Below are 136,826 nucleotides of genomic sequence, written 5' to 3' on the forward strand. Positions count from 1 at the left end.
ACGTATAAAAAAAGAAAAAAATATGTGTGCAATTAATGTACGAATAAATATTAGAATTAAAGAAAAAGGACCCACAGTAACAGCAGTGGAAGATGGAAAAGACCTAAAGACAAAAGATGCAAGGTAAACCGAAGTTTCTCATAAATACGATGAATTAGTAAAATATATCTTAAAAGGGAGAAAAAGGAATGGATCTCCTATAGCTACAAAATACAATATAGCTAAAAATATACAAAGCAGCAAAAATGATCGAGAAAAACAAAGAAAATAAAGAATTAATAGAGAAAAGAGATAGAGAAGGAACAAAAAGTACGAATAAAAGACGCGAGAAGGCTGACGAGAACTCTTAAAATGATGACGGAAAATCATAAGGATAGAAAGGCGAAATCAAGCGATTAATTCATAACCAAGGCGGGAAAAAGAACAAAAGAAACAAACATGGCAGATTAGGAAGCTAATAAAAATGCGGGCAGCTGACGCGAAAGTGACGCCATAAACGTTAAAGTAGCTTCATTGGTCAAGCAACAGGAGACACGAAGCAACAAAAAGAAAATTGAAAAAAAAATTACACTCAGTCGAAAGAAGATAGCCACGTGCAGAATTCTAAAGAAGGAAAGTTCAAAGAAAGTAACCAAACAGAGGAATTGGAATGAAAAGTTCCAGCAAAAACAGATCCCAAATGCTAAAAATATTCAAGACGAACAGGAGCAATCCTTAAAAAGTGGATATAAAATCACTGAACGACGAAATTGGAAACATTAGACAAACAGGAAATCATGAGCACAAAAATAACTATAAACAAGACGAAGATAATGGAAGCAAAGCTACGCCAACGACATTTAGTTCAAGGACGAACAAATAACAGTCGACGCAGAACCAAATTCGAAGAAATATTGTAAGAATAAGAGAAACGGAACTTAGAGAGAAGTAAGTCAGAGAAGAACAAGTAAAAGAGACTTCCAGAGGCAAGATAGACGAGGAGATGTTACAAAAATTGATAGAACTCATAATGGAAAAAAAATAGAAAACAGAATAAAGGAGGATATTAAGAAAAGAAAGGAACAGGGAAAAAATATCTCCTACCAAGCCTGGATGAGGACTGAAATGTCGTACACAACAACGAATTTGAAATATTCATTACGGACAAAGTTAAATCAAAAGTGGCGAGGGAAAGAAAAGAAGAAATAAAAGGAATAAAAGAAAAACATAAAGTCAGACAGTTGAAAGAGCGTTCAAAAACCCTGGTATTCGAATCAGAACTTAAGGACTTCGAGAACAAATAGGAGGAAACAAAGAACCAGGCGAAAGATTTGGATAATATATCAACATCTAAAAATAAGAATGTCGAAGAAGTTGTAGAACTTATCGAAGAAGAATTATAAATTAACGAAGACAGAAAATGCAGAAACAGACCAGACATCCTAAGGTACAAAGACGACTAATTTAACTTAACTAATAAAAAGCAACAATTCAAACTGTTTCTTCGACCATTCGCGGAGAGACGCAATCGCGAGAAAGCACGTCAACGGGAGTCGTAAATTTCCGTCACGATTAGATAATCGACGCCACGAACTGATCGATCCCCTGATTTCTGTTACCATAATAGGGGTGGTTCAATTGAGGTTACACTGAATTAACAGGTATAAATTAATGTTTATTCCAACAACTTTGTAAAGAAGATACTTACACTGATGCGTATGTATAAGTTAAATAAGTGATTGATTTAAGGATAGAAACCCGATAATGACATGTTGACTATTCTAACGATGAAGAATAAGTAAGGTCAAGTGACGATGCTGTGTCGGAGGAAAGCTAGTGATGGGTGTGTCTAACGCAAGGGGCCATCGGATTTGTTGATGAGAATTTTGGTTAGGAAAGTGAGGGCAGTAGACATTGCTCCTGATTGAATAAACGAAGGTTGGTGGACTAGGAAGGGTCTTAGCCGCCCTCGATGGAAAGTTGCTAGTGTGAAGTATCATACGTGAGAAAAACTAACTTTCCCGCGTCTTGCCGTAGTAAACAATAAGCTTTAAAAACGATTCAATAAAGAGATATTTGTTCGGTCTGAAGGGCCTTAGCTAGCAAATTCCTGAGATTTATGATGGTTGACTATTGAGGGTACGCAGTAAGGATGAGTGGACATCTGGTTCCGCGGTATGTGGCCTGGTCTAGGTAGAGTGTCGCCCGGTCCATGTAGAGTGTCGCCCGACGTAACACAAACAATATGGTATGTCACTAACCTACCATAACGGAACAAAACATAACCTCAAGTTACAAACATAACCAATGAACTCATTCGATAAAACGACGGAATTTAATTTAATTTAATTTACTAAGGTAAAATAACGGAATTTAAGAACTACAAAAATAATATTGATATATTGCGAGTTACTGAAACTTGACTCAAGGAAACGGATAGAATAAACTTTAACAATCACATAAAAGTAAGGAAAGATAAGTCTACCTCTGAGATCCGCAGAGGAAGAGACCTATAATTTATAAGGAAAGGTATAGTGTTTAGAGAAAGAGATAGATAAGGAAGCTTACGACAATATCAATCACAACAATGATTCAGACCCTTGAAAGAAAAGAGTGCCTAATTAGAGTAAAAAAATGCATCAGTAATTAACTGAGAGGCAAGGATATCACAATAGTGAGAAATTATGGCGAATGCCAGGTGGGAAAACTGGTAAAGGGTCTCCTATAAGGAATAATTTTCAATCCAAATATTCTATAATATTTACACAACAAGAATAATAGATAATTTGGAGTTAAGCGAAACAAAGGTAAAAACGCTACAGTGTGCAGACGACATTGTACTATATGTGAAAGGACTATCACTATAGAAGGAAGCAATACACCGATGGGGCAATAGAAATAACAATAAACAAATTAATGGAAAACTTAAACAACATTAAACTATAAATAGCTGCAGAAAATATGATGATAGGTCTGAAACTATCACTGAAAACATATAAGGGAAACATATAATCGGAAAGAAAATAGTAACTAAGAATAGCAAATCAAGGTACAAAACACGACAATGAGATACCTGAAAAAATGCAACAGGTACATAAGACAAAAAAATATGCAAATTAATATCAAAAAGATGTACACACACTCATGTAGAAACGTACGTAAATTAGGATAAGGGAATGAGTGAAAATGAATAAACCAAATAAATAATAGCATACAAAAAATAATACGAATACAATCAACATAAGACATGATATAGGACCAATCATAATAGATATATATGATTAAGCAATTTGATAAGAGTGAGTGCTCTAACATAGAGAGTAAGAAATGTGAATAGGAAAGAAGATTATTAGTAATGGTATAAGTACCCAATGTGATAAATGTTATCTGTAGAAATAAAAGTTCATAGCTTTTGTATTTTATATATAAGTTAAGGAAAATCTATATATATATGTTCTACATACATTTTTATATTTCGGTACATTTATGATTATATATTCTTAAAAAGCTATTTAATAAGAGAAAAGCTGGACATGAAAAGTATGAAATTATAGGATTAGTTATTTCTATAACTGTTATTGGCAATTGATAGTTTATGATAATGTAAATAGCTAAAATAGATATAACAATAGGAATAGCAAGCATGAGAAGGAAATGTGATACAATTTGCACTTAAATAAAATGTAGAATAAGAGACAGAGGTATTTCATAAAAGCAACAATAATACTATAAATTTGAACCGAAAAACAAAATAATGAAAATGAATACCAAAATAGAGAAAAGAAAGAATGAAACTGCTGAAAGGTCAAATACTCCGACTTCGATGACTTTTGGATATATTGTAAAATTCAACATTCTGAATACCTTTTTCTATAACACTTTCTTTTTTTCTATACAAATAAGGACTAGTCTCGCTTAGTTTACAAGTTCGCGAAAAGCTGCTGGTACCATTACAGTGAATTCTGTCTCTAGATGGCGTTTGTGGCGACGTACGTATGCATTATTAGTGGTAGCGAGCTGTCGACCGCTTATCTTCTGTTTATAAATGCGATTGTGCGAGTTTAGAGCCCTCGTAGACGATGTGTATATGCGAAGGTGCAAGAGATATCTTATAACTCACCTAAAAATGACTATTATCAATATATTAGGTTTGCGTTTTAGTTAGTTTTTTCAATCCGACCGCCGCGAGGTGACCGGAAACATTTGCTTAAAATAATATTATCCTTTTCATAAAATATTATCAATTATTTATTCTCTTACTATTTTTATGATTAATTTTTTACTGTCTCAGGCAAACGTTGCTAGCTGCCATGCGACAGCCGAATTGAGATATCTAACCAATACATTGTATTGTATCAATACATTGATGATATTCACTCTTAATTGAATTATAAGTTATAATAGATATTTCTTGCAACTTCGCATGTGCACATTGCGCACGAGGTCCTTAAGTTCGCTCGATCTCGTTTATAAACAGAAGATAAGCGGCCGGCAATCAATACTGACGCATATGTTACTACAGTCATGCAACTACAAGCAGAATTTGCTGCAATGGTAATGATAGTTCTTCGCAAATATCTTGAAAAGTAAGCGAGCTCACCTTCGTGTATAGGAAGAAGTTATCCAAAATATCGATTTCTATAATATATCTAAAAATCATCGAAGTTGCAAAATAGTCGGCCTTTCTACAGTTTCATCAAAGAAAGTTCGTGAACAGGAAATGGCTAATGCAACGAATGTGTTACATTGGACAAAATAGAAATAGATAATCTCTGAAAACACCACTTTCTGAAAATAAGTTCGTAATCTAAGAGAAAAAGTAAACTCGAACTCGAACTATCAAATAAATTCTGTCTGCAAAACACCCGTTAAACGCGATGGCAGATGACTATGATTTTATTGTCAAATTCTCCCAACTCTGTTACCAATCTGCAGACATGTGATTTTGCAAAATATACTTTCTTGTATGATGTAAAAGTAAATTTTAATAGAAATATTGTACTAGTACAGCTTCTCAAAAATTATAAGTTAGTTAATAGTTAAAAGTAAGTTATAATAAATATAGTTATAATAATAACAACTAAGCAGTACCTGTAAATCTATTGAAAACATTTTAGATATCTTATTCATTCATAACATTGGAAAATTTATGACTTGTAACATACATATTATAATATTGGATGTTATTCACATACATTTTTGATACATTTATAATTTTGTTGCATGTTTTTAAAACATCCTTAATTTAATGTTTTACAATTAGACAAGTAATCTACATAATATAGAATTTAATATTTGATTAAATACTTATCTTGTTTCATTTATTGCATTGTTCTTATAAGAAAATATTTATAAACAAATACCAACCAACTTTTGGTATATAAATAATTTATTTTATTTGATTTTATTAACATTTTTATATAATTAACTTATTTTAACTTATTTTGAAATTAAACAAAATAAATAATTTTGAAAAATTCATATATCTAGTTACAGAGATTTGTCAAAATAATAATTACATTAATTTAATTTAATTCGAGGAATATAAAGTAACTTTCTGCGATCAACAATGTCATCCAAAGAATTTAAGTCTGGCAAAACTGCTGGAAGTTCAAGGTGAGTAGTTGACCGCACTGTTTGAGTAGACCATTCTTTTAGATTCTGCGTAGAAGTATAATAAGGTTGTGTTGTTGTCGAGAATTTTGGATAATATGGATCATATTCTAGTTCGCTTGGTATTAAAGGTTTTAAAGACAATGTTAAAGCATATACAGGTATTTCTGTAGTAGATAGTGTCATACTTGCTGTTGTACTATGAACTGTAGTAGAAATCATTTTTGTATTCTTTTGTATAGATTTCAAGGTTTCTAAATATGGGTAATTCCTATAATTTATAGATGATAATTTTAAAAAGTCAATAGGATTCTTTGTCGATTGATAGTTTTTTACATTATTCTCCTGAGTTTGATTACTTTCAGAAAATGTATTTGAAGGTAATTTTATAAAATTGTATAAAGCATCATTTACTTTTTGATATAAATAACCTTTTTGATTCATTCTTATTAGTTTTTCATTAAGTTTATCCTTCTCATGGAAGCTTTGACTTGGAGTAGAAAAATTTTCATTTTGTCTTAATCCATTTTCATTATATTGACTAATTATATGCATAGATTGTGTATTTATAGAATGATCCATAGGAATATTTGTAGTATAATTAATATAACTTAATGGATAAAATGAGCTTATTATATCCCTTCCAGTTGTTTCTGCCTCATTAAGATTCTTAAAAATTTGTCTTGAATTAAAAACAAATCCATGTCTTTCTTTATTACTTGTGTTTGTTGGTTGTGTTGTGTAAAAAGAATGAAAAAGGGATTGATCGTTATCTATTGAGTGTTTTGTATCAGAACTATTGTCCTTTTCTTCTTTAATATATTCTTTTGTACTAGAAATAATACTTCCTTGGCATTGCACAAGATGAGCATGATCACATATCAGAGCATCTTGTCGAAAGGCAGTTTCCTCAGGACAATGATAAGTGAATTTATTTCCATATTCATCACAAGTGTGATATATCTTACAACCAGCATTAATATCTGCGTAAAAGCCAGCAGTTCGGTTTAAACATGAAAATATTGTTTTCATAGACCTCTCCGCATTCTGAAAAACACAAAAATCAGATTTTTCATCAAATTTTAATTAATATCTGTTACTGAAATACTTAACAAATATTACTATAATACTTAAAACAACTATTCTTTTTCATCATATGTTTTATTTTTTTATAAAATTTATTTATTTCTTAATAATGAATCAAACTTTGCAAATAAATTAGGTATATATAAACAATCCTATTAAAAATCTTAATATTTTATTTTTTACGATTTTATATGTACCTATATTGAATTACAATAGATTCTTATTTTAAAGATAATGAAAATTGTTTTGTATCCATTTACTATAATTGATATTTTTATTTCAAATTAATGTTATAAATATAATTCATCTCCTTAGTATAGTGATTAACAATAAGCATAGCACATACATATATGTATGTATATGAAAACTTAATAACCTATTTTATTTTTAAAGGCAACGTATAACATGTACAAATAATAGACCAGGTGTGTGTGTGTATGTGCGCGCACGGGCATACATGTAGATACATATATATACATATACATATTTACGTATGTATAAAATCAAGTGATAATTCTTATAATCACTTAATCTTTATTTATCTTATTTCAAATATCGAGTTATATTGATTTACCTACATATGTTTAAAATAAGATTCAATTTTTCAATGACTTAATATTAATGCTTGTTAATATCTTTATCTTTAATGCGTCATAATACCACGAATCTTAAGAAAAAATTATCATTATATCTATCCTTTTACCTATCCTTTTATTTATGAAGAGGTTTATCTTATTTTATTATTGTTATATTTCCTTATTGTCTTTCTATTGTACACTTACTTACTTATTATTATTAGATTATATTAGATTACTAATTAATCTATTTATACCAATTATTTTGAATCAACATTGTGGTTTAAATATTTGGTTTAAATATTGTATCAAATATTTAAATACTGTAAAATATTGTTCATAATCAATTCAACTATGTCAGACTAAAATAATTTTCATTAATGCATTTGAAACATATTAATTAGTGTATGTATTTCAACAATTTCATTCATCGAAATATTTGTCGTTTTTTTACGAATCTCAAAAAATCTTTTTTGAATACACAAGCTTAGTTTAATTTCATTTAATTTCAATAATTTAAATACATATCTTTATTTGAATACAAAAAGTTACAGTTTCATTAACATTTTTTAAACAACACTAAATAAAGTATTTACGTATGTAAAAAAGAATAACTTCATCTTTTATAGATTTAACAAAACTTATGTTACACAACCTAACATTTAATTACTTACAATTATCTCAGGCTGAGTGTGTAGAATAAGCATCATATACTGGATAATAATTTTCCAAATCCAGTTGAACTGGATCATTGTCATAATTTCAAAATGAAATTAAAAATACTTTTTTACAAAAATTATAAACTCACTGATATAATACTACTATTGCTGGTACCTCTCGTTCACAACAATACTGGTAATGTGAAAGTGAAAACGTCACGTTTAGAATGTAGGATTGACCTATGGTATTCTTCTTACAATCTCTCCTTCGTGTGTATCCCTAACAGGACCTCTTTTCCTTTACGAAATATACACAGTGTAACTATAAAATTCAAGAATTGATTAAATTAAAATCACATAATAAACATTACAAAGTTTATTATATATTTTCATTAAAAATAGTGTCTTTTCGAATTGCATTAATTGCAAATTTTGTTTGAAACTAATAACAGAAGTTATACATATTGCTTCATTTCACCTGTGAAAATCTAAAATCAAAAGAGTACAATTATTATTGTTTATTAAAATTACAATCTAAATATTCTTTTCAAAAACTGTATATTCATCCTTACAATTAATGAAGTTTATGAAACATACAAATTTATATGGTAAACTTATAGAAATGTTACGTTCTTTCCGATTTCGATGATTTTAAAATATGTTATAAAAAGCAACATTTTGAATAATTTTTTCATATAACCGATAGTAAACCTTAGTTTCCGAGATATTTGCAAAGAACTATCAGTACAAAGGATTCTATGTAGAATCGAGTGACCACATAAAATCGCTTGATCGAAATTATTCGTTTATATATACAAACGAAGATGGGACGAGCTTGGATATCCGAAATGAAGGTTCGTACACAACGTGCATATGCGCGGCTGTAAGAAATGTCTGTTATAACTCAATAAAAAATGAATATCATCAATGTATTGAGTTTGTATTGTTCAGGTTAATATTTGCAATCCTGCCACCGCCAGGCGGTCGGCAACGCTTACATAAACTGATAAGAATTATTATTCTTTTGGTAAAATAATGTCAATTATTTACTCGCCTCCTATTGTTATAATTATTTTCTATTATTTTATGCAAGTGTAACCAGCCGCCTTGCGGCAACCGGATTGAAAAATCTAACCCAATGCATTGGATTACATCCTCTTCTAATCTTCTACATCTCGTTATATATTATAACAGATATTTCTTACAGCCTCGCATATGCACTTGCGCACGCAGCCTTCAGTTCGCACAACCCTCGTCTATAAACGGAAGATAAGCGGCCGGGAGCCGGCAGCCAATATTGACGCATACGTTGCCACAGACGCATAACTATAGGCAGAAGTACACTGTAGTGGCATTGGTAGTCTTTTGTGAATATCTCAAAGCTAAGCCCAACCGCCGATTATATACAAGGTGTTCGGCTACAGGTATACACAAACTTAAGGGGTTATTCTTGAAGCCGAAATGAAGTAACAATAAGGAATACAAAATTTGCGTTTTCGGCTTTGTTTTTTAGTAGTTATTGACAATTAAAAATTGACCAAAATATTCTTGCACGCCTTACACGAGCGAAAGTAGATCAGCCTAAGCTGCGGGGTGCACAGGGATCATCGAATCGAACGATACATGGCAGAAGCTTGCCTTGGATATCTAGAGAAGAAGATTATGACATTTAAAGACGTAAACCATTCCGCACAACGTTTTATAAGAAAAATCATAGATTTAAACATTATAGCTGCCTACTCATTAAAATCCATAACAGCATATCGACAATCGCGACATGGAATATTTGAGTAGAGGGAATTACTGTTTATATAGCAAATTCAGATATAAACTTGCAAAAATAGCTTGCAAAGCCCATGAATTGTCGTATCTGTTTCACGTTGCAGAGGACGGCGCCTTCCCTGTTCTAGGTCTAATACTCTCAGTCGATATCTCCCTCCCCAAATATTCGATGTAGTTTTTAAAAAAACATATTTTTTCAAATTTGGTAAGAACCCTACTATATCGAGTGCATGCAAAACCTGCTTTAAATACTCGAATTTTTTCTCTATTGTTTCTGGCGGGATTAGTATATCGTCTAAATATACTAAAGCTATCTTACTTTATAGATTTCCTAAGGCGGTGTTGATCGCTCGTTGAAATACAGCCAGTATGTTAGCGAGACCGTAGGTCATGCACAAGAATTCATAGATGTTACAAATACGATCTCTGTTCGGAGAATCTAACTAGTATCGGGGAAGAATCGACATAAATTCCTTTTATGTCATCGACTTATTTGTTTATTCTATTTTCAGCGGGCTCACGCGTTTTTGTTACTTACTGTCGGTCGGCGAACTCGTGCTTAAGCAGTTTTTGCACTACCTCGGTTTTGCACAGTTTAGGCTTGAACACACAAACGCACTCATACAGATGTATATGATAACATCTGTTTTCGCCAATCGGCCAAATATCGTCAAGCAGTTTTAGAGCAATAAGTGCAAGTAGGAACACCTTTCGTTGCTGGCGCCGAATGTTACCTTTGAGGGCTAGGTTTCTGTGGATTGCGACCTCAATCATCGCGTCGCCTTTTCGAGCATGGCTCATTGTATGCGCCGTCATCGCATATGTAACATTGCTTCCATTCTTGTTGCGGTCGTGCCTTTTCCGTCTGGCGATTGTCTTCGTTCTGCATACTAACTTTTTTCAATTCGACGGTATTGTTCTGAGTCGAAAATGTTTGTGAGATGTCAACAAAGACTTTTGGCATCAATGACGCAGTTTAGTGATAATTACATTATCAGCTAGGGCCATCTATAGGCAAATTCCGGTTTCATACTTACAGACCTGATATAATAGCTGAATCTGGGAGGCGGTGTAGCGGTAAAATGATTATAATTAGCGAGGGGCAAAGACGATAAGCGCGTGTTGCTTGCTCGACGACTCGAAAGAGAAGAAGGAAAAGGAAGAGAAAAAACAAAAGAAGATCGAAGGAAGGATCGTCTAACAATCGCAATGATCAACAGCGGCTACGTTGTTACGCACTCGAGACCATCCGTGCGATTCGAACACAAGTCGGATTTTGTTTCAATTCCTTAACGCTTATGAACCTTAATAAATATATTAGCTAACAAAAGACATCAATGAAAAGGCAATCAATATTATCCCCATCTAGAAAAAATAATACTTGTTTTTAAATAGCACAAGTAAAATAGAGATATAGTAAAAAAATGTCTTACTTGACATTTATAAAACGCATGAGAAACATGACTCAATGCGAACAAGGAAGTAGAAAATATCCGATGACTGAACAAAAATTTCATTTGAATATATCTTTGCGAAAATACAATAAGTAATCTTAAATAATAATTACTGTAATCTTACTTTATTTATATAACTCATCAAGCTGTGAAATATGATGTGCTGTGACTATCGAGACGAATAACTGAAGTATTATATATATCACTTAGTAACAAATAATAGTAACAATATCGGAAATATTTCTGCAATTTTGTTTAAAAGTTATGATCTCGTAATAGAAAAGAAATTAAAAATATACTAACTTTCAATTGAAAAACAGTTACATAAAATACAAAAAATACTACTATTAACATCTTTTTCCAAACATTTATAAGTTTTTAATAACTTGTAATTTTTTATTTTTTGTAGCAATTGCGAACTTGTTTTCGATTATTATGTTACGGCAAGTTCGTAGCATGGATTTTCGTTATTAAACCAGTCAGGATACTTTTTCACAACTGTACGCTTCTACAATTTCACCTAAATACATGGGATGGAACTTCCCTCGCCCTCCCTCCCACGAACTTTGAAATGATTATGTTCCACAGAATGCTGATTGCAAAGACCTGTTATTAATTCAAAATGAGAGAATTTATCATATAATTGAACTAAACTTTTTGCAGTTAAATAAATTCCGAGAAAACAAGGGAGCTGTTTGCTATGACCTCTTATATGCAGAACCCACTTACAGGTCTCACAAATACGTAAGTAAAAATATAATTTTAAAAAGTCAAAAATAAAAAGTTTCACTTTTAAATTAGTACCTAGATACATTGTCTCAACGATATCTGACACTGGATCATGTTACAGCACTCGATCGCGGCGGTCCGTTGAGCTTCTCAGTGCGTCAGGGGAACCTAATCCCTTCGTAATAGTGACGACTGCACGAGTGTGCAATTATGCAAAGAATCTTTTCAAACAATTATATAATGTTTCCTGAATTTGATAAATGGAAGCAAGATGTAACGATTTTGCGTCTGAGAATTACGGTTTAAAATCCATTGCATTGATTTAAAAATTGTGCATTGTTAAAGTTTGGTATTTTTTATTAAATCAGTCGACTTATTCCGCATTATTCTTTTTGTTTTATACGTTATTCGTCTTTGTTAATACTAGGAGAGTAACTGGATATCGTCTTATAAAGATAGAAAAGCATAACTAATATTGGTTGAGCAACGTATATAATCTTTATTCAAAATGTTATTTGACAAATCCAATCATATATCGATAACAAAGCGAGATTCCGTTATTCTCAGTACAGTATGTGTTTACACAAATAATAAAATTTACCGTTTAAATGGCTATCACGTTAAAGCTATGCAGTAGGCCAAAAGTACCAAGCTTTAAAAACTAATGGATTTCTTGATTAAAAATTTCTATATGTCGTTTTTATTCTTCTCTGTTCATATGAGTACTATCAGGAAATATCACAAAAGTATTTATAATATTTTACAACAATAAATGACCTCATAAACCAGCGTACTGAGGAAAAACAATATGAATTCCATGCGACGGTGAGAAAATATTCATGTCATTACAATTGACATACCAATTACCAAGAATTAGTTTTAGATCTAAATGAAAAAATATTTAAATTATTGCATCATTCCACTAATCCATAATCGTTTGAAAGGGAATCTTCCCTTTTTCTCTCTAAAAAGATATATTAAATAATTAATTTCTCTATCTTAGGTAACTTATAATTAGTTTCATTATTGTGCGATTTTGTCATTCTCACACTTATCTATGTCGAATAGAAAAGTAGATATGAACTTTTCCGCAGAACCGTACAATTAAATAGATTCTTGTAGCGTAGAACTCAATACGTTCTTATCTATGTGCAACCAAATAGGGCAGACCCTAACTTTAAGCTTAAATACGTAGGCTCTCGTATATGCTAAACTCCGACCAAACAGGGCAGATCCTTAATTTTATAAGTTCTTATATATGCCAATGTTAGTTAAACTCAGCATTTTGTTAGTTAAACTGAAAACTATGGGCGTGAACACTCTCATTTCTTCTCCGGTAATATGAAGTCACCTAGCCCCTGCAAACGCCATCTCTTGACAACAAGAGAGAACATAAACATAAACAGAACATAAATCACTACGTACGCATAAGATTTAAACTGCTGCATTCCTAAAACCAAAACTTGCATTTTTAGATCTTACGCATTGAAAATCATTAAATTCCAATAGAGAACGGCAATAATTTTATGTCCACTAAACCGAAGTTCTGCCAAAAATTCGGTTACTTATTTAACTGTTTAGGTTCTGAATACTTCTATTGGACACAATTTATTTAAAAATTTTAAATATCACGTATTGTAACAAAATCCTCTCGATAATAATTTCTATCAATATCATAGATATATTAAAATAAGATTGTCATATTGCCAAAGGAAGTATCGATAATTCAGCAAGTATGTTGACTATATTCAATAAACTAGTTTTATTTAAGGTTTGAAGAAATTTTGTTATGAAAATTATTGATAATGCATTCTACTCTTACTATGCAGAAGATATTATCAATTGCACAATTTACTAAAAAATGAATTATCAATATTTATTTAATTAAATTAACATTTTACGATAAAATTTTTCATACCCATAGATTTTAACTTTTAACCATTTATAATTGCGAACAAATTAAAGTGAGATATGAATTTTGAATTTCTCAAAATTTTACGCATTTATGTTCGAACCAATAACTAATACGACCCCAAATTACCACATGACCATCTTCCCCGCTTCCTGGAGGTGATCCCCCCCTTCCCTCGCCAAAAGTAAAGTCTTATGCTCGGCTTTATCACGGTTGCATACATCGTGATCGTGGGTTAGGCTGTGCAAAATTGTATATCATAGATTTTTAAAAGAGAAATAAATAACTAAGATGTTATATAATTTATGCAAGTTTCTATAAAAAATATTTTTACTTAGCAAAATATTCGATGCTTGGCCTTTTTTATAAAAAGATATGCAAGTGTATTGTTACACCATTTAACTTGCCATTTTTAGTATTTAAATATAAAACGTTAAGGAACATCTATAGCATTCAACATTCTTTTTGACATTAAATATTTAGGTATAGACATAAAGAGTATTTGAATTCTTCTGTCTTATTCTGTTGTTAGTTACATGTAATGTGATCTGCTTTGATGCCTTATGTTGTATTTTAAATTTTTATTCTAAATGTATGATTAAAGCGGTTAACACAAACAATTAACAATTATGGCTACAAATAAAAACGTCATAGTACTTGTGCCAAACGGTCGTCGACAAAATGTTGGAGTAACTCCAAATACAACAATACTACAAGTAAGCAGTAAAAATATTAAGAAATTATTTTGATAAATATTTCGTTATGTTAATGTTAAGTAAAATATTTTTCTCATAGATACTGGAAGAGGTGTGTCAAAAGCATGGATACAATGTAGATTCTTATGACCTTAAGTAGGTATTATCATAAAAAGAAGTCATTGTATGTTATAAAAATATATACTTTAATTGAATATATTTCATTTTTACAGACATTTTAATCATGTATTGGACCCTAATGCTATATTACGATTTGCCGGATTAGCAAATAATGCACAATTAGAAATGGTACCTTGTACAAAAATACGTTCCATTTCCAATGTCACAATAGGTATACAGTTAGAAAATGGGGAAAGATTAATGAGTGAATTTACACCTAATGTAACATTAGCTGAAGTTTTAAAACATGTAAATTTTAATGAAGATTTGGAAAAAATTATTTTAATTTACATGCATCGTGAGGTATGAGTATATTATTTTATTGTTAATATAATTAATTTAATAATAAACTTTATGTTAAACAGTAATTAGAAATGTTTCTACATATATATAAATATATTGTTTATTTAAATTTATTACAATGATGATTAATTTATGTTACAATGATCTTTACATATTAAGAAGCACATTGATTTTAATGTTAGTGAACTTTGTTATTGTACTTACAATTATTTAAATAAGCAATTCATGTACATATATCAACTTTTCTGAAATAGTTTGTTGTTCTGTAAGGACTCAGATTTAGATTTAGAATTTATTGAATTCGTTGCTTAAAATGGGAGTTCTACATAAAATTAGCATTTTTTCTATTACTTAATAAAAAATCTAATCTACTACTAAATATATATTTTATTAAAACCTGTGTGGATTTATTCATTACTTGTATACATCATGAAAAACAAAATTAAATAAATTGTACATTTATACAAATTTTTTAATATGTAATCCATAGTATTTTACTTTGTTGTTTATAATATTAAATGTGTAATAATATTACAGAAAATATTGTAGAATATCAGAGTCTATTAAGAAGTTTTATGCAATTATGAAATTGAGATAAAATTTAAGATGTATAAAATCCGTTTTATATTATGCTATGATTTTTACAGATTTCTGGATTAGAAGCTTTAAAAAATACTACTCTGAAATCATTAGGACTCGTCAATGGTAAAGCTGTATTACGATTAATACAAAAACGACCTCAAAGCATAGGTAATATTGCTTTGACAACATCGAAAACAGTTAAGATTGCTGAAAACTTCAATATACATAAAAGAGATTCTGAAAATGAATATTCATTAATTGCAGATACTAATGAAACATCAGAATGTATGACTTCTACAGGAAAGCAAACACAGAAACTAGGAGAATTAAAAACATGTTCTCAGAACGAAGAGAGAAAAATAATGAAAAGAGAATATGAAAATAATATAATACCATCCACTAGTACAGATAACTATACTGGAAACCAAATTTTATTGCAGCCATGCAACAAACATGAAACAGATGATTTAAATAATATAGAATTCGTAAGATTTATGTATACTAAAATTTAAGTACTTGTTGTGTAAAACATACAACCTCTCTCTCTCTCTTTTCTTATTGCAGTTAGGTGAAAGAAATGCTTTGGTATTCGATCAAACTACAATTCAACGAAAATTTAGAGATGAATTACCAGATGATTTTTATGATCTAACAGTTGATGATGCAAAAATATTATTAAGAGATGCTAAACGTTATAGAAAAGAATTAGAAGAAGCACCTCTCCTAACAAATATTCAACGACAATCCAATCAAGAAAAGCGAATATTAAATCAATTAAATAAATATCATTATACAATTATCCGTATACAATTTCCAGATCAATTTGTTCTGCAGGGTTTATTTCAACCAATGGAAACTGTTCAAGCAATCAAAGATTTTATAAAATGCTATTTAATTGATGCAAATAGTGACTTCATAATTTGTAAGTAAAAGCAATATTTCAAAAGCATATAAATATATCTTTTTATTATATATTTTTATATATCTTTTGTTTTATAAAAATTAAAAAAGAAAACATTTTTAGAAAAGCCCTAGACTTAATGTAATATTTTACAAAAAAATTTTGTTTATGAATTCAGAAGAACTTAGTTCACAGTAATTTTTAAATTCATCTTATTATAAGTACAATAATCTTATTATAGATTTATATTATGTAACATATTATACATCCCGAAAGTATATGTTTATTATAGTTAATAATACATAAATATGTATTTTTCTTATTGAATAGTTACTACGCCACCGAAACGTAGTTTGAACCCTAATTCTCGCTTAGTTAATGAGAATTTAGTTCCTTGTGCTATCGTTTATTATTCTGGGTCATCAGCTCTTAAATTGGATGTAAAAGAAAAGTTTACAGATCCTAAGAAAGTTGAACTGCAAGTAGCTAATGTTAGGTAAGTGACGTTTATAAGTACTGACTCCTTGTCATAATTCTACATGTATAAATACTGTTTAATGTACTATATTATTGTTTTAGGAAATCAATGCTAAATAAAAATGAGAATATAAATAATGATACAAATAGTAGATCGACATTTAATACACCAACAAATAATGAATCCTTAATTGAAAAAGGAAGTAAAATTCCAAAGTGGTTAAATCCATCATTTAAATAATTAATGACCTTTGTTATAGTCTGGCAGACTGGAATATTTTAAAGTATAATGATATTTTAATATGTACATACATGACACACATAGATATATACATTCATGTATTTCATTTAATATTGTAATTAAACATACTTTTGTATAATAAAGACTAAAAAAAAACGAAAAGTCAAGTATAAAATATAAATATTTTATAACAGTTAAAAAAATATTTAAAAAATTGTGAGTTTGTAATACTACATCTATGTATAAAGTTACTTTCTTGTTGTTAACGATAAACGTGCTATTGATCTTAAATTTCATCTGCTTTCAAAATAATAAATACATATTTTGCATAAAATGGCTAGCAGGAATTTCATTCTATTAACAATCATTAACATGTTTAAGTAAATATTAATATTTAGATAAAATTATTAACTTTGTAAATCAGGAGGTACTGTAGTGGGTGATTGTAATTGTAAGTGCAGAAGTTGTCGAGCAGGTCTACCTATTATATTTCCAGTTGGACCTGAACCACCTGCTTCTTCTGTAATACTTTTTAACAAATTATCTTCTATAACATCAGAGCTTTTATTTGTCTCAGAGTCTTCATCTTTTTCTATTTGAGACTGTATTTCTGAATTTAACAATCGCATATATTTGTCCATTTCATTTCTTTTATCTTCATCATCTTCACCCAAGGATCCCTCTGAACTTCCTTCAAATTCTCCTTCATTTCCTGGAACAGCTAAATCTAATATTCCTCGTAATGTACTATCAAATATGTCTGCATCGAATTCAACTTTTCCATTGTCCTCTGGATCATACATTCCATCAACTTCTGTTGAAAGATCTCTGAAAACAAAGAAATATATAGATTACACATACACACTTGTAATATTATTAAAATTTTAACAAGTGTAACATACTCTAAAAATTGTACACCATCAATATCACTATTTTGATTTAAGAACATCTGTACTTTTTCTTTAAGACTTAATGATTCTTGTTTATGTTTCTTGCTTTTAGTATTTCCCCACTTTTCGTTCAAAAATGTTTCTAACTGTATTGGATCTACATTTAACCAACTATCACTATCTGCAGGACTTAATGCAGCTTCATCTTGTGCTATGTATTAAGTATAATATGAAGTAATAATTAAATACTGAGTAATAAATGAAATATTAATTTCAAAAAATTACCATGTAATTCAACATCATTGGACTGTATGTTTTCCCATGCTTCTAAAACCTTTTCAGCATCACTTTTATTAATGTCGGTAATAGAATTATATAGATTAAAGTATTTAAAGTAATAATCTTTTGCTGCATTCAAGAGTTTTTCATATTCTTCGCTACCTTTTAAAAGATTTTTAAAATAGCCATTAACTTCTAAACGGCTTAAATATGTATTTAAAACATCTTCATTTGCTTTTAATTTCTCAGAATTATTAACTGATCTTTTTTCTCTTCTTCTAAGTTCTTCATTTGCACGAGCAATTAACATTTCTAAACCACATGCTATTTTAATTCCAAGTATGTGAGCATTATACTTTGAATAAGTTATTGGGGGTATATTCCAGCCTGTCCTTGGGTCTCCAGTATATCTACAATGATTTGCCATTGCATACAAACATTTAGTCATTTTTACATTAACCATAATACGTTGTTCAGGAGGAAAATATTTCATAGCACGACAAACCTACAATACATAAAAATTTATGAAATAAGCCAAATTATAGTTGTATACAAGTTTATATAATATTAAACTTTTACTTTTCTTTCAAGTGGATCAGAGTGGCAAATTGTTCGAATAATTAATGCAATCAGTCTTGGTTCTTGTCGAAGTATTGAAACTGCTTTCTCAGGTAAGAAGACTCGAGCCTTGTGATGTCTTTTTTCAATCTCACTAGGATAAATATTAATTCGTCTTTTTAAGACATCTTGTACTTTCTCCGAAGCTCTGTAAAAATATGGTTTCTCCCAAAGATTATTTAACAAATCCAACCATGTTTTATGTTTTTCGCGAATAATGTGCAATTCACCATTATATACAAATACATGGTTTTCACATGTTTCAGGATTAGCCCATGGGGGCAAAACATTTGCAGCTTCAATTAAAAGAAATTCACCGTCAGAATCTATAACTTTAGCAATTAATCCATTAAAAGCCTGGGTAAGTTTAAATATCAGAAAGACCACAAACCATTCATCACTTATATCTTCATCAAAACGTAAGCGTATATAAATGTGAGGCAATATATTACATTCTGCAAGAATGAAAAATGAACATTTATTATAATTATGTACATTTGTTATAATAATCGTATATTTTAAATAAGTTATTAAAACGTTTTACCTCCTACAGTTGTAGAATTTTCAATAAGCTTTTCCAATAATAATGCTTCTTTTGTTCTAGGATGAAAAATTAAATTATCATTATGCCAAATATAACCTTCAATATACGGTGCAATTACTTCATTGAATTTTGTAATTTCTTGTAAGAGAATTTCCTCTGTTATAGTTATTGAAGGTTTTGTATAACAAATTTTTGGATAAAGGAAACATTCAAGCACATCATCTTCTTTAACTTTAGATATTTTTGTATAAGCCATGGTTATGGTTTCATCTGTTACGTTACCGCGTGAACTCGCTGTTAGTATAATTGTGTAAAGTTGGTTTCAACGATTTTATTCATAAAGATATATATAAAGATAAAGTACACGAGTCATATGTTATGAAGTAAGTAAATGCGATATAAGAATAGAAACAGTACGCTGCATAGAAGCTCCTTCAGTTCTTGTCTAATCAAGCATGCACACTGTCGCCATTCATTGATCGGTGTTTCATTTTGTACTTTACTTCCTACTCGTCCACCAGAGGACCATCGGTATGACTTCATGCAAGAGCTTCTCGCAAGTGCCCCGTCTTGGAACACTTCTTATAAACACATATATACGTATATATACATATATATATATGTATGTATGTAAGCTTAAACGTTCTATTTTACCCTAACGTCTAAGGCGGGTCTGCTGTGTGTTAGGTTAATTGTTAAATCTTATTTCAAGGAAATATTCGAAAATGATTCGTCTCAGGTTCTTTACTCCGAGAAATTGTCAAAAAATGTATTTTCAGATTTATAAGTTCATAAGAGAGTATAGGTCTGGCACAAAGCTCAGTGGTGAAACGGGTATACTGATCCATAAATTCTTCAACTTCCAATATACATATTGTACCAGTAATCCCATATAACAGTCGTATCAAATTTATAATAATTAAAATTAAAGCACAGAAAGATAATAATTTCTTTATTATATCTATATATGCATCTTTAAAGTAGAATTTAATGAACAGCTGGATATTTTATTTTCAAAATTAAACTTATCAGATTTTAACACTTTGACAGCTGCTATCGCGTAAATATGATTTCGCAAATATAATCTGAACATGGTAGCGTTAATATTTTCTATTTATTTGCGGGAAACCATAATGCTAAAAGTACACCCGGGGAAACAATATTAATAACAACCGTGGAAAAGACCCTATATAGATGGATTTTAGATAGATAAATTCAATATAGAATGCAACTGTACAATTGATCTCAACCTTCTTACCAAAAATCTAACTCCGTTATAGATTTAGTGATAGTTGATATGACAGTAAAATATTGTTATTTTTCATTTCAATCAAAGATACTAGCCAAGTTCTTATAGAATTTATTCTTCCTAATAAATCAGTTCACTATAATTTTAGTAAATGTGGCTTGTAACTATATCGAGAACATCTTTTATGAAATTTCCCCTATTTAATACTAAACAACCATAAATTGTCGGTTCCCGAAATTGACTCATACCTAGGAGAATCAATAAACACATCTGTGTTGTTATTGAAATTTCTACCCCAAAGATTATTAATGAAACATATAATTCTATAGATAAATATGTAATTTCTAAAATAAAAACATATTCGTAAGGATCATATATCAGAGGATCAGAATCATTCTAGTCACCTTTTACAGATCTGTAATCATTGCCTACATATCCTCCCAAAAATAGTCAAAAAATTTAACAAATCAATCAACTCCTACTGGTACAACAGAATAATAGATATAAGTACTAGTAAACCCGAGAAGATATTCCCAGAGATACACTCGTCACCTTTGGCAAAGGAACATAATCTTCTTATTAAGTGCAGCAACCGTGATTTACAAATTAGTTCAGACCACATGATTCTAAATTCAGTTGCAAGATTCCCATATTCATGACTGGCATAGTAAATGCCCCACTCTAATCAATTAATTCCCAGGCATACCAGTTGCCTGATAAACCATATGTATAAAAGCACCATGGAAATCAATAAAGAGTTTTAATTGTCATTCAACATTCGATCAAGTGTGTAATTATTACCTCCTTGCTCCTTGCTATCCTGTAAATAAACTTATTACAAAGTTATAAATTTTAATGTTTTCGTTTGCTGTTTTAAACACTTCGTGACATACTTTAATCCTGGCTATTTATATACATAACAGAATTGTAGTGGAAGAAAATTTAAGAGAAACCAAAGATTATGGAAAAAATTGACTCATGAGTTTGATATGAATATTGAAAAACCAACCAGCTTTCTGAGGATGGAGATCCAGAAAACAGGGAAAAGAAATAAGGCTTACAAAAGAACTACGCGAAGAAGGTATTGAATCTTACGGAATGTAAAATGCAAAACTAACGACTACGCCGATGCAGGTGAATGAATCATTATATCTGACAATAAAATAGGACTTTTCAATTTTCTGGAAGCAGTAGAGAGTCTTCTATGTTTGGCCAACAAAATACGATACGATATGAATTATGCCATAGATTTAATAGTAGATGTACGGAGAAATCACTGAATGGAGACAACGAATGCTAAAAAAACGTTTAGGTGTTCGCAGAGTACAAAGAAAAAATATATATTACTTATATATATTTATGGCTTCCTGTGCTGCAAATTATACAGGGGATCCGGAGACGAGGAGAGGTACGTCCGAATATGTAATAAAATTCTGTGAGGGCACCATAAGTCGATACTTGAGGAAGCAGTCGGTAGTAGCGTTGTCTAGTACGGAAGCCAAGTTACTAGCTTGTCTAGTAACTAGTAAGTACTAGTAGTTGTAGCTAGTACTACATATAAAATATATAGTTGAGGAAGTTAAATTGGTGATAAAGTTACATGTTGATAATCAAAATGCATGAGATTTTGACCAGTTTTCGGATAGCTCGGTAGTTTTAGACCGATATGAGGGATTCTCTCTCTTTCTCTCCTTCTCTTTCTCTCCTTCTCTCTCTCTCTCTCTCTCTCTCTTTCTCTCCTTCTCTCTCTCTCTCTCCCTCCCTCCCTCTCCCCCTTCCTCTTCCTCTCATTAGCTCAATCGTATTAGTTCCCAAAACACTCACAATCGGGGAAGTTGTAAGTGGTAATTTTTTTCACAAAATAGTTCAGAAGGTCATTAGAAATAGAATATGCTTTTATTATTTTTATTTTGCCTACCTCCTGATTTCGATGATTTTTGGATATGTGTAGAAGTCCATATTTTGGGCAACTTTTTCATATACATAGAATGAGTGGATTCGCTTGGTTTTCGAGATTTCGTGAAAAAACTGCCGGTACCGCTATAGTGGGTTCTGACTATAGTTGTGTGTTGTAATAGCGCATATGTTAGTATTGGTTACCGGTCGCCGGCAGCTTATCTTCTGCATACTAACAACGGTTTGGCGAACTTAAAGGTCCCCTGCACAATTATATATGTAAGGTTGCAAGAAATGTCCGTTATAATTCAATTAAAAATGAATATCATCAATATGTTGGATTTAAAATTGGGTTAGGTTTATCTTACGTGTTGTGAATTATTTTTTGTTGAATTAAAAAGTGTATCAGTCGGTCGTAATTATTACATAAATTTAGAATTCATATAATTTCATTATGGTTACATTTCTTAACTGTTTTACAACTTTAATACAGATAGTGAATAATTGACAAATTCGGAGGTGCAGACAAGCAAAGAATCAAATCTTTTATGCTACAGCTAGATTTATACTGAAGTATAATATTCTTACAGCCTCGCGTATGCAGTTGTGAATAAGGTTTTCGTAGCTATTTATTTAGATTCGCAAACTATGGTATAAAAATAAGCAGATCGATGGCTGATGGGTGTAAACAGATCACCAAGTGGCAGGCAAAGTAGTGAACGTGTCGGCTATATTTGCGACTGTGTCACACATCATCACATAGATACACATATATGTGCGGGATTCAATGTCTAATAAGGACAGTTTAAGGAAAAAATTGTTGTTTTGAAAAATTGTCCTTGATGACATATTCAGAAATCATCGAAATTGGAGATGAAGACTAACTAATTACCAAAAACTAATCACGTCAAATTATGTTCTCCTTGAAACCATTCAATTTTTATCAGGAACATTTTTCATTAAATTCGTTATTTATGCAGTAATCTAGGTAGTTCTAATTACATGTTCCACACCACATATTTGAACTTTTTCTTTTCATCAAATCTTCATAATATTATTGATGCTTTATGGTTTATATTACATACACAACTATTGTGATTATATGGATGAATAAAAATCGTTTTGGCCAGATTGTGTTTAAATAAAGTATAAAAAAGATTTCAGAAATTGATAAAATTTTCGTTGTTATGTTGCAGCAGAAAATATAAGTTGATAAATTCATTTTTAATTGATGTATAATTGAACTTATGTCATATGAAAATTTAACTGCTGTCATCAAATTGTTAAATATCCTAAAACGCAATGTAATACATGCGTATTACATATATCGTTTCTAGTTTAACGCGTAACCATGTATATATATGTATATGTAATGTTTATTGCCCAAGAAAAATATAAATTACACATGTGTATTCACAATAAACAATGAATTTCTGTTTGAAAGTGGTTTTGGCAAAAGTACCGTTACGCGACGGTACGATGTAGCCATACCATATTTTGTGTTGGGTTTACATTTTTAACATTACAGTTTGTAATTTAATTTAAGCCGCTCAAAAGCGGTACTTTTATGCGATATTGTCTTCTTTTCTTTTTTCTGTCCTGAAAACTTGGTCGCAAAACAGGACAGATTGGTAGCCTACTTTTGGTTCCTTTGGGGCTAAGGAGCCAAGGGAACGGGGGGGGCTAGAGGATGGGGAGGGTAAGGGGGATATCATTTAGATTTATTTATAATATTTACAATACTTACACTTATTTTACAAGGAGAGAGATTGAACGCTACTGACGTTTGCGCTTCTCTCTCTGTTTCTTTTTTTTTTTATTTCGATATCCACCAATACTTTTTTATGTTTTTTCTGTGTTTGCTTTTTGTGTCTTTCTGCGGGAGAGCCATATTGTATCTCCACCTAGTATTTATGGTCCATTTAAATTTTCTTGGTAAAGTATTGTTTTAATTCCTATTTCTGTTTTTATGTGGTAAATTATGGGTATATTGTTTTGATCTTGGAGGTAATTTCTTTTCATCTAGGTATAAGAACGCTTCTAGGGGGAAATGGCCTGCTTTGAGTGTATTATTATGGTATAGTTCGTTTGGAAATAGACAACTGAAAATTAAGCTATTTTCTTTTATCTTTGCAGCTTGAGCGATGTGATTTCTTGTTAGTTTTAGGATATGACAATCGATGCGGTATATGGTGGCTAAATCGTAGAGTTTTTTGTTTTTAACGTATTTTTTGAAGTCACTATGTTTGGATCTGTATGTACTCAGACAAGCCCTGATGCATTTTCTTTCAAATACCCGGATTTTTTTCATTAATAACGCTGGTATGTTGTACCAGAGTGGACAACCATAGGTTATGATCGGTCTAATTAGTATTTGGTAACAGAGGTTCTTTACACTGCTGTTCAGATGTTTGGAGTAGAATAATCTTTTTGCTTTCCAGAACGCTTTGCTTGCTTCGGCAAGTTGAATTTCGATGTGCTGTTTGAAGATTAATTTGTCATCTATATTTACGCCTAAGTATTTTTCACAATTTTTGTGGAGTATGAGTTCTCCTTCATTTGTTTTTTCTCTTAATTGAAATTTTTTATAATGTTCTCTTTCTACTGAGTCGAGTTCACTTAATTTGGGTCTAAACAGTATGGCTTTTTAATTTAATTTCCATTTTTTATTTTTTATTTCCATGTATGGTAGTAATCGTTGATTTTTTCAAAGAATTCTTGGAGCTGCGTTCTTATTATTTTGGTTTTGCGACCTGTTGCGTAGATGATTAAGTCATCGGCGAAAGCTATAGAGCGTTTATGGGTGGATGTATTAAGATTGAAGAGATTTAGTAAGTCGCTATTGTAAATATTGAAAAATAGCGGAGAGTTTACATTCCTTGTTGTAAGCCGTTTTCTATAAAAAATTGTTTGCTTGATGTGTGCGAACCATCGGTCATTACAAAGGATTTATTAGTTATCATGTTCCAGACTATTTTGATTAGGTATTTCGGAAAGTTTTTCTTAATTATTTTGTATATAAGGCCTAAGATCCATATTATGTCGAATGCTTTTACGAGGTCTATTAAGCAGGCGACTACTCATTGCTTTGCGTTGAGAGCCCAACAGATGTTCGACATTAATTTATTTATTGCGTAGAGTGTGGAATGTTTATGTCGGAAGCCGAATTGATTTTCTGGGATTACGTGATTTTTTGTGCGAAAGGAGACTAGAGGGTTGTTTATGACTATTTCGAATACTTTGCTTATGTCGAGTATAGGACTTATAGGTCGTAGGTTTGAGGATGAGGAGCCGTCTTTATCTTTTTTTATGATGGCTATTAATTTACTTTTTTTCCATTTTCTGGGAAAGTACGTGTTATTTAGTGAATTATTAAAGCATGTAACCATCTATCAGATATGGTAAAAATACAACAGATTTTTACTCGTGATGACTGTAGGACACTTGTCCGCAACTTTACCAATTTTATTAATTGAATTGAATATAATTTCTACACACACCGTTGTAAATCCTAGGGGGCGTAAGAAACACTAATTTTTTATAGAATCAATATTTCAGAAAATGGGGCACGAAGTCTATAAGATGCAAGATCTATGCTGTATACTCATCTATTCTATACGTTGTCTGTGATTACGTCTATGCCGTCTACGTTCTATATGCCGTCTGTGGCGCCACTACTATACCAAATCGATAACATCGCATGCGATACGAAAATGGTATGGACTGATCAGATGACTCTCAAAACGTTGAACTCGTAAAAGCATTGAATGTCATATATCACGTCTATTTTGTACGTTGTCGATGGCATAAGTAACTCTTCAACGTCAGTTTAACAGATTGTATTTGTGATATTTCAATTGTTATATTATACTCTATTTTAATTATTATTATACTTCTCTACATTATACCATATCACATTATATTGTATTATATTATACTGTATTATAATTCATTATATCATAAGGTAGTATTTAAAATACTTTATACTATAAACACGAGTAATACGATACACAACACACACCACAGAAACAATTAGAGATTAACTATCCAGTGCCACGCTACATATTCCGTAATCATTATAATTTGAGGCAAAAAACTTTACCATAATCTATCTGCGTAACAATAAGTGTAATAAATATAAAAAATTTACAGTCAGTCTCATTAATATTCCGACACTCCTTAAACAGAACAATTGTTTTTTTAATTCGACCATGCGACGTTTTTTTTTTTCTTTAGAAGTTAGAAGAGTTAGTTTACTAGATAATGTATGAAAGGAAGCTTTTTAAAGATGCAATTGATCAGAATTATGAAAAAATAGTAAAAGTCACTTCTTACATATTCTTATCTGACTCTGTAATGAAAATTTAAAATATTAAAATATTAAAATTAAATATTAGGCGTATCGACGTTTTGTAGATTTATGTCGGTGAAAAGGTACCAATCCTAGTAAACTAATTCTTCCAACTTCTGAAAAAAGTTCGTCGTTTGCTCCAATTTGAAAAAAGTTATTCTATTGTAAAGAGTATCCGAATATTGATGAGAATAATTGTACAGTGTACAGTATATTGACATCGACAAAACTACCCGCGTTTCGAATTAGAGCCATTAGTCTAGTTGTTAGAACTGTACTTCGTGTTAAACTTTTGATCGTTTTTAGTTTATTATATTTTTCTGCAAATATTATACTGCTTTTATTATGGCACAGTAAACGATTGTTACAAAAAATAAAGAATGAAGCGGTCAAAGCATTCGACTGCAGAATCTCTGTGAATCATCTTGTTGTAAGTTCACGCGCTAGTTTCTTTAACATTTTTAACTACATGGCAATAAACGATCATCATTAAAAATATTATAAAGTATCTTAGAAATATTTTGTCATAAAGTATACAAGTCGACACGAATGACTATAAAATTCGCAAAAATAATGTAAAGATACTCGGCGAAAATAAATAAAAACTAAGTAAATAACAAAATAAAATAAGATAAACAATTGAGAAGTAGTAAAATGGATAACGAAATAAATGAATGAATAAATATAAATAAATAAATGAAAATCCTAAGTTAAAGACATAAAATTAATGGAACGAAAAAATTAAAACATCGTGCCAAGACCATTGCAAAGTTATAATTAATGTAGGTTTGGGTTAGGATCGCTTTGTTTCATATTACGTGTACCTAATGTTATCTCGCGCGTCATGAAAAAGATGGGAAGCGGAGATTTGTTAATACCTATTAATAATAATATAATATTAAATCCTCATTTTCTATCGCAACCGATCCTTCGTTTACTGTTTGCTATTGCGCGGAACAAATTCAAACGTATTATGACGCAATGCGCGGTTATCGTGCGCGTTAATGATCTACTCTAGGCAACGGTTGTGAGGTGGTGTCCTCTCGAGGTCGAAACGGTCCGATGACAGCTAGCATCGGCGTTCGTTTCGAACGAGTAGCTATGGTGTATACGATTCGAATTGTTGCGCTGCGCTGAGTTGTCGTTGCCGCGTCGTGAATATCAGGAGCTTTACCGAGTCTTCGATAGATAACCTTGATTGTATAAACGTTTCACTAATTTTGTACAGTAATATAATTTCATTTTGATACTTCATCAATAGGTAAACGAAGTGAAATAATCGTTAACCAGCCGTGAAATTCATTTGTTCGACTGTAATACCTCGGTTGTATTGCATTGCTGAATATTAAATAGTACGTATGTACAAATATGCAAGTATGTGCGTGTATATACGGTGAAAGTACGAGTTACAACGAGAACTATGGCGGTGGTGCGTTGTATCGTTTAGAAGTGCGCCCACGTTCGCCGTCCAAGATCGATAAACGGTCGAGTGTTACCTGAAACGAGCATTCGCTTGCGCACAACGAATGAAATACTGAACGTTCGGAAAAGAAAACGGTGCCAATGACGAAAGCAACGACGCAACGCTAACGAGGATCGTGACGAAAACATCGACAGTGACGACGACAGTACGGTTAACACGACCATCGTCGTCGTCGACGAGTGTCAATACCGGTGTTTAGTGTAACATATAATAATGAAATAATAATACTTATATATATGTAATATAAATATATATATATATATATATATATATAACATAATAATGACCGGTGATAATGCTTGAACTAATCGTTCCCACGAACGAGTGAAATACCAAGGCATGAAAGCTCCGAGCTGCACGCAGAAAGGTTTTTGCTGCTTGTCGCTGCTATGGAATAAAGGAGATATCGAATGTTTCTAATTACACGCGCTCGTTCGCATGTTTGTTCATTCGTTCGTTCACTTTTTCATTGCTACCAATTCAGCTTTTCCTATTACATAATTCGTAGTACGTCGAATAATTTTCGATTGATGAGACAAAACACCAGGAAAACAACGGTTTAAACGGATAGAGTGCATCGATTTCAATTTTACGAGTAATTTTCACTTCTCATTCTTCTTTTTATTTCCTTTCCGTTTACAATGTTGAATAAAATTCAATCAATATTCGCTTGCATCACAATTACAAATCGTGATGAGTCGGTTATGTGCGATTGACCGACTCGTTTTGTTTATCGCTTAACGTGTCGTCGAATTAACAAATTTACAGAAACGGAACAATAGTCGTCTCTAGAAAAGTATGGCGTGGCTGCTCGATGATACTTAATTAATTAAGAGGATCGGGTTATCAATCGTATCGGGTAATCGATTATGCATAGTATTATATCGAAATACATCAGGAGTCTGGAGCTGAAACTGCAATTGGAATTTAACTTGAGAAAACAAAAGTAATACTGTTGCGTCCAGGACGCGCAACATGGTAATTATTGATGGAAAAAGTCGAAATATAACGTTGTAACGCACACCTGTGGACGACAGATAGAGAAAGGAATACTGCGTGGGTATAGGCATTGAAAAGAGATATATAGTGAGCACAGAGGGGGAAGAAAGAAGCCCCAATAATGAAGGAGCACGGAAGCAAACTTCCGGCAGAGCAGCCTGCGAAAATTCTCAAGTCCTTGTTAAAAAAACCTGGTCAATCTAAAACAAGATCGCAAAAAAATCGGGTTGTAATCAACGAAAAATTGAACGAGTTTTTTGCAGCTGATTATATAATATTGATAAAAGAAGAATGTTGTGCCGATTATGAAGAAGATTGTGATTGTTGTTGCCAGGAACATGAATTGATGCGTTTGGGAAACTGTAAAGAATGTCGAGCCGAGTTGAATCTCCATTTCGGTGTTTCGGATAACAATCGATACCATGATATAGAGAGAGATGGAGAAATGATACACGAAAACACGTTCAGAGAAGAAAATTGTACTCGCGAAGGATTCGAATGTGTTGAGTTACATGTAGAAGATGAAGATGATGAAGAATATGAAATAGAAGTGGAAGGAGATGAAGAAGAAATCGAAGAAGGAGAGGAAGAGGAAGAGGAGGAATTAATGGTAGAGGAGACAATTAAAGATGACATAATAAGAAGAAAGGAGCATGTAGTACAAAAAGGAATCCAAGTGCCAAAGACCATAGCGGAAACGGAAGAGAGAAGATCGAATGTAGGGGAAGAAGTAGTGAGAGAAGTAAGAAATTCAGCAGATCTACGAGACAAAAGCAAAAGTCGCGAAAAAGTCAATGGAGCAAAGAATGTCGAGAGTTACAGACGAATTCTGACTGAATTTGTTTCGCCGCCATTGACGATCGCATCGTCTACGTTGTCTTCACCGTCACCACCTCCACCGCCGCCACTACCACCGCCGCCGCCACCACCACCTCCACCACCACCACCACCGCCAGCACCATCGCAACCATTGATAGAAAGATCATCGCCACCGTTACTTGCAAGTCAAGATCATCAACAAGAAACATTAAGTCCACCCGAAGGTTACAAAGATGTTTATTCTAATGGAGAATTGTCTAACGTAGCAGAATGTTGTTTACGATCATCATTAAATTATCTTCACTGTCAACGAACGGCAGGTGAGTTCCATTCTAATGTGAGAGGTAAAGGGAAAACAACGAGAAACGTCCATTTCTCGTAATTTTCCATTTTATAACATATTTTCTTTTTTTTTTTTTTGTGAAAACTGAGACTGTAAAAGTATCAAATGGCAATGATTATAACGATAAAAATGTCTCCATAAGATAGCGTTAAAGATTTGATAGTTTGATTAATAATTTGATTTTATGATGTCTTAATAAGATATAAACTTCATTTTCTTAGTAATATGGTTAAACTTAATGAATATTCTTCTTTTTATAATAGATTTGAATATTAAAGTTTAATTTTCTTAACAAAGCTATTTTGTGACATTCCTTGTTTTCTTTTTTTTTTTTTTTTTTTGCCATACTCTTTATGAATATATGTGTGTATATATATAATATACGTATATAATATACATGTATATATATATTAAGAACCGAACTTTCTTCTCTTATTTCCCAATAATATCCAACCAAGCTTGAATCAAAGGGAAGTATTAATATAAACCAACATAAAAGAGCTAGGTATTATATTCTTGTACAATATTCACAGGCGTTCTCACACCATTTCTCTCCATAATGCAAAATGTATTGTAATGAATAATACATATCTCCTAATTCGAGCAAGGAATAAGTTTCTTTATTTTTTCCTATATAGATTATTTTATTTCTGCGATAGACCCACTATGTGAAATTTCACAGTTTCGTGTAATGCAAATTTTGTTCTTAACGTTTCTTACTTTTTTATTCAATGACAAAACCGTATCGAATAAATTCCGTGCATATAATAGCAAAATTCTTTCCAATGAAAAGAGGAAAAGAGGAGGAAAAAAAGAAAGGAAAGAGGAGAAAATCGTTTACGGAACGAATACGTAAATAATAATTACACACTTATTCATGTTCGTGAACGTTGATTGTACGGGTTGTCAGCAGCCGCCGGAAGTACAGTGTACCGTGACTCCGGCATTTTCGTGCTATGCGGGGAAAAAAGAATGTGTACATTCTTAACTAAAACTGCTCGTCGACGTGCTATAAAATCTGTCACGTACTTGTTGATATTCGTGTCAATTGTACACTTGGCTACGTTCCGACGGTCATTGAACATCGAAGTAACCGATAAGATGGCGTATCGTATTTTTACAGGTGCAGAGGTCGAAGGAGAATCCCGATGCAACCACGAAGTAATGGATAGTAATAATGGGCATGTACAGAAAACGGACGAGAATCTACCAAAAGCAACTACTAGTGGTATATTTATACGTTTCTTAATTTTTCAATACAAACATGCATTATGATTAACGTTTTTTGATGGCAAACATTCGCGAAAGCATTTTTCCTTTCTAGAATCTCGCCATCGGTATCTGGTGGAAACCATAACTATGACAACTGTCACCGAAAGACGTATTGTACGCGAAATTAGCGAGGAAGAAGATATCGACTTGCAACATGGAAAGAAAACCAGCCAAAAGAACGTTTCTGAAAAGAACGTTGCATCCCATGACACAGAAATAGCAGTTAATCGGACGACGAATAATCATACCACAACCGATGAGAACGATTCGATCGAATGTATTGTACGTAACGAAGAAATTTGTTGTCGCAATGCTAACGATGATCATGATACGCAGCCAAATTTGCCTAACAAAATAAGCGATACAGAAGAACAGGACAACGAAAATCGACTTGCCGTAAACCAAACACCATCGGATATAAAAGAGCTCTCCCTTATATTTAAACTGGGTAGTTCTTCTTTAACGGGCAACAGTCTTAAACCAAATTCTGCGGTTAGACAGTTATTTCCTAACCCGAGATTCGTTTCGCCGCCTCCGGCTCCTCTTGGTAAATTGATTTCTTCGGCGCATACTCTTGACGAGTCACAGGATAGCCCGACGTTTCTCGTTACCACGGAGAACTTACGTTTTCTCGATGTCGCAAAGAGATCAAAAATTGGCGAAAATCAGACCGGTTCTCTTAATAACGACTCAATGAATCCAATTAAGAGAACGATCGAGAGGAATACTCTTCGAAGAAGTCTTCTCGATAAATATCGCACGAGTTCTCGAAAGAAAGTTCTTCCTTCGAAAAACTTGTCGCTAGAGGAACGAATACGTCAACTTACTTGCGTGGACCAAGAGGAAGACAATGTTTGTGAAAATTCAACCAAGGGTGTTACAGATTTGTTCACAAGTACGGAAATCGATACCGAATTACCAATACATGATCCGTCATTGAGACACGATGCCGATATGTCGTCGATGGCAGCAGAGTTACCAACAACACTACATGTCGCTACAAAACTCACCGCATTCTCCGATGCAGCACTCACGACGACCATCACCACTAACACTGCCGCTACGATGACAACTACGGCAATGGCAACGACGATACTTACATCGTCGAGCTTGTCGTCAGTGATAACCACGGCAATGGCGACCACAACTATGACCACAATGGTTACAGGCTCCAATTACTATAAGCAAAATCCTTCCACTACCAGTACTGCAACTGCCGATGGTATACATACTCAGTCGACGTATAAGAAATTGACCGATTTGTTTGTACACAAAAAAAGCATTCATTCTAACTTGCCAGATCTTGGTCTTGGAAGCAACGGAAAAAACAATAACGTCAAAGACGGTCAACAATCGAAAAACTCCTTAAAGACGAATAATTCCGATGGCCGTAGACAATTCCTAGCTAGTCTGGCACCATTGTCCTGTGTAACTGTTAATAATACGGATACTCAAGAAGATTATTATCGGTATAATTCTAGAATAATGGTGAACGAAAATCGTGCTTCGACTGTAGGCTACAACGCGTTTTCGCCTTACAGTTTAGAAGATATCGAAGCGGCGCTGTGTGAAGATGGTCGAAATTACGTAGGTCCACCGGACGTTACCAAAGGCACACCGACGAGTATCAACAACAGACCCGATATAGGAGATAGTACAACCGATGAATTGCTAGCATTTGTAGAACAAGACAAATTCAGAACCGAAAGAATAAAGCGACGTTACAACGAAGTCGAAAATCAATATCAGCCGGTAATGAATGTCACTAATACTAACAATAGTTACAACGTTGAGGATAAAATTGATAGAATCGTCGATGGAAAGAACGAGGGTAATGATAATCGACACCAACTTTGTTTTCCATCCAATGAGAATGTCAATCATGAACGTGGTGGTGGTGTTGGTGGTAATGGTGGTAGTGATGGTGGTAATAGTGGTAGCAGCGGTGGTGGTGGTGGTAGTGGTGGTGGTGGTGGTGGCGGTAGCAGTAGTGAGATAGAACGCATAGTTAGTCGCTGTTACAATAACAACAATAATAACAGCAACAACAACAGCGGTAACGGCAATAATGACGGTGGAAATAAAGACATTGGTAATATTGACAACGACGATGACGAATTAAACGATTACGGATTTAATCGTAGACCATCTGTAACCGGTATTAAACGACAACAGCAAGATAACATGGATGAAAATGTTTCGTTTCATCAACGGACAATTCTGGAAAATGATAACACAAATGTTCTCAAAACGAATTTTCATCCCTCGTTACCGACGTATTACGAGAACAATTGCGTTAAAGTTGATAGTCGGATTGCGTTGTATGATGAAATGATCGACGTTTCTACACCGAACTCGTTCGTTAGTACTTTGATTGCTGACGAACAAGACGCGAACACGATTAACAGAATAAATACGATGCAGAAGCAAATTGACGATATCTATCAGACTATTGTAGAGAATACCAACGTGACTGGCCAAAATTCGTTAGAACGTGAGCCCTACACGGATGACCTGTTTACGCGACAACATCCTCGATTACCGGCAAACGATAGTACCTTTCGTTTTTACCAAGATCCAAGGAGCAACGATCAACAGTATTTTCAAGAACAATTAAATGTTGCGAATATGCACAGTACGCGAGGTATCGCAATCGGAGCCGAACAGACTGACATAAACAACATCGCTCCCGTTGGTATTGGTAGAAGTTGTACGAGCGGCGGTCCTTCCATAAAAACTCGACGAAGGGAACCTATTGCAACGACTCCTACCAATTATCGATGTAACATAGTGCCTACCACCGTATATGCCGGACTTCCTGCTAATGGCAAGTGTTACCGTACCATGTATTTCGTTCCGTACAACGGATTATCCGATCCAACTTACCAGAATATCCAACGAATCTTGCCATCGCATCCTTCTCCTAGTTACGCGAATCACATCGAGAGGTATCCGTATCCTCGAACTAATAAGAACGATCATCGATTACAAACGCAAATACAAACGCAACCACAATCGCAACCACCACCAGCGCCACAACAATTTAGATATTTCCATTTAGGGAATCGTTCGGTATCGCCGATATCGAATCTTACTCAAAACCTTGATCAAGCTTCGCCACTTTCCTCCGGTTCGGTCAGTCATCCTATACCTCCTGGTTCCTCTCCTCTTTTTGATTCTCGGTTCACATCAATCTCGTCCACTAATCCAATCGCGTTACAGCCTACCCAACAAACCTTGCACCTTCATTTGCATCATCATCAGCAACCAGATGACTTTCGAATTTCCGGTGTCACTTTTTCCTCGGTTCCTCATACCGCGAATCATTCATTACAAATTCATCATCACGCACAACATCAGCATCATCCCTATCATCGACACAATCATCAACCTACTTTTTATTGTTTACCATCCACTATATCCGCCTCATCCGCAGCATCTTCCTCCTCGTCCTCTTATACTGTAATAGCGCCATCGAGATGCGCTGCGTTTAATGGTAGCGGAATAGCAACCACCGAAGGATCTTATCGATTCTACCAATTGCATTTGGGACATACAGTTCTCACACCTTCGTCCGATCTTCAATCGGCTCAAACAATTTTGTCCTCATCCGCTTCTATCTCGGTACCTTCTAATTCTACCTCGTTCTCTCCTTCATTGCCACAACCGTCTTCGTGCTCGTCATCCTCTTCTCTACCAACTGTTACACCCGTAACACCTCTACAGACCTCGAATTTTACTCTTCCGAATCACATTTCCGATACTCTAAATTGCAGCAGTGCCAACTTTGACGCCGTATGTCGCGCAGGAACCATTCAGTCCATTTCTAACAATGTTGTAACTTCAACACCGTCCACAGTTACCGTTTTCTCATCCTCGACTTCCTGCGCCTTGTCCTCCTCGTTGTTGTCGTCGTCATCGTCTTCATCGTCCCCGGCATCGGCCTCGTCTTCTTCTGCTTCGTCCTCCTCTTCCTCCTCCTCCTCCTCTTCATCTTGTTCCTTCTCTTCCTCTTCATCCTCCTCTTCGTCGTCTTGTTCTTCGTCATCATCCTTACAAATCCCTTGTTCGCCTTCAAAATTACACCAACAGCAGATAATTGGCAACTACACAACAATGGAACGCGGAGTTCCCGAAGGAGCAGCCAGCGCACCATCCCACGACGTTACGCAATCTGGAATTCTACTTACAACAAATTCTTATGTTGCGCATAATTCAAATGGTGTCCAGGCTCTACCAACACATGCGCAAAATTCAATATACTATGCCATGAATGTTTAAATCTATCTACTGTGAAAAGTCTGCACGTGTCTGAATATCCTACACGCACACGCAGCAGCAGGACATAAACCAATTGTTATATTTAATACACAGTCACATCTTTGTGAATATTTTCGCGAGATTTTCCCAAAATGATGAACGAATTTTCAAATTCGTGTTTGAAATACGCGTTTCAATACCAAAACATAGGTGTTCATCTTCCTTGAATAATTTTTGATCGACTTATTATGCATCTATTATCAAAAATATTCACGTAGGACGATAAGGTACGCAAGTGAAGACGAACTGCCCTTTCTCGCCACATTTGCAACTGAATCGAAATCGAATCTAATGCGACCTATAGCAGGAACAAGAAACAAAAAGATCAACTCAGGGCCTCTGTAATTTCGAAAGATAAATTATGTTTTATCGCTTCTCACGAGGCAAAATTGTACGTACGTTGTAATCGATTCTAGTCACGGCGAAATACTTACAGGGATATCGATAAACATAAACCAAAGGGAAGGACGTTTACGGCGTCTATGATGTATACTACATGTAAGTATAGCTGACGCTAATTATTTTCAACAAATTGAATTCAATTTTTGCGGTGGAATTGATAAATTAATTAGAAATTTTACAATAAAGAAGAAAAGGTGCGAAACATGCAAGTAGAAACGCCACAGTTAGTACATTTGAGCTAACTTGATATTTAACGTGCTACGTTGTTTCATCATTATTTCTTTTAAATACATATCGGTATTTTAGACTGATAAAAGTAAAAACATAACAGTAAAAACGATGATGAAATTCATAAGTGATCGAATGCATTTGACTTTCTATTGTTAAACATCGGTTTTCATAAATTACGTTCGTATCGTATTCGTTACTCCGTTTCTTTCGACCTAGTGTTTTGATCCGTTTTATATTTGCGAAAGAAAAACTAAATCCACGAGAAGAATTTATCACTGTCAAAAGTGATACAACGAAAATAACTTTGAAATCATAGATTACACTTTACTAGTAAAGATTTCTGTACTTCGTATTGTTTGTACCATAATAAAAAATAATAGTGTTCAAAAGAATGACCAAAAGTAAGTAATGATCATATGAACACGTTCTGCGTAAAATATTACTTTGCTGTCTTTCTTTCTTTTTCTGAAACTCAAGCCAACCATAAGTACGTTACACGACTACACATAGCAGGCATGCCGCACCTTTTGTGATACCCTTTCCGTGAGCGTAATGCATTGATTTTTTAAATGGTAAACGGTAACAGAAACAAAGAAATGCATCTTATTTCATAAAACGTATGATAAACCTTTTGTCGACAACAAATGTTAGTGTGCGTATATCAAAATACACGTATGATGACAGCATAACGCAGTCAACATCATAGCGACCTAATAGAGATTAAGTAATCATGATAGAATAGAAAATAAGATAACATTCGAATTCGAATGTAATCAATTTTAACCCAAAGTTAGATACCAAACTTTTATGGTAAATGGCCAAGCTTAGAAACAGGTTTTACATGTAATATAGTTTACTTAATTATTCTTACTTACTACTTAATTATTCCATGATATATTATCGTGAAAAAATGTATGTAAATAAAGCTTTAACCACAGGTCAAAGGTTTTATCATTTTGAAAGTATCGAAAACTGAGATAAAAGGAGGCATCCCGAGCACTATTGTTAAGAAAAAATAGTTAGATCATTAAAGAACGTAAAAATGACGTAAAGGTAAACAAAAAACTATAAAAGATGTACTCGTATGTTTCAATCATAATCTTTTTTTAAACTGATTTATTAAAAAATTCACACTACTAAGTTATCAATAAAAACGTCTTACATATTAAATAGAAGAATGTTTTACAAGTATTTTTTATACGAAATTCGTGTAGATGTTCACAGTTGTCAATAATTACATTGTTCCTTCCACGCGATTGCCAAGAAGCATCGATGTTCGCTCGCTGCTTCGAATTGGTTGAAGCAAAAACCAACCGTAGATTATCTTTTTTCGATGAACCAGTCGACGAAAGGATAAATATTGGTATGGGTGTGTCTGCCTCTGTGTGTGTATGTGTGTGCACGCGCGTTCAGTGTATATGTATGCATGAATGCATATATATGTGTGTGTGTATGTATATATATATATATATATTATATATTATATATATATATATATATATATATACACACGTGCACATGTACGCACATAATATACATGTATATGTGTGGATATTTCTTATACATAAAATGCTTGTCTTCACCTTTTCTGGATCGAATTTTTTCTTCGAATCGAGCGTACGTCGAATGATTTGAAAACGAAAGATAGATCGCACAGATAATCAGACGAACTATCATTAGTCGAAAGTATTCTCGTATGCACTGTATGACAAACTCATACAGCAGTCATTGTCCGAACAGTGCTAATAGGTTTTAAAAACGATGTTAGTTGCTCTCTACAAAACGATACATCGTCTTCTCCTAACTGGTTCCGGAGGCTCTAACGCTGCTAGAATAGCTTCGTCGAACACATTTTTCAAACCTTTCTAAACATTCGAGGAAACGATATGTTAAGAATCGAGGAAATGTCATCAACTATAAGGGTAAATATACTATAAACAAAATCATACCTGTGTAAGAGCACTGCATTCCACATACTTTACTGCTTTCAGTTCTTTGGCAAGTTTCTCACCTTGTTCCGCAGATATAGGCTTTTGTTTATTTTTTGCAAGTTTTTCTATAGTCGCTGCATCGTCTCGTAAATCGATCTGAGTACCCACCAGTAAGAATGGAGTCTTTTGACAATGATGAGTAATTTCTGGAACCCACTGATACAAGAATTCTCACTGAGCTGGGAAATTGCTTTTCTAAATATAATTAACAATATTATAAATATGAAATCCACATATATACCTTCTCTTTAACGTTTTCAAATGACGATGGTGACACAACCGAAAAACAAACAAGAAACACATCAGTTTGAGGATAACTTAAGGGACGTAGCCGGTCATAATCCTCCTGACCTTTAAATCAAATATTAAGAATCAATAAATTATCTCACATATAGTTAACAAAACAGATGAAAGAAAAACAAATATATTTTAATATATATATAGAGTAAACTAATAATTACCTGCTGTATCGAACAATCCTAAGGTATATGGTTCACCGCCAATCATAACAGTCACAGCATAATTATCAAACACTGTTGGGACATATTCGGATGGAAACTTATTCGTGGTGTATGAAATCAACAGACAAGTTTTACCTACTGCACCATCCCCAACTACAACGCATTTAATTGTCTGCATTTTTCCTCTTTCCCTGGGAAATCTCTATGTACAAAAGAAACGTGTAAACGTTATTAGTGGTAATGTATACGTTTACATATACCGAGTTCTCTTACACGAGGTTATCATCGAAAGTAACATAAAGTTTCGTCTCGTTCGGTTTTGCAATGTCTGGTCTAGTCCAGTCCTACTCAATTCCGTCGGTTTTCGTCACGTTTCATTACATCCCGTCACGTCCAATTATGTCCCCTAACGTTCTATTGTATACTTTACTAGGTAAAAGGAAATATATGTTAAACGTTCCAAACGTTACTTCAAAGATATTCGTTTCCGTCAAGCGAATAGAAAGAAATATTATGCAGAAATGACGGAAAGGTGCACATTTGCCAATTCTCAACGAGTCGATCCAATTATACGTAGATGTTGTATGAAATAATTGTTTTTTCAGATCGCCATTTTTGGTATTTTGTCAAATCTATCGACTTCTACTTTAAAAAATTATCATTCGAATATATGCTCAAATATATGCAGTGACATTTTTCACTATTTAACCCATAGCAAAATGCAAATCGCATTAAGAAAAGAAATACACAAAATTTAGCCGAAACACTCACGAGTAACTGGGCGTCGACAACACACTTTACTGTCACAAATTTTTCGAACGAATATAGAAAGCCAACGATACAGTAATTCAAGAATACAGTATGCAACCGCCATCTATAGCAACGTTTTACTCGTCTATAACACCCTTGTCTGCTTTCGCAGCATAATTTGTTATAATAATGAATTAGTAATATCGAACAAGTTATTAGAGAGAATTGTAATGCTAAAAATTGTTTCACACATTGATAACAGATTGTTTTATCGAAATTATAACGAATATAAAGGATGTGCGTTTATATTTACCAAATGGCCCATATTATAATATATACATATAGAAGATAAGTATACAATAGTATGCATAGAAAACGAATGATCTCAATTATGATCATATACAATATATGTATATATATTATTCCTAATATCAGATAATATCTATTAAAACGTAAAACGATTTAAATAAGCAAATATGTAAAACAATTAGCTTGCAAACCTCCGGGAGGCAGCGAAGTTTTTACATACATAAGTTACCCTTTTATTATTGGAATAAAAAATATTTATCCTCTCCAAATTTACAAATTCTTGATGACTAATTGATGAATGTTTTGAATATACATGTTTAAGGCACGTTCTAGACTTGAATTTTAAATTAGGTCTTGGGGGTTCGCGACAACAAAAAATTATATATTTAAAGGAAATCTGTGGTAAGCAAAAGATTAAGAACCGCTGATGTATAGAATATATCTACATATCATAAATATAACTGATTCGTGTTTAGGCTGGTCACATCTGGTACAGTGTGACAATGAAGATGTCGTGTCGATCATACTTTAATCATATATATTTCTAAGCGAAAGAAACTAACCTAGTTATTTTTGCTAAACGATTTTGTTTGATTCAGTCATTTCTCAAATAAATTAAAGTAGCATAAGTTGAATTACAAAATAACGTATACTTAATTATTGTTGCTCATTATATGTCACCTGCTGAGGAAGAGGTGTTGTGAAAAAGTAAAGTACGCTTTGCAAATATCATTATGGTTTTGCCTCGAGTATATTTTGATGTAGCCGCTGATGATAAACCATTGGGTCGTATCGTGATGGAATTACGAACAGATGTAGTCCCAAAAACAGCAGAAAATTTTCGTGCTCTTTGTACGGGAGAGAAAGGTTTCGGATATAAAGGAAGTACCTTCCATCGAATAATTCCTAAATTTATGTGCCAAGGTGGTGATTTCACTAATCACAATGGTACAGGAGGAAAATCTATTTATGGGGAAAAGTTTGAAGATGAAAATTTTGAATTGAAACACACTGGACCAGGCATATTGTCTATGGCAAATTCTGGGTCTAACACCAACGGTTCACAATTTTTTCTAACTACTATAAAGACTACTTGGTTGGATAATAAGCATGTAGTTTTTGGTTCTGTAGTTGATGGTATGGGTGTAGTAAAAAAAATTGAGAGTTATGGCTCACAAAGTGGGAAAACACACCAGAAGGTTGTAATTACCAATTGCGGTCAACTTTAAAGCATTGTATTTTACACCTTTATAATGTGTCATACATATGTATTTTCTTTTTCTTGATAGGCAAATTCTTGTAAAATGAATAATGTAGTGTAAAAATATACAAACAAATGAAATAATGCGTCTGTTTGGATGACATAAATAACTGTGTTCTTTTTCTTTCTCTGACATATTCGTACAGCTATACATTTCCGTTGAAACTTACTTTGTAATGAGATACATTATATGTTACGTATATCAGAGGACTATAAAAATCTCTATAATTTTCTTTTGTATCTTGGCTAAACTACAAGTACAGTACTTCAGAAATTTATTTGAAAAACACTTATGCTAAATATAAATGGTTTGTAAATCATTGAAATAGCTATATAAATATCATATACACATACATACATAGGCATTCATATATTACACTCATTAAATTTATATGTGCACAAATTCATAAGTACATATGCATCACAAAATAATACACTAGAATGCGCACAAACATTCAGGAGGATATAATGAACTGATTAAAAGTTGAATTATTTGCGACAAGCACGATACATTCATTGTAAAACCAATGTTCAATTGATGTTTCAACGATTCATGGTGCGTATCAAAATATCGAAAGGAGACAGAAGGAGAGCCTGATTCAAAGTTCCGAATCCTTTTGTAAAACTTGGTAAGTAAAGATAGATTGTCAGTGGATTAACAAACATGTATAAAGTATCAGTGAACACATATTGGTAAATTAACCACAAAGAACATATTGAGTTCGAGGATGGAAGCAAATACCAAGAAAATTACATACATAATGAGGCAAACTATTCCAATGGATCGAGTCAATTTAAATTTGCCAATTAGAAGAGACAAATAAAGTACGGTGAGAGTAGAAAATAACGATATGGAATTGTAAACCAGACCTTGTGAATTAATCGTTACATAATGATCGCCAGGTGTTTTCGGAAAAAGTGCTGCTTTCAGGAACCAAGGTAATCCGAGACAAAGTAACACGTCGAATACGTTTGAACCGATCGAATTACTTATGCCCATGGCTCCGTGCCCTAAAATCATATTTTGAATCAGCAATACCAAATAAGAAAGAAAGATTAGGAAAAAACAAAGGAAAAGAAATCGTGAAATATCGGTACTTTATAAATGCTAGTCGTGAAGAAAAAGTAACATTTATAATACGGTAAATACATAATGAAACGACGTGGTTTGTAACTGATTATAAAGCGATTCTAAGATGAGGCAAATTTGATAATAATATCGTGATAATATCACGCGGTGCGTTATCGTAACCTAACCGTCTCACAATAACTATGTTATCGTGATATTTCACGATAGCTACGTTATCGTGACCGCTATTCGCTAGCTACATATATATTATTTCTTGATCGATGTACCGATTACCACAAGAAAATCACTCCAAAGGTTAATCGGTTACTTTGGAGGTGCGTTTAAATGAAAATTCGTTTTAACCGGTTGATTCTTCCATTAGCAAGGTATCGATGAGTGAAAGCGCAAAATGAAGAAAATTACCTTGATTCGCAACGATAACACTAGAAACAGCCTCCGGTACACTCATTCCTGCCGCAAGAAACGTCAATCCCATTATGGAATCAGGAATCCTAAAAGTATCACCTGAAATAAGGATCATTTTAAATCGATATCGAGAATAAAACGAATGCATTTAGATATCTGGGAACGATAACAACAATTGTTGCAAAGATACGTACCAATTACAGTGATGACCCATCCAACTATGTACGAAGTAGTTGCTATCCATATTATACACATGATAAAAGTAAGGGGGTACCAAGATTTCAATGTGCTTCTTCTACAGTCAGGAATCGTAATGAGAAGCACAAAATTTATAGGCCAAGTAATCAACCACCAAATCCGTTCGCACGTCGAATTTGGCCAATTCTTCATATTCACGATATCAACTAAAATAATATATGTATATATACACATAGGTAGATATTTATTGAAATTAAGGCTTCTTAAAGGATTCTTGTACATATTTTCATGCAATCTATGTTACTTACGCGATTCATCTTCACTGCTAGATTCCAACAAAATAATATCCGTGCTTTTAACCAGGTCTGACAGAACAAACGGATGACGTGTGTTTTTAAATGAAACTCAACGACGTATAATTCAGAGAATTGAATTGAATAAAAAATTAATCGATATAAACAATACCATTAGAAAGTAGGGGAGTTGATTCGGAAAGATTCTTGTACTTCTTTCTTGTATTTGTTACCGATTGAACAAACTGATGTATACTTCGATCGAAACACATTGCTAGAACGATAAACATTTCCGTTTCATTTAATTAGAGATACAAACAGTCTGTATGGAAATTATAAAGTAGCAATGAAGATTCGTAAAAATGGAACGAAATATTTATTTAGTTTCTCAACTTAAAATTAAAAGGTTTTATCACTTATCGATAGAAAGAATCAAGTAACGATGGGGAATTACCTGAATAGTACTTCATAAACTTACCTAAAATGTACAAAACATACAAGAGAACGAGAATCAATCCCTCGTACCATTCGACACGACCGTCTCGTAAAGTTAAAATAAGTAAGAGAACTGTGAATGCGTATGCGATAGTATCTCGCGTGACAGGCCACCCTTCCAGATTCAATACCTGAACAAAGATTTGCTTTATTCGTGTTTCTTTCTTGTTTTCCTTTTTCCTGTACTTGATTTTATTTTCGATTCATACATAATCGATAGTGTGTTCCGTCTATGTAAGACGCAAAGAAAAGATCTCACCTGATTTGCAAATAAACCACAACAAGCAGGCACAGCTAATATATTAAAAACAGCAGAACCAACAATCGTGCCGACGCCCAAATCTCCTTCCGTGACAAAAGTACCTACGATATTGATAAACAGCTCTGGGCTAGAGCTAGCTGCTGCCATAATTGTTGCTCCTGCGACATCTTCTGTTACGTTAATCTCTGAAAATCAAATCCATGTAATAGTTCCAACGTTTTAGCTGTATTAGCTATATGAAAAATTATCTTAGATCTTGACGATAGCCTTTCTTGAAATAAAAATAAAGTGGAAATGAATTAAAGCGGCTATACTGAACTTACTGTGGCAAATTTTTTTAATCGACGGCACAAAAAAGTCATCACAAACAATAGCGAGTAACAGAAACATGTAAATCGCTATCACGAAATGTATAGCTATAAAACCCGATTGTCTTTGCTGTCGAGTAAGGCCATCCGATGGAAACTCTTCTATCGCTGGAGGAGTGCAGTTTACTTCATTTTCTCCAGCTTCGATAGCGCTTGGTCCAATTTGCAATAACTTGCGAAGTCCTTAAAGAGATAGAGTATGTACATACTCGTAATGATATATAATAGTAACTATACGCGTAAATTCCAATGATAACGAAGGAACTATGTTATATTATAAATGGAAAGTAAGGAGAACAAGCGTAAAGGTAAAAGGTGAAAGTTTTATATGTATATATAAAATATATTATATATAGATCGTATTTATAATGCGAACATATTACGTAATGATTCATTCTAAATTTTAGTATCTCGATATCTCCACCATCTTTTCCGTTCAACGTAGCGGCATGCGTCCGTGTATACGCATTCGTTAGTCGTCGAATGCCTCATCATAATTGCCCTTTATTACTTATCGCTTGTTATTAGTTGTTCCTTTACTCTTTGAGAGAACGCAACTAATCGTGTATGTCGCAATAAGGGACAAATGTATGTTTAAGAACATGTTTACTTATGACAATAATATGATACGATATGAATTACTTGATATGTATAAGACACATATAACATAAGAGGAAGGAAGAGGAAGAATTGAGAATACGGAGAATTCAGAAAACGAGACTTACGCGTATCCGTAGGGTTATTCGCACTTGCTGCATTGTTTGGAAGAAATATTGCTAACGTATTAACGAAGATCAAATACATCGTTGGAACGACGATTATACAGAATATTTTGTAGCCTATCATTTGTCTATGTTTCCGCGGCATTTCGTAGTCGCTATTTCAATTAATCAGCGATAAGTTTCAGTGATCGAGCTAACGGTGCGACTTGCCGTTCCGTATGATACTAATTTTGATTCGCCAAGTCGAGCTGACAGCATCGATGTTTTTCGTTTACGAGCATTATCGGTTTTAACTTTACACAGATAAGATACTATATAAAGCGAATAAAGACATCCCTTTACTGATAATCCAACAACAGGAGTATTCCTGCTACTGGAGCATTTGAATTGTCAATTACATATCTATCGATAACGGGTGAATGCTCTGAAATGTTGTATGACATAAACTTATATGTATATGGTTACGTTTACTGGTATTTATCCTTATATATGTGATTATCTATTGTGAGACATTATATTCATATTTACGTGTGTACAGTGTACAAATGTACATACGCATTTCAATTTTGAAACATCATCTCAGTTAAAGATTTAAAAGAAGGGGCATGAATCAATTTGTTTCTTCATTCATTTCCATTTTTCTAGTTCTACTTACTTGTCCGTTGCATTTTTTCGAATGAAACCGTACACACTGAATCGTAGTTACAGTTGACTGACAGTCAACTTATTTACAATTGACAGTGCTAATTGTTCTCTTTGCGCGCATCATACAGAGAGAACGACATTACATTTTTACTGCTGCAAGTTGTTTCTACTGTAGCCCATCGCATCGTATCCCGTCACACAGTTTACTGTGTTTAAAAGCTTTTCTATCAATCCGTTTGTTAGTTAGTTTATTTCCCAGAATATCGTAATGCTGCTTTTAAAATAATCGGTGGGAAAAGAATCGACGCGCGCGAGTGTGTGTATGCGATGTGTGCGACTGGAGGAATAAATTTGAAGGGAATAAGTAATGCAAAATGCTTGATTGTGTCGGAATAGAATATATACGGTACGACGTTCAATTTTCAAGGAAGCCATAACGACGATTAGTGCGATGACGATTTCGCATTTTGACCGCGGCACGATTCAGCGGGCGCGATGCGCGAGAGATGAGAAGAGAAGAGTTAGAGGGAGGGGCGATTCCAACAAACGCTGCCGGACTTCGGAGTAGTTGTTAATGTAGTATATGTGTGACAACGGGATTGACAACATGGATACGTCTGACTTAGGAGGAGGTTCGTTCAAATATATTTTGAATATTATCGGGAACGGATGCTTTTTTATGGTATATGTTCGATCGATACAAGAATGGTTAGGGGGGTGTGCTTCGATAGCGGTGAAAGATAGAACGGAATGATATTAAAAAATCGGAATTAAAGTATCGAACAAGGTGGAGGAGACGTAGGAAGAGAAGGAACAGGAGGAGGTGGAGGAAGACGAGGAGAAGGAGGAGGAAGAGAAGGAAGTGGAGGGACAGCAGGATGGCTAACATCAGCATTAGCAGCAGCAATAACAACAGAGGGAAGAGTAGAAGAATAGTATACATCATAAGGAAAAGGAAGATGAAGGAGAATGAGTATGGGGTAGAAAATGAGGCAGACAAATGGAAGAAGGAAGAAGACTGAGAAAAGAGGAAAGGGACAACGATGCAAGATCAACTAAAAATAGAAGCCAAAAATAGGAAATCGTTCCAAACATTTGGTGCATAATCAACTGAATTCAATTAAACGTACAGGTGTGTCGTGCGGTGCTGCGTATCGCGCATCAATACTTGTGATTTAGTTTCCGATGATCGATTGGTCTAAAGGACTACGAATAAGACGAGATATTCGAAACTAATCTTGCGCAGAAGGGCGCTTGTCAAAGCACAACGTACGCGTAAAGTAAAATGTTTGTTCATATGAGACGTATGAATTATTCATTATCTCTTTCTCTTTATAAATCGCAAGAGTTCTGTGATCTTTATTTCTACAAGAGATCGTGTGCAGGCTAGAGACATGTTCATCCCAAAATTTATAGAATGAATTGAATCTCGTTGCTCTCTTTTCTCTGTTCGATCACCTTCGCTCTCCTTTCTCTCCTCCTCTCTCTCTCTCCTCTCTCTCTTTTCTCTCCTCCTCACTCTCTCTCTCACACACACACTCTCTCTTGCTCTCTCACTCTTTGCTCTCTACTTCTCGACCGTTTTTCTTCTTTTCTACTTCCTTTACTTATTTTTATTTCATCCCAGTTTCACATCGCATGTCGTTCTTCTGTATGCAGGTTAATTGAAACCTTGTTTAAACAATTTGATAAGTTATTGGGTATAACGATCCGTGTCAAAAGATTTAGTTTGTGTTACGGTTAGTGATAATGAAACTTGTTCAAACTCATGGACATATATTATTATGTACCTATGTATTCGCACGATTCGTTACTCGTAGCGAATACTACGTTTAACAGATGCTTAAACATTAACATGTTAATTAACATTCGTTGTTATTTGTGTTGTCTTTGTGTTGATAAATTATTGCTACTTCTTTTATTTAAGATTAATACGATGCCCGTTAACGTACGTACAACCATGAGACACCTTGGTATTTTAATTTTTATAAAGGAATCATAAAATGAATTGGCGCAACTATATGTGTATATATATATATATATATATATATATATATATATATATGTTAATAACAATATATATATATATATATATATATATCAATTTCATGGATATATGGATCTTAATGGAGCAGAGTGAGACGAAGAGGTGAACAGTACTAGTAATATAGTACTGCTTATGATTTAGGATTGAGATTCTGAGAAATGTTCCGTCTGGATGTATTTGAACTGCAAAAGTTTATATAATGATAAAAATATTGCTTCCGCTCTCGCACATTGTTCTTTTTGAATAAATATCGAAATGCGAAGAAACGCAAAAATATAAATGAAAAATCCTGTGCATCGTACACGATAGATCTTATCGGCGGTCGAAACACAGAAGAAATAATAAAGTTTTGAGTTCTTTCGAAATTGCGACGATGTGATGAAAGAAAAATCAACAGATTGCTAATTGAGAATCAACGTTTAATGATCGGCGATCAAGCCGATGGTCATCGTTTGTTTCCAACGAGACGAAACCGTTCGACACCGAATGGTCAAGCCACGTTATATCTAGTTTATACGACGTACATTAGACATGAATGGCATCTCCTCTGCCAACTTGAATGAGAGCAATTTAACTTCTTTAGGTTGCTTAATCGGTAGGAAGTCACATCAACTATACAGCTGTGTAACCTGTACAAGACACCAATACGTGCATCGTTTGCTTCATTACGTCGATTGTAACAGGTTATAGGAGAAGAATTATCAAGATCTAAGAACGGAGGTGAAGAAACAAAGTTGTTAATTTGGACCCAGACAGGACTTTTCTTTCACACATGTACACCAACAATGGGATATCACTTTCAAATTGATCTTTATTTCCAACGATCGTCATTAATGTACATACAATATATATATACCATATGTGTGTGTATGTGTGTGTATATATATACACATGCAGATATGTATACGATGTAGAGAAACGTTTAACGATGGAAACTTTAAAATGGGATGAGAGAAAATCACATGGAAAATGTGAGTGACGTTGAATAGCTCTGCAAACGAAGGTAGGAATATGCGCAAAGAGTCCTCGTAAGAAAAACAATATATAATGGAAAAATGGGCGACTTCGCCGATTTCAAAGTCCTTGAAATATATTAACCAGATCAATATTCTAAACCACTATTTCCTATACATACATATAATCATCGCTCGGCGTTACTTTTCAAGATATTCGCAAAAAACTTGAATCAAATTTAGATTATGATTACACTCCATACTGGAATAAACGACCGTCTTTTTATATAGCCCAACCTAAACTTAACGCATTGATGAAAGGAAACCATTTGTAATATTATATAAATAGAAAAGGAAAATCAATGTGTTATAGGTTGGGTCAGAGTAGTATCCGGCCGCCATTAGGCGTGAAATAATCCTCGATGAATTGATTGATATACAGAATGTTGCACTTATTTCAGAATTTTCAATTGGTCAAAAATGTAGTAAATATTTCAAAATACATACGTATCTACTTCCATTGAAAAATTGTTCACAAAACAAAAATTTATAAAATAAGTTGTTAAATAATGCATACAGTATTAAAAATAAATTGCTTCATACATAACCTGAAAACTAAAGCCGAACAGCGCAGCGGTTATATGTGTAGGAAAAAGTTCTCCAGAATGTTCACCTTGACAACATATTTGAAGGTCATTGAAATTCGTAAACTCGCTCTTATTTCCAATATTTACTGAAAAAGAACATTTTTTCCTTTCGTTATACAACCATTGCTATGAAATACCGTTGTCGCGTGCATCGCATATTTTAATGAAATTTACGAGAAAAGATCGATGAAAGGGAATATAAAACTTTCAATTTGCCTGCCATTTCATTTATTCGGAATGTGTTGGGATATGATAAGGAACAATGATATACAAGTGCAACTTTGTTATAGAGAAATTATTATGCTGTAAAAATATTGTTAGGTACACTTAAGGTTAAATGAGTTTTGTATCGAAACTTGAGAAATGAATGTACGAAATGAATCAAACAGAATAGGCAAATCAACATCGAATTATCGGAAAAATCAAAGTTTAACAAACTATGGCCAATAACTATAACATGTTAAAAAGTCGCTGGATGAAAACCGAGAAATGCGATAAAATTTAGTGAAGCATCAGACATTTTTCACGATTTACTTATATAACGAAAAATTTTGTAGCGAGAGACATTTATTAGCCCTTGTACATAATATCCGTCAAAACTAATGCTCATCGATATTTCATTTACTTATAGTTATTGATAAACTGGAGCATTAAACGAATCTATCGTTGAAAGTAGAAATAGTTTTCTATAATTTTCTTATTTCTGCTATTTTCGTCCACTCATCCGTAATGAAAAATATGCATATGCATGTGTTTGTTTCCGTCTATTTTCGTACATGTGTACCTACATAAATGTCGTAGTACAAGTTGAAAAGAAGATACCAAATAAATGACAAAGATACGATTCGATGACAAAGCTAGAGAGTCGCGAGTGAACAATTGTAGCGATCATTTCTGATCTGCCATATCCAAGAGAGTTATTTGTCTTTGAGTGCGCGTGGGAATGATTTTCATCGAGTAACTTATGAAACCGAGCAAGCAAATGCCACGTAAACTATGACACGAACGGTTATTTGAAATTTGTGTACTATTCTTTGTTCCAGCTTACTTTTAAATATATATATATATATATATATATATATATATATATATATAAATTAATACGTGTCTACGATAAAATGTTGCATCGTATCATTCGTCACAATTATTTACGTGTTTATATATTACATATGTATGTTTTGCCTTCGAACTTATTTGCCAGTTTAGAATATAAGTTCTGAAAATGAATTCGAATGTTGCAATTAGTACGTATGTATCCAAAATCGGCAGGCGTGTCGCTTATTTATTTTCGAATAGTATATTGGAAACCGCGTCGTTACGATTTATTATTGTCGCCACTAGGTCATGGTTAAATGATTATGAATGAAATTGAATTTTTAAGTAAGACATCTTTCCGGGAAAAGAGATTCAACGGGTGAACATCGAAGGTCAATGAACCGATTATATTTGTGATCATCGTGGCTAGAACGAATGCAAACCAATTATCTGGATTCGTAATCACATTTGTGGAGCATGTATTTGACGTTTCTATCCAAGTATGCAAGGTCGTCGCTACTTATGTAATAGATTAACCAAAATCGAATGCCAATAGAATGTAAGCAAACACGATCGTTTGACTGTATACACATACATCCGGTATCTTTAAACAATAAAGATTTATTAAGAGATCGAAAAAATCGACGAGAAACATAATGGACGTGAAATAAATATAATGGGATTAAGAGCAAGAAATGGCAAGCAAGAATTCTATGATAACGCCGCGTGGCTCTTCTTTTTTGTGATGCGGCCGTTTCCTCCTTCAATATGATACAACAAATATAGGTGAAAGTAGGATAGACATCAATGAAAAAGAAAAAATAGAAAAGAAAGAATTGACAATTCGTTCGAATTAGATGCGTTTTTTTGCTTGACCATCGTTCCATCGCCAAATATCAAACTGTTACATTAACTACCTGTTACTATGAAATAAATCGTCCTTATCGGTATCCAGGAACAAATCTTTTCTTCGACGCATTGGACATGGAATTAAACACATGAAAATAAAAAGATATTATGTTCTAGGTATAAATTGTACACCTCCAGCGATAGAAGACTTTCCACACGACCTTTTCGACGAGAAACAGAGGCAGGGCGGAGCTGTCGTCGTGCACGTAATCGTTTCGCTTTACCTGTTTATCGCGTTAGCGGTAGTGTGTGATAAATTTTTCGTTCCCGCAGTAGAAAAGATATGTCACGGTAAGGAACATTTCGCAGTTATTTCTAAATATATTATTTTCTAGGAGGCTACGATTGGTGTCGATTTATAAATATGTTTTTCGCTTGTGTTCGTCTACCTGATGAATAAATTTATTGAATGATTCGCGGGTGAAATAGCTGGTTTGTACGTAGAAGGAAGTAGAAGAAGAACGAAGTCAAGTGTGAAATGAACCAAAGCGATACGAATTTCTTGATTTGTTTCTGAATGTTTTTAAATTTCAATTTCAGCACTTTCAATGTCCAAGGACGTGGCAGGTGCTACCTTTATGGCCGCAGCAACGTCGGCGCCGGAACTGTTCGTAAACGCAATCGGCACGTTCATCACCGAAGGTGACATCGGTGTCGGAACAATAGTAGGCTCGGCTGTATTCAATATTCTCGCGGTACCGGCTTGCTGCGGTATAGGTGCTGGGATGGTAAGTTTTTGTGATCTACATAACTTGGTGCACATAGAGTATTGGACAAGTTTTTATTATCGTTTTATTAGTTGACTGCGTGAAATTAAGAAACCTATCGATATTTCCTGTATGTATATTATGTATTATGCAACTCAAACGGTCTACGTACGTTAATCGAATACGTACAGGTAGTTCCTCTTGACTGGTGGCCAGTTAGCAGAGACTGCCTCGCCTACGGCGTTACGGTTGCCATTCTGATATGTATCATACACGACGAACGAGTAGAATGGTACGAAGCGTTAACGCTAGTGTTATTGTACATCGTATACATCGCCGTCATGTATTGGGACAAATCGTTTCAGCGATGCACGCGATTCCGTACGCATAATGCTGATCGATCGTCAACGGATGATCACCGACACGCGACAGGTAAGAGAACAAGCACTAAACACTTTACTCTGCTCAGATAGACTTGAATAACGATAACAATCTGGATATCGTAGTCTTTTTCTTTGAAATCGTAGATATGATCATCTTATATACATACGCATGTGCGAATACATATCCATGTTCTTACTTACGTTTGTGTACGAATGAATAGTACATTCAATATCGTTGCAAATATAGTTGTGTACCGATTTATTTCCAACGTTTCTTACAATATATATATACTTACCCCGAACATTTGTATATTTGTCCATTTAAAAAAAGTTAAACACAAAGTGTCGTTTCTTTAGAAACCAGCACGGAAATTCACATGGCAAGATCCGACAAAGTACAATCGGCCGTTGAACAAACTGAACATATAGATCTACCATTGCAAAATGGAGGAACGAAACCTCAAGAAGAGAATCCCGACCCTAGTAAGTAGTATAGAAATTTCACTGGGCAAAATTTAGTATTATCCATTTCGGAAACGGATAAAAAGAAAAATCACTTCCTTCCGAACGTTTCTCCAAATTTTAAACAACGAATAATGGTGAGGGGGCGGGGAGCAGGGAGAGAAAGAGAGAGAGGGAGGGAGAGAGAGAGAGAGAGAGAGAGAGAGAGAGAGAGAGAGAGAGTGTGTGTGTGTTGGCGGAAAGCGTAGATAGGGAAGGAGGGGCGGGGGGAGGAGAAGGAGAAAAAGAGGGAAAATAAAAGCGTTGCATACTTTTACGTTGAACAGATTATGAATACGAATTATTGGTTTGGCCGACACGAGCTGGGTGGATAAGAAAAACAGCATGGATTATGACTTGGCCGATTCATTTAATTTTCATGTGTACTATTCCGGATTGTGAAAAGCCACGATTCAAGAATTGGTTTCCGATAACGTTCCTTATGTGCATCATTTGGATTGGATCGTTGAGCTATGTGGTCGCATGGATGATCACTATAATTGGTAATGAAAGTGATAGCAAGTAAAAAAAGCGAAAGAACAGATAGAACTGAAATCGTATAAGAAAAAAGAACAGGGTGAAGCAAACGTGATTACTTTCTTTTCAGGGGACACTCTGAAAATACCGGACTCCGTGATGGGCATTACTTTCCTGGCTGCTGGTACCAGCGTACCAGAGGCTGTATCAAGCGTAATAGTAGCAAAGCAAGGTAAGCTGATATGCGGATATAACGTATGAAAAATTAGATGAATAATGAATTAATTGGGTACTAGTGAGGAACAATTATTAATTTGTGAATAATATTTGAAATGGACGGCGCGATAGTTTCTATGTTAAATCTTTCGATCGATTTATTTTGTACCAGGACACGGCTCGATGGGTATTAGCAACTCGATCGGATCAAACACTTTTGACATATTGTTGTGTTTGGGTCTACCGTGGCTAATTAAATCTTCGTTTTCACCGACACAACCAGGAAAACATTACATCAGTATAAATTCTGGTGGGCTCGAGTACAGTGCCATATCGCTGTTATCGACACTAATGTTACTCTACATTGCTTTTGCTTCGAATAAGTTTCAGCTTGATAGAAAAGTTGGTCGAGCCTGTTTATGTATGTATGCGGTATTTCTGATATTAGCCTCGTTGATAGAACTCAATGTATTCTTCAGGGTAAACTTGCCCACGTGCCAGAGGACGGTCAAGTGATCCGAAATCAAAAGTAGAGTTGCTTAATGATATTTCATACGGTGTTTACTCTGATCCTCGTACGTTCTCCCGAACTTACGAAAAACATTGTGAACCGAAGAACGCTGTTTTACATTATACGAAACTATTTCTTCTCCCGTCTCGTTTTTCGACGAGATCGTCCTTCACCCCGAGGCTCTGTTACTCCATGGCATTCTTTCCTTCGTAATCCATCCACAATGCCTTCTCCTCCATTTCTTTCTCTTTCCCATCCCTCTCTCTTTTTCTCTCTTTTTCTTTTTCGCCCTTTTTCTGTCCTTTCTTTCACATCAAATCATCACATACTCGATCACCCTTTGACTTCTCTATTGGGATCAAATTTTATCGTTTCCATCTCTCCAACTCTTTCTCTCGCGCTATCGTCTAATTATTCCGCTTACCACGAACAACATGTAATTTCTAACGTGATTTAGGGACATAAACAGTAAACGGAAAAAGAAGAAAACAAGGAAATTTCGTCCTCTGGTAAAAGAATAAGAAAGAGTTTGTCATTCATGCGAGTGCAGGATCTGAACGTTGAAGCGTACTCACGTATTCGTAATGATAGAAAATGTTGGTAACAATGATTAAACGAGTAAATGGAATTAAGAAACAAAATATTGTTAAAATAATAAATAATAAGGTCGTAATAAAATGTCGGTGAAAAGAATTGGATTACAAAGAAAAGCGAAAGAAGCTAGAGACAAACGAAGATTAAGAAATCAACAAAAGTACGAAGTATACATAACGAACACGTATGTAACATCGTATATATGTATATTCATATATATACACACATATATATATATATATATGAATGAAGTATGCATATGTTCGTGCATGCGTGCGTGCGTGCGCGTGTGTGTGTGTGTGTGTGTAATGTATGTATGTATGTATATAATATATGTATATACAGTAGACCGATAGCGTAGAAAAGACTGCCGCTTTTATAAATGTTTCATTTCGAGAAATACAGCACATACATCAAACGAATATGAATACGTATATTGGGTAGCTAGTACGTCCGATTAAATAAAGTTTCGATAATCGGTTATCATTGCGGAACACCATGATAATCGGTTATCGGAACGGGGGAATTACGAAAGTTTCGATAATTGCGCGCCAAGATTGACATCACGTTTATTTGATAAAATACATTGACATGTACTGAAATTCGCCGCAGGGTGTATATTTAAGTAATCTAAGAACTTAACGAGATTAATAAAGTACTGTAATAAGTTATTAAAAAGAGATTGTTGGTAATTTCGTTTTAATCCTATCGCGAAACACGCTGAACAACTGCTCGGTTCCTTCTTACCGATTTTTCGATTGACAATGGTTCGGCTAGCGAATGCATCGTATGGATAATTGAAAAGTTACACGTTGCGTTACGATTCTCTCTGCGACTATAACATATCCGTGTTTCGGCAATTGTAATCAATGTCTCCGAGACCTTTGGCACGATTTCAACGAAAGAGTCGATCTGCGAATCCGAGAAGAGCAGACAGCCGTCACGCGGCGCAGATTCGCTTCAGCAAGGAGCAGAAACACGTCGGAACACGTTGCAGAATTTTAACAGGTAAGTAGAACAATAAAGATCGCTTTGTGCTTTTTGAAAGATCGAACTACTCTCATTGCTTGGAATGAGATTAGAAAGTTTAGGCGATACGCAACGTTTACATGTTTCTAGCATTTCGAGTTTAGCGTGTTGATCACCCTTCCTCAAATACATAATCTACGTATACAAAAACTAAGTGAGAACTGTACTATGAGGTTCAGTGAATCATGTAGAAAGCAATACGATATTCGATTTATACGATGTGTATTTATGCAAGCGCTCGCATGCAATCGCAGCGCGACGTGTGTACCAAACACGTGAAACAGTAGGTGAAACGCATTCAAGTAAGTAAGTATGTATGTACGAAGCAGTGGATCCATGCTGTATTGGATGGCAGTAGGTCGAGCGCGTATTAGGTCGGTAGGTCGAACAACGTGGGCGACCATAAACGGTTCAGGAAGGGGTCAGCTGCACGTCACCACGCCGGATCTGCAATGCGGCGTTGTCGCAGAGACAGTTACCGCTACATTTTATACCGGTGAATTCTTGTATCCTTAATAATTGACCGAACAATTAATGCTACCGATCATTTGGGCATTTCATGCACAGTTTCGATTTACCCATTTATATTCGCATGCAATATTTGTACATGTGTACATATCTATGTACCCATATACGTTTCATGTCGTATTGATAAAAACGAAAACGTAAAACGAGATCATAGTCAGTGCGTCTGACAAGGATTTAGTGATAACGAATTCAACTTATTCTGAAGAGAGAAAGAAAGAGAGATAGAGAGAGTGAGAAAGGGAGGGAGAAGGAAAACGATAAATCGATTGGTCTCCGAATGAACTCAAGAAGAGAAAAAAGAAAGACGGAAGGATGAAACTAGAAAAAGAAAATGACTTAAAGAAGAAGAATAGAGCAAGCGAGTAGATGATCCTAGTTCGGAGCATGAGACAAAGGGTGGACGGGCGAGAAATACAATTTCAGGAGAGGCTCGATGCGGCAAATGCGGCGAATGCGCTGAATGCGTTGAATGCGACGACGGTAACGTCATGCGCTCTGAAAACAACCGCAACCCCCTGTGAGAAGAGACGAGGAAGAACGGTAGGGATTAGGTGTACGCGGCGTGGTAGGATACACGGTGCGCGAGCGCGGGTACGCGCGCACACGCGCATTAAACCACCAAGATACCCGTAGTGGAAGAGAGACGGGACAGCACGCACGCTCGTAGGTTCTGCTGTAAAGGAGGGAGCACAGTGCATCGAAGTTATGCAGTGTTGCTTACCACGTAGAAGGCATAACACTCGCCGTTTCTACAATAGGATCCTAACATTTTCATAAATTTTTTGTTCTACGTTTCGGTGTTTTCAGTTTTCCAACGTTCTCCTCTTTATTGCTCTTCTTAACAAATGTTTCGTCAGTCTCACCGTAAATCGCAACGCAAAATCGATTATCCAGAGACGGGTATTTCGACAGAAACATCGCGGAAGGCAAGTCCTATTTGAAAGAGAAATCGGAACGAGGATCATAAGGATAGTTGGCGCCGAATGTTTTTACCTACACGCGACTGACAACGAAGATTAATCTGGAATTGGCGCACGACTTTTAAATGAGAGGGAGAAAGAAAGAGAATTGAGATCAAAAATTGGATCGAGAGTAAAATCAAGATCAAGACTCGAATTTGACAACAAACGTCACGGAAGTTCAAGTCTGAATTGGAAAAGAAAGCAGAGTTCGAAGCAATATAGTACAGAATTACATTATGATAGAGAATGAGTTTGGAATCGCTGAATGAGATTTCGTCGTATTAATGTTGTATCAGCTTGATATATTACAAAGTTACCAGTTGGACCAGTGGATAATCCGCAAAAAGTGGATTTTTAGTGTCCGGCGTTGTTAGTGTCCGGTTTGGAGTTTAATAATCATCGCGCCCTACCTCTCTCACCGCGCCACGCCAGCAATCGTACCACATATCGATACTCATATCGACCACCGTTCGTTTTTACGTAATTACGTGTAGTTTTTAAAATAAATATTCCGTGTCATAGTGTTTGAACAATATTCTGATCGAACCAGATAAAACCAAAAAAGGATTTTGCAGAACATTTCGATATCACGTGACTAGTTGCGAACAGTACTTCCTTATGTTCTTTACTGTGGTGCCTAAATAACTTAAGTAAAGAAAAACTAGTGCCTATATAACGTATATGCGCAATAAATACATATATCAAATGCTGTGACTTGAAAATATAGAACGATTCGTCAAATCGATTGGGATCATTTGATGAACCAAATCATGGATCAGTGATACAGTGATACTCGAGATACTCGCGACTTATCTCGATTTCATTCTGTTAGAATTTCAATCGAATCTGTCACACTCACAATAAGAATATTACTCTTTATTTCCGAAACGAAATTTGCAATCATCGCACTAGAACTAGGATTAGGAACAGAAAATAATGTGAATGAAAATCGTCGAAAGAAAATTAATATCGAATTTGAAATGCGAATGAAATTATTATGAAATTACTCACATTTTTCTCGGAGCTCGAATAAACAAGCACACTCGTATTTGTCCGATCTAGATTTAATCTTACCGCCTTCTCTTTGCATCTCTTCGCAATTTCCGTTCTCTTGAAACATCTTCCGCTTCTATCATACATACATATATACATATATATCGAAGATATACAACAATGTCTCGTTTAATGTTGTGTAATCTCGGCAATACATCCACGGCGGGAAATGATACAAATAACAATGCAAATACGAATAGTAGTATGGAGGATGATGACTACTATCCACTGCCAACTATTTATCGGTGAGTGAATTCTTGATCGATGATGTACCATTCCTCCTCGTCCTTTTCTCCTGTTTCCATCCGCGTCACGTTCAATTCTTTTTCGTATTCTCCTGCTATTTTCATCACGCCGCGTCGAATCTGTATGCGTACCTGCACATACAAATTCCATATTATCAAATTCAACAAGTTTAAAATAAACGAATAGTATAACAAACTAACAACGACTGCTGTAACAAAACATCTCGGCAAACATTATCTTGTTTCTATCATTTTTGTTGTTGTATACTTGTTTTTATATCATATTTTCCGCGTTTCTACACACGTTCATATAAAGACACACGCGATAATGATCGAATGTTTTCAAAGTATTTCTTTTGCTCTTCGGTATCAGAAACATGTTACCAAGAGAAAGATACATCGCAACATGTGCGACGAAAAATTTCTTACATAATCGAAGTGACAAAGTCAGCTACATAGCTAATATGTAATCGACTCGTTGCAATAATATAGCTGCATAACAACACAGTGAAACGTAATATATACACTATCTGGAACGTTTTTCCAATTTTCCGCAGTCCGCTAATTTTGAATTTTGAGTAAATAACAAGCGAGTAATGTTTCACGTAGACTGGCATGTTACGAATTCCTAGTTGTAAATGTTTATGTGGTTGTATCGAACATTCGATCGATCGTGTCCTATTAATACTTACTCTGTACCTATACTTTATACGCGCAGCTGCCGTGCACCTATAGCGAGTTTGGATTGCATGGAAGAGTTCAACGGCGGCGGTGGCGGCGGTGGTGGCGGTGGCGGCGGTGGCAATGCTGTGGACTCTGGTGTACATTGCAGTAATACCACTGGAACGAAGGAACAGCTACTGACTAACTGCATTGCCGCACAAGCGCAGCGCTTACAGCATCCTTCGCCAGGTATTCGCTACCGCAACTTGGGCAAAAGCGGTCTACGTGTTTCCAATGTTGGATTAGGTACGCTGAATGTTTTCCCAACTTTCGTAGAAACGAACAGAATCGCGGTTACCCACCCGTTTTATTCCATCTCAATGTATGCTTTACTATACTCCTTTTTCAGATAGCTTGTCAGTAGTATTATGTTGGCCATATTTTTTTAGACTATAGGTATTGTACTGTAAACAATGAAAACTATATCTTTTCTCAATCCATAGACAGTGCCACTCTCCGTTTCTTTTGTCTATTCCACACATTTGTAGTTATTATTCTTGTTTCTTTTGCTTCGCCTAGTAAATCTTGTCGATGCAATCTTTATATCCACCAACGTGGGCATGCACGCTTTTCACGTACGTTTTTCTAGTAAGATGCAATGTAAATAATTAGTGAACAAAGTAATATAGGAAGACACGTAATATAACAATAATATCCATATCCAGATAACTTCTTATATTTATTGCTGTTTTTGTTGTGACAATTGTGCTTGTCGTGTTCATTGTCATCGTGATCGTCGTTGTGGTCGTCGTGGTTGGAGTCGTCGTCGTTGTAATTGGAAATATTTCCCAAAATTATAAATGTTTTTGGAGAGATTTGATCGAAGATATTTCTATAAATTATTATATTCAGACTGCGTAAGTGTTTCTGAGGTTATGAGCTATCAAAATCTCAGGCGAATGAACAAAGAAAAAAGGGAATGAAAAAGAATGAAGAGAAAGGGAAAAATTGCCGCGTGTGAGAGCCAATGATTCGGAACGATGATGATGATGATGATGTTGGTGATGGTAGGAGGGAAAAAGATAAATAGGTATACATGATGCGTAATAAAGGTTTAGGGATCGATTGTCGGACCATATATTGCGGTTTTTAAATAAAAATAACGATAGATGTAAAGGAGGAAATGTTGCAGCATCGTATTTGTCTATTGAAAACGGTGAAAAAATTAAATTAATATGCACCTAATCGAGACAAGTGAGTTAACAAAATTGTTTTATACATGTAGGTACATGGACAACTTTCGGAATAGGAGGTTGCAGTAATGAGGAAACAGCTGAAGCTGTAGTTGCCCTCGCCTATGACAGTGGAATAAATGTGTTCGATCTGAGCGAAGCTCATAGCGGTCATAGAGCAGAAATTCAATTTGGACGAATTTTATTACGACGTGCTTGGAATCGTTCAAGTTACGTCGTTACCACTAAAATATATTGGAACACGAAGTGAGTATCGATCGAATTGATCTAACTTCTAAATGCATAATAAAAATGATAAATACTGGTTCGGGAGAACTGCTACATTTCAAAAAATGGTGATCAAAATTGATAAATTAGAAATATAAGAATTGGCAAACAGTACGACGTAGATATGTAAATCAGATGTATGACGTTATGAAATTTGATCATCGCAGGGCAGAGGGACGTGGATTGTCACGAAAACACATAATTGAATCGGTGCAAGCATCTTTAGTCAGGTTACAATTATCGTACATCGATATTGTAATGATTCACAAAGTAGATCCTATGTGTCCTATGGAAGGTTCGTTTTTTGCTTCTCTGGTACAATTAAAATACGTTATTAAAAATAATTGAAACGATCGACACTTACGATCACGTTCTTATTCGCTTTATTTTCTTCTTTCAGAAATAGTACGTGCAATGAACTACGTGATAAGTAAAGGATGGGTAATGTATTGGGGAACGTCTCGTTGGACCCCTGTCGAAATTATGGAAGCTTACACGAATTGCCGTCAATTTAATTGTGTCACACCAATCGTGGAACAAGCCGAATATCATCTATTTTATAGAGAAAAACCAGAACTTTATATGCCAGAGTTGTACAATAAAATCGGTATTTAATCGCGAAACGTCCAATTTACTCGATAGAGTATACTGTATGCATATTCCTTAACAATATTCAAAAAAGTCGTTTGTAAACCGTAGGTGTTGGTCTGATGGCGTGGTCCACGGTTACGATCGGCATGGTTTCTTCGAAACCTGACGACTGTGGTGTATCTTTTTTATCGAGATCTTCGTATAAGGTAATATTATGCAGAAAGAAAATTTTCGTTGTATTTCATAGAATATATAGAATTATTCATAAAATAATTGAGGAAGCTGGTAGCTGTTGGCCTCAAAATATCTGTAGCGCTAGCAAAATAATAATGCTTGCAATGTTTACCTTTTCATTTCAGAATAAATATTCGTCATTCAGTTGGACCGAAGACGAAACGCAATCTTTGTATAAAGAAGTACGTAGTCGAATTCGCATATCGTGATAGGCTATGCCGTATTTTCACGCACATAAGCATACGTAAAAGTTAAGGGAATAAACGAACGTTACGTGTGAACGTACGTTACGTTATCGTGTTCTTTTCTGTCTTTGTTTCAGCAGGAATACGGCTGGAAGGAAAAGTCAGCCGATGACGAGACGCGAAAATATTCGGATAAACTGCGAGATGTGTGTGCACTCGCCGAACGACTCGGTTGCTCTTTCGGACAGTTGGCCATCGCGTGGTCTTTAAAGAATGAAAGTGTTCAGTGCCTTCTCCTCGGTGCATCAAACATAGATCAACTGTACGAGAGTCTTCAAAGTTTACAGGTAATTATTTCTTATTGGTCAAATTAAACATTCGTATTTCGTATCTCGATTTCGATAGTCGCGAACGGGCAATTATTATAAACGATGCGTGATTTCAGCTAATTCCAAAATTGAACGCCAATATAATGAACGAAATTGAAAGAATTCTTGATAACAAACCGTCGCGACCTCCGATGATTTCAACATTAGCGCTCAGATGACAATCAATTTGCCCCCACGGAAGTGGTGGGGGCTCCTTAGAAGATGGAGGCAGCCCAAAAAGCGAAGGTGCTAATAGCCAAGATCAAGAGCAGACGAAAGAGTTAACCGGCAAGCTACCATTCTGCGAAATACAATGAAGTCACATTAGTACGTGTACGTGAATTTATGCACAGCCTGATCTTGGCCGGGTAAAATTGGATCGATTAAAACCGAATTCTAAGATGAACTAAAATGAATGAAATGATGCCAAGCGAGGTCACACAAGATTAAACGAGAAAGAAACATTCGAATAGGGCATCTGCTGCACGTTCTAGGTGTCCGGCACGAATATATTCACGTGAAAATGAATCGACGACAATACTATTACGGTTACGGTTACGGTTACAGTTACGGTTACGGTTACGGTCACAGTCACGGTTACAATTACCATTACGATTGCGATTGCGGTTACGATCGCGGTTACGTTCGATATTTCACGATAAATATTCACGAATAAATTACAGACACGGTTTTCACACATCTTTGATGCAGCTGTACGATTATCCTCTTTGCAATCTTCTTGGAATAGAGACATTTAAATGCGGAAAAGAGAGGTTGAAGATAACTGGAAATCTTTTTTGCGTACACTTCTTTCGTTTCGAAGAAAAGCGGTCGAATACAAGTTTTCTATAAATGTACGACTTGAATCTCTACCCATGATTCACTATGCCAGGTGTTCATTCGTAAATTAGATAGAATATCATGTCTTTATTACAGCTGTGTAAGATGACAAGATGGATGCTTGTGGTTACTTTTTTCAGCTTCGAAGAATTTCTTTCTTTCGTTTTCCATATTTTTCCTGCAATTTATCTGAGAATATTTAATAAAGCATTGTAGCCGTTGGGATTGATAGTAAGCGAATAGTCATCTCTATTGAGATCGCAAACTGTCAATATTGAATCGTTTCTCATCCTTCCACGGCTTTATTCCTTTATCCGTGTACAAGGCAAACCAATATAAGGAAATACAATGTAAAACTGGTCGGAATTCACACGCATATACATATACAGCTACGCACGTACGTTCTCATGCTATAATATCTACGTTCGTGCGAGATAGTTTTCGTGTGATTGATTATACGATTGATTTAATTCTCGAACGTGCGTATACCATTCGTAATCACAGGTGGACAGCTAGCTCCGGTCAGCTAACTAGCCATTCTGCTAGTTAACTACCCCAAACCATAGCCAAGTAGCTATGTAGGATAGGTAAATGACATAGACGGGTAGTCTATAAGTAAGTAGTCGTAGATAGTTAAGGTAAATAGTTAGATAAGTATGTATATACTTAGATAGGGGTATGAAAGGACGAAAACGGGCAAACACGATAAGTGAAATTATGTGATATAGAACGAAAAAGGAGAATGCGTGTGACGCAATGGGTTTATAGATACGCGCAGAAAAATCACGGTACAAGAATATTTCCGCTATACGCTTATTTCGTTGGATTCGTTCGACTATCTGCTATCTCCTGCAAGAATGTTAGAGCAATATTCTTTTCTTGCATTTAGTTTTCCGAATAAAAACCGTCCTAACGGCGCGACAGGCGCAAAGCCTCGTAGAACTAGTAAGATCATTTGCAAATAATATCGGTCACGCACCGACCAATGTTGAATATTCCTGAAGACGAACGATCCATGTGTATTTACCTTACTATTCCGCATATACCATTTCGTGTATATGGGGAGAAAATAACTGTGAGAATATCATTAAATAAACAGCGGAAGCGAAACATGACATGACAAGGAGAGAGAGGAGAGAAGATTAGAGACAGTTCAATGAAATTCCAATGAAATTCGAATAAGTGATCAAACTTCGGGACAAATATGGGGACGGTGATATTACAAAAATTATCAACCGTTGCCGATTGTATATATGTAAATCATAATTAACTGTTACGACTACGTTGCTATTTAGTGACTCTTTGATCCCTGGTGTGCATTCGAATATATAATAAGTAGGTATATAAGTATATTCGAATATAAGTACTTATATTATACATTCGGATAACAGGGAATAAGACAGCAAACTCGTTGATGGGGTCGGTTAGGTAGCTGCGCGATTAGCTATCGGTAATTAAAATGATAATGATCGAACACCGATCGCAGTGCTGGCTACGCTTTTGCCGATTACGCTAATTATTTAGCGATTTTTCATCCAGGTTACGATCTATATTTTCCACGAAAGTTTTTATCGAAGCGTAATATATTGTTATATAATATATATATAATAACTCGATAATACGAACAAATGTGTACAGAAGCGTGCAAGTATGTACATATATTTGATTCGCCGTGATCTCGAAGACACGGCATCTAGGCAAACTAAAACGCGGTTACGCGACTTTTTGGGACAATTCAAAAAGTTGGAAAAACTTGAGTCGATAGGAAGATATCAAACTGCCAAAACGTCGAGCGTTTTGTCGTGAATCAAATGACGAGCCATGATACGAATGATCGTTAAAATATATGAAATGCCTCAACTGTGTTCCGCGCGAACAAAACAATCCTCCGTATAATCGATGATAGTCGATATGATTTGAAGAGAGAGCAGGTCGATTAGCAATGAAAGAACGATTAGGTATGGACAGGGCTGGGAGGCAAAGAAAGTAGGGGAAGAGAAGAAAAAGGAAGGATAGGTAAAGAAAGAGGTCGGAGAGTAGAAGCGATACAGAAACGGCGATGATACGATTAATTACGAGTCAAATGGAAAATGTTCAATGAATAGACAATCTTGATCTTTGCGGATGTTTTTCATCGCTTGATCGCGTTACGTTCGAATCAAGATTGTTCGTTCGTTATTTCGTTCGTTCATTGAACGAATTAAGAGAGATTGTGTCCGAGATTGTTACTCGTTTAAAATGTAAGATTTTAAAGATTTTATTCACGCGCCTTGTAGATAGATAGGTAGGAAATGTGTACGAGAAATCGGTAGGACAATTACGATACCGTCATTATCATTGACCCGGTATCGACGATCAAAGATGCGAATATTCGAAACGAATTTCATGCGCATGATTATCATATATATACTTGCATGTATACACTATATAGTGTACATAGTCGGTCATTGGTTATCTTATCCAGTCAAATAGTATACACATTATCGAATTATCTTCGTTTACGCGGCTAATTGTTATTGTTTAATCAGAAATCGCGAAAGCATAAAGAATTGTGTTAATACCAACGAAAAATCGATCGGACTGTGATTAAATCGATTGGTCTTCCATTTACTATTATGGATGGAGTTCGTAAGTTGATTTAATCGACGATCAGTAAGGATGGCCACGAATACATAATCGAATCGAATCGTATCAAATTGAATCGAACCCGACTACGTACATAGAATCGCGACAGTCGATTAAACAATCGAAGCTGAATAGGACACGTGTATATGTAGGCAATATTCGTATAACTGTGTCATGTGCGTGTTGCATAATTCTAAGTACTGACACGAAAAAAGAATAACCGCTCTTGCGAAGCTGTAGCATCTTTTTAAATTGTCGATAATACGAGTACGCATCTACCTATCTATATTTCTATATTAATTTATGATACAACCGTCGAAATACAATGAGATCGAATTCGAATAAAAGTGTTCAATACGAACGTACTTTTTGGTCAACTATTTTGTCAATAAAGAAATAATATGCACGAAAATTTCATCTAGATGGCATTACCAGTCACATATAATGTATATAAACTTGTCCTCCGCGGGTATACATATTTTCTCAACGTATTTCTCAACGACGAAAACCCTAAAATTATAGGGGCCAAAAGGGGTTTGATCATTACTCCGATCACTATCTTGTGATCTTCGATCTACCTTCTATCTTCTTCTACCGACTTCCTTCTTCTTTTCCCGAAACCACGATCGTAAATTTGTGAAATGGAAAAAACAGCGCGGCGTTTCATTCAATAAATAATTTAATGCTCCAAAAAATGTAAAATACACACATACACACACACATACATTTTCATAAGACGGAACATTTTCTCAAAGTCTTTCGAAATCTTATACGAACGTTCTAAGCAATGTATCAAGTATTTAGGGGACTATTTTGAAAGAATTATGAATAAAAGAAACACGTTACCCTATGCATTATTTTCATTGCATCCTCCTTTGTCTCATTACCTTCTTCATCTACCATGCTACGTTATAATATTCTTATAATACAGTAAGGAATAAGAAAACTTGTAAAGTACTTGGATAAAAAAAAAGAGCTGGTCTTGAAAGCGGATAAATCGGAGATCGTAGTCTTTAGAAAGAGAGATTAAGCAGTTTAAATACTTAGGGTATGTACTTAAAGTCGATGAACGTGTTAGAAATTTCGCAAGGAAGGCTAACATAATCATGAGGCAATTTTGAGGAAAATTGAAGAGAGGCTTTTTAGGGATGATCACAAGAGGAGAATGAAGATATTCGACAGTCTGATAATAGGGGTTCTGGCGTATTGGACGGAAGAAACAGAACTTAAAAGGATTGGAAAGGAAGGTTTGGACGAAAATACAGAAAAAGAGCATTGGAATACGAAAGAAGGATGCAGGAGAATATAGCAAAAAGTCTTCCTAAAAAAAGAAACATCCTTCCTGAAAAAAAGAGGAAGAAAGGAAATAGTAAAAGACTTAAAGAAAGGTTAGGACACTTCAAAAAATGTGGGTACAGCGAAGAAGAAGTAGAACAATTATAGAAGAAAGGAATGGACGTAGGAGAGATCCTAAGGAAGAGGAAAAAGGTGTAAAAAGACAAAAACAATGGAACAAAATATAACGATTTACCTAGATACAGTAGGAAATACAGGAGAATAACGACAGGAAGTTTACGAAAATATTTAACGTAGAAAAAGAAGAGGGAATAAAAGATATTGGCAAGAGTAAAGCGCAGCAGCTTGGAGAACTCATGTAGATTTTGATTTAGTTGAAGAAGAAAAGAGGTGTTTATTTTGTGAAACCAGCAAATGGGACATTTAAACACTGGAAGATGTACGAAGAAATTCGTAGAACAAACTTAAGAGTGGAAGTAATATTAATGAAATAGCTAAAAAAGGTACAGAGGAGGAAAAAAGAGAAAGAGACGGAGGAGAGATGAGCAAAGGAGCCAGTGCAAAGTGTAAAGTGCAAATAGTAACCAATGAAATAGTTTATGGTACCTTTAAGAAACAGAAATACTTTGAGCAAATGAAAGACGGTTTTAGAATAGAAACCAAAGAAATGATTATGTAAGGCAGATTCAATTAAATTAATCCATTGCTTGATTCATTGCCTAATTATTTTTTGTCATGAAATTAATTTACATATCTCGAGTACAGAAATAAATTATTCCTTATTAAATATATGGTAATTATTTACCTTAAGAAACACCATGCCGATGATCTTGATTTTCACACACGTTGTTAAGGACATGATTCTGAATAACTTTTCTTAATAACTTAATCGATGGTTTTCTACAATTTCCGACATATTTGCAAAAAGTTATTGTTACTATTATATTGAATCTTGCCTATACTACATCACGGTGGCCTGCAAACAATCTTTATAACGGGCGAATTTTTTCAAACAACTGATGCTGAGGTTCTCTCAGCTGTAAACAGTAAGTGGAATAGGCTGTTCGAAACGAAGAACAAGCAATGCAAAAGGATCTTTTGAACGCACAAATATCATATGCATTGGCAACCGTTATTAAAATCTACATCAACCCTTATCCCAGGAAAATAAAAATACATACTGATCAATCCAGCCGTTGTGAAGAAGCTGGTTATTACCCATGTTGTCAGTATAGTATGCATGATGTCAATATATCACATTTGATATACTGACGCATACGCTGCTACGGACGTACACGTGTAACCAAGATTCAATGAAGAGTAGTAATAGTTTTTTGTAAATATCTTGGAAACTGTACGAGGTAGTCGATTAAATTATTAAGAAAAGTTACTCAGAATCATTTCTTTAACATATGTGAAGATCAAGATCATAGGCGTGGTATCCATTGAGGTAAACAATTACCAAAAATATTGTACAAAATATAAGTTCCACAATATTCTACATGTATATATTTCATAATTATACAATTTAAACTACGCTACACTGTCATTAATGCCTGATTACTCTTACGCTAAGATTACACGGGCGTTTTACACGCCGTATGTTGCACATCGCGCTTTCTCCGTCGAAGTGGGATCTTGGCTTTATGAGTGTTTTACGTACATTTGACACGTTGCACGTTACACACTGATACTAAATATTGCGTTCCACGTCTGAATAGTCAGTTGCATTTAAACACACAATTCGATCTATGTTGCCGTCGTTCTTTGTCCATTATCTTATGATTTTACATTCCACTGGGCGATAGATCCCTCCAGTGAACCAGAAAATGTCCTAAATCTGGAGATTCGAAAAGTTGGAATAGTTTCTTAAATTCTGTTTTATGCTCTGAATCGATGACGGCAACAACTCTCCATGATGTAGCTAAACCTTGTTTTAGGGAACAAAAAAAATTATTACTTTGACGCCATATTGACTTCTAACCATGATTCGTCCAATGAATAGAGTCACTGACTATAGATAGAAGCACGTAATTGGCAACCATTTTAGAGCTGTGAATCAAATGCCCCTAACCGCATATGTTTTGTATATGTTTAATTTTTCGTCTCAACAATGCTTCAAGTTGCCTGCAGGTAATAGTTGTTCCAGTGCATTCGAAGAGTTTAGTTACGTTTTTAGAGCCAGGTTCTTTCTTCAAATTCTTTTTCGTTTCGTTTCTTCTATTTTCTTTTTCCTTTTTCGCGTTTTTTATTTTGTTTTGCTCTGTTTTTTATTTCTTCGTGTTTTAACTTTTATTTTATTACGTTTTCTTTAAAAATAATGGTCATAACAAAATAGAATTTATATAGCTTAACCGCCTCAAAAGAAGCAGCTGTCATTTATTTGGTTGCGAGAGAATAGTCCTTTACGTAGCAGTAAACAGTGCCGCAAACATCGAAAGCTGATGATTATTGCTGACATAAATTTATGACTCAGAAGCGCAGGGACCGAACAATTTCGATGTCCCATTAACCGCGTCAAATGTAGACAATATGTAAATACGATTAACCCATTTCTTGATTAAATTTGCTTGCCTTTGGATAAGGCGATCAAGTAAGCGTTGAGTTGGACTTATATATTTTTTGCTTTGGGTAGTTCTTATATACTTCAATTAATACATATAGAAGGAAGCTAAATAGATGGCAGAGAAAGAACTAGGTGCGAAGAGAAGGCCGCATTGACAACGATGACTTTGCTAGCCGTCTATGTGAACTTCAGTGGCGGCGATATTGCAAAGTGCATCAAATCGATGTCATACAAACATTAATGGAAGCAATTCGCAGGCAATGTGTTTTTCAATAAGGGAAGTGGAAATAGAACACGTTTCAATGCTCACCAGTGTCGACCAATCAGAATATAGCTAGAAACCCGTATGACTTCAAAGTACCCTGCCAAATACGCTAAAAATGCTTGACTTGATATACGTATAACTTTTGAACCAGAGTATTCCACATCTTAAGACTTGATTTTAGGTCAAAATACCTCGAAAACAATAAGACTGCAAAACAGATATCAATAATTTTTGCGTCCTATTAGATGTTTAATTTAACAATTTATTTAAGTTTACCCAATTATCACCTTTTTGTGTGTCACTTAATAGTTTTTGGCGTACAGAATCCAAAGATTTAATAGTTTGTGAGTTTATTAAAAAATAAACAAGCATTAATTTTAAAAATTCAGCGGTTCAAAAATTATATGTGCAGAAATTTGACAGTACGGTCGTGTATTTCACAGATTACTTTAACTGCATATTGGCTTCTGTCCATGATTCGTCCAGTGAATAGAGTCACTGGTGCTGCGCCGAATCCACGCTCGTGTCAAAGGTGAAATTCGAGCAGCCTTATGATAAACCAAAATTCCGAGCGCCTTATCACGTGTGACCGTCCGGTCACCATCCGTTCTCAGCCGCCTGGGTGGCATTCGGTCACTCTAGCCGTTCTCCGAAATATATGACAAGTACAAGCAAAGCCTTCTCCCACTCCGACGAATAAAACAATATAAATGCACCCTTCATCATCATCCAGTCAGTCTGTAACAATTCTCAACTAGCCCAAGTATCAAAAGTGTATTATCGCGAACCAAAAATCATACTGTACAAATTGAGTGAAAAATAAAAGAAATCGATCTCCTATTCGGAAATTGACAAGTTTCTTGTTTTAACTTAATTTTTACGCTACACTCGCATCGCAGTGGTGGCAACGCGCGGTAGCCTCTTTCCCGATTCAGTGCAGATACTCACCGAAGCAACCGTGTCCGGTGAGCACCTGCGTCACCCTGTAGGTCAGGGGAGGCTCGCCGCCGTCCAACCAAACGTCCCAGTTTGGAAGGACGGCACCGAGGATCCTTATCCCCGGCGCACCCGCTCTCGTGTCGAGGCCGAACCCTGACGTCGGCGCCCACTGGGCCCGCCCCGCCCGACAAACCCCGAGTGTGGAGATAAATCTCACGACATCTCAGGGCCTGCAATTCGAACGGGGGAAACCCGGCGAGCACCGCCGCTACTGCCGCCGAAATGGTGCGGAAGCCCCTCACTATCCTGATGGCCACTGTCCTGTGCAGCCTCCTGACCACTAGAAGACTGCGACGGTTGGTCATCAGGTCCTCCGCCCAGATCGGATCTCCGTAGAGGAGCCTCGATCGCACCACGCCGGCGTACAGCCGGCGCACTCCGACGTCGGGCTCGCCCAGCCGAGGCAGCAGACGTTCTAAGGCGTTCGCCGTCGCCTCAACAGACAGCGCCAGGCGCTCGAAGTGAGCGCCGAAGGTCTAGTGGCTGTCGAGGGTCAGGCCCAGATACTTCATGCTGGTTCCGACCCCGATCTCAGCCCCCTCCAACCTCAGGCGATAACCCACTGGAGGCGTCCCGTGATCGGCCTTGCGGCAAAACCACATTGCCTCGGACTTCTCAGGGGACACCCTCAGTCCCAATCCCTTGATTTCGGCGACCACGCAGGCCAGCGCCAACTTCACCGACCCTTGCGGACCCCGCGGTGTACAGCCCTCCCGGTCATCCCTGCGCCCCGGATGGTGTAGACGATACTCCGGTCCCGGAGGAACGCAATTTTTTTATATTTTTACGAATCCCCAAGCGTAGGGCTGGGTCTCAACAAATCGCAGCATGGTAACTGCTCTACCGAGTACAACACCCCGCCAGGTACCTAAGTCGTCTACAGACGATTCCGAGTCTCGACGTCGAACTTGGAGTATCCATGATTGACCGTTAGAGCGCCGCGGTCGTGCGTTCGGCGAGATCCCAACGACAAGTCCGAAGGCTCCCATACGGCAAACTGGGGCCCGTGCGATGGCCGGTCGCGATGGGCCGGCTACCTAGTAAAGTGTCACATTGTTTTGAGCCTTTCGACCCACACGAGACTCCTAGAGATATCGTTGCCTCCTTTGGCTAGTAAGGATACGGCCTTAGAGGCGTTCAGGCATAATCCCACGGATGATAGCTTCGCACCACCGGCCGCTCGACCGAGTGCGTGAACCAAATGTCCGAACCTGCGGTTCCTCTCGTACTGAGCAGGATTACTATCGCAACGACTAGTCATCAGTAGGGTAAAACTAACCTGTCTCACGACGGTCTAAACCCAGCTCACGTTCCCTGTTGGCGGGTGAACATTCCGACGCTTGGCGAATTCTGCTTCGCAATAATAGGAAGAGCCGACATCGAAGGATCAAAAAGCGACGTCGCTATGAACGCTTGGCCGCCACAAGCCAGTTATGCCTGTGGTAACTTTTCTGACACCTCTTGCTGAAAACTCTTCAAGCCAAAAGGATCGATAGGCCGTGCTTTCGCAGTCTCTATGCGTACTGAACATCGAGATCAAGCCAGCTTTTGCCCTTTTGCTCTACGCGAGGTTTCTGTCCTCGCTGAGCTGGCCTTAGGACACCTGCGTTATTCTTTGACAGATGTACCGCCCCAGTTAAACTCTTCGCCTGGCAGTGTCCTCGAAGCGGATCACGCGGGAGTATTGTCGGCGATCGGCCGGGAAAGGCCAAACGCCACTCTTACACGCTTGGCTCTAGAACACTGTGACGACCGGGTCGAAACACCGGCGCACGCGTTCTACCCCACCGAGTAAGTAAAGAAACGATGAAAGTAGTGGTATTCTGCGCTCTTCCTCGCGAAATCTATAAGGACATTTTTGTACGGTGATGTTAGGATAAATTAATTGTATTTCTAACTGGCCTGTATTACGCGAGTGCGTAGGAACCCCGTAAAGGATGAATCTCTGAATTTTCAAAAAGTAAGATTAATCGACTTTTATCACTATCACGTACCTCAACTTCATTAACATCGATCTCGTTTTCAGCGGTTTTATTACAGACATGAATTATTTTTGTTTTACACATATGGTAGCGAGGCTATTTTGTGTAATATTACGTCAAAACCATGACTTAAAATTTAACGAGCAATCGCGATATCATATTTTTAAATAACTATCGGCGAGGACATGAAAAACTTATCTCTAACCACTAACACCTGCAACGGACAAGATTTGAGAGTTACGTTTAGTACAAATATTTCTTATTCCTCGCATTACTACTATATCAATCGTTCTTTTGCCAGAAAATCTCAAGACTACGGATTCTTTAATTAGTGAACACTCGGCTCCAAAATCGGGGTAAAATGGAAACGACTCACCCGGCTGACTTGATCCACCAGTTGGTGCTCCCACTACGTAGAAGTCGATTCGACGCTCGTTATTGAAATTATATTCAGGGCACTGCTTTGTAAGGATTTTCCTCCATAATCAAATTAATAGCTGCGCATCGTGCAGCGGAGTCGAAGCCCACGGTTTCAGAGTTAAAACGCGGCGGCGAAAAATTGTTAGGTTCCACACTCGATTTTTGCACTAGCGACAGAATTAACTCGCGCACGATGGTCGTAAGCTCTTGCACTGTTATAACTGGCACTGATCCCACTTCTGATGTCGGGTTTACATTGGAATTAGGGTTAGGGGCGTGAAACGAATCTTCGTTTGGATTACACATTGTCGATAAGCAATAGAGAAGACATTGACTAGTGCAGATAGGATTATTATAGAATTGGACAAGTAACCGTGGTAATTAGATACTCGAGAAACTAATGACAATGATCCTAGGTTCAATAACGAATCCGCGGTCGACGGGATGATGGATGAACGTGCTCACAAAATCTAAGTCGGACGCGTAATATTCACTGATCGTAAGGGGTTACCCTTTTCGTCGTTAAGATCGCAAGAAAGAATGAATTTCCGTGTCGATGATGCCACGGAGGAAAACCATATTGGGGTGCGTCTAAGGGCACGAGATCATCGGATTCGTCGAGGATAGCCTTCGTTCAGAAAGTAAGGGAAATTGGCGCTGCTGCTAATTGGTCAATCTCCATATCGGTGGTTAGAAAAAGATGCCAGCCCCCCTCGAGGGAAAGTTGCTGGTGGGAGACGTCGTTCGTTGAAAAATAGGTCTCCTCCATCTTCTCGTAGTTGGGACAAAGACTGTTTGTCTGTTTGAAGGACCTTAGTTAGCTAAATCTTAAGATTTATAACGGGCCCTCAGGCTAGCTGAACATGTACTGCGGAGACGCATCGACATCTGGCAATCATCTTACACGAAGAATAGGGTCTGCGTGTGGCGAGCCACGGGACAGAGACCGTTGGAATGTTTACTGTCGCGTGTCGCCAGAAATATTTCTTTTAAGGAGAGCTATAGAATTACTCCATACCTTTGTTAGACAAAGCGTTCATCCCGTGACCGCGGCTACGTTCGGCGACTAGCTGTCGCCTCGAGCTCAAGCTCATTATCACAAATCTCGAACAAATACAATCGGATCGAATGACGACAATTGTTTAATTACGCCTATGATAGAATCTAGATTACGGTGTTTAAGGATTTTCTCGGAGTTCCGAAGGGAAGGCTCCGACGTCCTTTTATCTCCGACATATATAACGTATATACGTTATACACAATATATATTGTGTATAACTTACATATGGTAACGTCATCTACTTTCGTTGAACGGTAAGCGGTCAGTGGCTCATAAAAACGGCCTGAAGGTGGAGGAGTAGTATTTGTTACGTCGCGTGAGATGGACAGTACGACGTCCTTCATTGTCTGACCCTCAAGGCCCAAGCACCATTACACAGACCCTCAATAAATCTAAGGCCCCACCATAAACTGACTCTTATTAGTTAGCAGGAACCTTTAATCCTGCAAGTATTTGCGGTTTATGGCTGGTACTTGGAACAGTCCTTAGGTTTATTGCACGTTCTTACAAATTACGGAGAAAGCGGATATTTGTCTAACGAAAAAGCAAGCTTTTCCCATTAACAATGTCGCCCATGAGCCACGTTGGTTGGAGGCTCTCCTATCTTCATCCCTAACGTTGGTCATAACCAATGGGCATCGCGGATCGCCATCACTTTCCTAACGAAAAGTGTGAGCAACGAATCCGCTTTCTTCATACAACAGAGACACCCACTCCGAGCTTTCTTCAGTAATCACACAAGGACGAACGTCACTTGTTCTCATAACTACAGAGTAGTCACTTCATCTCTATACTTGTTCTCATAACTACAGAGCAGTCACTTCATCTCTATACTTGTTCTCACGACTACAGAATAGTCAACTTGTGCTCTCAACTTCATCTCTATACTTGATCTCTAGACTTGTTCCACAGTAACATTCAAGTAACAGTTAAAGCTCATCAGTAACAGCTAAAACTAGCTCGAGTTAAAACACAGTTCAAGGAACAGCAAGAGTCAGAAATCAAGTCAGGAGAATCGACAACTCGAAGACAGTCAATCGACAGAAGATACATCATGTCATCACAGTCATCAACACGAAACGAGTCTCAGGTCGTACTCATTCGTAGTTTGTCATTCCACATACGTAGCCTTGTATCACTTGAAGTTATTGGATCGTTGAAAATATATATTAACCTGTTAATATCAGCGTTATATTCATTCAACCACCCTTATTATCTGAACCGAAATAAGGGATCGAACGATTCGTGGCGTCGATTAGTAAAATCACAACGAGAATTTACGACTTCCGTTGGCGCGCTTCTTCGAGATCACGTTTCCCCGCGAACGGTCCAAAGTTCAGTATTCGCAACGCTGTTATACAGATTATGCTCGCTGTTCTCCATTTTGCACTCATCGTAATTTCAAGAAAAAAACAAAAACAGAATCACTCCTTGATTCTCGAAAATATTTTTATCATCACATATAATTGTTATTAATCATTTCCAATTCGTTCGTACAGACCTTCTCTGATATTCGCAGCTGCCTGTCGCATCTTCGATTTTTAAGCATCACCATTGACAAATTTCGATCATCTACGTGAATATTAAGAAATGTACAAGATCATTGATAACCGTGAAAGAAGCCGCACTAAATAATATATAGAAGATACTTCCAGTTTCAGAAAATTGTTTGCGTTTCTACATCAACAAGATTAAGGAGATTATCGGGATTGTCGAAATTGTCAAGATTGCTCAGATTAACGAGATGAATAAGATGATGAACAAATTTAACGATTATAATTTGATAGGACAGAGAATGGGCAAACAAATTATACGAACTGTGCAGAATATACGAAATCAATCAATGTAATTCATCGATATGAGGACACATTGGTAAATTTACAAAAAAGAAAACGTTCAATTCTACGAGAATGGCAAATATTAAAAATATTGTGTATAACATCAGACATATGATTCCTACTTTTTTGTTTAATTTAAAATTGAAACATGCTATAACTGTATAAAGAACTACTATGCAAATAACTGTTGTAAGTACACTGTAGGATATAGTTCCTGATACGATCTCCACGTCTTTTCCTTTCAGTAGACAACTTATTGTCCACGGTAAGCCCAAGCAAAGTAAAATGTCGAGAATATTTGCCCCCAACGTATTGCTCATCGCCATATTTCCGTCCCCTAGATGTATATGAAACATTCAATATTTCATATCGCCGATCAGTGATTTGATTCATCAAAATGTAACAAATGTAACAACAAAATAAACAAGAAATTTTGATACAAAAGAAATAAAAAAAAAAATTAAGCTTACCTTGTCTGGCTAAAATCACGATGGACGCAAGCTCCGGCATATTTCCACCAGCGGCTAGAAATGTAAGACCCATAATGGAATCCGGGATATCTATTGTATCACCGACAACCGTCGTCATCCAAGAAACCAAATAAGAAGATATTCCGATCCAAATCACACACATAATGAATGTCAATGGATACCAGCGTTTCAATCGTTCGATCCTGACATCTGGTATCGTTACATACAGCAAAAATTTCAATGGCCAACCAAACATAAACCAACACTTTGCAATCATAGTTCGTTCCCTTGGCCAAGTAAATAAATATTCTGCAAATAAATATACAGAAACGATACATACATACAATATGCTTATGCTTCTCATCCGCTTCGCAACATTCATATACAATACATATACACAGATACATATGTACATATATACCAGAGACAGAACGTTCCAGCGATTTGTCAAAATTTTCTAGAACATTTTCGAGATCACGCTGTTGGCTTTCCAATTTTTTAGTATCTACGTTCTTGCTAGGATTAACTGCAACAACATCATCTGGAGAGCGCAGTTTGTAGGAGCCATTACGAGGCAACTTCTCTCCAACGTTAGACACTATAATTAATCGCAACGAATTGTTACTTGATATCTATCTTATTCGACTCGCAATATTTTCTCAAAGCGGACAAACAAACAAAGGAAATTAGTTGAGAAAGAGAATGTTACTTACACTTTGTCGCGGATTTAGAATTAAAAGGAGCGATTTTACCGCAACACCGCCAAATACCTTTGCCACAAAAGAGCAAGATTAGGTAAATGCAGAACAACATTATCAAAATCATGGCTTCGTACCAATGAATCCGACGATCCCACATTATTGCTACCAATGCTCCAATAGATACCACATACATTGCACAGTCTCGTGACAATATTCGCCATTCTAACGGTATCGCCTGAGTCGAAAAGAATAAAAGACGAATTAGAAATTGCGTTTTTTGAAACAACCGTTTCCTTTCAATTCTTCAAACTTCAAGGATAGAGATACACGTGAATAGGAAACAAAAAAGGTAATCAGGAAAAAACTAATCATGTAACGCTAACAAGGTCAATGGAAGATAAGTAAAAGAGATAGGTATTCGATACGATCGATCTAAATATACATACCTAAAGAGAATGCTTATCATCTTTTATCTAAAAGTCTGTATCGTTATAAGAAGATTGAATGGGTGAGATAATTTATTTGCCAGTGCATTCGCCAAAAATTATTTTCGTATATGTTTACGTATATTATATGTATGTATATATATAAGATATAGATATGAGTACAATCGCGTGTAAATTATGCGATAGATGTTAATATCATATTGGCATCCATAAGCGGATCACTTTATTTTTAGTTATCGTTCATTCTCGTAATCATCTAACAACAATTTTCAACTATATGTGTATTTTTAAATATGTTCGTATACTTACGCAAAGAGTCGTTAACGCTCCGCAGGCCGGAGTTGCAAACGTGTCGAATACGGCGCTACCGACAACAGTACCAACACCAAGATCCGACTCGGTTAGGAACGTTCCAATTATATTCACGAATAATTCGGGGAAGGAACTGCTCATAGCAAGAAACGTCGCTCCAGCAACATCGGTGCTTATGTTCATACTGACGCATATGCAGTCGATAGCTGGTAATAGATAATCATGGCAAACGAATGCTGTCAATAGAAAACAATATAATCCGAGGAAGGTATGCAACACTACGGCTCCGTGACGACGTTCTCTGTACGTGAACAAATCCTCGGGAAAATCAAATATAGAACGATCCGTGCAGTTAATTTCTTTCTCTTCTTCCTTTTCTTCGATCCTAAGAGATACGAATGATTCTTGTCCATCGCTTCTCGTTGCTTGCTTCGCAACCACCTTATTTTTGATGGTTAGCATCGGCTGATTTATGTCACGTGCTTCGGTGATTCCATTCGGCAAGTAAGTCGAGAACGTTTCTACAAATGAAACATTTCTTTCTCTTCCTCCAGGTAAAAGATATATTTTAAATGGAAATAACAAACAATATAGTCGTGTAAAATTCTCTGAAAACCTTAATCTAGAATTGATACGCGCATGCCTCTTTGAATATTTGAGCGCGCCAACTTGTACGTACATCGAGACAATTGATATTTTCAGAAAATTCCTCTCTTCTATCGTTCCCCCTTTGAATTACGCGCTATCCAGTTCCACTGATGATTCGATGTTCGTAAAGAAGGCAAACAGACGAATGTTGCAAAGAAAAAAGGCTATTTAAACGTATACTATTATACGCGTATATCGATCAAATTGACAACTATATGTATGCATCAAATTAACTACTCTAATTGTAAATTTACCACTTACCGTTTCCAAGTAGCGCGTAAGAGGCTGGAAACCATATCGATAGCACAGTGATACACGCGTAACTTTTTAACAACCATATATTCATCTCGTCTTTCATGTACTCTTCGAATGTTCTCTTACGATCTATGTATATTGTTTCTCAATACTACTTTTTGAAAAGTAGTCTGCGCATTTATGTTACATTACGTTCAACTGATTACGCTCCCTTCCTAAAGCTCATTCAAACGCCGTTATTATCTATTTAGCCATCGTCGACGTTGTCGTCAGTATCGATAACAGTAACGAAATCCGATTTTAAAACCACTTTATACGCTCAGCTATGCGCGAAGTAGTTAGCTTCCTTAATTAAACTAAACATTTTTTAACTAAGGTTTACTTACCTCGCCACATCGACTTACATATAGATATGTAAAGATATGCATGTTGCTCTCTATATAAATTGGCAAAAATATTTCAGTCAGAAATGACAGTAAAATGATTAATTATACATACAACTAGGAAGAATAAATATACTAAATCGTATACCAAATGATTGTATTTGTTCTTTATTTCATAATCGATTTCTTTTTTATCACGTACACTAATAATCACGATACTGATCGTATTTTTTCCCCCGTAAATGACGTTTACGAATGATATGATTAGTAAAAAGAATTTGTAAAAATTACAAGTAATCGAATGAGATTGATGTAAGGAGATAAAACGAAAGAAATACATACGTGAAACGCTATGCGTACAAATGCATGCTATTTCGATCGACATAACGCATATATACATACGAACCCTAAAACATACTGCGCGCATCAAACATACATGTATAATATACATGTCCATAGAAACGAATATATGTGTACATATTCGTAAAGGTATAGTATATCAAAATCTATCGAACGTTCATTTGAAATATTTCATTCATAAGTACAAAACCGTACAATGAGCGAAACCAGGAAGCCATGATACACACATATTTGTCTACGGTGTAATGTTCCTAAACTCGTATTTCATCATAACATGACGAATATATAAGTCTCAGAATTCGAGATCATTTTCTATTCAAAGAGTCAGGATCTCTCAGATAACGTGCTCGCGTTCGTTTGCTACTTTGTTACATCTTTTCTAGTAGACTTATCTTTACCATACATAGCATCTAGAAACAATCCCGCAAATACTATAAACGTGCCCAACCATTGCCTAAAGATCAAACTATTACCAAAGATAAGTATTGAACCTAAGACTGTAAAGAATTTTCTAGTTGTAGTTATAATGGAGCATGGCAATGGGCCGAATTCCGCAACGGTAAGAAATATAAAGTATTGTCCAAATGCTCCTGCTACAGAAAAGGTAGCAATGTGCCATATAATAAAAGGGTATCTATGTAGAAATTGAATAAATTCGACAAGTTCTCCAGAGGCTATGATGACAATGCCGCTAAAGATTGCAGACCAGCCATTCATATTCAACATCATATGACCAGACTTGGAATTGTGTTCAGCTCTCATTCTTTCCTGCACAGCGCTAGTTAGACCATCCATTGTTAATGAAAGTAATAACAGTAATTCTCCAAATGCAGTTTGTCCCTCGGAATGCTTTTTCAATGGATTGACATCCTTGTACATAAACAAAGCTACACCAATGACTACTAAGAACACAAACAAGTACTTTCTAACTGGATATACCTGCAAGATAATGCGTTTGATTGTTAGAAATCATGTATAAGATATGTAAATATATGATTGTAAATTGTGAAAAACAAAGTATCACAAAAAGCGACAAACAAAAAATCATACATATATATACAATAATACAAGTTCCACAAATCTTTTCCCGAAATAATAATACAAGGTAGGCAATTGATTATATATCTATGAATGATACATCAATAAAAAAAGAAACAAAATACCTTGTTCCCCAGCAGTACACCGAGTATCATTACCGGAATTGGTTTACCGGCTTTTCCAATCACTTGTGTTGGATAACTAACAAATTGTAATGCCATATTACTGCATACCATAGCAAGCAAATAAGTGAGGGCAGAGAGCGCGTAATAAGTTTTTGGAGTAGTGTCCTCGCCCTGTTTCATGATCGTTAATAAACTAGTCTTAGCAAATAAATAATTAATTAGACACTGGAAGAAAACTAAAGTAAACATATATGTAAACTTTTCACTGTTTTTTTCATCTCCATATTGTCCTCGTGTGATCTTCTCTTGCAACATGCCAAAATGAAAATAACATACAAAAATACCGATAGCGCAAAACAAAAGTTTGAAACGCTTTGAAGAAGCCATTATAGCTATATTAGTATAGCGTCGATATATTGGAATAACTAATTTTGCTATACTGTTACTCTTTCGGTCATTAGCCGATGTCACGATGAACAGAAAATTCTTCGAGACATTCTATACATACGTAAATGACAGATAAATAATACGTGGCATTTAACGATAGGTTATGTTCCACGTAAATTACACATATGTAAGCAGAAGGGGAATGGCTATAAAAGTATGAGAGAGATGAGTGCGTATATGAGAACTGCGAGCAGCAACATAGAAATCGGGCGTTCGTTAGACAAAGATAGGGAATCCTCTTCTCAAAGCACCATCTTTTAGAATGGGCTATAAACCTAATAAGCTAGGTTAAATATAATGTGTGCATACCAAAAAAAAAAAAATAAATATGTGCCTATCTACGCATTCGCACGTCAATATTGACGTATCGATATCAATTCATCTATGAACAACACTCTAAATCCATTTCTGTATACTAAGCCACGATCATATAAACAAGTCTTGACACTCACTAGGGAAAACCGAAAATTGAATCGTGCCTAATTGTGAAAAATCAACATGGAAATTTAACAAAGACCACGATCTTTCAAGACAAACGGAGATGAGTAAAGTAATCTGTCATTGTCTGAGAGATTCAAAGAATTTCTCGCATGCGCGGAACATAACTTTTTTGTCTTCCACGTTAATTTTTTACAACTAATCACGACTCGATCTTCAGACGGTTTTCCCTAGGTTTCGGTATATAGAGACACCTATTTATACATAAGATCGTGTACTAAACTATTAAAGTTAAACAAAAACTGACCCAGGCCAGCTAGGGATTTTCTGCTGCTTATTGCAGTGTACCTATTTCACAACGACAGAAACTACGATTGCCACATCCTATCATGGACTTATACACACAGTATATATCTTTTATGTTTATTTCTTTACAGTATACTAAAAGGTTATAGTGGAAGTATTTCGTGAAAGATGATGACTTTTGGTCGCAATATTTGTCGAATCTCGAATTTATAGGTATTTGTGTTTTTTACAATCACAATTAACCAATTTATCGATTTTGCATGCATCAATACCCTGAAGTCATAAAATGACAAGTTCGATAAGGACAACTTGGCAAAAGTCAACGGTGTTGTTTGTTTTCGCAAGCATAATTATTACATTATGTTCTATAGCGGCATGCTTCAAAACAGATAATTCAAATAAAGAATCTCTTCAATGTGGTGGTTGTAGCTTTAGCAGACAAACCATCATAAAAACACAATATAAGAAAGAAACAGAAGATTACTGTCCAGCAACCAATGATCTTCATATTTATGAAAAGACTACTGTCAATCGTATAGATCGTTTAAAAAACATGGCTAAGATAGAGGCGGGCACCTTCACGATTGGTACAAACGAACCTGTGTTTGTCGCAGATGGCGAAGGTCCGAAACAACAAATATATCTACATAGTTTTTATATAGACAAGATGGAAGTGAGTAATCGTGATTTTGCAAAATTTGTCAGCATAACCAATTATCGGACAGAAGCTGAAAAATTTGGAGATTCGTTCGTATTTGAAGGTCTGTTAGATGAAAAAGTTCGAGCAAACGTAACGCTCGTTGTTGCTCAAGCTCCTTGGTGGTTACAAGTAAAAGATGCAAATTGGCAACAGCCAGAGGGTCCAACCTCTGATATTAAGAGTACGTTTATCTGTTTTTTCGATTGCTCGAAATTATAAGTTGGAGGTAAAAAGAAATAAAATTAAATAATCCAGATAGAATGGATCACCCCGTTGTTCATGTATCATGGAACGACGCTATTGCCTATTGCGAATGGTTAGGAAAAAGATTACCGACCGAAGCCGAATGGGAAGTTGCTTGTCGGGGCGGACTGTCAGATAGGCTGTACCCATGGGGTAATAACTTGATTCCAAATGGTCGATACAGGTGAATAAAGTTGTATAAAGAATTATTTAAAATTAAAATAATCCATCAAATTAAAAAATCTGCAGAGCAAATACGTGGCAAGGTGATTTTCCAAGTAATAATACTAAAGAAGATAAATACGAAAGCACATCACCTGTTACAGAATTCCCGCCAAATAAGTATGGATTACGTAATATGATAGGAAATGTTTGGGAATGGACATTTGATTGGTGGACGACCGAAACCAGAACACGAGGCGGGCCTAATAATCCTGTATATATAAATTACTTACGCCTATCTTCTTTATTTGTTTTTTCTTTATTTTTAAGTATAACCGGCAATTATTTTTATAACGCGAAACATATTTCCAGAGTGGGCCATCTCGTGGCACGGACAAAGTGAAAAAAGGCGGTTCTTATCTCTGTCACAAGAGCTATTGTTTTCGATATAGATGCGCTGCTCGGAGCCAAAATACTCCAGATACAACGGCTGGAAATCTTGGTTTTAGATGTGCATTATCAGCTTAATTTTAATCGAAAAAAGAATTAATCGGTTTTTTTAATAAATGTTATTTAATCATCTCATATTATATCATGTTTTTTCTTTTTTAACTTAATAAAATAGAATGTCGTTTAAAAACAGAAAGTAGCTTTTGTAAAAATGGCAAGAAATTATAATACACGTACTATATTTCCAATGCGCGTACAGATAAAATCATTGGAAGACAGTTTGAGAAGGAAGATGTACCCAGCCGTTTTCGTCATTGCGATTTGTGTACGGTCGTTAAAAGTATCATACGTGTATAGAGATTGTAAATATTTGCAATTTCTTTGTTATATATTATGTCAGAGAAGAATTTCCTCTCTGGTTATAGCAAAAGTCACTCACTTTGTTTATTCGTATATCCATGATTTGCTTCCTTTTCTATAGAGAAACATGAAAGTTTCTAACCAGTAAAAGTTAAAATAATTGCTCACTCTTCCTCTTTTTCAGTTCTTTCCACAACGTTATAACATAACTCTATTTACTCCGGATCGTTTCGACTATCATCGGCATTCATCGGTTTGTTTCGGTTAAGTTCATTTAAAATTTCGGGCGTCGGCTTGTGATGGACGACGATTATTAAAACTGTGTTGCCTTGTGTTTACGTTTATAACTGAATCGATTGAAACTTTTAACAATTATAATAGAAAATTATCATCGGAAGAAATTCATATGTATCGAAATAATACTGCAACGAAAAATTGATGATATCATGGAAAACAGTGAAACAAATAGTTATAAACTAACCTTCCCTGTTACAGTGTAAAACACGGGGTGTAATTTCAAAACATCGTTTTAAGCATTTATTAGAAATTGTAAGGAAAAGAAACTATCATATTCACTGTAAAATGAATTACGGAAAAAAATCTCCTAGTATGGGTACACCATCGGTATACTCGCATGTTACTACACGTAGCAGCGCAAATTTAAAATCTTCACGATCAATGCGTAGTGTTAAAACACGTTGGTATCAAAAACCAATTTTAACTCATTCGCATTTACTTAATATTCAAAGAGGCGCCATGTTTACAGCTATATTTGCATTGGTAGGTATGTAATTGATTGATAATGTTCAAAATTTATATTCTATCATTCATGCAAATGGTGTTTTTCTTTTTTTAGTGTTTAGCCATTTTTACCATTTGTACGTCTATATTTGATCTTTATTGTCTTTACGAAGCTGCGCCAGGTTCAACCCATTATGGCTACTATGTAATATCCTATGAATTTGTTTATGTGGGCAATCGGCATGGTTAGTAAGATATAGGACATTGAAATTTGATTGTATATATAAGCTCGATAGAAAGGAAAAATATTTATTTATATATATCATTACTGCTTTTTTAAATTTTACCTTGATATTTCATTTCAGTACGTAACGCTCTTGTTGTTTTTGCTTTGTTCTCTATGCTTGGTGGAGTAGTAGTGTTTGCATCATCTGTGATGTTGATAACCGCTTTAAGAAAAGAACATGAAAAGAAGATGGTACCATGGCTCTACAGTTTTGCAGCTTTCACTGTTTTCAGATTTCTTGCTTTTATCTTCTTCAGTATAGTAAACGACATGATATTTGCTTATAATATTACAATGTGTATTTTGTGGATGACATTCATTTGTTTTTCCATTTACGGATGGTTAATAGTGTATTCTTTATATGTGGAATTATGCGATCTTACAAGACTAGAAGATTTAGCTCACTTAAGAGTAAGTTTCTTTATTTAAACATCTGGGAAAGACTTTTTCATTCCTCTTTCCTGTTACTGTTGATTTGTTATCTTATCGTCATTTGTCTAAATTATTTGTTTTTTTTCCATATGATATCACAGATTGACGATTTTTATTTTATTTTAGATCGGGACCATGCAATCATTGAATGCATCAACTACGCAATCCATCGCTGGTTCTCGTCCAACAACACCACATAGCGCGGTATCAGCACTGCCTGTGAATTAAGGCAGGAAAATTTGAATAATCTCTACATTCCATCAAGTTGTGACAGTGTCATTATTTTCGTTTCATCAATATGAATAAACATCTTACATGAAAATGGAAAGGATATGAGACGAGGAAGCCGGATATATGTACACGTACATATATAGTGTTAAGATACTTGTTTAGCGCAAAGCGTAATATATATATATATATAAGCGTATATATATACATTAATTCGTCCGATAACATTGGGATTCCGTCCAAAACTATAATAAAGCACGAGTTCTTAAGAGTAGAAACTCGCACGCTTGTATAAATATTAACTTAGTATTATTAACTATTTGTAACCATATTTAATTTTTGTTATAATTAACACTCTTTTGCTAATAAAATTTGAATAAACTTTTAAACCCAAATTCATTATTAGTCTGTCGTTAGTATATGTTCAATTATTTATTATTATCCATTTATATCATCAATAATTTATTATCCTTACATAAATCATTATTTGAGCTTCACTTAAAGGATAAACTAGTTTTTAATCGATTTTATATGTGAATTATATCACAGTTGCTACAGTTTCATGTGTTAATTATATTATTTTAATTATATTACGTCAACAAATAGAGTAAAATGAACTAAAATACGTAGTTACACAAAGAAACGAAAAATTTTTCCCGAATTTTGATCGTCCTTCATTAAAAGTGCAATCGTGATTCCATTATAATTAATCGTCAGCGGATGATCGAGCCAATTCAGTTTCAGTATACATACGTAACAACGTATGAAAAAGTGAATAAGTAAAGTAAATAGTTCTTCCAAGAATGTTTAAGAGAAATATACCGATTGCTGTGATTAGTTTCAGAAATACCCCAAATGTAGCCGTCAATATATACATGGCAATTGCAAGACACATTTTCTATAAAAGCCATTAATTGCTACTACACATATATGTGTGTGTGTTTGTATGTGCATATATATACACATACATGTTACATATGTTTGTAAAGAATAAAGGAAAAACGGGAAAACTAATATGTATCGAATATAATTAAAAACGAGATCTCGATAATCAATCGTTAACATAGTAATATATATATACATTTCCTATACAAATTATCAGGTGTATCATATTTAGTATGTTTCTTATCAACATAAAATTTATTTTATTTCAGACTCTGTGTGCACGCGCCATGCACGTGCATGTAGTTTAAATTGGCGTGTACTTTAGCCTGTTACGTGCTATGTGCACTGAAGATTATTTACATTATGTATAGTGCTAAAATATAATGCCAGTTACCCAGATTTAATGTAAAGAATATAGTCGTCATTTGCGTTTAATAATTTTGATACAGCAATATAATTGGGTAAAAAGAAAATGTTTCATACTAATACCAGAGAGGAAATTTTTTCTCTGCTAATACGTGTAATATATACATACATATGTGTATACTTATTTATGTAGGTGGAAGAAAATTTATTATTTGATAACAATGTTTCATGAAACTTGCGTTACCAGTTCATTTATAATAGAACAAGAATGAACTTAAATGATGATTTGCGAAGATCTAAAACATAACCGTTATACGAAATTATAATTATACAAGTAAGTATGAATTCAAATATGTCGACGTGTGCATATCTTGATCTTCATGTACTTCATATTTTACATCGATATTTTCCTAGCGAAACTTGAATCTTCCTTTCGAGATGGTAAAGCACCTGCTTCTAAGGAAACAGTTAGTACATGAGAGTAACACAAAGTCAAAATACTGTAGTTGATACATGTCAATCGGTTTGTTCTCGATTCTGATTTTTAGTAAATATTGATATTTAAAATATTTATTTAAGCTACTGTTGATATATGTATCCACCTGTGTCTTGATACGTCAACACAATGTAAACATATTTGTTAATATTATTGTCGTAGTTAATATTTGTATATCATTCTGATGTATCTTTCGATTAGTTTTTCCAGGAATCCTGTATTTTCTATAAATATATCATGTTAATACTGATTTTCCCAATTTTTTATCGGGGATGGGAAGTGGTGAGACAGAGAAAAGAGAAAGGGGCGGCGGGGGAGAAAAAAGATAAGTAAGTAAGTGGGGGAGAAGTAAGAAATATGATTGTATGTTCATATGCATGATTGATTCGGTATAACTCGTTTGTAAAAATGATGCGTGTTTTATTATGCATAGATATTTCACTGTCAAACCGTCTATCTTCGTTTGGCTTTTTTCTTACATAGTATTAAAGGTAGATATTAAAGTGTGTCAAATAGCGAGACATACATACGTATAGTAGAATACAGAATGTTGGATGGACGTGAAATACGTAATATTAACAAGAATGTTCTCTAGAAGTTTTCGGCATGACATTCGGAGCGACGACTCAAGAGAGATAGGTAACTGAAGAGAAGTTAATGATGCAAGAGAAAGAAAGTGGATAAAACAGGTGATTTAGGAAGAAAACATTTCAGAAGTAAATGGTGGAAATAATGGTAAGCAGGAACCAGTTGAGTGATTTAAAGTGAAAAAACAAAAGTTCCATTTAAATTTGGATATGTGTATGTACTTATGTATGATTAAAGGATGGATATACATTTGTGTGTGTGAGGGGAGGGGCGTGTCTCTACGGTAGAACTGAAGCGCAATAGTGTTTGGAAATAAAGGAAGAATAAGTGTAAAGTACGAGCTGGAGAATCCTATGCGCGAATTGCATATTTATCGAGTAACGTTAAACGCGATGCGTTTCAAACCGATCACGATTGACTAGTCGTCGCAAGAGGCAAGAGAATAAGTAAATCGAGTCAATTATGATTTTTGATGGAGAGAAAATTGTTGTTTTTATTACAATTGAAAGTTTAAAGTATAGCAACATGTTTTATATATGTATAAAACACGTTTGAAATTGGACGGTGTTTGCCCCAACAAAAAATATATCCTATAAGAACATTCGTGGAAAAAGGAAAAAGAAAAAGAAAAGGAGGGAAAAAGATTGAGAAATGGAAGGAATTATATTGTATTTCATCATTTCCTTACAAACTTCTCGAACGCGGTTCATACATATCAAGTTGGAGTTACTAAGTGGTGGTTTTATGATCATCTCGAATCGAATAAACGCGAATACGCGGCGATAGAACTATATAGTACTTTGGTCAGTTTTCCACTGTGTTCTTCCTTTTTCTCTGCTTCCTTCTCTATTCTTCCGAGCTGTTCAGAAAATCAGCAAGGTAACCTCACTTTCGATCACAAACACGAGACCAAGATCATCTCAATGAACTTGATTCAAGAACGACACTTAATTCTGAACCAACTTCGAACTTCGAACGAAGTCATATTTATGTGTATCTGACGCGCATTACCGCGTGCATTACCGCGCGTTTATTTTCTCTCGTCACACACGCAAAGCATATTTGTTACGCAAATTGAGGTATACAATTTCGAAAAAGAAGAGATAAAGTTAACCAACATATTCGCAATAGAGCATAACCGAGAATTAGTTTTACCACTTGATGAGTCCAGTATAATCTGTAAAGCAAACATTCAATAATGATATAATATACATCATCATTAGGATTCAGCAGGAAAAAAAAGGAACGGGACTGATACATTTGGCTCACCTTTGCCACTTGATACGTGCTTTTGGAAGAGTGTCTAGCGGATCTTTTATTAGATACATACGAATTCCACGTATATATGTCCGAAAATATTGGTCCCAGTCAATATCAGTGATATCGCATGCAAAATTTTCACGGTCTTCCTCTGTCATCTTATTTAGTAACTCCTTAATATTATCATTCGAAAACTTCCATTCGTGGATAGAAAAGTAGTTAAGTACATCCATAAATTTGTGTATCTTTTTATAGATTTTTAACATCCTTTGAGAAAATATTTCAAGATATATATAAATATTAAGTTCATAATAGAGAGAAAAAGAGGAAGAATTAGAGTCATAGAATTGAAAGAGAAGAGAATAAAAAATCATACGAAAAAAAGTATAGAAAGAGAGAGAGGGAGGGGGAAGAGAGAGAAATTACCTCGGTTGTTTTCCCAAACAGAGCGTGACGGTGTCGATCAAGAATGCCGGTAATAAGTGTAACAAGTAAACATACATAAGATGAATTATCCTATGTTTGTTATTTCGGAAACTATAGTACCATATGGCTCTGCTAGTGGGAAACTCAAGCCCGTATTTTTCGGATAAAAGTTTCAATTGATCGTATGTTATAGGATTATCTTTTGAAACATAATTGTAAACGGGTATGTCATTTTCCCTTTCTTTGGTAGTTGCAGATCTGTGCATAAAAAATGCGCGTGAAAAATAAAATAAAAATAAGGCAAAGGTAAAGCATGCGTGAAAAGAAATAGAAATAAGAGAGGAAAGAAACAGGAAAAGACAAAAGTTAAGAGTAAGGATCAAAAAGTGTTGAAAGAGTGGAGAAAGATGCAAGTTTTGATCGGTGAATCTTACTTTCGACGATTCGCGACATCCCACGCACAAGCTATCAAGGCATTTACTGTTAAATCTCCAGGAACAACATTGGCTTCTATGGATCCATCGCAATGAATCGATCGTAAGACCCCGGTACCAGCCCCAGCTGCAACACCTGTTGGTCCGTACAAGTTGTCGATCCATCCTCGCACCGGTTCTTGGTATGTTGATATCACTGAAAATTCCATCAAATCTCCAATCAAATTAATTTTTATGTACATTTGACCGACATATAACCTTCTTTCCTTTTTTGCTCTCACACTTTCTCGCTTTCTCTTTTATTTATCATTTTCCAATCTGTTTTTATATAGTACGTTGTTATTTTTGCTTTGTTGCCGTTCTCAAATCAAATTTTTTCTCCTGTCCGGTTAATCTCATGAAACGGGAAATGAGTTGAAAGAGTCAACGAGAAAATGTTTGATATCGTTAGAATAGGGAAGCTATAGAGATAAAACTAGGTAAAGCTATAGAGATTCCTAAGACTTCTACTAACCAATACCGGGACGAAATATTCCAACAGGCAGATCACCGGCCTGTTTCACAATGATACCTTCCGCTACTGCTTTTGTGTATGTGTACGTGTTCGGCCATGCACCTAATAATCTGCAGCAACATAATATAGTCGAGTTATTGGGACAAGAATAAGCAGAATAGAAATAATTAGACGGAATGTAATTTTGATTGACTTAAATTCGAATTAATTTTGCTGGAAAAAAATTGCTTACCGTGGAGTTATTTCCTCGATCAATTTCTCATCCATATATTCAACGATAGTTGCCAACTTGTCTCCGTCAATCGGTGCTTCGTACACCTTTTCTTCGATATGAGTTCGCGTACAATTGGCATATGCTGTCGATACGTGGATGAACGCCTGAAAATTCCGTTTATTATTACGGAATAGCCTACTACTAGCGAATTTAGGCAATTATAATTATAATTATAATTATAAGATGCATTTAAGCAATTATAATCATAATTATAATTATACGATGCATTTAAGCCATTATAATTATAATTATAATTATAATTACTTAAATTCGTACAATATACGTAAAAGTATACATGTGCATGTACCTTTAAATATGAAATTTCCTTACAAAGATCCATTACATCTTTTGGACTACGAACATTAATGGGTACGGCAAGTTTCATCTTCTCGTCAAATCTGACCGTTGCCGCAACATGAAAGACGATTGAGACTTCTCTCGTAATCGTTTGCCTGTCCGCGGGAGATATCCCAAGACCTGGCTGACCGCAATCTCCGGCTATAGCAACGATTTGATGCCGAAATTTTGGTCGCTTCTCTTTTACTTTGCCAAAGAGCTAAACAAAAAATAAATTAGTAATCGGATGTGATCAATTATCATACTAGTTTTAACGTAGAGATTCATTTAGCGGCTGATTTGTAGAGGTTCGCTTCGGTAACGAGAGGATAATATGGTAGAGGAGATGGAGTAAGTAGGGTAAGGCAGCAAGAAAAAAAAGAAGAGAGTTGCGAGATATCGGTGGTAGGTCGAGTAACTCGAGAGCGGCATGTCGAGGGAAAGCGAGTTCGTGTTATGATCGATCCGTAGTGCCGGAAGCAAAAGTAGAGCTAGAGAAAATCGTAGGATCGGAATTTGTTTGCTCGAAAAGAAAAGAGAAAGAAAGAAGAAATTCGACAGAACTCGGAAAAGATTGAAAAAAAGCTGGAGAAAAAATAAGAATTCTTACCGGATCGTCAAAGATTTCCTCGATACGTTGATGCATATCTTTCCCTTTCTTCGGACGTACCAACAAATAGATGAACGAGATCCCAGGACATTCTCGGAGAAGCTTCTCTATTAAAAGTTTGCCGACGAATCCAGTACCTCCAGTAATGAAGATGCTTTGCCCATTGTAGAACTGTTGAATCGGGCTGAGATTCGACTGTTCCAAAATCAAATCGCAACGATCACTTCGAACCAAATGTTCCGTCGGATTATCGTTCAATTTGCAACCATTATCCAATACTATCGCTTCTTGGCCACATGGTTCCACCAGAACTTCCACCATCGCGTTGTTCGTGTTCGCTGCGTTTGCTGCGTGACGTCTCCAAGTTAACAGTAGAGCAACAACTGAAGAAAACGAAGTAAACAAAGGAGTAAATAAAGTACGGTATACCGCATCAACTACATGCCAATCTGAAATGAATACCGTTCCTCTTTCACACAACTGTTTGTACTTTTGCGATAGTTAGTCAGAGAGAAACTGCGTACATCACCGCGTCATAGAGTGAAAGTTGATCGTGAACTTGGTCGCGGCGTCTTTTACTATGTTCCAAATTCAAATCGAAAGGCTACTATCGACAGTCTGTGCTCGTTGTCTGACTATGAAAGATGCTTTGCTATATGTTATATTTACCCTGCTGTTCTACATGTTAGGGAGAAATAGCCAAAAATTTCGTTACAACGACGTTTATTTTGTTTACTTTTCACTCGATTTTTCGAATCGTTAACAAGTTGGCTTCCAGGATGGAGACCAAAAGAGCCAAAATGGTGATAAAGCTTATGAAAATGTCAATATGTTAATATGTTAACAAATTACCACGCAGAAAGCATAATAGTACGGTAGAACGCGATTACATAGATTCGATATTTGCATAACGACGGCAAAGTCCTTTTCCTTGTACTTCGAATCTCAGACATACAACCCCCCCGCCCCCCTACCATTTCTACATTTTACGTCTAACCTAACCCCACTCCTAGCTTATCTTCAGCCGGCCAACTCCATCTTACAGGTTGAACGGTGGAAGTCTTCTTTTCGCGAACTACCAAAATTTTGTGTTTGCAAAGGTCGCGGCGATCTTCAAATTTCACAAATTTCTCCCGTTCGAATACAGAAAGTGCTACACTCGATGTTTTGCAGATTGTCAACATCATTCGAACGTTGTGCTCGATGTATTACGTAAGTACTAGCGGCACGGATGCTGCGAGAACAACCTTTATAAAACAGCAGAATCTTCCGTTAAATACACTGTTCGATACGAAGAATTTAAAAAAGCCACGATGCTTCGTCGCTGTAAAAAGGCGAACTAGTCTGCGTTATTATGGATTTACCGAATTCTTATGCGATATTTTCATATGATTAATTGTTATGTCGGACTGTCACAACAACTATCCTACTTGTATAATTTTTTATGTGATATACACATCTGAACGAACGAACAGACGAATGCGTCCGAACGATTCCCTTCTGCTATGCTCGACACGAATTTTAACTGGTGACGAACTCACGGTGAATGTCTGACGAAGAAAGTTGTGGATTGACATAGATCGAAGCCGATTCATTAATTCAAGAAAATTATTTACTACATTAATACATCGTACACATCTTACACATATCGTGCACACGCGAGTTTCACCCTTTCGCCGTACCCTATTCGCGACTCACCTCTACCTTAACTTTTGTCTCTTTCTTTTAATATTCGAATGGAAATTTACATTAGAAATATATGAAAGTTTGTTCAACGACCGTGTAAAATAAAAATTACATTAATTATATGCATATACACTAATGAAGAATCATTAAAAAGAAAAGAAAAGCTGATTGCAATTTCTACTCGACACACGCGTTTATCGCTATCGCCTATCTGAATGGAATGTAATGATGAATTCGACGAATCTCGTTCGAAAATTCCGTCAACGATACAAATCAAACAATACGAAACATTTTTCAATCAATCAACGATCTGAATAATGTAAATTAATTCTACATTTGTAGTCTACATCATATCGGATTATCCAGATAACTTTAGCACAATTTCACTGACCTTATCTGATGTTCCGTGAGAGTAACGTCCACGCAACACTTTTAAGGTATGAAAGAAATCATTAGCCATCAAACGAATATCGTTAATCGAGCAAGGAATAACCACAAGTGAAGAAAAGAACGAACGAATGTACGAACGAGCGGAAGAACAAACAAACACTAGATATACCTTGGAAACTTTCTCTTAGTCCGAATCTACCGATCCTTCTCCTCTTATGCCACCTCAAGCCTTTTGCAAGCGATACACCTCAGAATTGTCACTCGTGCCGTCGTCAGTCTTACTTTTCCTTTCTTCTCCTTCTACTCTGCTTCGTTCAGTGCCCCTCCTCTTTACCCTTTGGCTCTCTTTCCCCTTCCTTGATCGCTCAATCATACTCGACCCCCCATCAACCACCTCATTTCTATCACATTATTTCGTCCCTCATTTTTCTTAGTTTTCCTTTGGTTCTTTTCTCCTATTAAGTTATTTCTTCGATCTGTGATTTTCTGATTGGTTGTCCTATACTCTCGTCATATGTGCTCTATAATTTAACGAGTTTAATAAAATTCTATTTATGAAATCGGAGGTAGGTAATTTGTCAATTATTGTAAATAGCTAAAATCGAAATTGGATAGAAAGTGAACTTCAAGCGATGCGAGCAACCTATGTTTCTTGTTAAAAAATCGACGATAGAAAAAGAGAAAGGCGAGAAAGCAAGGAGATAGATAAATAGAAGAAGAGAATTTCGGTCGTTTCAAGTATTTAAAGCATCTGAAGAAGTATCAGAATCGTGTATCTTGACTTGTTTTAAAATAATTTGGCCGATAATCGAACGGACGTTCGCAAAACTAGACGTTTCGATTACGACACATTCGTCAGCAAACAATCTTTGCAAGTATGGCAAAATTCGTCTGTTCGAATTCTGTGCTTGAACAAATAAACGCATCCCGTTTAAACGCATGCTACCGTTATAAGGTCATGAATCTGCTTTTAAATATATTCGTATACCATTGGCATATTTTTAAATATATCATGCTCTATTTATGTATATGACTATTTCACGTGAAATAGATGGCGAAAAGCAAACACGTCACAATTTCTTTACGCTTATTCATTTATCGTAATTGTCAGCATGTTTTCTCACATACGACGTATGCTATGGCAATCGGATTATATATGTACGTTTCTGGGAAGAATTAATAACCTCCTCTTAGAAGTACTGTTTTCTAATGCTAATAGTTAATAATTAATAATTTATGATTATACAACCTTTATCTGCATATGTACGTATGCATATTTATAATCTATTTCTGTTTCTGTACAAAAATATATAAGAACGGAAGTACAATTAAAATGTATACATATAAGTATAGAAAAGACGTGAGTTATACAAAAACGATTTACTTATAACAAACCGCGAAAAGATAAAATTCGTTGTTGCTTGCAGCGAATTGTAGTAGAAGCACGAATCTTTGCGTTACTGTAAGTTTTAAACGAATTTTGTTTCGCAATAAATAAGCAAATTAATAATGATGTAAACATTTTTTCAAGTATATAATTCTTCATGTTAATTCAAATATACTTATGAAAAAACGCCACTTTTTGTAACACTTATGAGATTGATTTACTAAAATCGCGTATCTTTCCACGCAAGGATGTATGTATAATGCATATAGTTTAAACGTCACATGAACATCAGAAGTAACTTGTTTGCAGCTAGATACGTCAGTGATTAGCACATTTATTATTAATTCTAGGATTTGTATCGATAAAAAGTTGGAGATCATGTAACGTTACCAATGCATGTTGTATTTATATTGAATTCTAATAAATGTCATGAGTTCGTGCAGTACCTTTTTCTTCTCCCCTTTTCTTATAGCAACGTTTAAATCAATCACATATAATAACGGAATATGTTAAATATTAATTACTAAAATGTATATAATCTTTTTCAGAATTATATTATTATATGGACGGAATATTGCTTGGGTTTTAATATTAAAATGATTTTTCATAGAAGACATTCGCAAGGTCACTTAAAGCAAGGCACACAAACGTCCATTATGTAAGATTATTCCTATAGGTTTAAAATTTCAGATACGTAGGTACTTACTTCGTGGTTAATGAGTGTGTATGTGCGTGAATGCGCACATCAGATGGAGGGAAAGAAGTATGAGTAAGTAAGCGAGCAAGTGAGAGAGATGGAATCCGAAGAAGATGGTACGCGTGGGTGTAAATGTACGCTCGTGTATGTCTTTAAAGAAATAACAGCAGAGATGGAACAACATAAAAGAGAATGAAAGAGGAATGTGTTTGTGTATGTAATGTACACGGAACAAACAAAACGTCAGCTCGAAGTCGATATTTGCTGAGTATGGATAATCGTAAGAATGTGCTTCGTAAAAAAAAAAAGAAAAAAAAGATAAGGAAAAAAGAATGAGTTTAATTTTGTCAATGACAAGGGACAAAACATTTAAGAAATTCGTCTCCAAGACTTCGTATTAAGCAGCAAGAAATGATTTTCATTGTCTTCGTTGGAAACGTTGATCAAATCGTTGATATTATCACGCTAATATGTAACGTGATGATCGTAGGTAGTAGTCTTCGATGGTATTTGTCGATCGTTTCACAAATGGTATACTTTCGTTTAAAGCATAAGAATATTCAGAATACCAATCGCGATGAAAAATATTTTCCAATTGCTGCCTAAGATTTTCCGAAGTCTGATCGCCGATGGTCTCGAATACCGTACCTATACCTAACAAACCAATCGTTAATCACAAATGTATAAAAAGAAAGAAAAAAAGAAAGGAGGAAAAGTAAGAGAAACAATTGCCTGCTGTATTTATAAAATAATCGCCAGACCAGTTGCTTGTTCCTATATACGCTGTTACATCGGTCACCATATATTTATTGTGATTTACCCTTGAAAACGGTATTCTGTCGAAATCAGGATTCGTAGGAACTATAAATTTTCTCTAGAAAAATATGTTAGCGTAAATGCGATGTCATGTATGAAATATATAATGGAACTATATAGGACGCAAGCATGCTTCTTTAATTCTTTACTGACCACTTCAATTTTCACACCCGCATAACTATCTGTTAGTTCCATGAGCGATTTCAAAAAGAAAACCTCTGATTTCCTCATATGCTTCCACGACGATATCAATAGTCGTATGTGTACTTTACGTTCGATAGCTGCCGTTCTCAGTGCATCATCTATTATCGGCCAATATCTAAATCATACGAATTATACAAAGTTAAGTTATACAAAGTTAAGTTATACACGTAGTTCATATACGCATGCGTGTGAATATAGATAGATTAATGGACGTATTAGAAACACCTAAGTAGATTAATCGATACGCACTTGATTTTAGCTGTATATATAGTCAGTGGAAAATAATCCATCACTGAGATATAAATAAATTTCTCGGCTTTTTCGATGCAATAAAGAATAGCATCCACGTCATTCGTTCTACCCTTTGGCGAAAATGGCGGAGGTGAACTCTGAAATATACGATATTATAATACAAATTCTGCTATTTCTTCCTTTCAGCCACACTTTTTTCAATCTGGACTTGATATTTTAGATTCGCACAAAGCCTGTTTCATATTAAATTTGTATACGCTGGAATGATGTCCTCAAAAAAATATCACACTCACCGCAACAAATGTTTTATACTTATTGTTCATAAATGTAAAGTTCATCGGATTCTTTAAATTAATTCTCGTGTTAAGATAATCCGGCCAAACAGAAGGTATTTTACCATCGTTGCCTACTGTCCAATAAATCTACCAAATATATCAAAAAATAGCTTTAGCTTTTAGTTAGCTATTACGTAGTATCCGTATATGGATTACCAGAAACAATCAACTTACGTCGAATATCTTGGCAAAATCGTTTGCCAAACAACTGCAATTTAAAGCCATTAAACCAAGTTCCTTCACCTGCGAGAGCGACCGCCAATCCATATTCGCAGAACCAATATATAAATGCGTTCTGTCAACGAGCCATAATTTCGAATGAAGTACTCCTCCTCCGAGCAATCCAGCAAAATTTAAACTTTTGACCTACTCACAGTAAATATGACACACGTTCTTCCCTGCGGAATCGTTCAAATTATTGAATTACTTTAAAACAGCATTAAATTACCTTAGCGTTTGCCTTTTTCGTCAACACTTCCGTATCGATGTTCGGTCTTATTTGCGACGGTATATTTTGCGTTATCTTCAGTAAAATATTCCGATCTCTGCCCGCTTGGAGAAGCAAATGGAAAACTTCTTCACCCTGAAACAATCGTTTCGAACTTTCCTGGAACACATAAATTCAGTTACTTACATACCTGTTTAGCACTATCGTCTGGATATACATCTTCCCTCCTCATAGTCCAATAAAACGATGCTATTTCTATCTTTTCCCGCGCCAATGAAATCAATTTTATCCAAGAGTCGTAAGTGTTGTCAAGAAAAACGGTGTTATTCGTGTAATTCATGCCGATTGGCAGAGTTTCCACGAAAGATAAATTACAGCCATTCATGCAACTCGTATCGAAATCGAAATTCGTGCCGTTCGACGCGTATTTATCCGCTGCATGATCTAATAACGGCAATAAAACAACCAGCACTATCAAAATTAATATGACTGTAATTGGAATGCAGCTTGGTCTGCACCATCCTTGTGCACCTCCCCATCTATTTCGATAACATAATATTAACACGACTAATTAATTATCTTATTTTTGAAGGATAGTCGATCGTATTTCGTTTTTCTGGTCAAAAGAAACACTAACTTCCCATTCGCAATTGGATCATCAGTATCATTTCTCAACATAAAACCGGAATAATCCCACAATTCGAAATCATCGTCAGGAGCGGTGGTATTACCGTTAGCTGCACTGGCACCAGATCCACCGCCAGAACCACTATTTCTACCACCACTGCCGACATACTTTGATGGGTTCAATTCCAATCTGGCATTCTCAGAAACTGTCTGTGACAAGTAAGGTAAATTTTTGTTTGATGGATAGGACAAAGGCATTCGAAATGGGATAAAAAGAAGGAATCCTTACGTAATTGTACATACGGATAATTTGTGCTTAACAAGAGGCGTTCTGCTCTTACGATGTGGCAATAAAACGACTACATCCTGATCCTTGCCTTGCTCTTTCATGTACTTCGTATAAGACTTAACCGTGGAAGTAGTGGCTTTACTCGTGGAAGAAGCTGTATGACGTATCGAATCTTCGTCATTGCCGGAACATTTCGAATATGCGATATTCCTTACATTATTGTTTCCACCGTACGAAACGTTGTGCGTGTTGTTCACCTTTCGGATCGAATTTCATACGATCAGTAAAATTACTCGCGCACTCGTATCGCAACTCGTATATGTAAAAGTAAAAATGTAAAATCATGGAAATCTTTTCACCTCTTTTCCGTTCTTTCATATTGATTTCAACTTAAAGACTGATTGCTAAAGGAATTAAAAATTTAAAAAAAGCGGAAAAAGAGAAATGCGTACAATTTAAATAGATATAAGACAGAAATAAAAGTTGAAGTAAATAAACCGCATTTATTCGAGTGTGCGAAACTCGTGAAAGTGACTTAATTCTAGTAAACTTACTTGTACTAATATGTGACAAGCTTGAGATGCAATTTGAAAAAGACCATCTTGTAAATTGCGTCCACCATGTTCGGTATTTTCGGAACGATTGCTCCCTTTCCAAGCGAAAAAAGACATCCTGATGCATTTACTATAATTTAAACAGGGTATTTTTGTAAGAGGAACACTTAGGAAACTATGGAACACCATGCACGTGAAAGATAATTAAAACCCTTTGCGGAATGTAAATGAAAAAAACACAATAATACGAGTAGTTTAATAACGAAACCCTTTTAAGCATAACTTTAATTGTGACAATAATATATTTTGTTGCAATTTGAACAATTCCTTTTCAAAATTATTATTCTCCAAGCGATCAAAATGTGACTGGTCGTAGCGTAGCCAAAGATCTATGCACTATTTCGTAACTTTCTTTGTTAAAAGCGCTGAACCGCTACATATTTTCTTCTGGATCAAAATGAACAAAGAAATAGAAAAGGATGCGGAGAATAAAATATAGGGAGTAAGTGGGAGGTTCGGGGTTGAGGAAAAATTGGCGAACGTGCATGTGCATCTACATGTATATACGTAAAAACAGTTGAATGGAAACGTATCAAGTTCAAGTTGGATAAAAACATACCCTGACGAAGGAAATCTTCGGTAACATTTACACACGTGCGCCGTTCTAAACGTTGCGTCCGTCGACCTACCACCGACGTATTTTACGAAACGAACAGTGTCGATCGAAAAGTCGCGTTTGCTTCGCGACGGACTTGCGCTCAAGAGCTTTCTGTGACCTACATATTTCGTCTTCAAAACTTTCAAAACGGTACTTTTCCATATTATTTATGATTATTTCTTTATCTCCGTTAAATTTGTTACAATCTGATTTGGACGACCGATAAATCGCACATACATATGTATGCGTGTGTACATGTATGTTATGTTGTGTCTTTATAAGCGGATATAGAACAATATCGGTATCAAGGGAGGTTCAGAAATGCTATAGATAAAAGAAAACAAAAATGCGCATGCATATATATCGACTATCCTTGATGCATTTTATGAATGCATGGTATCATACAAAATATCATTGTTTAAGAAGAAATTCATTTTGTAGAACGTACTGTAAATGTATCAATATGACTCTTAATTACTTAATCCTTTCGAGCGTCTTTTGAGTCCAAGTCGAGACCAATTAATTAATGCATCTGTTAATGTCAAGTATATTTGAAAATACATTTAATATCGTTTGTACGTTTTGTGGAAAATTCTAAATTTTAATTTGTTTTCGAAATTATTATTAATTATAAAAGATTTCCTTAAAGTTACATAAGATATAAATTATATTTTCTGTTCATCAAAAACAATATATGTATAACGATTAAAGTATTCACAAAACCATTGTAAGTGGAATATATCGAACAAAGACCGTTTTAGCGTACGTTTCTAAATGACAAAATGTAAATTTTAATTCCCTTTCTTTCTTTAAAGCCATAAACTTCTTATCTTTTATTAAGATGTCTAAGAAAGAGCAGACACACATCTCTCGGAAATGTTGAAAAAATTATTTTATTAGAAACAATCAAAAAATGCTATAGCGTTATCATTCTAGGGTTGAAATTGAAAATATACAAGTATGTACATATGTATGTATATGTAAATATATAATTAGTATAGTAGTATAAGCGGCTGAATTTTCACGCACTCTAGGGTTCATCGTAAACCTCACCAATTTTTGGAATTGGAAATAATATGTATGTATATAAGTTACGCTTGTGTGGGTATCGACATATCACTCACACCTGTTGTTTCTTTTTCGTTCACTTCAATTTCCGAAACAATTTTCTTAATAAGATATCGGACTACGATATTAAACATCAGAGAAAATAGCTGAATAACGAACGTACTATTTTACTTTTCATAAAAATAGCTACATAGTCACAAACTCCGTTTCCCTCTGAAATTCGTTGGAACGATTGTTATTTACACAAGATTTTTGTAATTCAAATTAACCGAATGTTTTTCATCACTTATGACAGACTTATTTATCAAGCACGTATGACCAATGTTAAACGGAATAGACTATATCGACTATAGTTTGCCCAACGGGACGAAGCAGTAGACATAAACAAAACGTGATTGCTGTGACTGCAACTATTGGCTGCAACTATTGGCTGCAGCTATTGGCTGCCTACTAGTGACAATATTGTCACTACGATTTGTTTCGCTTATTTGTTAATCACCTTTTGCTTACGTCTACCGCCTCGTCTCGTTGGTTAAGCTACAGAACTAACATACACCAAATAATTGTTTTCCCTATAATTCCATATAGAACTTGTAGAACTGATAGAAGTTAATTGTTTCGTCCACAATCGTATAAACAAGTCTTGACACTCATATACTGCAAGACAATGTAGATGTATACGTTGCGCATGCGCAAAACGTGGCTTTGTTGATCTGTCATGTTGATTTTTCACGACTAGATTGGGGTTGACTCAATTTTCGGACGGCTTTCCCTAGCGAATGCCAAAACCTGTTCTTATTTTAGGTCGATACAGGTGCCTCCACAAAAGTCCCTAGGTTACTAAACTGTGATACAACTTAACAAAACCATAATCATACATATAAACAGAACAAGAAAAGGTTCTGTTTGAGACATTCATTGTATTTATATGTATATGTGTGTCGCACGTGCACAGACCCAGGTCGTTCTTGTATTCTCATGTTGCTTCTTTATGGTTCAATTTTTGAATATCTTTCTTTTTTATGCTTTTAGTATAAACGTGTCCAAACTTGTTTATATAACCTATATATGTCCTGTATCAAAAGTATTGGCAAAACCACAATGTACAATAATATAAAGATTTTCGGACGCTCCTCGGGTGATTTGTGATTATTTCCTGGTAGTTCTCTGGCAGCCGGTAGATTGTGTCAAAATTTTGCTAATAATACTACCACTAAATCTGTATTACTACAATCTCATTAACGCGCACATAAGTATGGTACGTTGCTGGAAAGAAAACTAGCGAAACAGCACAGAGGCAAGGGAAATACTGCTTGATATCGTTCATCGTCACACGTTGCTATATTGTTTTGTTTGATGTGTGATACTCTCGACCAACATGCATGCTTATCTTTATGACTGTATTGTGTCTATATGAAATAATCAATCAAACCTGCATTTCTTACGCTAGTCTTCTTTTCAGTAATACACAGATATGCCTTTCTACCAAACTGACAACGATGTCTCTAAACTGTAGCGTCGGTCAGTGGAACTACCCAATAATCATCACAAAACACCGATGGGAGATAGAGAGAGAGAGAGAGAGAGAGAGAGAGAGAGTGAGAGAGAGAGGGAGGGAGGGGGGAGAGAAGCGCTTATTTTGAATCGAAAAATATCAAAATGGAGATTAATGGAGAAAAATATCAAAATATGACACGGATAACGAAGAACGTAGGACGGATCCTTTTCTTACTCTCCATCTTGATCTTTTTTTTGCTCAAAAGATGGTTGGTTTTCCCTAGCGAATTTCCGGGCTGCTTACATAATCGTGATACAAGCACGATCATATTCTGTATCTAATACACATCACAAGCATAAATGTGCGTTAGAAATTTTTAGATTTCTATCTAGCATTCAAAAGCATGGTTTCATGTTTTATTTGTTCGTACGGATTTTCATCAATTGTAATTACTGTTTCAGTAACAGAGAACATTTACTATAATATAGAGTTAGTGATTGAACAATCGATGTTCTTCATTCACTTCACCTCCCTAATTTATTCCAAGAAGAAAGATTATGATGAAAGACTCAACAAATAATATATCGTTTCGTAACAATTATTAACATGAGGAAGAAATGGAGATGAAAACAGAGAGGAACAAGGCAAGGGAAAAGAAAAGAAAAAGGAAAGGACAAAGACTACGGTTCAAGAAGACACTAAAATTTTAGTAACATACCATACACACCGATTTTGATTCATAGGCGAGCAGTCTATATATTCAGTGATGCATGCTGGGATGCTGGGGTTCTGCTGGTTCTACAGTGTAGTATCCTAGTGTTGTACCGTACCGTAGAAATAGTTGCAACAGCGCGGCGTTCTGCTCGCTGTTCATAGGCTACCGCCATTGTTTCTAGAAGTGAGCAAATTAACAAACAGACTTTTAAAATTTTAGGGTCGACCATAGTAGTGAATACTGAATTCCATTGCCAATACAAACTATTTGAAGATTAAGAATAATAAAAAGTAGCATATTCCATGTGTTACGTTTTCATTTAGTTTCTCATGTATTCGTATGAAACCAAAAAATTTCAGTGAAAGAATTTTGGAAAAGAGTTTGTGTGATGCATTTACTGGAAGAAAAATCAGTGTTCAATGTAGTTGTTTTCATTGGTGATGCTTTTGTATCAAAGTGGTACCTACGATGATAGTGCTAGTGCTAGTAAAAAGAGTGGTGTGTTGTTCTTCCATGGTTAAATTGACGAAAAACATTCCGTTAATAAAGGACCTGATCGTGTATAACGCGTCTCTTTGATGCAAATTAATTGAATTAATTATTGCGGAAGAAACAGCTAACATTAACAATCAGGAGAAATCGAGTTCCGCGTCCTACAGTAATCCCTCGTCTTCATTTTGCTCTTCTAAAAATAGTTTACATGCTGACAAAGTTCTGTAATCGTAAATTATTTAACAATATTATACTATCTTCCGCTCGAAATATTCTGAAATTTGAACGAATTGCTTCATGTTCAACAAGATCACTTTATACTTAAATATTGAATTTCGATCATGGAATATCATTAGGTGATTTTTTTTAAAACTGTTAGTTCTGTCTTCTTCGAATCAGCTTTGCATTTGCGATGCCAGAGATACAAAAAAGGTTAGTGTTCCTTATGACAACCCCAATTCCCAGTGACAATGAATCATGATTATCATCAGATAATCAGTCAATGAATTGTGTATTTCCGTGTGTATTCGATGAGAACGGGTTTCATCTCCCACATCGTGAAATGAATGTCGCGAGTAACGATTAAACTCATGTTGATCGGTGTGAATCAATGTTATAAACGAACAAGTTATGCAATTTGAAGATTCATATCGAAACTAAGTATAGAAAGAAAAGTAGAAATTAGAAGGAATATAAAATACGCTTGTTAATTTCGAGAGACAACAAATATAGGATATGTAATAAACAGGAGAAAAATTGGACGTTTAAGGGTTGTTGCGATGCGCAGATCCGCGCCTATTCGCGCATCCCTCGAATGATAGGGTACGAAGAGGTGCACGCTAGGTTCGCGGTAAAGGGAGAAAACACGTTGAACGAAACCGATCGGGACACGTGTACTTTGCTAAATAATGCATCTTCCTCGGGGGTTTCCTTCGTAGACGCTTTTCGCAGTTCCGTCAAACTCTGTACATACGTCCTTTCGTTACCGTCGTACCTCCGTAATCGTAATGAATATTTTCTTCTGTATATTCCATCATTATGGTTTCTCGCATTTTGGAAAACGGACGATACGCTCGAATTGGTACGTGATACATAGAGCTAATTTTACGAAAATGATAAGAATAGTAGATGGCAATAACTTGAAATCGATATTCACTATCAACACTCTATGGTATTCTAATCTCAGACAAGCATTTAATAACAGACAATGAAATTTCGAATTGAAGTTCTATTTAGAATAGCTTAGAATTTAGATAATGGCATGAGAGAGAAAGAAAAATCGGAAATGATTCGACTATTTTGTGCGACAGCAATAGTTAATTGATAACATAAAGGACTGATAAGAATAGTTTAGATGTAAAAAATCAATTACATCTAATTATTTTTTATATTTCAGGATGCGAGAATTTTCCTTTTCATACGAGGAAAGACATCTTCATTGCTCAGCAACAATGTTAATACTGTTGATGTTATCCCTGGGTGATGTACACATTGTAAATGGTGAATATACATATGTACTCATATAATATACATATGTCATGCAATTGTTAAGTCATGTAGCCGGATGAATGTAAAATGCACTTTACTGATTCTATTTCGTGTATAATGTATATGACCCATTGGAGGAATATAGAGTGATTTCTATCTTTTCCTTTTTCATCGACATTGAAAACATATATGTATTCCTTTTCATTAAGGTAACGTGTAATAATGTTGGAATACTCAGCATTAAATGGTAAATGGTAGAAATCTATAATCAAACTTGTCATTGTAAGATGACAATAGTTAAGAACAAGTAAGAAACAAAAACGGATAGACTATTTATTTAGTAATATTATAAAATTGTCACAGGTTCTTGCGAGTTTCCAGTTGCGTGGACTGGAGAATGGTATCAATATGGGAAAATCGCACCCATTATCCTTAATACAACGGTTATAGGCGAAAGGACATGCATCGAGCGATCCGAGGACTCGTACATCGTGTAGTAAGTATTTGAAGATGGTTCTTTCCAGAATGCATAATAAAAGAACAACGACTAACCTGGAGCTTGAAGACATACTAATCCTTGCAATGACATTTCAGTGGTGACAAATGCTATTATTGTATAATTATTAACGATCGGCATGAGAATGTGATTCAATTTCGTGAAGGTTAGTCAAGGAATTTTATCTTTGTTTCGTTGTTTCCTCGCAACTTTTGTGTTTTCAAATACGTAAAACTCGTTTTGTTTCTCTTGCCAGGATGGTGCTATACGGAACAAACCACTTTGGACGAAATGTGCTCGAACATTAAGTCCGATGATACTTTGTATTCCATGTTTCGCATAAATTCCAAGCCGATACCTTGTCCTTTTAGTGGACCATCATTTACGTTTACCTATGATAAGGGTTTTGGTGAATGCGCAATGCCTATTAGCCTTGGGGAGAAATGTACTGACGAAAGTAAATTACTTCTGAAATATCAGGCTTGCCCGGATATCAAACGAAGCGAGAGTAACAGTAAGCTTAAGCAAACATTATTGTTGTCATCTATTCATTTCACGGATAAATGTTGTTTTCGTACATATATGCACATATTCTAAAACAATCAATATTGTTACGAATCTCTTGTTTTTACATTTTAGCGGAGGAGTTACAATGCCTCGCTGTATGGAACGATGGTCGTAACAAATACCTCGTTGGAACATTAAAAGGAAGAAGTATTTCGAGTGCCGAAAAAATGTATAGGTATGCATGATTCGATAGGCCACACATTGAATTTAAAATTTAAACTTGCCTTTGCCTTTGAAGTTTAAACTTGCCTTTGTTTTTATCCTTTCCATGAGCAGATGTTTCCTGTACGAAGAGAAAACACATCATCAGGGAAAGGTGGCCTACTTACTCGCTCAATCAGGTGAACCAACTTGTAACGGCCTAACTACAGTTTCGGAGGGATCACCAACTATAAAGCTTACGAAAGGTATACAAAATTCCTCGATCAATTTCATTTGTCCCAATATTCGTTACCTTTGAGACGGTGAGTTTACAAAGACATTGGGCTTTGGATTTGCAGTTGATAAAGAACATAATAGATGCAAATATCCTTCATGGATTACCGAACATCATGACTGGCGTTCTTTAGACGGTACTAAAGTTTATCATTTTACGAATAAAAATGCAACACTCAAAGTTAAAGTACAAAACACCGATGGGGATACGTTTCACGAAGAGAAGATTGTTTGTCATAATCTTGAAAAATTACATCCTACGGAAAATACACAAGGATATAAAGTAAAGTTGATTGCTCACGTTACTAGCGGTTGGTAAGTAACAGTTGTACGTTATATGAGTATTTGTTACAAATATAGAAGTAATTGTAACATATTATACATATACTACTCTTGCAGTGACATTGGCTACGTTTGCATGATATTTCATAAACGAGATCACCACATTATAGAGTTACAGCAATCGGGTAAGTATAACTCGACGTTTTATTTCTCGAGTGTTTCGATTATCTTTTTTCATAATTTGGAACATGTAACATGTATAGATGAAAAAGCTATAATGCCAGACGAGGCGTGTTCCCTTGCAGACACATCTACAATGGCATATACCACTCTAATAAGTAAGTGATACTCCGAGTTGATCATTTTAATCGTATAATTCGTGAAACGTACTATGTATGTATATTACCATGTGATTCGTTTCGTAATTGTATAGGCTCTTCATTACGTCAGAGAAAGTGTCCCAATCCTGGACGATATATTATCTTGGGATTTACTCCATTCAGTGTATCTAATACTTCGTTTCGTCGACAACGTCGTAGTGAGAGACACTCTTCTAGAATTACTAAAAAAAGGACTTGGCACGAAGATATTTCTGAGAAAGAATTGTACGAACAGCAACGACAACACCAACAGCAGCATCACCATCATCATCATCATCAATATGGAGGAGAACAACATCAGCAACAACAAGAACTGCAAAGAGAGGATTGTAAAAGAACCAATGTTGAAATAGGCTGTGCCTCATCGGATCAGAATGAAATCCTTATTGGAAAAACGTGCGATACGGAAGAAATAAGTAAGCATCAAATTTGCTTGTAGTACATTTCATAGTTACGCATCTCCTATGCCCCCTATTTATTTATTATTTATTATATTTATTGTTGTTGCTGTTGCAGCGTATTATTGTCATGGTAGTTGGGAAGAAAAAAATATTTGGTATACGATAGTGTCGTTAAAAACTAATCAACCTTCCCCAAGTTTTGGACAAACTTTTTGTTTTTCTATGCAATTTGACGATAGTACAGAGAAGACGTCCGTAACCGGAAAAGCAATTAAAACTCAAGTCTCGGAACAGGAACTTTGGTTAACTAAATTGGATCGTGTCTGTAGTAGAAGCCAGATCGAAGAAGAGCGATCCTACACGCTTGTCAGTCAAGGTATTTTAATGAACAAACGTGCATCTATCATTCTTTACTTTTATCACTTTATCTCTTCCCTTTACGTTATTACATTATGTTGTTATGTTACATTATGTTATTACATTACTCTGTATACCATTTTATTAAGTATTTATTAAGATTAGATCAAAATCAAATAATACCCACTAATAATGCAATGTTTATGCCGTTATCATACAGCTTATAATCGTTGTAATCATTTTATTTTTATTATTGCAGGAGTTTGCGAAGACATGGAAAAGGCGTATTCTAGTTTGGCGCCACTTTTTTCCAAATCTATAATTTTGTTTGTCGCAATCATGGGAAATTGTGCCGTAATATTTTTGTTAAGATGATATGCCACTTCCACGTGAAGAATTGTACTCGATGCTTTTAGAGGGATTATTTTTTTTTTCTTCTCGTTCTCTTTTTTTTCTTGTGAACGTCGAGGAAAGTCGACAGGCAGAGAGCAACGGCGAATAAACTCCTCCGATTTTATATTCGCTTTTGTAAGGATCGAGGCCAAGAACGAACAGTTTAATTTAATCGACTTGATTGGACAGCGCTGGCCAACTACCATCTGTTTCTTCGTATTTCTTTTAGACTTTCACCACGTTCGATCTGCGGTCGATGACTCAGATACAATACTCTTTACTCAGAGACTCTTTACTCAGATACGATAGCTTATACTACTATGTAAGTTTCTTTTGTGTTTCTTTTCTTTTTTATTGTGCATTAGACAACATCGCACGATCTTTACTTACATTTTTTTATCCATTCTGACATAGATAAGGATGTACTTAGATTCTAGATTTTAAGTCTTATGCCCGTCCGTTTCATACAATGGTCGAGATTTCTACCCGATTACATCTATTTACATCCTGTAAATCTGTATATTTGCACTTATATTTTTTATATAAGCATATGTTGAAGAACGAGCAAAAAGTTCGCTCATGTACTGAAAAACCGCGCATTTATTTTCGATTTAAGAATACGAAAACAACGATACCTCGATCGTTTTTACGTAATTGAGATTTGTAAGGCACGCAGTATATTGTCAATCGACCGACTACTGTGCACCCGCAGCTTTCTTGTAAATATAAGCAGGGTATAACGAGTCAAGACCATGTTCGATTAATCGCGAACGAAATTGATGTAATCCTATAACTGCGAATTTGATTAATTTAACGCGTAACAATTACTTACGATAAGGAAATACTTTTTACCTCTTAACCTGCTACATTTTGTATATAATAATTTAAGCACTGTATAAAGACTGTTTTTAAAGGGTATAGAGTTTTCCACTTATACAATCGCGTTTAATTATCGAGCGCTAGCTTGAAAGTGATTAACTATCGTGTTCCTTTCGTTTTCGTCCATTGTGAGATCTGTATTATCGACGAAAGGGAAAAGATCACAGTGGAAGAGTGGCGTTCGATTAACACATTTCGAAATATGTACGCAAAATAGTATCCCGTAACGAGGATTAATAACGCATCGTGAACGCCGATGCAATTGCGATCAGAATTCGTTAGAAAAATAAACTGAAATCGCATTTCTTTTTTTTTGATAACATGGTCGCATTGTGCCTAATCAAAACATTATTTCTCCTCGATTTATGACAGATTTTCTTACGACAAAATTATATATGGCTATCTATTACTCTCGTTGTATCCACGATTATTTGTTATAGTTCACATAGAAACGGAATACAATTATACTGAATTCGAGAGTAAACACACGCGTGTATGTAAGTATATACATACATGTGTGTATGTCGTGTGTGTTTTTATATATATGTATATACACACGTGCGCGCGCGCGCGCGTACATATTGCACGCACATGTACGTACGTGTGTGTATAGATATATACATATACGCGTATAAATAATTGAGACTGTTCCGAAATTCGTATAATTAGAATATTCGAGTACGACGATGCGCTGGTTCTAATCCGTAAGATAGACAAATTTTTAATATCAAGATAAATTCTTATTTTTATACGCATAAATCTATCGTTCCCAGCCCGATCCTCGTTCACTCCAGCATTTTTCTATTTATTTCTCCATTGAAAGATTTTCTGTCCTGTTTATTTCCTCCCGAAATGGACCCATAGTTTGTTTATACTTGACCAAGTTCCTGATACGTTCCGTACTAGTTTAATAGGCGTAACCACTCTGCGGCGCGCCTTGTCCAACATTAAAATTTATTCGAACAATTTTACGATCGCATCTCAACGTGTCTCAATGATAGTTATTGACTCGATCGTACCCTTTATTACTAATGCATCTAGATAATAACGGACGAAAGAGAGTTATTGTTGTTATTGTTGTTGTTGTGGGATGAGTACTGATATCTTGTGCGAAAGTTTCATCAATCAATATTGATCAAATCGAAATCCAGATATAATTTTTATGTACACCGCAATTTAATCGTAATACTTTTACTGCCTTCTACGTGAAAAATTTAACGTGAACACACAAATGCTAGTATTCAAGATATGAAAACAAAAAGGAAAAAAAAACAAAAATACGAATGATTCAAACGATGAGAAATAACAATTCTTTACAAGGGATTTATTAACGTATGTTGTATGTATGCGCGTGCGATTTTTTACATCGTGTATGTTGATTGAATGTATGTACAAGTTGTAATGTATGTAAAAAATGAGAAAAAGAAGGTTAACGATAAGTATGTATGCTTAAGGTAGCATCGTAATATTTTATCTACCAATGTAATGTCACCGCAACAACGACGATGACGATGACCAGGACGAGGACCAGAACGACGACGACAATGATGATGACTATGACAAGGACGAGGATAATGACAAAAGACGGACATATACGAGATAGAAATACGTTAATTTTAGGATGACTTAAGCATTGCTCGTGTTACGAGCACTGAGGTTATAAAGCGAGCGTGTTTTATTGAAAATGAAACGATTGTATGATGAATGTTGTAAAAACAAGATAAACGCAATTGTGACAGTATTTCAAGGCGATATCGTTCGAGATGGTCGTATGTTTGATTGTTTCTTCTCAAGCTAGAAAATCAATGAAGAGACAAAACAAAGTTAAGATCGAAAAATAATACAATGACGATTCGAAACTGTCGATTTTTCGGGCGAAAGAATGAGTAAAAAAAGATGAAGATTCAAAATTACAATGGTATTTTGTAATCCAAAATGAAGTATCGACGCTTTCGTTTCGCAAGGATTGCTGATCAAAGCCCTGACCTACAACTATTACAAGCTACACTATGTGTAATGTTTACTATTATATTTTGAATATGAGGAAATACACGTACATGTACAGAAGTTATCGTATAGAAAGATGAATGCATATTTTACCGCACATATGATGAGTACATACAAACCTGTATAAATGTACAAACGATCGTAAGTGCGTTGTTGCTATGTAAGAAAAGTATCGTTTCGAAGAAACGGATAGAACGAACGATTGTACGTGTATGCAGTACCGTATGTGCCTTCTATATTTTATAATACTTGAAAAAATACATAATCGGCAACAGGATCCTTCAGGCTGCTTATTAAGAACAAATAAAATATGAGAAAAAAAGAAAATCACAAAATGCAGGTATTTAAAAAAGTTTGTCAAAAATCGAACGTTTTCTTCGTAGCTGTATGGATATTTTCAATGTCGTCGATAATGTACGGCGATAGGAACGAAAAAAGATTTTCTTTTCTGTTTTGGATCATTACTTTTGGTTCACTTTCTACTTTGATTTTTTCTATTTATTTTTACCGCGCTTGATTTACATGTGAAAAGTAACGCACGAATAAAATGTACGCGAATATACGTGGAAGCCTTGGATCGATAGATGTGGTTGGTGTTTTGACAAAGCGGTCGATCAACTCGCGTGCGCTTCGGGTAAACTTGAGGGCGTGTGTGTAAATCGCGTTAAATCGTTCAGCTACAAAGACCACGCGAGTATCATCGATTTGCAGATTGCTAACGCGTACGTTTTCCTTCCCTCTCTTCCTCTCTCTAATTCTTTTCTTTTCTTGCTATCTCACGAAAAGAAGCATATTTCGTTTAGTGTTGTCGACTGTTCTTTTCCAATACTTGCAAGCACGTATCCCGTGCGAAAGAAATACGAAAGATGCAAAGTTGAAAAGTAGAACGGTGGAAGATAAAATGTGGGGCAAAGGTGACTGAGGTGAACGGCACTAGCTCGTAACACGCAGAAAATGGTCGCGCATCTGCGCAGATGTACAGATTTATGAGGTTCAATAATTTGTCAGGAATATGGCAATACTTTGTTCGATAGAAGTTGCTCGATATAGCGTGCATATCTCATTAAGGTTACGAGATCGGATTGACATTAATGAATAGAACCTTTAAATTTACCTTGCCCTCTTTCCGATACTTTCATTCATAGAATTTTCATGTACGATATAGTTAAAACGAAATGATTCAATCGTTTACTATTATTCGTTCGTTTTATTATTTTCTCCGTTTTCTTCAGAAATGAGCTGCGTAAGTATGTTCGATCGATTCATCGAAAAGGTTTTCTAATCGACTCGAACTGACGATCTTTTCTCATCTCTAGCCTTCCATCGCGTAACGATATTAATATCGATATTTGTAAAAGTTGTACATCCTTTGATCTCCCTGTTTCAAGAGTGATTTGTTCCACGCGTTTGCTTGAAATGGGACGATCGTCGTTGTGTTGGACCTGTTGGGTTAATATCTTTAAAAGTATAGATTTTTAGCCATTTGGAAATATAGATTCTTTCGATTGATTTGAATTGGTGCATTTAATATTGTTAGTAGAGGAAAATATGAAGCAAAAATATAAACTGTACAGATAAGAGTAGAGGTGAAATAAAAAATGAGAGAATGTAAAATGCAAATTGTTGAAAAGGTCGAATGAAAGTGCACAACAAATGCGATTAAAGAAAAAAGGGATAGATTAATACATGTTGCAATGGTAGGAAAAGATAGTATAGGAAGGGAAGAAGAGAAAGAAAAGAGCGGGTGGGGAGTTGGTGCAGATCGGGTGCGACGGTGCTGCTAGTTTAGCAGTTTTCACCCTCTGGAGTAAAAGCGCAAGCGCTAATGTCCTTTCCCGAAGCTCGGTACTACACGCCAGTAATCCGTGGAATGCCAAGGTAGAAGGAGCTATTTTTTCGAAGAGACGCAGCAGGTATTACTGTAAACTTTTCTTGCTATTTTTGATTAGGCGAATTATAGACATATATTTGTAATAAATAGACAACGTTATTATTGTATTTTGCTCGATCCATTAGGTGCAAGTTACCTCCTGCACACTCGATCCGCATCTCTTGCTTTCTTTGCACACTTTCTTTTGCACGCAGTATGTTGTTGTTGATCGTTTTCACGGTTAATTATTGGCCTGTTTGCTGTTGAAATTTTGTCCCAGTTACTATATCACTGACTCCCTGTCCTCGTTCAAACACGTACAATCGTGTATTGGTTGTGAGAAATGAGAAGTTGATTTTCAATCCAATGTGTCTGGATTTTAGTTAAATTTCGTCAAGATCCAAATTTCATAGATCTACGATGTGCGTAAGTTTGCATCCCGTATCGAGAGATACGATTCTGCGTGATCACATAAAACAGAGTGAACTATTCCAGTGATCGAACGAACAAACGGACAAATTAAAGATAGGGATGCAAACGAACTCTGGATCGTGAATTAAACTGTTCTATCGTCGTCCAGAAATTGCGAATATATGTATAGAGCATAGAATGCAAGAACGATGGCGTTATAATAGGTATGCATATCTCGCTGGAAATCTAACAATTAAATTGCAACCGACGATACATATTTCCTCTCTCGGTTGTCTCAAATCATCGATAATCGTCGACCCATGTAATTTTCTTGGTCTTTATCGCTGACAAACACTCTCAGACCCTCCCTCTCCCTCTCTCTCTCTCTCTCTCTCTCTCTCTCTCTCTCTCTCATTGTCCCCCCCCCCTTCCTTGATTATAAAGTGAGTAAGAGTCAGCGATCATTCTAGCAGCTCGATATCTATTTGGTCAATGATCGATAAAACAATAAACAGATTTAGTTTCGTTATCGATCCGAAAACATTATCTATCTGGTTGGATATGTAGACCTAAGCTAGCTAGGTTGTGAAAGAGAAGTAAAGCCGTTGAATCAGATGACAATTAGCGTCCAATCGAAAAGGATGTTTTCATTCACAAAACGATTCGTTTCGCGCCATTTCTACGTGTACTTTTCTCATACGCTCGATGAATTTGACATTGCGTTGGTCGATCACGTGGCAGGATTTTCAAATACCGATGCTATTACGAGCGGGATTCGATTGATCATATCGTTTCGCGTTACAGAGACGCAGCTCCGAATAGTTTAAGAATCGATGGTCGATCGAAGAAAGGAGATTGCCGTTGAAAGCAAGAACAGAGACGAAGATCGAACAGGATGAAGACGTGGCGCGTTCAAGTATCGATTTCGTATGGACCAACCAGTTACATGGAACGATCGAAGCAAAACTCGCTTAGATCGGTTTAATGTTTTTGCAGATAATACAAATGTCGATTTCCGTATCGCATTCTTTTGAGGATCTGGGCTAGGAGAGAAAGCGAAATAAGATTTTGTGCCATAACGGTGATAAACGTATTGTGATCCGTTTGACTTTCCTCCTCACCGATACTCGACTCGGTTTGTTGGATGAATAGAATAGAAAAGAAAAGTAGGAAATAAAGGAAAAGGAAGCGCCGGGAAATAAGTATCGAAATAAGGCGAACGGACGGAAAGACGGACGTATAATAGGAAAGAAGAAGTGATTAAGAGAAAGTGCTGAAGGAGTGAAGAAGAAAACCGTTGGCGGAGAGGTGAGAAAAGTGGGCGGCATTACCAAGATCAAATAAAAGAGCCTCGTGACGGAGGGGCTTCGTACGGCCCTGGCGCGACTGCGGCACTGCACCCCCACAGGGGGTTCTCTGCCAAATACACCGAATCCGCCTTCCACCCCGGAACATAGAAATCACGTGAGTATTGAAAATTGGCAAAATAACGCAAAGAAAGAGAAAAAGAAAATGTGATTGATGTGTTTGATACGATAGGAGGATAGGAGTGCATGGATGGAATGAACGTGCGCGCGCGCGTGTGTGAGGAAGAGAGAGTGGAGGCGGAAAAGAAAGAGAAACTGTGAGAGCGATCATCAGTTGGCGTGGTGAATGTTTGATGAAAACAGGGATGTCTGGTGGATGGTCGCGGGTCGAACCGTAAAAACGGTGGCAGCTCAAGGGGTAGCGATGGGACCGATTCAGCAACAGCCGAGTCACAGCAGCAGTCGCAGTCGCAGTCGCAGTCGCAGTCGCAGCCGCAGTCGCAGTCACAATCACAGTCGCAGTCGCAGTCGCAAACATCGCGTGTTTCTAATGCCAGCGCACATCGTCACAATGGAACGGAGAATTCGCGCGAAACCGATTTGTTGTCTCACGCTGCCTCCGCGTTACGAAGACTGCACTTTAAATCCGCAGGCGGAAGTCGCAGTTGTCGCACCGTTCCAAAAGTGGTCGTTATGGGTTCGAGCACCGCTTCCGAAACAACAATCAACACTAGCACCGACAGCGCCAACACGATGCTCACCATGGTAAGATTATCGAGGGTGTACGGGTTAACCGTGTTAACGCGTATGCGAATGTGCGCGTGGAAAAGGATGAGAAGTTCGAGCGAAAAATGAGTATTTAATCGTAGGTGACGACAACGGACGGAGAGCAGCCGGACGACAGTTTTGATTTGATGGATATTCCATCGGAGATGTCACCACCGGCTGCTACATCGTCGACCGGTGGTCAGTCACCGGAGCCGATTCTATCGGCTGTAGCTGTAATCTCCTCACCGTTACCAGTCCACGCTTCGACCTCTTGTCCGATCGAATATTCGACCCCGGACGAGAAGGGACTTAAAACTGGCGCGACTTTGAGATCAGAACTTCCAATCGATTGTTTGGATATTCGAACATCTAGTGTTTCGAATCTTCTCGATGAGACGGAGATTCCTTCGGTCGATGCAACGCCCATTATCATCCACGGTACCGTCAACGAGGTCGGTAAAGTTTCCGTCTCCGGAAGAACCCCGCCTCTTCCAGATCTCCGAGCGACCGACTTTTTCAGGTTTCTATACCATTTTTTATCCATTCTCGTTTTCCTCATATCAATTACGTCACTCGACTTTACTCTTATTTTGCTTGTCCTTCCACACATATACACACGCGCTCGCATACACACACACACATACAGCACACCAGTAAGGGGTTCGATGGATGCTGGTCAACCAGACCCGGATGGTCTAAATCCGTTGCTAACCTTGCTTGTTGGAAGATCCCGTGGCGAAGATGGGAATCGAGAGAATCGAATAGTAAACAACATCGGTGAGAAGAAATACGGGGAGGGAAAACCGAATGTGAATGTTACGACGAACCCTCTGGACATATCGTTGATAGGAACTTGCACCGATCAAAGTAACAACGATCAGTCGTCCGATGGTCCTGGTAGAACAACCAGTGCCACGAGCAAACCTCGAGGAAAACCCGCCGGTAAGTCGAAATGATCAATTCGACGTTAATATTTAATTAGTATTTAACCGTTTCCCATATTTCTAATTAATCTCGTGTTTCGTTGATGTATTTAACGATAAATAGGTGGATAATTTATGCCGATTCGTTTATGTCGATCGTTGTAAAATGCGGAAAACATAAGAAACTGCTCGCGAGCAAACAAGTAGAAATAGAAAATAATCGAAAGACGAAAGAGCGAACGAAACATCTAGAGACAGGTTTTAAAGCTGTTCTCGTTAAGAATATCAATTGTGTTGTTTTCTTTCAGAATCGCATCCCCTCGTTTCAACCATTCATTCATGGGTCAGGCTCTTTTTCCCGTTTTGCGCAATAGGTATAAAGTTGATTATGACCGAGTTGTGCTTCGAGACTCTTTATTTCCGAAACTGAGAAATCACCGAACCGACTTTACGCATATACCATGTGTAAACTCGTTAAAAAACCGAGTACATAATTGATTTGTTCAAGTCGAAGTCGAGAGCGGCTTGAGCAGGACGATCATGGCACGATAGTCGCCGATCGTCAACGGTTGGTGGTGCCTCGGGTTCGCGCTGATCTTGTCCACCAAACGAATTTCACGGTTCCTTCGTTTCCGCCTCTTTTCCTATACCGTTATAGGATCCAAATATGAGCAGTACTAGTATTCTCATGTTTTTACTTTTGATTTAATTATATTTTATTCGCCACATCTCCTTGACATTTCGATGCTGTGTTTGCTTCCTAACTCTCATTTTCTGTTTTTCTCTCTTTTTGCTCCTTCTTCATCTCCTCCTTTCCCCCCTCCTCTCTCCTCGATCAAAAATGATTGAAACGAGCATACATGTATGTATATTGTACATATTTCGTTCGTGTTCGACAAAAGTATTTGCGTGTATTCGACATTTCGTTTAGTAACGGTTGGTATTGCTTGGTCGCGGCACGCTTTCCATGACTAGATTTCATAAAGGAACAACTTAATTTCACGAGAATCAACGTTGATCGACGATAATTGATGTAAAAAGCGGAACGGAGTACTACGATGGCGAACGTTCGAGGGAATGTTTCGAGGAGAGAAGAATCGTCGCTCATTAACATCACACACAGTTTCATTGCATTGCTCTGTATTTTTCGAAGCTTGAAAAGATGTAGTATGCTACGATATCCAAAAGCGCATGTATTGTCGACTTTGCCGGTTAGCTACTATAACTATAAATAGGTAATAACGCCTCGATCGCCATACTGCAAGTGCCGTCGAATTGCCGCCCTGGATCACGAAAATCTCCATTCGCATTTTCTTTTTAGTGCTCGATCTCTTTTCTTTTTACCTCTGCCGAAATATTGTCTTCCTTCCGTTATCGTACTCTCCATTTTGGTCTCGCGTTACTTTAACGTCGTCATTTCTTTCTTTTCTTTTCTGTTCACGTTTTCTCTCGTTTTCGTGAATCGATATCTTCAACGCGCGCGCGCGCGCGTGTGTGTAGTATTTCCGCCTATCAATCTGTCTACTCGTTTCTCCGTCTGTCTGTCCGTGTACTAGTCAATTCATAACGTCGGTGCCTAAAGATACACGAGTTTCCGAAATATCGACGACGAAACGAAGAGAAAAATGAACGCAGACAAAGACAAAAGAAATCGAGGAACAAATATTGTATATATGCGCAGAATACGGCAGCATAGTCGTCGATGATTGGAAAGACATTCCTTGGTGTAGTTTTAAAAATCATGTTACTATGTGTATGTGTAGATACACGCGATATTCAATGTTCCATCGCGAATTGTGGGCGGCAATTCTGCTTGAAAGACGCACGCGTATGTGTTTCACGCGTAAGCTTAACACCTTGAAAAAAGACTCTCCCGGCATCGCACGTTTCTTGGTCGCGAATAATCTGTTTACGCGAAACCACCGCAAAGATGTAGCGGTGAAAATCGAAGTAGACGAGAAAGTACTTAGATCTGATATCGAGGACCGACGAACGGAAACGGAAACAGAAAGGAAGGAAAGTAAAACAGGTGACGATGGTGATGGTGAAAAGGAAGGTGAAAGTGAAAGAGGAGGAGATGGAGGTGGAAGAAGAATATATATAGAGAAAAAGGAGGAGGAGGAGATGGAAGAAAAGGCAGGAAGCGTGGAACGTTGAAAAAGGGCAAGATGAATTCCGTGTTCGTTCGTACGATCGGCTCCTCTCGGCCGGTGAATCGCGTATGAAAATGCAAAAACGAGAAAAGGGAAAGACGAGGACGAAGATGGGGGGCGCGGACAGAGTTGGGATGGGAATATGTATACAGCGTTGTGAATCAACTGCGAAAAGGTGATAAGAAAGAAAGGAAAGACAGGTGATGCAAAATGAAATGTAACAGACGAGGAAATGCTCGATATTCGGTGCTCGGAGATCTTTTTATAAGTACCAATGTAAACTGCAGTCAGGATCGAGGAACGAGGATAACGGATGTTTACTTTCTAATGCCGAAAAGGAGGCAACGCGAGTGGAAATAAGAGATCGACGCAAGCGGCAACAATCGTGGTGCAACAACCGTCGCTGTCATTGGATGGATCAGCCGGAGCTGCAACAATATTGCTGCACCCAGAGTTGGACGTTAGACGTCGAGAGGAAAATATGAGACAATTGTTGGATGTGGCCAATACCTTGACCTTGCAAGAAATACACGACTTTGAGATGAGGTTCGCTTATTATTCTTATTGGACGCTGTTACACGCGTGCATTATCATTTTACTCTATTATTCGTTAGACGTAAAACATAACAATGGTTAGGTATTTTCGACAAGTATGAAACAACCGATCTTTCTCTTCGTGGAATGTTTCAGGTACGGTAGTCCGCACCACAGTCGGTCTCAGTCGGTTAAGACTCCCGGAAGCCGTTCATCGGGCAGACCAAACTATCTGTGTCTTCCACAGCAGAGATCAAGAGTCGCGAGCATGCCAAATACCGGCGTTGAAGAAGAGTATTATAGACTTCGACATTTCAGTATAACTGGTAAAGGAGTTGTAAATCGAGGAGACTCGTTGAAAAGTCGGAGATCTCGATCAAACAATAGCGTCGCTTCGAGTAACTCGAGGTGAGATTCCCCTATTTCCAATCCCTTTGTTTTTTCGTTTCTCGACAGGAATAAGCCGGTTATTGCATTAAACAACAAACTCAAGCGAAATGAGAAAAAATGAGAAAACGAGTGAACGGACCGACGACAATCGGAAGACAGAAGGAGAAGCAGTAGTAGTAGTAATAGTAGTAGTAGAAGTAGTAGTAGTTGTTGTTGCTGTTGTTGTTGTTGTTGTAGGAGGAGGGGAGAAACAAGAAGGAGAAGAAGAAGGTGAAAAAGGAAGAGGAGAAGAAGAAGAAGAAGCAAAAGAAGAGGGCGAAGAGAAAGTGAAAAACGACGACTTTATAGTATAAAGTTCCACACGGCGATTCTACTCTAAATCGAACGCGTGAGTTTACGTGTAGCATTGAGCGTTTGAGCGACGTAGACACACGTGTTGGACCTTAGAGTAGAATTTCAATGCTGCGCGCAAAGTGTATCACACAAAGACAAACACTTGCATCGCTTCCGATTGTCATCGATTTTTCTAAAATAGACTATTCCGAGCAAAAACGAAGTTGTCGTTAAACAAATACCGGACAGATGACATAATCGATATAAATTACAAGTTACGAATTTCTTTCTTTCCCTATATCACGTGTATGTAAATATCGATTATATACTTGTTTTTTCTCTGTTTTTTTTCGCCCTTTTATCGGTTTCTACCATGGCGTGACTACCAACGTGATTTGGCGATGCAGCACGGAACATTTAACAGCTTCGTATCCTGGATCGGCAAGAAATTCTGCAGCGGGATCGTTGGCGAGTTCCCGCGAAAGCAGCGCGTCTCAGGGACCAACACCGTATCGCGTTCTAATGCTGGGAGCTCCAGCCGTAGGAAAAAGTTCGCTGGTTTCTCAATTTATGACGTCGGAATATCTTCATGCGTACGATACATCGATCGGTAAGTACTAAATATTAATTATTAATTAATATTATTATATATTATAATATATAATATTAAATATAATTATATATAATATTATATTATAATATATATTAATTGTCAGTATTACTTTTACACTGTCCGGTTTGCCTCAAAGCTATTGCACGATATCAAGCCTGATTTGTTTCTTCTTTTTCTTCCTACCTTTTTTCCGTTCCTCTCTTTCCAATCTATCGTCTCTGACTTTTTGTTCCTTCTGTCCTCACGATACCGTGATAAAACACTATGCTCCCGTCGTTTCTTTACAGACGATGAATCGGGAGAGAAAACCGTCAGCGTTCTTCTAGCTGGAGAAGAATCCGAACTGACTTTTATCGATCACTCTAGCACTGAGATGACGGTACGTTGCGAATTACACGTGTATGCATGCCCATTGTATTGCTGTGTTAATGTACATAATCGAAAGTGAGGAAAATTTTTTATAGAATTTACCCACGTTTGCTTATTATTAGATGAATTATCGGTTTACCACGCGTGAACGATATGTCGCCATCGAGCTATGAAATGTACGACATACGCAGATCGGGAATCAGAATCTGAATCGAGAATCTCGAGAATAGATGGAATAGATTAATAAAGGGAGAGAGAAAAGGAAAGAATGTGCGAGCAAGCGGGAACGTGAGAAGGAATAGGGTGCGCGGTCGAACGCGCACATGTGGTTAGCAGTAAGCATGTAGTGTAAAACTCGGTGTGCCATCCTGAAGAGCGATTGACGATCATCGAGCCGTAACTATCGGTCAACCGTAAAACGGTCCAGCGATCGATCGAACCGTCTAACCGCGATATCTTATATATATATATATATATATATATATATATATATATATATATATATAAGATATCGAACCGTCTAACCGCGATATCTTATATATATATATATATATATATATATATATATATATATATATATATATGATTCATATATATGTATATACATATATAAGATTCAACAATATATATATATATACACATATGGCGAGTTGAAAATCATAATGGTGTACGTAAGTCGGTGTTATTTTTCATAAAACGTTATTTGCGTCCATTACCGTGAAAGATTCGGTAAAAAATCTTATTAATGTTATGATAACGTAAGATCGGTCAGTAAAGAGTGGGGAATAATACTTCGAAAAATTGAAACAGCAGCAAAAGTACTGGAGTTAAAAACATATTCGACTTAGCGGTACCACAAATCGGTTCGACTCGCAGACCGATACTATTGGATACGACATATTCGTTCCTGTCGACGACGAGTGATTTCTTTTTGCAGCCGGAAACCTGCATAACTACATACGAACCACACGCTTATTGCGTCGTCTATTCAACGACCGATCGGGCTTCGGTACGCGTGGCGGAAGAAGTTTTGCAAACACTTTGGCGCAGCGACTACGTGTCGGCTCGAGCGGTGATCCTTGTTGGAAACAAAGTCGACCTCGTTCGCAGTCGATTAGTCTCGACCGAAGGTAAGAAGCCGTGTAACTTACCCGACCGTTTCGCGATAGGTCCTTTCATTGTTTCGTATCATTTAGCTAGCTCGTTGATACCTAAGCTATCATTAGATCCCTCCGAAAATTCAAGTATGGGAGATCACCGGAAGATATACAGTATACAATACATACATACAGCATCGATTATCGTTGCCGAACACACAGACGCGGAATCGCCATACCAATATACCTCCATTCCTCCCTTGATTTTTCTTTCTATTCTATTCTATTCTATCCTATCCTATCCTATTCAGCTATTCTATCCATTTTATATATTTTATTCTATTCTATTTTATTCTATTTTCATCTTTTTGATGGATACAATTCTATTTCTATGTTGTAGAGGGGAAATCTATGGCTACATCTTACGACTGTAAATTTATCGAAACATCGGTCGGAATCAATCATAATGTCGACGAACTTCTCGTTGGCTTGCTTACGCAAATTCGACTGAAGCTCGAGAACCCTGAAAGAACAAGGGACCTATTTCGGAAGAGATCGCGAAAGAATCGTAGCAAATCACCTTTAGGATCTTGTTCTGAAAACAATTCACCGAAAAAATATCGCGGTAGTCGTACAAGTACCAGTTTAAAGGTACGAAATTTATTAGGTAAGGTATGGGCAAGAGATAGCAAGTCCAAGAGTTGTGAAAATTTACACGTTCTGTAATCGTTTGGACGAAGAAATGCGACACGACATTCTATTCCTACTCGATCAGAACGTTACTAAAGTTGCTTTCAATCTGCAATTTCTTCGTTTTTCACCTTGGTTTCTTCTCTTCTCATTTCTCTATCGTTCTCTTCTTCCTGGTAGTTGTTTTTATCCCTTTTGCCTTCATTCATAATTTTCGATCTTTATTCCATTTTTCTACATAACTTCTTGAGCTTCGATTGCTTTGCATTTCGCATCGCGGGGACCAGCATTCATCAGACCACTAGTCAATTCTCTCGTTGTTTCCTATTTTACTCTAATCGTATTGGTGTTGTAAGTTTTAATGGAATCGGTTTATTGGATAAAATACGGTCCATCTAAATACATACATGATCGAATAGCTTGAAAAGCGTTTATAAAAACGTTTTTGTGAAACTTTAACTACGTTTCGACAATGGAGTGCGTGTCAAGGAGTCACGAATAGATCGAAACCTCGAGTATAAAATAATTCGAACGAGTTTTCTCGGTTTTTTCCCTAATTCCTCTCTGAAATCAACTGTTCCAACCTCGAAATTATAAAAAACCGAAAGCATTGTGTGTCACTTACATATTTCGAGCTCTTTATTTTAGCTTGTTCACCTCTTCTCTCTCAAACTCTTCCTCTTACATCATTCTTTTTTTGTTGTGGTGCAATCAGTTTTATCGATCTCTTTACTCTTCGCATGTTTGATATACATATGTATATATTACTCCCGTTCTACGATCCAAACGCGAAGAAGTGAACCAATGTTCTTATGTTTTTCAAGCTCGCACGGTCGATGCACAGCCATAATCACATTAGGATTATTTTCTTCAAATTTCACTACATACCAGGAGTAAAAACACCATTTACATTATATATCTCTACATTAATATTAAATCGACAATATACATATATATGTATGTAAGCAGTTACTTCGTCTTTCGCAATTCCACAACTTTCCTACATTGGGTTTCGTCGTTACGTTAGTTGTCACGCAAATGTTGATTGAATGGTTGATTGGTTGAACGCAATCGTGAACAAACAGTACAAAAGTTTGTCGCCTTACTTCGTTCGTCACTTAAATGATACAGAGAATAAGATAGAGAAGGAGCGAGGGAAAAAAATAAGAGCCGAAAGAAAAATGATAAAACTAAAAAATGGAAAAATAAAAGATACACGAGCCGATTTTTTATCTCGCAAACCAACGTTAAATTATGTTTCTTATTAATCTGTTATGATATATTATGAAAATTTATAGAATAACAAACGCGTTTTTTCTTGCTTGTTAATCGCGAAGCGAAAAAATTGTAACGAATCGAGTTGTATCGCTTGAGCAAACAGATTAGTTTGCGTTTAAGTACATACGAAGAGAAAGAAGAATTTACTTAATAGAAAAGAGACAGGGAAACATAAAAAGAGGAAAAAAGACAAAATCACACATTTAGAGTACGATAAGTGCATAAATACAAGTTCACATGTGAGATTTTGTTCGTTTACGAGGTTTTGCAGATATGACGGATTTTTGGAAGACTGTCCGGTAAATTGTATTACTCTTTAAGTATACAACCAATTTTACCTTAGTCTGTACTGTTACCTTATAATAACCTCCCGTCCATCGACTAGAAAGAAATTTCTACGAGCCATGGCAATCGTTTAAATCGCCATTACTGCATGGAATCGTAACGAACGTATCGGACATTTCGAGTACACGAATGACCATAAATTAGTCGTTAAGAACCGCGCTACTTGTTTCCGCGAAAAGTTTTCATTACTTTTCGTGCCGAAACGAACTGTAATTGTACCGTGCTGTACCGTGCCGTACCATGCCGTACTATGCCGTGCATCGTACCAAATTTTAACTTTTAACCTTTCAAAGCGCATGTACGAGACTGATTTTCATTCGATTTCGAATATCGAACGATACCGCTGACGAACGGGCGTTTCGTTTCCTTGAGAAAATTGTTTGCGAAATAAACTACATGTTCCGATAAGAACAAACGTCGTCGATGCGCGCATGCTCTTTTACTTGTACTTTTTTCTCTTTTTCGAGAAAAGATCGTCCTCTGCTCTTCGCTAGGCCGTATTAACGACGAGAGCAGCGACGTTAAACGACAAGGACATGCAAAAGGAAATTGAGAATGAGAGGGCAAACTGTAATCGAAAGGACCAATTTGATAAGAAATAAGATGTGCAAAGAAAAATAAAAAGAAAACATTATGACTTTCATGAGTAGACTACGATGGGATGAGAATGGGGATGATGGGGAGCGTGCGAGCGAGCGAGCGAGCGAGCGAGAGAGAGAGAGAGAGAGAGAGAGAGAGAGAGAGGAGGGGTAGAAAATGAGGGATTTAAGGAGGGAAGAGTACGATGTTCGCTGATGATTATCCGTCCATCAATGTACACCTTGAAAAAGATATCCTTCGCAAACGACCATGCCGATTTTAATCAAGAGCTGATCGATGTTGACGAGCTTTGTTTGAAGGACCCACACGAACACCGTCTCTTGGAATGTGTGGTGGTGAATCGGTCGCACTGCCCTCTCGATATGGAGAAAATCTCGAGGAAGACGCAAGCGGACAAATGATATATGTACAATGTACATATAATACGTCTCGATTTTGACGGACACAACACGTGTCGCTTGTTGAATATGTATGTATGTATGTATGTATGTATGTATGTATGTATGTATGTATGTATGTATGTATGTATGTATGTATGTATGTATGTATGTATGTATGAACGTATGTGTGTTTGTTGTGCGTGTGTACGAGCGCGTGTTGTGTGCATACATTTATGTATTTATGTATGCACGTATGTATGTATGTACGTATGTATAAATGTATCTGTGTATGTATGTATGTATAAATGTATCTGTGTATGTACGTATGTATAAATGTATCTGTGTATGTACGTATGTATAAATGTATCTGTGTATGTATGTATGTATAAATGTATCTGTGTATGTATGTATGTATAAATGTATCTGTGTATGTATGTATGTATAAATGTATCTGTGTATGTATGTATGTATAAATGTATCTGTGTATGTACGTATGTATATATGCATCTGTGTATGTATGTACGTATGTATATATGCATCTATGTATGTATGTACGTATGTATATATGCATCTGTGTATGTATGTACGTATGTATATATGCATCTGTGTATGTAGGTACGTATGTATGTATGTATATACGTATGTGCGCATTTATGTATGTACGTATGTATATATGAATGTAATATGTATGTATATGCGATCGAATGCACCGACGAATACCCACATTTTGCGGACCAGAGCCTACCGATTAGGCAATTTCTTCGATCGATGTTATATTATATCCTTGTACCTGTATGCGTAGTAAAGCCGCGCTGATTTTATTGTCTTTTCTTGTTATTAGCGTATCAAACAACGTTGTTAGTATATTGACCGTTGCTATCGAGAATACGATTTTCTAGTGTATGGAAGATCGGGATACAACGAGAAATAGATTCAGATCGAATTTGCGATTCGATCCTGATCTTTACGCTACATGTCATGCCGGTGATAGCGATGACAATGACTATGACAACAGAGACGCTGACGACGATCGTTTCGATAATATATTACAAACATTTTTATTTCTATTTATATTTCTATGTCTGTACGTACGTCCAATATATCTGAAATAAGTTATCGTTTCATCCTTGTGTATGTATTTTAAAATCATAGAAATTAATTGTTCAGCGAATTATTATGCTGATGCGTTGATAATATTTCTCGTTTTTTCTTCATACATATGCATGTATATATAGGAACTACAAAATCTCTTGAAAGAAAATACTTCCTGAAGCATCGTGTGATCGCCAATTTAAGCACCCGATAAAAACCAAAGCCATTGTTTTCCAAAATTCCATTTCATCGTATACTAGTGATGAAATATTAATAATGTCCAAGAAAAAAAATGCGACACGTAGATGATACGGAATGCATGTAAATCGATAAAATAAAGATATAGCATTTTCTCATTCATCTAATTCGTTTACTACGAGTTGCACATGTTTTTTTCATAAAAATTTATCTTTTCGTATATTTTTCATGCGCAGCCACTAGCATCGCGTGAATACACGTTGGAGTATATACGCATGTATTTCATTTTATACAATGTTACATATAAGCCTCCTTACATAAATTCACAATGAAATTTCATTTCTTAAAAGGAAACTGTTTTTAAGTTGTTTGCTTTCTTATACATGTAATGTACATATAAGCACGACATTATGGGAAGACGCAAAAAAGAGGAAGAAAAGGAAAAGAATCGGAATTTAAAGGACTGTTACATTTTATTCTATCTCCTCTTATATGAAAGAACTAGTTCTTAGAAATAATTTCAATGCGTACGTATGTATTTATATACATGTGTACATACACTTGATAACCATGTAAGTAGGGACTGAGGACGAGCAATCGCAAGAAACGCATGAAACAGAATATGCGCCACTGTTATGTATGGATTTACTTGTGTATATGTGCATTGGGTATTAATAGCTTGCTGAGATGTCACAGAGTTACAGGCATCTAAAAGAAAGACTAACCTCTCCGTTTCTTATACGATAAATGGTTATATTCAACGCAACCTTGAACAATTTTAGATACTTTTCACACGACAATTCGACAAATATTTATTGAACGTAATCGAACTCAATCACATGCGGAATCACGTGCAAGGAATATCCCGCGATATTGTAAACCAAGGTAAAACGTATGATTAACAGTGAAATGTCATTTGGCGTTTAAGGATAGCAGTATGAAATGTAACTTTCCGTGAGTTGAACAATATCCAAGTGGATATATTTAACGAATATATTATATAAATTCTTCAACGTTGTATCGTTTAAAATTTTTTAGTGCAAGTAAACTTGGGTTGATGGATAAGAAATTGAAGGAAGACTAGAAAAGTTTCTCTATGCGATGGAGCTATTCCATTAAACTTTTCATGTTTCTCTTTTATATTCCATTTTAGATTCGCTTTAAAATACTTATTTTTCTCTCTTTTTTGTATTTATATCAAGACCATGTCAAAGCCTGAGACACCAAAATTTGTAACTGCTCTTTTTTCCTTCAAAGGAAAAAACAATGATGAGGTATGTTTCACTTTTTCTATTTTATTCTATATTTCTATAGATCGGTTTTGCAATTTCAACACTGCTGCATTTTTGTTTTAGCTGTGTTTTAAAAAGGGAGATGTAATTACGATAACACAGATAGACGAAGGAGGTTGGTGGGAGGGAACATTACATGATAAAACAGGATGGTTTCCATCTAATTACGTCAAAGAGTGCAGGGTTCCAGGTATTGTGCATGTAATGAAACAATCTGTATTTAATCATTTTGATAATTTCTAGATTCTTATGTGCTTACCTTTTATGTTGTTACTACATTTACAATATTTTTATTTTGTTTATAGAGAATAGTGTCTCGACTATGAAAGCAACTGAAAAAGTTCTGCAAGAATCTCCTGTGCATCAAAAACTAAATCGTGATATTGTATTGAAAGATTTGGTAGACTCTGAAAGAGTGAATGTAGCGGAATTGCAGGGTTTGATAAATAGTTTTTTACATCCTCTAGAATCTGCTAACATGTAAGTATATGTGATAAATTATTTATTAATTTTGTGGGAATGTATAACATACACATACACACACCTTTGCAATACTACAAATGAGATGTATTATAAATCTTCAATGTATAGATTGAACAAAGAAGAATACAAGCAACTTCTAGGTAATGTACATGAAGTTTTGGAAGTACATCAACGATTGCTATCCAATTTGGAAGCAGCTATGACACAAGATTCTAGAGTTGGAAATCTCTTTCTAACGCTTGCACCAAAATTAAAGTCCATTCATACAATGTATTGCAGAAATCATCCGAAGGCAGTATGTATTTTAGATCGGTACAGGTATGTATGAAATAAAAAAATTATTTTTATGTTACTTAAGTTTAACTATAGGAAAAGGATATGACACTTGAAAGTTATTTTCTTTACAAAATTAAATTCATTTCTTCTTCTAGAGATGAACTGAATGATTTTATGGAACGTAGTGGAGCAATATCACCAGGGATATTAGTATTAACAACTGGTTTAAGTAAACCTTTCCGAAGATTGGATAAATATTCTGCTATGCTTCAAGAACTGGAGAGGTATACGGAAAGAAATCATCCTGATAGAGGTGACACACAACGCAGTATAGCAGTATACAGAGAGATAGCGGTAAGTCGTTTGATTGTATCCTTATGTTGTTCTCTAGTTTAAGCTTCATAAGGATGTTTGGCATTTTCAGCAAAATACGTTACAATTTTTGTTGCGTTCTCTTGTAGGATCGATGTGCATCCATACGAAAGCAACGTGAGTTGGCGCTTCAAGTGTTAACCAGCGGTATTAAAGGATGGGAGGGAGAAGAGTTAAGTTCACTCGGGGAAATTCTTTATGTCGGATCTGTCACTTTGGCAAGCGGAACTACTGGTCAAGATCGTCGAGATAGATACTTTGTTCTTTTTCCAACGACTCTTTTAGTCCTCAGTGCCAGTCCAAGGATGAGCTCTTTCGTTTACGAAGTATATTCGACATTTTTTTTCTCTATATTTTATATCTTGTTGCATATCTCTCATCTTCACAGAAATGACTAAATAAATGCTTACATGTTTTCTCCATTCGCAGGGAAAACTTCCATTAACAGGTATTACTATTACTCAAGTGGAAGATACAGATGAAATAAGAAATGCTTTTGAAATTACAGGCAAGGAATCCGAATCATTTATTCGTTATGAAATAATATTAATCACCACGCAAATTCGATACAAACTTTACTTGACCTGTTATCAACAAAATTTCCATTTGATCTTAGGACCAATGATCGAGAGTATACTAGTACTTTGTGGTTCTAAAGAAGATCAGCAGCGATGGATCGAACTTTTAATACAGGAACAAACAACGAATAACAGTCTCGTGAAATCATCAACGACGTCACGCGTGAGTTACAGTTTACCTCCATATGCTCGTCTTTCAAGATATTTTGCAAAATTAGTCAGACAAAAAATTATACGTCCTGAACTTTTAAAAAAATTGCTTTATTTACAATACGTTCTGCGACCGGATATGAGTAATGTAAAAATGCGAAGGACTAATATAACGACATATGTCCTTCATCCGATGCAAACAAATAGTCAGGATAGTTGTTCATACAACTACTCGGCAAGTTTCGAGTCGAATAAGATCGCAACGGGGCAATCGTTCGTTGGAACGACAATGTTGCGTAAATCTACTTTGACTCTCAATGTGAAATATGCATTAGCAGATATTGATCTTAGTACTGTAGGAGTAACAAAGGGCTCATCTTTGACGGAAGTAATATCAACTGAAAATGATACACGAGGTGAAATTAGTAAAAGTTTACCACTTGTTAGTGTTGGAAGTTCTATTACTGCTGGTTTCGCCAATAATAATAATAATGTAAATACTGTAAGCGTTGTTGACGAACAACTCGCTTGTCGATCACGTTTCACGAATCTTGCTCGTTCGTTTCCAATTGGCTGTAACTTCCATCAAGATACATTTGGTGAAACGAAGAAGCACATAGATGTAGCGACCGCGATAAAGTGTTGGAAGAGTAAAGAATTCACTGACGAACAACCTATTATGGTAAATTCTGTACATCATCCATCCGTTCCTGTGTGTAATTCAAATATTATTGAGAATTGCTGTCAAGCGAATGTAATTAGTGTTGGATCATCAGATTCAGGAATGGCTGAAAGTTATCGATTAAATTCTTCTGAAATAAATTCTTTTTGTAAATCGTGTACGTGCGTTGAAAACAAGTACAGCATAGAACATCCTATAAGGATCTATTCTGATGAAAGTGAGAACGATGAGAATAATTTTGAATATCAGTGCGTTTGTACATCACCTTTTGGTTCAACCCCCAGGGATAGTGCTCACTTATCTGATTCATCGAAACACAATGATAATACTTTAGATCCTCCGACCTGCGAAACTGCTAGTACGATAGTTTACAATTCTGACCATGCCTTTGCAACGAATAAAATACAAACAAAAGAAAATATGCTTTCGAATAAATATGAGCATACAATGCAAAGAAGGTTTACACAACCTATACCGTACACACATCAAAGTATTGTACGAAAAGTTGGAAGGAAAGCAATTCAGCCAACTCGACCTGTCGAAAACGATTATAATGGAACACATCAAATATACACGTCAGGACTGTATGCCCATTGGTGGTTGAAGAAGTCTATACCACTTTCTGGATGCTCGGATCAAGGCAAGCTTCCATGGCATGGCTGTCTTTTTCTTCCTACTTGTTTAATTAGCGTTTTTGCTTGTTACTACTAATTGTATCTTCTTACACACGCGCGCGCACGGCACACGCACGCACGCACACACATACAGAGAGAAATGAAACGCGTACACGAGCACACAAGCGTATGCTTTCATTTCACAGCCATGTTGTGTGAAGTAAGCTTTCGCTTTACTAACGTCAGTATGCATTTTAAGAATCTAATTGGAAAAAGAAAATCTGCGTTCACTTGCATATATAGTTGGTTTATTTATGATTTTTCTTTCGTTCATTTAGAACATGGACATGTATAGAGCATGTTTCAAAATTATATATAATTTTTAGTTTAGTTATAATTAGCATAAATAATAAATTGATTTGCACTCTTTACGACTTATTAGATTTGCAGTCAACAAAGCGGGAAACAGCAACAACAACAAATGCAGCAACAGCAACAGCAACGACAGTCACAACAACACAGATCAATCACGGAACATTGTGTCTCCCTAGGAATTAGAACACCTTGGAGTATCGCTTCGTTACGACCAGCACCTCCTTTCTATAGCTTCAAAGTATTTGGTAAAATTGACATTTGGATTTATCACGCGTACGGCCGCCATACGGTATAAATATGAAATTTGAAAAATATATATCGTAACGTATATTCATAATAACAAGAAACATGTTATCACTTACAGATGAAAGACAATTTGAAGAGGATGCGATCATATTGAAGGTGATAGAGGCGTACTGCCTTTCTGTTAATGCTAGATTCACCGTGCATTCTGGAGAATCAACTTGTAGGTTGTGGATTACATTTTCGGTTTCTAAGATGTATAGTAGTGAATTTTTGTATAGTAACGTTTACATGTCGCATATCATGTTTACATTTTAGCAATGCTGGAATATGATTCGCAAAAAATGCGAGACAGAACGTCTTTGATGCATAATCGTGGAAATTGGGATTTTTGTAGTAATCGGTAATCATCGTCTAGTTGTTACAATATTTCCCATAATTGTATACAGTATACACAAAGAAAACGCTTCTAACATATCGTTCATTTTGAATAGGACATTATCAGAAACAGTTAGAACATTGAAAAATCAAATGACAGATTTACAATCGCAAATGTCATTATTGACGAAACAATTGGACGAAGAGAGAAGATCGAGACTTTCTTTAGCCGCAACGGTAAAACGTAGCATTGGTGTTGTGGACGGATCGGTACCTTAAATGTTCTTGACAAAAGATATAATTTCTTAATATAATGATCTGTGTTTTATCATATTTGCATCTTTTAACCCGATTCAATTTAAGTTTGACATTGGGAATGTTCTCTCTGTAAAATTTTCACACAGTGCCATTGTAATAAAAATAAAAGAATGAGTAACTGAACAATGTGTATAAATTATTTCAACTTTCATTCGTCTTAGATGTGAAATTTATTACTTATTTTGTTTGCATGGAAATCTTTAGGAATGTATATACATCATGAAATATGTTGACTGAACATATGTGTATGAATTTCTGTTACATCAAAAATGATGATTCAGAAAAAGAACATTCAATGAGTTCATCTTGGTTTATTTTTAATACGCTCTAATTCGTTTACTCTGCTTCGTGCGTGTTCTAACCTGTGCCATGCCATTTGAAGTACTTTTTGACTAGCATATCCAGAGCCTTCATGTGGTTGCCCTAAAAAGGAATAAATTTAATAAGAGAGTAAAATAAATTAGATATTCGTATAAAAAGACAAGCTCACTTTCACGTGATCAAATGATTGTTTACCTGTAGAAACTTGAGTTAGATAATTAATTTGTTCGCTCAATTTTGATTCCACGTGTCCTAGTGTTTTTAGAAATTGCTGAGTTTGCGCTTCAGCTTGTTTCATGCTACTTTTCTCTTTACTGAGTTCCACAAAAGCTTGCCCTACACAAAGTAATAAGAATTGTCTTTTAGTTACACGAGAATTATGGTGTTACGTGGTGTTTATAAATAAGCGTTTGTTGATTACCTGCACTTTGCAAACACACAATAATATCCTTCTCAATCGTTTCAAGGATTTGTATTCTCTCCATCGGTGGCGTCATTGCGAATTAGTTGTTAGAAGCTAAGCGCAGTACTATTGACAATGACCTATTTCACGTTTGATTTATACGAGACTGTTGAAAAAATGACTAGAGGAAACCAAAATGAGAAACATAAAGTATCACGTAGTATGTTCAACATCGCACTAATGAACGTATTGTAATATGACCGAAGTTTACCGAAAATAATCGGAAATGGTCGAAACGCGGCGCTGTTTGGTATATCAATCGGTATTCCCAAAGAGGAAGTTTCCTATCTGACATTCCCTTCTATGTATCATTCTTTCTATGTTTCCTTTCTGGTTATACTTACAATTGAAATAAGTACATATTTTGGAGTAAGTACATATTTTAATCAATAGTAGTAACACAGTTTCATGTGTGGTAGTAAGTATATTTGTTTATTTAGATTATATTCTTTTGCATTATATATTTATGTTACATTTTGTGTTTCATGCGTTTAAAATGTAAGAAATATGTAATGCGACGAAGGATTTATAAAAGTATGTAAATTTATTTTCGCATAACTAAACAATAAAGAAGATTCTTAATGAAGAAAGCTGACGTGATTAAAAAAACAGTGGTATTACGCATGTAATAAGATATAGTTAGTATTAGAAATATTACTCGAGTAAACCATTTATTAAGAACAATAAAATCAACCAACTAGAATGGTATCGTCATCGAGGAATTGATATTCTGGTATTTCCAAATTAGTAGGTGCTGGTCCTTTACGTATGCGCCCAGACGCATCGAAGTGAGATCCGTGACACGGACAGTAAAATCCACCGCGTATAATACCGGAGTTAGGAATTGGTATGCAACCGAGATGCGTGCAAATTCCAATGACGATCAACCATTCCGCTCGTTTGACTCTTTGATCATCTGTCTCAGGATCCCTTAATGTCGCCACATTTATTACTTTCTCTTGTTCTATAATGGATTGGGAGCTGTAATGTATTTGAAAATGTTTCAGTGTTAAAAATAAGATTTGGATAAAGATAAAGAGCAGAGAGTGTAACCATCGGGAATGGATGATATTGGCTGAATAGCTCACCGATGGTAAATGAAGATCGGTTTTCCTCGCCATTTAAATACTGATACCTTTCCCACCGGTATATCTTGCAAATTAATCTCAATTTGCGCTTCTGCTAAAATGTTACGTGCTGGAGCCAGACTTAGTATGTAATGTAACAAGTGAGACTTGAACCCATAAAGTCCAGCAACACTGCCCACTAATCGAAAACAAAGGATCACGTTATCTTCATTGTCTTATCGTTCTCGGTCGCGCAAGTCCTTCTATCTCTTTTTTTACTGTATTTGTTTTTATTTTTCATAAACCTCGTACTCGTGGGAACGTACCAAAAGACATTATGTAACTTGATGTTTTTCGCTCATTGATGCTCCGTTTAGTCGACACATTCGAATTCTGAAGAGATTTTCGACGATATTCTTGAAAGCTAGCTTTGGGTAAATCAGTGTGTGCATATCGATTTTTTAAAGAGAATGTTAATGTGCTCGCGTTCAACCAATTCTCGAAAGGAAATCGAGAATAGATCGATGCGAAAGATGATGACATTTCTTCTCGGAGCTTGTACTGATTACTACCCATTAATATAACATGAAATTCGTTTGAACGTCGCGTTTTTATCTTGGTTGCGATTCGCGATTGTTTTTTGAAATAATTGAAAACGTGAATGCATCTCACAAAAGAAAGAAACTGAAGAGAAGGAATATAGAAACAAATATCGAAAAGTTGTTACTACCATGTTATTGTCAGTAGATTGATACATGTCCACAGTATTGCGATCTTTTATTGGAAAATTTGATCGAGGTGAAAAATGTTATGCAAGAATAATGTAGTAAATATAGATATCGAAATTAATTCCATTTGTCTTTCTCAAAGTCTCTAGCATATATACCAAAGGTAATAAGATTGTTGATCGGTTCGTCCAAAACCATAGTTAGATTCATTTCGTTTCCACGTATATGTTCAACGTATGACCACTGTTCGAAGGGAATGAGTGAAGCGTCAAGTACGCTAGGCATTATCAAAATTTTTGTGTAATCGTTGAATCTTGCTGTGACGCTTAAAGCGGAAAATATAGTACCGGATTGGGAAACGAAACCGCAAGAATGGATAGATTCATTAAGACATTGAATCAAGCCACATACACGGACACCGGCTTCTACTTGAGTGCCGTACAAGCGAACACCGTTGTAAGCTATCGCGCGGTAATAAGTCGAAGACGAATTGGTGATGGTTTCCACATCAGCCTTAAAGTCGCAGCAAAAGTTATGATGACAAACGGTTTCGGTCATCGAATCGTTGTTGAACAGAACAGATTCGAATGATGTAACATTATCGCGTAATAATTTCATCCACTCGGGCGTGACTTCTTTCTTTATTGATTTATCACAAAGCGTTTCATGGCGTGCAATGTTTTTCGCCGTTCCTTGATTTCTTTTTTCTTTGTTCATCGACTTCTGTTTCACTTCTGCTCTTTTGGATTTTATTGTTTTTGGGACTCGGGAGATCAAAAGTTTAGGATAGTCAGCCATGGTTACGTTGGCTATACCGTTACGACCTAACGAAATTGAATTGGAAATTAATTGAGAAATAGAACAAATATTTCAACAAGTATAAAATTGTGAATTTGTATGAACGTGCGATACCTAAATAAATTCCGCTTCCCGAAGTTCCGATAGTAGGTTGGTGATATCCAGCTACTAAAAGATTCACATTCTCGGCAAAGGACCATCCAAATTGCGTTTGAATGGCTGGAAGAAAAGTTATAAATGAAAAATGTTAATTGATTGATTGCAAGCTGATAAAGAAAATATATAGTATGTTGTAAATAAATGGTACTAATGACATAAGATACCAGTTAAAAATGGCGTTTCCGAGAACCAGGCGGTGGTGTATACGATATTTGAAACTCCTTCTATTCTAGTCAAGGATAAGGGCGGTACCGAAAATAGTATATCAAAGCATATAAAGGTGCCAAATCTCAC

General features: G+C 35.8%; 21 protein-coding genes and 1 long non-coding RNA gene across 57 annotated transcripts in view; 11 read left to right on the forward strand and 11 right to left on the reverse strand.

The window, feature by feature from the left end:
• Positions 1–5,356: 5,356 nt before the first annotated feature.
• On the reverse strand, positions 5,357–10,599 carry LOC138182361 (uncharacterized). 4 transcript variants are annotated; one of them, XM_069118112.1, is made up of 3 exons: positions 10,429–10,599; positions 7,928–8,234; positions 5,357–6,639 (listed from the first exon to the last, which is right to left on the reverse strand). In XM_069118112.1, exons 2-3 carry the CDS (start codon positions 8,009–8,011, stop codon positions 5,500–5,502), a joined length of 1,224 nt encoding a protein of 407 aa, XP_068974213.1. In that variant the 5' UTR covers positions 8,012–8,234; positions 10,429–10,599; the 3' UTR covers positions 5,357–5,499. The 4 variants fall into 4 exon arrangements, with proteins under 4 accessions (XP_068974213.1, XP_068974211.1, XP_068974214.1 ...); XM_069118110.1 differs by having other exon boundaries at positions 10,014–10,599; XM_069118113.1 differs by having other exon boundaries at positions 8,062–8,234; positions 9,474–10,599.
• A 3,361-nt stretch (positions 10,600–13,960) lies between these two features.
• On the forward strand, positions 13,961–17,330 carry LOC138182363 (tether containing UBX domain for GLUT4). 2 transcript variants are annotated; one of them, XM_069118115.1, is made up of 8 exons: positions 13,961–14,271; positions 14,396–14,505; positions 14,585–14,640; positions 14,718–14,967; positions 15,615–16,034; positions 16,114–16,471; positions 16,781–16,946; positions 17,030–17,330. In XM_069118115.1, exons 2-8 carry the CDS (start codon positions 14,419–14,421, stop codon positions 17,166–17,168), a joined length of 1,476 nt encoding a protein of 491 aa, XP_068974216.1. In that variant the 5' UTR covers positions 13,961–14,271; positions 14,396–14,418; the 3' UTR covers positions 17,169–17,330. The 2 variants fall into 2 exon arrangements, with proteins under 2 accessions (XP_068974216.1, XP_068974217.1); XM_069118116.1 differs by having other exon boundaries at positions 13,963–14,505; positions 15,615–15,717; positions 15,814–16,034.
• On the reverse strand, positions 16,646–19,989 carry ecd (ecdysoneless cell cycle regulator). The gene is made up of 5 exons (XM_069118114.1): positions 19,500–19,989; positions 18,917–19,410; positions 18,344–18,842; positions 18,071–18,269; positions 16,646–17,996 (listed from the first exon to the last, which is right to left on the reverse strand). The coding sequence occupies exons 1-5, from the start codon at positions 19,753–19,755 to the stop codon at positions 17,576–17,578; spliced, it is 1,869 nt and encodes a 622-aa protein (XP_068974215.1). The 5' UTR covers positions 19,756–19,989; the 3' UTR covers positions 16,646–17,575.
• An 8,035-nt stretch (positions 19,990–28,024) lies between these two features.
• On the forward strand, positions 28,025–37,306 carry LOC138182808 (serine-rich adhesin for platelets). Of its 2 annotated transcripts, none has more exons than XM_069119050.1 (3): positions 28,025–30,616; positions 31,763–31,867; positions 31,964–37,306. In XM_069119050.1, the coding sequence occupies exons 1-3, from the start codon at positions 29,599–29,601 to the stop codon at positions 36,190–36,192; spliced, it is 5,352 nt and encodes a 1,783-aa protein (XP_068975151.1). In that variant the 5' UTR covers positions 28,025–29,598; the 3' UTR covers positions 36,193–37,306. The 2 variants fall into 2 exon arrangements, with proteins under 2 accessions (XP_068975151.1, XP_068975153.1); XM_069119052.1 differs by having other exon boundaries at positions 30,478–30,616; positions 31,948–37,306.
• Positions 37,307–38,359: 1,053 nt separating this feature from the next.
• On the reverse strand, positions 38,360–40,244 carry LOC138182812 (cdc42 homolog). Of its 4 annotated transcripts, none has more exons than XM_069119063.1 (5): positions 40,088–40,244; positions 39,317–39,518; positions 39,097–39,206; positions 38,814–39,011; positions 38,360–38,729 (listed from the first exon to the last, which is right to left on the reverse strand). In XM_069119063.1, exons 2-5 carry the CDS (start codon positions 39,492–39,494, stop codon positions 38,640–38,642), a joined length of 576 nt encoding a protein of 191 aa, XP_068975164.1. In that variant the 5' UTR covers positions 39,495–39,518; positions 40,088–40,244; the 3' UTR covers positions 38,360–38,639. The 4 variants fall into 4 exon arrangements, with proteins under 4 accessions (XP_068975164.1, XP_068975166.1, XP_068975165.1 ...); XM_069119065.1 differs by lacking the exon at positions 40,088–40,244 and adding an exon at positions 39,787–40,081; XM_069119064.1 differs by lacking the exon at positions 40,088–40,244 and adding an exon at positions 39,747–40,081.
• A 607-nt stretch (positions 40,245–40,851) lies between these two features.
• LOC138182813 (peptidyl-prolyl cis-trans isomerase) lies at positions 40,852–41,746 on the forward strand. Its single transcript, XM_069119066.1, has one exon. The coding sequence runs from the start codon at positions 41,110–41,112 to the stop codon at positions 41,602–41,604; it is 495 nt and encodes a 164-aa protein (XP_068975167.1). The 5' UTR covers positions 40,852–41,109; the 3' UTR covers positions 41,605–41,746.
• Positions 41,747–41,896: 150 nt separating this feature from the next.
• On the reverse strand, positions 41,897–52,657 carry LOC138182809 (sodium/potassium/calcium exchanger 4). 3 transcript variants are annotated; one of them, XM_069119055.1, is made up of 9 exons: positions 52,585–52,657; positions 44,703–44,930; positions 44,377–44,564; positions 44,101–44,248; positions 43,795–43,896; positions 43,638–43,694; positions 43,326–43,535; positions 43,129–43,230; positions 41,897–42,647 (listed from the first exon to the last, which is right to left on the reverse strand). In XM_069119055.1, the coding sequence occupies exons 2-9, from the start codon at positions 44,767–44,769 to the stop codon at positions 42,313–42,315; spliced, it is 1,209 nt and encodes a 402-aa protein (XP_068975156.1). In that variant the 5' UTR covers positions 44,770–44,930; positions 52,585–52,657; the 3' UTR covers positions 41,897–42,312. The 3 variants fall into 3 exon arrangements, with proteins under 3 accessions (XP_068975156.1, XP_068975155.1, XP_068975154.1); XM_069119054.1 differs by lacking the exon at positions 52,585–52,657 and adding an exon at positions 46,125–46,470; XM_069119053.1 differs by lacking the exon at positions 52,585–52,657 and adding an exon at positions 45,473–45,765.
• zyd (sodium/potassium/calcium exchanger zydeco) lies at positions 46,616–55,776 on the forward strand. 3 transcript variants are annotated; one of them, XM_069119056.1, is made up of 8 exons: positions 46,616–46,746; positions 51,823–51,996; positions 52,246–52,433; positions 52,604–52,844; positions 53,153–53,278; positions 53,584–53,799; positions 53,904–54,005; positions 54,162–55,776. In XM_069119056.1, the coding sequence occupies exons 1-8, from the start codon at positions 46,698–46,700 to the stop codon at positions 54,503–54,505; spliced, it is 1,440 nt and encodes a 479-aa protein (XP_068975157.1). In that variant the 5' UTR covers positions 46,616–46,697; the 3' UTR covers positions 54,506–55,776. The 3 variants fall into 3 exon arrangements, with proteins under 3 accessions (XP_068975157.1, XP_068975159.1, XP_068975158.1); XM_069119058.1 differs by lacking the exon at positions 46,616–46,746 and adding an exon at positions 46,800–47,246; XM_069119057.1 differs by lacking the exon at positions 46,616–46,746 and adding an exon at positions 48,300–49,164.
• A 1,259-nt stretch (positions 55,777–57,035) lies between these two features.
• On the forward strand, positions 57,036–66,787 carry Hk (potassium voltage-gated channel subfamily A regulatory beta subunit hyperkinetic). 2 transcript variants are annotated; one of them, XM_069119059.1, is made up of 9 exons: positions 57,036–58,911; positions 59,630–59,880; positions 60,860–61,073; positions 61,262–61,389; positions 61,495–61,701; positions 61,794–61,891; positions 62,045–62,101; positions 62,242–62,451; positions 62,550–66,787. In XM_069119059.1, the coding sequence occupies exons 1-9, from the start codon at positions 58,787–58,789 to the stop codon at positions 62,649–62,651; spliced, it is 1,392 nt and encodes a 463-aa protein (XP_068975160.1). In that variant the 5' UTR covers positions 57,036–58,786; the 3' UTR covers positions 62,652–66,787. The 2 variants fall into 2 exon arrangements, with proteins under 2 accessions (XP_068975160.1, XP_068975162.1); XM_069119061.1 differs by having other exon boundaries at positions 57,048–58,911; positions 62,245–62,451.
• Positions 66,788–76,356: 9,569 nt separating this feature from the next.
• LOC138182829 (sodium/potassium/calcium exchanger 4) lies at positions 76,357–79,581 on the reverse strand. Of its 2 annotated transcripts, XM_069119096.1 has the most exons (7): positions 79,202–79,581; positions 78,909–79,047; positions 78,290–78,813; positions 77,547–77,769; positions 77,255–77,431; positions 76,834–77,142; positions 76,357–76,700 (listed from the first exon to the last, which is right to left on the reverse strand). In XM_069119096.1, the coding sequence occupies exons 3-7, from the start codon at positions 78,752–78,754 to the stop codon at positions 76,366–76,368; spliced, it is 1,509 nt and encodes a 502-aa protein (XP_068975197.1). In that variant the 5' UTR covers positions 78,755–78,813; positions 78,909–79,047; positions 79,202–79,581; the 3' UTR covers positions 76,357–76,365. The 2 variants fall into 2 exon arrangements, with proteins under 2 accessions (XP_068975197.1, XP_068975194.1); XM_069119093.1 differs by lacking the exon at positions 78,909–79,047.
• A 142-nt stretch (positions 79,582–79,723) lies between these two features.
• Positions 79,724–81,958, reverse strand: meigo (Solute carrier family 35 member B1 homolog meigo). Its single transcript, XM_069119103.1, has 2 exons — positions 81,102–81,958; positions 79,724–80,877 (listed from the first exon to the last, which is right to left on the reverse strand). The coding sequence occupies exons 1-2, from the start codon at positions 81,486–81,488 to the stop codon at positions 80,299–80,301; spliced, it is 966 nt and encodes a 321-aa protein (XP_068975204.1). The 5' UTR covers positions 81,489–81,958; the 3' UTR covers positions 79,724–80,298.
• Positions 81,959–82,242: 284 nt separating this feature from the next.
• Positions 82,243–83,987, forward strand: LOC138182831 (formylglycine-generating enzyme). Of its 3 annotated transcripts, none has more exons than XM_069119101.1 (5): positions 82,243–82,392; positions 82,722–83,173; positions 83,248–83,419; positions 83,485–83,671; positions 83,770–83,987. In XM_069119101.1, the coding sequence occupies exons 1-5, from the start codon at positions 82,376–82,378 to the stop codon at positions 83,923–83,925; spliced, it is 984 nt and encodes a 327-aa protein (XP_068975202.1). In that variant the 5' UTR covers positions 82,243–82,375; the 3' UTR covers positions 83,926–83,987. The 3 variants fall into 3 exon arrangements, with proteins under 3 accessions (XP_068975202.1, XP_068975203.1, XP_068975201.1); XM_069119102.1 differs by having other exon boundaries at positions 82,359–82,505; XM_069119100.1 differs by having other exon boundaries at positions 82,360–83,173.
• Positions 83,988–84,132: 145 nt separating this feature from the next.
• On the forward strand, positions 84,133–86,283 carry pasi2 (Protein). The gene is made up of 5 exons (XM_069119104.1): positions 84,133–84,587; positions 84,703–84,987; positions 85,064–85,193; positions 85,314–85,645; positions 85,793–86,283. The coding sequence occupies exons 2-5, from the start codon at positions 84,790–84,792 to the stop codon at positions 85,892–85,894; spliced, it is 762 nt and encodes a 253-aa protein (XP_068975205.1). The 5' UTR covers positions 84,133–84,587; positions 84,703–84,789; the 3' UTR covers positions 85,895–86,283.
• Positions 86,284–86,478: 195 nt separating this feature from the next.
• Positions 86,479–89,718, forward strand: LOC138182835 (uncharacterized). The gene is made up of 2 exons (XR_011173916.1): positions 86,479–87,479; positions 87,560–89,718. It is a non-coding gene; the product is annotated as an uncharacterized LOC138182835 (long non-coding RNA).
• LOC138182830 (fatty acyl-CoA reductase wat) lies at positions 88,882–94,463 on the reverse strand. 3 transcript variants are annotated; one of them, XM_069119099.1, is made up of 9 exons: positions 94,329–94,463; positions 92,084–92,430; positions 91,445–91,693; positions 91,096–91,241; positions 90,864–90,973; positions 90,350–90,545; positions 89,916–90,173; positions 89,499–89,756; positions 88,882–89,406 (listed from the first exon to the last, which is right to left on the reverse strand). In XM_069119099.1, the coding sequence occupies exons 2-9, from the start codon at positions 92,402–92,404 to the stop codon at positions 89,295–89,297; spliced, it is 1,650 nt and encodes a 549-aa protein (XP_068975200.1). In that variant the 5' UTR covers positions 92,405–92,430; positions 94,329–94,463; the 3' UTR covers positions 88,882–89,294. The 3 variants fall into 3 exon arrangements, with proteins under 3 accessions (XP_068975200.1, XP_068975198.1, XP_068975199.1); XM_069119097.1 differs by having other exon boundaries at positions 92,084–92,466; positions 94,329–94,460; XM_069119098.1 differs by lacking the exon at positions 94,329–94,463 and adding an exon at positions 94,161–94,301 and having other exon boundaries at positions 92,084–92,466.
• A 2,099-nt stretch (positions 94,464–96,562) lies between these two features.
• LOC138182828 (5'-3' exonuclease PLD3) lies at positions 96,563–102,357 on the reverse strand. 5 transcript variants are annotated; one of them, XM_069119089.1, is made up of 13 exons: positions 102,051–102,357; positions 101,658–101,993; positions 99,769–99,898; positions 99,229–99,471; positions 98,936–99,135; positions 98,489–98,837; positions 98,299–98,433; positions 98,025–98,216; positions 97,809–97,937; positions 97,513–97,652; positions 97,213–97,378; positions 96,976–97,117; positions 96,563–96,897 (listed from the first exon to the last, which is right to left on the reverse strand). In XM_069119089.1, exons 3-13 carry the CDS (start codon positions 99,883–99,885, stop codon positions 96,704–96,706), a joined length of 2,007 nt encoding a protein of 668 aa, XP_068975190.1. In that variant the 5' UTR covers positions 99,886–99,898; positions 101,658–101,993; positions 102,051–102,357; the 3' UTR covers positions 96,563–96,703. The 5 variants fall into 5 exon arrangements, with proteins under 5 accessions (XP_068975190.1, XP_068975191.1, XP_068975192.1 ...); XM_069119090.1 differs by having other exon boundaries at positions 101,553–101,993; XM_069119091.1 differs by having other exon boundaries at positions 96,563–96,891; positions 100,388–101,993.
• A 1,399-nt stretch (positions 102,358–103,756) lies between these two features.
• LOC138182206 (uncharacterized) lies at positions 103,757–111,760 on the forward strand. 3 transcript variants are annotated; one of them, XM_069117807.1, is made up of 13 exons: positions 103,757–103,890; positions 105,596–105,699; positions 106,051–106,183; positions 106,282–106,349; positions 106,440–106,697; positions 106,823–106,925; positions 107,027–107,157; positions 107,251–107,500; positions 107,585–107,652; positions 107,731–107,805; positions 107,901–108,263; positions 108,364–108,624; positions 108,865–111,760. In XM_069117807.1, the coding sequence occupies exons 2-13, from the start codon at positions 105,597–105,599 to the stop codon at positions 108,978–108,980; spliced, it is 1,929 nt and encodes a 642-aa protein (XP_068973908.1). In that variant the 5' UTR covers positions 103,757–103,890; position 105,596; the 3' UTR covers positions 108,981–111,760. The 3 variants fall into 3 exon arrangements, with proteins under 3 accessions (XP_068973908.1, XP_068973907.1, XP_068973906.1); XM_069117806.1 differs by having other exon boundaries at positions 103,793–104,631; XM_069117805.1 differs by lacking the exon at positions 103,757–103,890 and adding an exon at positions 104,806–105,280.
• Positions 111,761–113,648: 1,888 nt separating this feature from the next.
• On the forward strand, positions 113,649–126,298 carry LOC138182205 (uncharacterized). Of its 4 annotated transcripts, XM_069117802.1 has the most exons (13): positions 113,649–113,797; positions 114,970–115,081; positions 115,162–115,629; positions 115,836–116,237; positions 116,342–116,760; positions 116,887–117,182; positions 117,472–117,537; positions 119,655–119,862; positions 120,007–120,258; positions 120,981–121,183; positions 121,474–121,565; positions 122,493–122,685; positions 123,053–126,298. In XM_069117802.1, the coding sequence occupies exons 4-13, from the start codon at positions 116,166–116,168 to the stop codon at positions 123,376–123,378; spliced, it is 2,127 nt and encodes a 708-aa protein (XP_068973903.1). In that variant the 5' UTR covers positions 113,649–113,797; positions 114,970–115,081; positions 115,162–115,629; positions 115,836–116,165; the 3' UTR covers positions 123,379–126,298. The 4 variants fall into 4 exon arrangements, with proteins under 4 accessions (XP_068973903.1, XP_068973901.1, XP_068973902.1 ...); XM_069117800.1 differs by having other exon boundaries at positions 114,970–115,629; XM_069117801.1 differs by having other exon boundaries at positions 114,970–115,629; positions 116,125–116,237.
• Positions 126,299–127,775: 1,477 nt separating this feature from the next.
• Positions 127,776–133,122, forward strand: RtGEF (Rho-type guanine nucleotide exchange factor). Of its 4 annotated transcripts, none has more exons than XR_011173794.1 (13): positions 127,776–128,189; positions 128,274–128,509; positions 128,591–128,717; positions 128,833–129,007; positions 129,119–129,328; positions 129,442–129,640; positions 129,748–129,984; positions 130,088–130,166; positions 130,275–130,399; positions 132,125–132,302; positions 132,422–132,527; positions 132,619–132,703; positions 132,795–133,025. XR_011173794.1 is itself a non-coding variant. In XM_069118270.1 (13 exons), the coding sequence occupies exons 2-13, from the start codon at positions 128,441–128,443 to the stop codon at positions 132,955–132,957; spliced, it is 1,749 nt and encodes a 582-aa protein (XP_068974371.1). In that variant the 5' UTR covers positions 127,779–128,189; positions 128,274–128,440; the 3' UTR covers positions 132,958–133,122. The 4 variants fall into 4 exon arrangements, 3 of the variants coding, with proteins under 3 accessions (XP_068974373.1, XP_068974371.1, XP_068974372.1); XM_069118270.1 differs by having other exon boundaries at positions 127,779–128,189; positions 132,422–132,523; positions 132,795–133,122; XM_069118272.1 differs by having other exon boundaries at positions 132,619–133,025.
• A 20-nt stretch (positions 133,123–133,142) lies between these two features.
• MED11 (mediator complex subunit 11) overlaps positions 133,143–136,826 on the reverse strand; it is a 72,641-nt gene continuing 68,957 nt past the window's right edge. Inside the window, exons 1-4 of one of the 2 annotated variants that reach the window (XM_069118315.1) lie at positions 133,870–133,988; positions 133,739–133,834; positions 133,513–133,653; positions 133,143–133,419 (exon numbers count right to left, since the gene is read on the reverse strand). In XM_069118315.1, the coding sequence (XP_068974416.1) occupies positions 133,298–133,419; positions 133,513–133,653; positions 133,739–133,814 (339 nt within the window). In that variant the 5' untranslated portion in view covers positions 133,815–133,834; positions 133,870–133,988 and the 3' untranslated portion in view covers positions 133,143–133,297. Of the gene's footprint in view, positions 133,420–133,512; positions 133,654–133,738; positions 133,837–133,869; positions 133,989–136,826 lie in introns of those variants that run through there. The other variant, XM_069118314.1, reaches the window with a different exon arrangement.
• Positions 134,271–135,452, reverse strand: LOC138182446 (cytochrome b-c1 complex subunit Rieske, mitochondrial). The gene is made up of 3 exons (XM_069118310.1): positions 135,174–135,452; positions 134,869–135,046; positions 134,271–134,761 (listed from the first exon to the last, which is right to left on the reverse strand). The coding sequence occupies exons 1-3, from the start codon at positions 135,421–135,423 to the stop codon at positions 134,470–134,472; spliced, it is 720 nt and encodes a 239-aa protein (XP_068974411.1). The 5' UTR covers positions 135,424–135,452; the 3' UTR covers positions 134,271–134,469.
• LOC138182439 (vanin-like protein 1) overlaps positions 135,563–136,826 on the reverse strand; it is a 14,079-nt gene continuing 12,815 nt past the window's right edge. For all 5 annotated transcript variants that reach the window (XM_069118285.1, XM_069118283.1, XM_069118284.1 and 2 more), the window contains exons 6-8: positions 136,697–136,826; positions 136,488–136,592; positions 135,563–136,399 (exon numbers count right to left, since the gene is read on the reverse strand). The exon at positions 136,697–136,826 is cut by the window's right edge and continues 85 nt beyond it. In XM_069118285.1, coding sequence (XP_068974386.1) covers positions 135,693–136,399; positions 136,488–136,592; positions 136,697–136,826 — 942 coding nt within the window. In that variant the 3' untranslated portion in view covers positions 135,563–135,692. The remainder of the gene's footprint in view (positions 136,400–136,487; positions 136,593–136,696) is intronic.

The sequence above is a fragment of the Bombus flavifrons genome, chromosome 8, assembly GCF_040668555.2.
Source record: "Bombus flavifrons isolate JBK064 chromosome 8, iyBomFlav1_principal, whole genome shotgun sequence".
In the NCBI taxonomy this organism is placed as follows: domain Eukaryota; kingdom Metazoa; phylum Arthropoda; class Insecta; order Hymenoptera; family Apidae; genus Bombus; species Bombus flavifrons.

Excerpts from the sequence above, each read along its gene's own strand:
- LOC138182361 (XM_069118112.1), bottom strand. The coding sequence starts at position 8,011 with ATGACAATGATCCAGTTCAACTGGATTTGGAAAATTATTATCCAGTAT. Across the intron at positions 6,640-7,927 it reads ACACTCAGCCTGAGATAATT|AATGCGGAGAGGTCTATGAA; the intron begins GTAAGTAATTAA and ends TGTGTTTTTCAG.
- LOC138182363 (XM_069118115.1), top strand. The coding sequence starts at position 14,419 with ATGGCTACAAATAAAAACGTCATAGTACTTGTGCCAAACGGTCGTCGA. Across the intron at positions 14,641-14,717 it reads GTAGATTCTTATGACCTTAA|ACATTTTAATCATGTATTGG; the intron begins GTAGGTATTATC and ends TCATTTTTACAG. Across the intron at positions 16,035-16,113 it reads ATTTAAATAATATAGAATTC|TTAGGTGAAAGAAATGCTTT; the intron begins GTAAGATTTATG and ends TTCTTATTGCAG.
- ecd (XM_069118114.1), bottom strand. The coding sequence starts at position 19,755 with ATGGCTTATACAAAAATATCTAAAGTTAAAGAAGATGATGTGCTTGAA. Across the intron at positions 18,843-18,916 it reads CTGATCCACTTGAAAGAAAA|GTTTGTCGTGCTATGAAATA; the intron begins GTAAAAGTTTAA and ends TATGTATTGTAG. Across the intron at positions 17,997-18,070 it reads GATGGTGTACAATTTTTAGA|AGATCTTTCAACAGAAGTTG; the intron begins GTATGTTACACT and ends CTTTGTTTTCAG.
- LOC138182808 (XM_069119050.1), top strand. The coding sequence starts at position 29,599 with ATGAAGGAGCACGGAAGCAAACTTCCGGCAGAGCAGCCTGCGAAAATT. Across the intron at positions 30,617-31,762 it reads TCACTGTCAACGAACGGCAG|GTGCAGAGGTCGAAGGAGAA; the intron begins GTGAGTTCCATT and ends GTATTTTTACAG. Across the intron at positions 31,868-31,963 it reads ACCAAAAGCAACTACTAGTG|AATCTCGCCATCGGTATCTG; the intron begins GTATATTTATAC and ends TTTCCTTTCTAG.
- LOC138182812 (XM_069119063.1), bottom strand. The coding sequence starts at position 39,494 with ATGCAGACAATTAAATGCGTTGTAGTTGGGGATGGTGCAGTAGGTAAA. Across the intron at positions 39,012-39,096 it reads TTGAAAACGTTAAAGAGAAG|TGGGTTCCAGAAATTACTCA; the intron begins GTATATATGTGG and ends TTCTTGTATCAG. Across the intron at positions 38,730-38,813 it reads AATGCAGTGCTCTTACACAG|AAAGGTTTGAAAAATGTGTT; the intron begins GTATGATTTTGT and ends TCGAATGTTTAG.
- LOC138182813 (XM_069119066.1), top strand. The coding sequence starts at position 41,110 with ATGGTTTTGCCTCGAGTATATTTTGATGTAGCCGCTGATGATAAACCA.
- LOC138182809 (XM_069119053.1), bottom strand. The coding sequence starts at position 45,614 with ATGCCGCGGAAACATAGACAAATGATAGGCTACAAAATATTCTGTATA. Across the intron at positions 44,565-44,702 it reads GATTAAAAAAATTTGCCACA|AGATTAACGTAACAGAAGAT; the intron begins GTAAGTTCAGTA and ends TTTGATTTTCAG. Across the intron at positions 43,695-43,794 it reads AACTCCCCTACTTTCTAATG|ACCTGGTTAAAAGCACGGAT; the intron begins GTATTGTTTATA and ends TTGTTCTGTCAG.
- zyd (XM_069119056.1), top strand. The coding sequence starts at position 46,698 with ATGTGTGACAACGGGATTGACAACATGGATACGTCTGACTTAGGAGGA. Across the intron at positions 52,434-52,603 it reads GCGGTATAGGTGCTGGGATG|GTAGTTCCTCTTGACTGGTG; the intron begins GTAAGTTTTTGT and ends GAATACGTACAG. Across the intron at positions 52,845-53,152 it reads TGATCACCGACACGCGACAG|AAACCAGCACGGAAATTCAC; the intron begins GTAAGAGAACAA and ends TCGTTTCTTTAG.
- Hk (XM_069119059.1), top strand. The coding sequence starts at position 58,787 with ATGTCTCGTTTAATGTTGTGTAATCTCGGCAATACATCCACGGCGGGA. Across the intron at positions 59,881-60,859 it reads TGTTTCCAATGTTGGATTAG|GTACATGGACAACTTTCGGA; the intron begins GTACGCTGAATG and ends TTATACATGTAG. Across the intron at positions 62,452-62,549 it reads AGAGTCTTCAAAGTTTACAG|CTAATTCCAAAATTGAACGC; the intron begins GTAATTATTTCT and ends GCGTGATTTCAG.
- LOC138182829 (XM_069119093.1), bottom strand. The coding sequence starts at position 79,298 with ATGAAAGACGAGATGAATATATGGTTGTTAAAAAGTTACGCGTGTATC. Across the intron at positions 77,432-77,546 it reads TTCTAAATCCGCGACAAAGT|TGTCTAACGTTGGAGAGAAG; the intron begins GTAAGTAACATT and ends GATTAATTATAG. Across the intron at positions 76,701-76,833 it reads CGTGATTTTAGCCAGACAAG|GGGACGGAAATATGGCGATG; the intron begins GTAAGCTTAATT and ends ATATACATCTAG.
- meigo (XM_069119103.1), bottom strand. The coding sequence starts at position 81,488 with ATGGCTTCTTCAAAGCGTTTCAAACTTTTGTTTTGCGCTATCGGTATT. Across the intron at positions 80,878-81,101 it reads GTGTACTGCTGGGGAACAAG|GTATATCCAGTTAGAAAGTA; the intron begins GTATTTTGTTTC and ends ATTATCTTGCAG.
- LOC138182831 (XM_069119100.1), top strand. The coding sequence starts at position 82,579 with ATGACAAGTTCGATAAGGACAACTTGGCAAAAGTCAACGGTGTTGTTT. Across the intron at positions 83,174-83,247 it reads TCCAACCTCTGATATTAAGA|ATAGAATGGATCACCCCGTT; the intron begins GTACGTTTATCT and ends TAAATAATCCAG. Across the intron at positions 83,672-83,769 it reads GAGGCGGGCCTAATAATCCT|AGTGGGCCATCTCGTGGCAC; the intron begins GTATATATAAAT and ends ACATATTTCCAG.
- pasi2 (XM_069119104.1), top strand. The coding sequence starts at position 84,790 with ATGAATTACGGAAAAAAATCTCCTAGTATGGGTACACCATCGGTATAC. Across the intron at positions 84,988-85,063 it reads TTACAGCTATATTTGCATTG|TGTTTAGCCATTTTTACCAT; the intron begins GTAGGTATGTAA and ends TTCTTTTTTTAG. Across the intron at positions 85,646-85,792 it reads AAGATTTAGCTCACTTAAGA|ATCGGGACCATGCAATCATT; the intron begins GTAAGTTTCTTT and ends ATTTTATTTTAG.
- LOC138182830 (XM_069119099.1), bottom strand. The coding sequence starts at position 92,404 with ATGGTGGAAGTTCTGGTGGAACCATGTGGCCAAGAAGCGATAGTATTG. Across the intron at positions 91,694-92,083 it reads AGGAAATCTTTGACGATCCG|CTCTTTGGCAAAGTAAAAGA; the intron begins GTAAGAATTCTT and ends TTTTTTGTTTAG. Across the intron at positions 90,546-90,863 it reads AATATTTCGTCCCGGTATTG|TGATATCAACATACCAAGAA; the intron begins GTTAGTAGAAGT and ends TGGAATTTTCAG.
- LOC138182828 (XM_069119089.1), bottom strand. The coding sequence starts at position 99,885 with ATGTCTTTTTTCGCTTGGAAAGGGAGCAATCGTTCCGAAAATACCGAA. Across the intron at positions 97,653-97,808 it reads AGTATAAAACATTTGTTGCG|AGTTCACCTCCGCCATTTTC; the intron begins GTGAGTGTGATA and ends CGTATATTTCAG. Across the intron at positions 96,898-96,975 it reads TTATTTTATAAATACAGCAG|GTATAGGTACGGTATTCGAG; the intron begins GCAATTGTTTCT and ends TTGGTTTGTTAG.
- LOC138182206 (XM_069117805.1), top strand. The coding sequence starts at position 105,207 with ATGAATATTTTCTTCTGTATATTCCATCATTATGGTTTCTCGCATTTT. Across the intron at positions 106,698-106,822 it reads CAAACGAAGCGAGAGTAACA|CGGAGGAGTTACAATGCCTC; the intron begins GTAAGCTTAAGC and ends TTTACATTTTAG. Across the intron at positions 108,625-108,864 it reads CTACACGCTTGTCAGTCAAG|GAGTTTGCGAAGACATGGAA; the intron begins GTATTTTAATGA and ends TTATTATTGCAG.
- LOC138182205 (XM_069117800.1), top strand. The coding sequence starts at position 116,166 with ATGGGTTCGAGCACCGCTTCCGAAACAACAATCAACACTAGCACCGAC. Across the intron at positions 116,238-116,341 it reads CCAACACGATGCTCACCATG|GTGACGACAACGGACGGAGA; the intron begins GTAAGATTATCG and ends ATTTAATCGTAG. Across the intron at positions 116,761-116,886 it reads CGAGCGACCGACTTTTTCAG|CACACCAGTAAGGGGTTCGA; the intron begins GTTTCTATACCA and ends ACACACATACAG.
- RtGEF (XM_069118270.1), top strand. The coding sequence starts at position 128,441 with ATGTCAAAGCCTGAGACACCAAAATTTGTAACTGCTCTTTTTTCCTTC. Across the intron at positions 129,985-130,087 it reads TGAGCTCTTTCGTTTACGAA|GGAAAACTTCCATTAACAGG; the intron begins GTATATTCGACA and ends CTCCATTCGCAG. Across the intron at positions 132,303-132,421 it reads CTATAGCTTCAAAGTATTTG|ATGAAAGACAATTTGAAGAG; the intron begins GTAAAATTGACA and ends TATCACTTACAG.
- LOC138182446 (XM_069118310.1), bottom strand. The coding sequence starts at position 135,423 with ATGGGTAGTAATCAGTACAAGCTCCGAGAAGAAATGTCATCATCTTTC. Across the intron at positions 135,047-135,173 it reads AAGTTACATAATGTCTTTTG|TGGGCAGTGTTGCTGGACTT; the intron begins GTACGTTCCCAC and ends GTTTTCGATTAG. Across the intron at positions 134,762-134,868 it reads CCGATCTTCATTTACCATCG|CTCCCAATCCATTATAGAAC; the intron begins GTGAGCTATTCA and ends AATACATTACAG.